The 144,179-nt window shown below is 40.7% G+C and overlaps 4 protein-coding genes across 5 annotated transcripts; 2 read left to right on the top strand and 2 right to left on the bottom strand.

The window, feature by feature from the left end:
• The first annotated feature begins 32,260 nt into the window (after positions 1-32,260).
• On the top strand, positions 32,261-67,167 carry FAM169A (family with sequence similarity 169 member A). Its single transcript, XM_061475764.1, has 13 exons — positions 32,261-32,345; positions 46,589-46,726; positions 48,194-48,293; positions 52,053-52,138; positions 54,928-55,099; positions 56,386-56,565; positions 58,427-58,555; positions 58,798-58,907; positions 61,894-61,948; positions 62,332-62,461; positions 64,453-64,615; positions 65,546-65,749; positions 66,254-67,167. The coding sequence occupies exons 1-13, from the start codon at positions 32,325-32,327 to the stop codon at positions 66,791-66,793; spliced, it is 2,028 nt and encodes a 675-aa protein (XP_061331748.1). The 5' UTR covers positions 32,261-32,324; the 3' UTR covers positions 66,794-67,167.
• A 5,510-nt stretch (positions 67,168-72,677) lies between these two features.
• NSA2 (NSA2 ribosome biogenesis factor) lies at positions 72,678-76,939 on the bottom strand (the record flags this gene model as incomplete). Its single annotated transcript, XM_061475743.1, has 5 exons — positions 72,678-72,959; positions 73,555-73,747; positions 74,903-75,082; positions 75,381-75,531; positions 76,593-76,939. Coding segments are annotated over 5 exons (939 nt in total), but the record flags the coding sequence as incomplete, so codon positions are not given.
• Positions 76,940-77,566: 627 nt separating this feature from the next.
• Positions 77,567-94,190, top strand: GFM2 (GTP dependent ribosome recycling factor mitochondrial 2). Its single transcript, XM_061475786.1, has 22 exons — positions 77,567-77,585; positions 78,319-78,412; positions 78,727-78,816; positions 79,338-79,422; positions 81,560-81,605; positions 82,389-82,486; positions 83,677-83,802; positions 84,191-84,279; positions 85,478-85,566; positions 85,788-85,848; positions 85,944-86,129; positions 87,424-87,504; positions 88,255-88,403; positions 88,912-89,052; positions 89,135-89,234; positions 90,070-90,259; positions 90,926-91,002; positions 91,484-91,622; positions 91,788-91,973; positions 92,989-93,104; positions 93,358-93,540; positions 94,001-94,190. The coding sequence occupies exons 3-22, from the start codon at positions 78,754-78,756 to the stop codon at positions 94,127-94,129; spliced, it is 2,334 nt and encodes a 777-aa protein (XP_061331770.1). The 5' UTR covers positions 77,567-77,585; positions 78,319-78,412; positions 78,727-78,753; the 3' UTR covers positions 94,130-94,190.
• Positions 94,191-95,117: 927 nt separating this feature from the next.
• HEXB (hexosaminidase subunit beta) lies at positions 95,118-115,063 on the bottom strand. Of its 2 annotated transcripts, XM_061475787.1 has the most exons (13): positions 114,748-114,906; positions 108,874-108,939; positions 108,059-108,105; positions 107,751-107,861; positions 105,259-105,360; positions 103,534-103,663; positions 101,479-101,659; positions 100,293-100,379; positions 99,640-99,712; positions 98,832-99,006; positions 97,908-97,998; positions 97,590-97,694; positions 95,118-95,314 (listed from the first exon to the last, which is right to left on the bottom strand). In XM_061475787.1, the coding sequence occupies exons 1-13, from the start codon at positions 114,758-114,760 to the stop codon at positions 95,254-95,256; spliced, it is 1,242 nt and encodes a 413-aa protein (XP_061331771.1). In that variant the 5' UTR covers positions 114,761-114,906; the 3' UTR covers positions 95,118-95,253. The 2 variants fall into 2 exon arrangements, 1 of the variants encoding a protein (XP_061331771.1); XR_009747295.1 differs by lacking the exons at positions 95,118-95,314; positions 98,832-99,006 and adding an exon at positions 114,490-114,647 and having other exon boundaries at positions 114,748-115,063.
• Positions 115,064-144,179: the final 29,116 nt, after the last annotated feature.

The raw sequence follows: 144,179 nt of genomic DNA, 5'->3' as shown, positions 1-144,179 counted from the left end.
AATAATGAAGTTAGATGAGATTTTAATAGAAGAGGCTGAATACCAGGAGGCCTCAAAAAGGAATATGAGGGTGAGAGCGCATCTGTTCACTGCAGGGTTATGAAAAAGGAGGAGGGAATGCAAGTGAGAGATAACATGCAATCAGACAAAAAAAAAAAAAAAAAAAAGAGAAAGCCAGCCAACTGCAGAGAGGCTGTTTTTGTATTTTGAGAGAAATATTTTAGCTTAAGCATTAACCAGAGAGTTACAGAAATCCCTCTGAACTGTGTACTGTGAAAGGCTTGCTGTCCTGTGCCTTTTCCTAGTGAGTCTGTTTTAGTACACCCTTTTTGTTGCTCATTTCCTCAGAAGTGATACTGGAAGGCACTTCATTACTTGGCTTTTTAAACAATGAGCTCTACTTGTCCTGTGTCCAGAAGGCAGCTACTGGCTCAGGGTAAACCCTCACAATAAGAGCAGCATTTGGTGGCTAACACCAAAAGGCGAAGTTGCAGGGTCTATTCTCAACTTCTTCACAACTTGAACTAAAGCCTGCTGAAGTCACCAAGGGCCTGTGATGTCACTAGGACTAGAAACTACAGGCTGGTCAGCCTCCTCTTGATTCCTGGGAAGATGATGGAACAAGTAGTCCTGGAATCTGTTTCCAGGCATATGAGGGACAAGCAAGCCATCAGGAGCAGTCAGTATGGATTCACCAAGGGAGTATTCAACACAGAAAACTGCCTGAATATTAGAAAACACATTTTTGCTGTGAGGGTGACTGAGCACTGGCACAGGTTGCCCAGAAAGGTTATGGAGTCTCCATCCTTAGAGATACTAGAAAGCCACCTGGATCTAGTCCTGAGCAACTGCTCTAGGTGGCCCTACTTGAGCAGGGTTTGGGCAAGATAACCTCAAGACATCTCTCCCAGCCTCAGCCATTCTGCGATTCTGTGAATCATGGTATGATCTGTGGTAGGCAAATGACTTAGCATATCAGTGTTTCAATATATTTGTTAACACCCCTCCCCCCGCCCCCCCCCCCCCCCCCCCCCAGGTATTACCCACTTTGCAGAAGTGCTGTATTGTTGTACTAGTGAAGTGCTGTGATATTAGGAGACCAAAGTTGCTGATAATTATTTCAGTGCTGCTTTTTTAGCCCTAAACTGAGATCTCAGTGCTGACTTTTACACTCCTATGCCTCTGTTCCTTGTGGGTCATCTTTGAGGAATGTTAGGTAGTGTTTGGGACCAAGAACGGGTATACTTAGAATACGTGTAGTGATGTCTGGTAGGTATAGTCCTTATGAATGAATTGCATCATAAATTTGCCAGGCAAACTAGGCAACTGCCTTGATGGCCCTGACAGTCTCCTCCTGTCATACGTCCCTCTGTGGTCCCTAGGAAGAGAGAAGAGGGCTCTTGCACCCTTCCTTCCCAGTGCATTCATATCTCAGGTCAATGTCCTCTGCTGACAGAGGTAACATGCGCCTTCTGGGAAGCACATCCACAGATGTGATGACCAGCCAAAATGAACTAGGGGACAGATATCTTCTAGAATCCAGTATTTTAGCATTTTTCCATAGAATGAGAGAAAACAGTAGACAGCCAGCATTCAAAGACAGGTCAGAGACAAGGTATCTGTCACATACAGCTGGGTATCAGGAGCTGGGAACTAGACAGTTAAATATGTTTGACCTGACTTTTTCTGATGTCAACATTATTCTGGACTAGGTGCATTGTTTCACTATTTCAGCCATGGAGAAACTGCATGCTGGGATACTTTCAGAAGCATTCGGATAATTTATGATAAGAACATGAAGTCTTCTAGAAGTCAGTAGGGCTTCTGTCCCTAAATCTTTCAGCTGGCTTTTAAACTCACTCCTGTAAACTGTAAAGGGTCAAGGTAAAAGGGATTAGCTTCTTGGCAGTTGTGTTAGCAGGTCAGCGACTGTGCCACTGAGAGAGAGAAGCTATATCAATCAGTTGCATGCAGAAACCTCTGAATACTTTGAGGCCTTTGCAGCTGCATTACTGAAGAATGCATCTCAGGAATTCCTTCAGTGCTGACCCACTGCCCCTGTTAATTATTCAAGAAGTATATTACTGGTGAGGACCATATTTCTTTGATTGCTGTCACATGTGAATTCCCCAAAGCCAGCCTCTCTTGAGACAGAAGAGAAAAAGTTAACTGTCTCTTCCCTAAGAGTATGTGTGTCATGGTCTGGTCAATGCTCATTGTGAGCAGGGCTATTGGAAATCATGTTAGATGGAGAGAGAAAACTTCTTGGCTGAGAATGTATCTTCTGGCAATCTTAGATAAATGAGTGATTGCACTTAAGATAATCACACATAATGACAGCAATGTTAAGGAGCTTGTGTCAGAACAGCCAACCCAAAATTATTGTGTCTGATGTCGCAAAGACAAAAGTTGCCTGGCCCAAACAATCTGCAATCAGTTTAAAGTTACATGGAGCTTTTATTTGATTTGGAGCTACACTTTCGTCTATGGTTGTGTTTTGTTTTGTTTTTTTCCTAAATCATTTTCATTCATTAAATTTCATCAAAAGTATGTCCAGAAGTGGTTCTTGAACACAGACATTAACTCGCTGTGCTTCTTGAGCCTAGATAAATCCAGTATGATCACAATGGCCTTTTGACCACAATTCAACTGAATAAGCTTCATAATGAGGTAAGTCATAATAGCACTTCAGGTCCATTTGAAATACAGATAATGGTTACAGCAAAATATGTAACAGAGATCTTTCTTTCTTAGTCCTTAAAAATGAACGAGTTTTGCTATTTCACAAGAACTATTATTCAGACACTGGGACAGGCTGACTTCTGTTGAGTAATGACTCATGTTTTGAGGAAATTAAAAAATTAATTTTGAAACTGCAGAGAGGCAGAAGATGAGTCCTTAAAGAACCCATGCCAGGTTTCCAGGGAAATTAACTCTCTCTTCATAAGGAGGATTCTGTCTGTGATTTAGTAAAAAAATGCAGTAAAGCCCTGTAACACAAGTCACCTGATAGAAAATAGTTGGGCATAATCAAATTTGTCTAACAATTAGATCAGGGTAAGGGTTTAACAGCCGACTCATAACAAGGGCTGAAATTGGCATAAAAAATATCTTAGTTGTAGGGGGAGAAGAGAGGGTCACCAGCCTGACCTTACAAGTGAGAATAATTAACTATTTGAACAATTCAGTGTAGTCTTTTTCTCTCCCTGAGGAAGATTTTATCCCCATCTGTGGGCTTTACACTGAGATGGGAAATGTTTTGGAAAAATATGCTATAACTGAGCAAGGAATATTTGGTTTGCTAGCTACTTGTGGAATCTTGCATTGTAGAAGAAATCATATCATAGTAACTTTTGAATCTGTGAATCTGAAGTTTCTGGTAACAGTTTAAAAATGAGAAATTAAAAGCATTATCCTTTTTCTTGGGTCTTGCGCAGAATTTTCTCTGGTATGGTCACCTGACATAAGTTTTGCCACGAAGGTAAAAGACAGATTTGTTTAAAGAACTGGTCTGTTGGGAGTTTGAAAGGCTTGCAGGCATTGGATGAGAAGGCAGAAATTTTAGAATTTTGGAAGCATATGCCAAAGAAAATATAGGAAAAGTAAGGAATGCATGACCCACTGTGATGTGGCTAACTGTCTCACAGGTTGTGCCATACTGCACTGGGGAGATTTTCTGACTATTTCCTTTTGTGTAAGTCAATTCAAAGCCTAAAGGAAAGCACACCTGAGTTTTACAGTTTCTTTAATGCTAAAATCACTTGAGATATTCCACTTAATAATTAAGTATTTTTCTAATACTTTAAGTACATTCCTAGTATCATTCATACTATATTTCCTGTAAAGAAACAGTTGATAAATTAAATAGGCTTCACCAGTGTTAACTTGAAAGAAAGTTGAGATTTTACATTAGCTCAAAATAGGATGACATTTATTTGTACAGTCATTATATGCAGGAATTTTATCACAGTAAAGGTCATTCTCATTGACTATTTAAGGCCATGGCTTATAGGTTGACTCACAGCATACATATAATAAAGTCTTGAGACTATAACAAAAGAATGGTGCTTCATTGCTCAAATGAGACTGGTTGCTAGGAACTTTTTAGAGCATCTTAAATATAGATCATGATGTTCACAGCTGAAGGTACGTTAATTTTGAACAGTTCAAAATCCAGTAGTATTCAGATGCTGAAAGATAGTCAAGCATTAGAGATTTCCCCTAGGCTCTATTTTCTAGGCATTTTCTTCTTGTCTTAGATGAAAAGCTCTCAGCATAAATATCTGAAAAAAAACCATGAATAATGCTGGCATTACCCCAATATGTTCAGCGTTGTCTTACTTTGTCAGGGTAGTCTAGGAGCCTGAGGTCTCATGTTCTATAGGAGTACAGCCAGCATATCCTCAGGACCCTGATCCCCTTTCCATCCCACTGCCTCCATCCCTCCTCTCCCATACACACCCCTTGCCTCCCAGTACCTCAGTGCATATACATCCCCTCACTCTCTTTACATGTCTCTGGTACCCATCTTGTATCGCCCTCCTATGTATCTGTAGTGCATTCAGTTGCTGACTGTGCCTTCAGGGTTAGATTGTGTGGAACAAAAGAAGAACTTCTTGTATTGGTGCTTTTCTTGTAGCCTGCACATCTGAATTCCCATTTTATCTTCCAAATAAATGGGAGATACGAAGTGAAATAGAGCTGCCTAATGCTCTCAGCGCTAAGGAATCTTGTTCCTGTTCTTATTGTAATTCTCCTGCTTTTTTTCTGATTTGCCTATGGTTGGTTGGAAAATTGCTGCACCAATAGGCAACACCTATATACATGACTGATTGGCCACTGTTGGTTTGGGTTGTTTGTGGGGTTATTTTGATTGGTTGGTTTTGGTTTTTTTTTTTAATTCTATAATTTTTTTTCTTTTCAATTCTGTTAATTTGGAGAAATTATGTAAGAACTTAATAGGACTATGCTCCTTTCAATTTGGATTAAATTGGCATATAGGTTTAAAATAGACTTAGAAGATTATGTTAAGTGGACACTGAGGCAAAGAGGCTATATGGAGTGAAGATTTTCAAAAGCACGAGAGAATTTAGCAACATTCTTTGTTTGTGGGGAACATCATACCTAAAAAGTCCAAAATTTCACCAGATTGAAATATTGGCTAGGGGCATGTCCTGGGTTCAGCAGCAGCCGTCATTTTTCTCCTTCTTAGTAGCTGCTGCAGTGCTGTGTTTCTGACTTTTGGCCTGGGAACAACACTGGTTACATCGATGTTTTTTGTTGTTGCTCAGTAATGTTCACTCTGATCAAGGACTTTGTGAGCCTCATGCTCTGCCAGGGAGGAGGGGAAGCCAGGAGGAAGCAGAGACAGGAAACAGACCCAAACTAGCCAAAGAGGTATTCCATACCACAGCATGTCATGCTCACTATATAAACTGGGGGCAGTTACGTGGAAGGGTTAGATCACTCCTCAGTTGGGCTGGGTATCGGCAAGTGGTGAGCAATTGTATTCTCTTCCCTTGTTATTTCCCTTCTTATTATTATTATTGGTGGCAGCAGCAGTGGTTTGTGTTATACCTTAGTTACTGGACTGTTCTTATCTCAACCCATGGGAGTTACATTCTTTTGATTCTCCTCCCCATCCCTCCGGGTCCTTTCCAACCCTAACTATTCTATGATTCTATGATTCTATGGTTTAGTGTGAGGTGTCCCTGCCCATGGCAGGGGGATTGGAACTAGGTGATCTTAAGGTCCTTTCCAACCCTAACTATTCTATGATTCTATGATTCTAAGAGAATATAACCGCTCACCACCCACCGACTGATACCCAGCCCAACCCGAGCAGCGATCTAGCCCTTCCATGTAACTGCCCCCAGTTTATATACCGGGCATGATGTGCTGTGGTAAGGAATACCTCTTTGGCTAATTTGGGTCAGGTGTCCTGTCTGTGCTTCCTCCCGGCTTCCCTTCCTCCCTGGCAAGAGCATGAGACTCACAAAGTCCTTGGTCAGAGTAAACATTACTGAGCAACAACTAAAAACATTGGAGTTATCAGTGTTGTTCTCAGGCTGAGAGTCAAAAAAGACAGCACTGAAACATCTACTAAGAAGGAGAAAAATGACTGCTACTGTTGAACCCACGACAGCCTTGTATCATATGTAATGATGAGTTTCCAGTGTCAGTAGTTCTCATATGGGTGTGGGGTTTTTCAGAGGACAAACTGATGGGGAGTCGCTGGGGCTGGAGCAAAGGAAGTAGTTATTGCTCCCATTAACTCCCAGCCTTCAAAAATGTGTTCATTATCATAATATCATATGGGGATTCCAGAAAAGATTCCCTGCTCATTAGCATCTGTCTCATAAAGGTTAAGCTCATAACTATGGTTATAAGAAATAGCAATATATTTTAAAACATATTTCATATAAATTAAAGATTTCATTTAGATTGCGTATCAGTGTGCACACTGCACAAAAAGGCACCCTAGGATTTTGAAATAATTTTTGCAGTATCATTAATTTACAATTAAACTGATGGCAAAAGTGAGGATTTGGTACTGACCTTATAGCCCCAAATGCGGCAGCTGTGTGGAATATCCTTGCTTGTGGGGGATGACTTGAAATGCCAAAGTCCCCCACACCACAAAGCAGGTGTAAATATTCCTTTTTCTTGTTGTTTCATATCACAATCTTTTTAAGCCATTCTTCCTATGACTAGGAGGGCCCAGATAGGCTTTTTCTTTTGAACCCATTAGTGGGCAATAGCATTTTGTATTTATTCACTCTGTCTCGCTGATGTATTTGAATGTTGCCTGGTGGGTGTCCGCCATGGTGGTGTTCATCAAGAGCCTTCTGGTCAGACCAACCAGTTAGGCTTCCTTTGTACAAGAGAAACTATCCAGAAAAGATATCCCTGTTCTTTTGTTTTGTGCAGTACCTCTTTCCTGAAAACTAAATGAATGGCTAGCAAGTCTAATGGGAAACCGTAAAAGCTATTAGGTTGCAAGCCAATATCTGATAACGGGAGCAGCTATAGATTATTTATTGTCTGCTGGTTTCAGACTATGTTTGTAGTATTGATTTGGCACTGATCTTAGTATGCAGTTGCAAAATGCATTAGCAAAGGCCCCATTGTTTAAATATCCATTACAGAGCAACAAAATGTTTTACCAATTAATGCAAACCTTGGTCAAAGCATGTCTTTGGAAAGAGCCTTCCTGGAGGAACAGATCTGTGCAGCAAAGGGCTGGCAGGTTTGTAGCAGCCAGAAAATGAGAGCTTGGAGTTTACCACCACCTTCAAACGACAATTATGTTGAGTCTCTTTGAGCTGCATTTGCCAGTATATGTGACTTTTTTAGGTTTTCTGCAGAAAAATACATCTCAGAAAAATACATCTCAGAAAAATATATCTGAACACAGAATCAGCTGAACTTGGCAGAAATTTTCATCAGGAAACTATGACCCCTTGTCTATTCCACTAACAGCATGAGGCTTAAATGAATACTTTAGACAAATGATTCTTCTAAAAGTCCTTTTGTCCACAATCATCTTCAGACTATTCTGTTTAAAGCTGCTGAAATTTTTCAGTCTCTCTGGATACTGTTAATTTATTCTCAGCAAATCCAACCCTAGCTCCCACACCCAGGGATTTACACACCAGTCTAATTTCTCTCTGTCTGTGGGTTGGTATAGAAGAAAGTATTTTGTCTCTGATAGAATTAAGCATAGGACCATACTTTATTTTTTTAAAGATTTCTAACATTCATTATTGCATTTTTATTGCAGTATCTTAAATAATTCTTAGTTACACCACCTGGCTAAATTTGATGAGCTGCTCCCCAGTGAAAACTGAGAGGTATCTTAGCCCAGGCAGATACAATAATATATTTGGCTTTGACATCTATTAGCTGCATTAAGCTGAATATTATTTATTATGTGTCATAATAGTAAGATTTTTGCTGTCCCCTAGTGGCTAGTTTATTTTCTGAATGCAGTATGTCCATTACTATTTCTGTCATCCTTTAGGAAATTATAAACTGGCTTGTAATTTGATTTATATCAGAGAATACACACAAACTCAAGAAACTCAGTTAAAAAAATCCTCCAACATGAAAGCTAGCTGCCTGATAAAGGCCTTATGAAATAACCAACAATTGTAACTGTGTAGCTTTAACTTTCTAGGAACATGCCAGAGACTCTTCATGTAGGGTGGCTATAATGCTTTCCATCTGCTAGTCACATCAATAATAAATAACAACCTCATTTATTCTTTAATTTCCCCATAACTGCCTTTTGACACAAGCTTATGGTGAAAGATAAAAGCTATGAAATCTAAAAACAGCTGAAGGAAGTAGATTTAGTTTTTATTGAAGCAAGTAGTAATTCTTTGACACTGTGCTGAATTTGCTTAACTTGCTGATAGTGTGAGATACATCAGACAATGTTTAGAGAGAGCAGGAGCAAAGTGACTCCCACTCCTCTGCAGCCTGATGTCAAATCATGCGTGTGCAACCAGATCCCATCGCCTGCTGGTTTAAAACCATTTTTGCACCAGCAGAGCTAATAGATGGCAGCATTGTCTGATGTGCGGCATGAAGAGCACCATAACTTCATGAGATGAGATTAAAAAGAGTTTCATGAGTGAGTTTCGTGTCATGTTACCTGTCCCAATCTGTACAACTAGTGCCACTACCACTGCAGTGACAGCAAGGCTCTGCCTGGCTTCAGCAGACTAAAGATGGGAAGATGGGAGTAATGTATGAAGTCTGTAAAGCAGCTGCAGAACAGAAATGGTTGTTGAAATGTAGCTCATGCATTAAAACTCATTTAAAACCACTCATGTAGAATTACCAAGTCTTTCTATAAGTCTCCACAGAATGAATCCATGAGGAGCATAGGGTGGCCTTCCTGCCTGAGTGTGTTTTATGTCCGTTAGTTAATTAAAAGAATAAAGAATACTCTACTGCTTTAAAACTTTTTTGTTACTTCTATTCTTCAGAACATGCTTTGAGGGTCCTGAAATGTGTAGCAGGGGTACTGGCCTCCAGAGAACACCCGTAATGCTCTGCTACACTTCCTCCAGTCAAGAAACAGTTACGTAACTTGGAATATGCTGTGTTTGAGCTTCTGCTGGTGGGAGGAGCAGCCTGTTAGGGCAGCTTTTTGTACTGACCTATGGAGCAAAGCTTGGAGCCAGCAGGACAGGTCTCTCATAAACTCTTCTCTGAGAATCCCCATGTTGCCAAAACTCAGCATTTCAATGCAAGCCTGACAATATTTGGTGTTTTTCATGAAGTCTCTGCCTCCTGGCATCACGTTGCATTTGACTGATGGCCAGCACAAGAGAGGGCTGGTGTCCATACCTATGGAACAGGGGGATTCAGGACGGGGTGGCTCCACCTTGGTGAGGACTGACCTGCTAGGGAAGACTGAGTGGACCTTCAGTCACTTGGGAAAGCACCTCTTTCTTGGCCATGAAAGGATCTGTTAGATTCACACCCAGTGCTGGACTCATGCTGGTCCCACACACTGGTATGGTGGCTTTATATTAATATGTTATCCTGTGCCCAAAAAGACTCTAATCAAAGCAGTTAAGGAGGAAAGCAAGCAAAGAAAGAAAGTTAAGGAGAAGGATGTGCTTTGAGGAGTAAGAGTGTGTAGGTGGGAAGGCAAAAAGGTATTTGGCATGCAAAGGTGTGTGAAGTATCTGGCCAAGCAGTGCAGTGGAAGGGGGCAAACAGAGCAAAGATGGAAAAGGTTTTGCAGTTTTCACCTATTTGTGTGGGGCTGGAAAATGTGGCATATGAGGAAGGGACAAGACATTAAGATCTTTCAGCCTGAAGAAGAGCAGGCAGAGGACACCTTTTTTCTCTTTTCCGGTACCGAATGGGACACTATGGAGAAGACAGATTTTTCTCAGAAGCACACAGTGATGGGACAAGAGGCAATGGACATAAGTTAGATATGAGAAAGTCTTATTAGGTATAATGAAAATATTTTCTCCACAAGGGTTGTCTAGTGAAGTAACAAGTTGCCAAAAAAGGTTTCAGTCTCTGTCCTTGGAGATAGTCAAAACTTAACAAGGCCTTGCACAGCATGATTTCCTTGGACATGCTTTGAGCAGTGGCTGGACTAGACAGCTCTTAGTGATCCCTTCTGATCAAAATTCTTCTGTTGCTATTATATTTTGCTGTTATTTAGCTAGTAAGTATTTCTAGATCTGGCTCTGAGTCTTTCTGTGCAAACCCTGACATAAGGAGCTGATCAGCAGGATGCTGTCAGGACAAAATAAAGATTAACAATTAAAACTTTTTGAAAGGGCTGGGCTGGCCCTACTTTCATTCAGAAGCATAAGTATTCAGATTACGGGAGGTTTAGTGGACTAGTGGTGATAGCGTAGTTGGATTTCTTACACAGATCTTTTTTTGTATAGCTTGCAAATAGGCACATCATACACACCTATTTTCTTGCATGTAAATCTGCAGCTTGTCTATTTCCACCCTTAGTGGAAAAGTCTTAGCTGGAATTTTCAAAGGAGTTTGATTATACTGAAGTTCAGTTGAAGTTGCACCTGAATCTCTGTGAAGCTTCACTTAAAACAGGGCCAGATTTGCAAAGAGGATCTAGCCTAAAGGCTAGTACCTGGCATAAAAGAATTGTCTCAATATCTCCCACATCAGTGGAAGTCCTGTTTAGTTTAATGAAGTCTTATTTACTTATTAGAACAATATGTAAATTCGCATAAATTGTCATAAAATGCATAGTCAGGAGGAGACAGAGGAGGGCCATAATTTCGGCAGAAACAGTGTCTTTCCAGTACCTCCACATCGCCTGGGTGCAGAAGGTCCCAGTTTGTGCAGGTGCAATTGTCCCCTGTAGTGTTGTGCATTGCAATAATGCAGCCATAGTGCTTATTATGAAAGTTATATATAATACTTAACAGATGCCTGTTGCAAATGTTTTTTATATATAATTCCTATTTTTTTCAACAGGTTCTTTGACAGAAACGCTAGTTAATTTCATTTTTCTTCTTACTCCTTAGTACCAGAAATGAGCTTCATGTAAGGTGGCTATAATGCTTTCCATCTGCTAGTCACATCAATAATAAACAACAAACTCATTTGTTCTTAATTTCCCCATAACTGCACAGAAAAAAAAAAAAAACACCAAAAGCTTTGCTCATTTATCCACTGCTCTGTTGTTGATACAGAGCCAAATGCAGTCTTTATTTTTAAGTCAATGGAGCAACTACATGGATGAATTTAAGTATATTGAACAAATTACACAAATCAATCTCATATTTTGTTTGCACATCCGCACATGGTGTAAGGAGCAATAGAACACAGTAACAGATGCTTCTGTATTCTTTTTTCAGTAAGTCTTCAACCAAGCAGTGAAACTATTTTTTTACAACACTAAAACCCAATGCAACTAATATATTCATAATGGATTTTTATGATCCACTCTTATATCCCCAACGGCTCATTTGCAGATCTTAATGCAATTTCCAAAAGCTGAAAAAAATAATTCAGAGCAGCTTCCTGGTCTAAAATTACATTGATTCACTAATTCACTGTTCATAGATTCTTTTTGCAGACAAGGCTTTATTTTTTTTTCCTACAAGACCCTTCCCAGTAAGTAAAATATAAACCAGCTAAAGACCCCAATTCTTCAGCTGAGTTCAGCAGGGAAACGTTTAACCACATCTCCAACAGGCCTCAAGTACATTTTAAAACTGAAGCATATGTTTAAATGTTCTCCCAGAATAAAGACGTTTTTCTAAACTACTGCCAAAACCAGTCAAGAAGGGCTTGTCTACCAAGAAACTGAAGAAGACGAACTACAGCACACCTAAATTAAAACATGTTTAGCTCTTTAGTGCATTTTTTTAGTTAGGGAAACAGAAGGCAAGAGTCTCTGTTACACATACAAAACACACAGCAGCAAAAAAAAAGTAATGAATATAACAAAGAAATTACCATAAGTACACCAGCCCATCTGTTATGTCCTCCAAAAATGCTCAGTCATAAGGCATTGAATGTCCTTGAACAACATGTCTGGATTGCTAAAGTTTGTTCTAACAGTTGGACACAGTGAAATCTCTTCGGCCAAAAAAGATGATTTAACCTGATTTAAAGGTAATCATGAATTAAGCTTCTCAGACTTTTTGTAAAAAACCCACCTGCTGGTGTTTGATAGTTGTGGAGTTAAAAATGGTAGTTTTCTTTAAACAAAACTAACGCTTGCAACTTTTAATCTTTGAGTAAAACTACATACAGTCATAGAATCAAAGAATCATAGAATAGTTAGGGTTGGAAAGGACCTTAAGATCATTCAGTTCCAACCCCCTGCCATGGGCAGGGACACCTCACACTGAACCATGCAACCCAAGCCTCTGTCCAACCTGGCCTTGAACACTGCCAGGTGAGCATTCACAGCTTCCTTGGGCAACCCATTCCAGTGCCTCACCACCCTCACAGTAAAGAACTTCCTCCTTATATCCAATCTAAACTTCCCCTGTTTAAGTTTTAACCCGTTATCCCTTGTCCTATTACTACAGTCCCTAATGAAGAGTCCCTCCCCAGCATCCTTGTAGGCCCCCTTCAGATACTGGAAGGCTTCTATGAGGTCTCCATGCAGCCTTCTCTTCTCCAGGATGAACACCCCCAACTTTCTCAGCCTGCCGTCATACAGGAGGTGCTCCAGTCCCCTGATCATCCTCGTGGCCCTCCTCTGGACTTGTTCCAACAGCTCCATGTCCTTTTTATGTTGAGGACACCAGAACTGCACACAATACTCCAAGTGAGGTCTCACAAGAGCAGAGTAGAGGGGCAGGATCACCTCCTTTGACCTGCTGGTCACGCTCCTTTTGATGTAGCCCAGGACACGGTTGGCTTTCTGGGCTGCAAGCACACACTGAGGCAGGCCTATGTGCATTTTCTTACTGAGCAACACCCCCTAGTCTTTCCCCGCAGGGCTGCTCTGAATCTCTTCTCTGCCCAACCTGCAGCTGTGCCTGGAATTGCTCTGACCCAGGTGTAGGACCTTGCACTTGCCATGCTTAAACTTCTTGAGGTTGGCATCAGCCCACCTCACAAGCATGTCAAGGTCCCTCTGGATGGCATTCCTTCCCTCCAGCGTATCAACCGAACCACACAGCTTGGTGTCATCGGCAAACTTGCTGAGGGTGCACTCAATCCCACTGTCCATGTCAGCAATGAAGATGTTGAACAAGACCGGTCCCAACACTGATCCGTGAGGGACACCACTCGTTACTGGTCTCCAGCTGGACATTGAGCCATTGACCACAACTCTTTGCGTGCGGCCGTCCAGCCAGTTCTTTATTCACCGAGTGGTCCATCCATCAAATTGATGTCTCTCCAGTTTAGAGACAAGGATGTTGTGTTGAATGCTTTACACAAGTCCAGGTAGATGACATCAACTGCTCTACCCCTGTCCATCAGTTCTGTAGCCCCATCACAGAAGGCCACCAAATTGGTCAGGCAGGATTTCCCCTTAGTGAAGCCATGCTGGCTGTCACCAAGCACCTTGTTGTTTTTCATGTGCCTTAGCATGCCTTCCAGGAGAATCTGCTCCAACATTTTGTCAGGCACATTGGTGAGACTGACTGGTCTGTAACTACCTGGGTCATCCATTTTCCCCTTCTTGAAAATTTGGGTTATTATTTCCCTTTTTCCAGTCATTGGGAACTTCATCTGACTGCCGTGATTTTTCAAATTTGATGGACATTCTTCAGAGCCTGAATCCTGAAAGACCAAGTCTCAGAGAGATCAGAATGTTTAGGCAGTGCTATCCAAAGCCTAGGTGCCACCTTGTCTGCTGTCTGAGTTTGCCAGCATCTGAGATTTTGAAATTCAAATTCCTCTGGTGCTTGAAAGACTTCTCCCAGGCACATCTAGATGCTTTTTGTTCCTGTTGCTGCACAGATCAGCTTGCACCTCAAGCCTAAGCCTGTTGGGATTCACACTGTTGTTTTCTCACCTAGTCTTTTTAAGAACCATTTCTCAGATGTGCACAGAGACACCTGCTGAATTGGCTTCTATGCAAAATGTTCTTCCTGCTGGAGCAATGGGTGAGGCAACACCTCTGTCTTCTTCATGGCTTGAGGTTGGAGGATTGGTCTCAGTTCCCACATGTGCCTGGCAGCTTTGCTCTAACCACAGAACCACAAGTATTTTGGCTTAAATCACAAGTTGGGGAAAATGACGTAGGTCTCCACATGAAGCCATGCTGCTGGCAAAACCAAATAAGGTGGAGAGTGATGTAGGCTGACAGCAGGACTGCAGCCAGGTGGTTTGGGATATTCTTTGGAAATAGGTATCCATGTTCCAAAGCCTAACTACACAGCTTTAACAACCAAATCTCAAATTTCCAGCTGATTTCCCAAACCTTCAGTTTTTAGCCCTTGTCACGACTGTTGCTTGATTTTAAGTGGAATACAAAACCAGCTTCTCTCCTGAAAAACACCCTGTAGTAGATGTCTAGGACACGTTTTGGAGATGTATTGTTTAGTAACCGCAAGCAAAAGCAAGAATAGGAGCTGAGCCTACTGCAGCCTATAACTCATCTGAGCAGTAGCCATTTGACATTTGAAGGAAGGGCATCCCAGTCCCAGGAGCTGTGTTGAAGGCACAGTGTAGGTGGTGAAGCCTCAGCGTGGGCAAGAGATTGAGACACACTCTTTTGGATGGCATCACCTTTTCAAGCTATTTTCAGCAGCTCCCTGTCCAGCATGCTGCCTGTTGAGCTTTCCAGTCAGAAGCTGTCAATCCCTATGGACATTTATCTGGAAACTGAACTGGGTGCAGAGGATTCCTCTGCAGATGTGAGTGGTTATAGCTTTGATTCTGTGAGAGTGAGTGCCCCACTGCCATTATGGATCTGGGCTTAAATTTCTTGTTTGGAATAAGGTACAATGAAGAAGAAAAGGAAAGAACAAAACCCCCGAGGCTCATTTCCTTAAGTTTCCCTTTCTGATGGAGAAGCAGAAGGGATTTTCTCCATGTGGCAGGTCTCCTCTACCCCAAGCAGGCACGTCTGCAGACTGATGACACGGGGCATCTCTTGAGGGGTGTTCGGCAGAATGAACCCTTCAACATGCAGTCTTGCAATACGGGAACCTAATAAAATTGCCAGCTATTTCATCTATAAATGATTCAAACCCGGAATTTACCACGGAATAGCAAGCAGGTGATCCAGCAAGCCTAGTCCCCGAGAAGCTGCAAGAGGCTTGAGAATAGCACCATCTCCTGGACATTCCTCATATAGCTTTGGTTTTTTAAGCTGATCGAAAGCACTTTCTCACGTACAACTTTAGTGATTCAGACAGCTTGGTTAACATACACCCTATTACTACCAAACAGGTGTTTGGCTAATGTATTCCCAGGCTTTGGCAATAGTTGAACACCTATGCACTGTGAACCAAATGTGACACATGCTTAGGGCAGTTTCATCCGTGTAAAAGCTGAGGATACATCATATTTGCCAAAAGGGTACGCCAGGATGCCTCTGAGGGCTAACTGAAACCCTTTGGGTTTGCAATCTCAGCTAAACTAACATTTACATTTTCTCTAAAGTTATCATTAGCAAGCTGATTTATCTCAAAGTCAGAAATAAAATAAAAATCAAAGTTTATTGGGTTTGTGTGGCAAGGTTTTAGTAGCATGGAGCTGCAGGGGTGAAATTAAATTCTGTGAAAAGGTGCTTCCCCCATGTCTGACAGAGTCAGTACCAGCCAGCTCCAGGATGGACCCATCACTGGCCAAGGCCAAGCCCATCAGTGACAGCAATAGCACCTCTGGGGTAACATATTTAAGAGGGGAGAAAAAGTCACTGCAAGGGAGCAATTGCAGCCGGAAAGAGGAGTGAATATGTAAGAGTAGCACAACTCTGCAGATACAAAGGCCAGTGCAGAAGGAGAGGAGGAAGTGCTGCAGAGGCCAGAGCAGAGATTCCCCTGCAGCCCATGGTGCCGACCATGGTGAGGCAGGCTGTGCCCCTGCAGCACATGGAGGTCCATGGTGGAGCAAATCTCCACCTGCAGCCCATGGAGGACACTGTGTCAGAGCAGGGGAATGCCCAAAGGAGGATGTGAGCTGTGGAAAGCCTGCACTGGAGTGGGTTTGCTGCAGGACTTGTGACCCTCCAGGGACCCACACTTCAGCAGTCTGCTCCTGAAGGACTGCACCCGTGGAAGAGACCCATGCTGGAGCAGTCTGTTCCTGAAGGACTGCACCCATGGAAGGGAGACACGCTGGGGCAGTTCATGAGGATCTGCAGTCTGTGGGAAGGACCGTGTTGGAAAAGCTCATGTCCTGTGGGTGAGACTCTGCACTGGAGCAGGTAAAGCACGTGAGGAGGAAGGAGCATCAGGGACAGCACATGATGGACTGACCACAACACCCATCTCCCACCCTCTTGTACTGCTCGGGGAGAGGAGGTAGAGAAATTGGGAGTGAAGTTGAGCCCAGGAAGAAGGGAGGGATGGGAAGAGGGTGTTGTGAGTTTTGTTCTTATTTCTCATTGCCCTACTCTGCTTTGATTGGTAATAAATTGATTTTCCCAAGACAACTCTGATTTGTCTATGACAGTAGTTGGTGAGTGATCCCCCTCTCCTTATTTCGACCCATGAGCCTTGCATTGTATTTTCTCTTCCCTGTCCAGCTGAGGATGGGAAGGAACAGAGTGGCTTTGGTGGGCACTTAGTGGCTAGCCAAGGTCAAACCACTACAATAATGTTATCTCACAGAGATCTCCCAGGATTGCTCCAATGCAGCAGAATACTTCTAATTCCCTTGCTTCCATACACGTGCTGCTCATGTTGCAGCCTAGCACAGTCTCATATCAGTGCATTGCACTGCTGAACACCCAAAATCCAGAGGCACATTTCTTGTCTTAGTAGTTTTCTATTACAGCTACAACAGGCTCAATCTAAACTAAAACTTCACAGTGTTAATCACATCAAACGGCAAAGTAACCTAACAAGAAACAAGAGATTATAACTTTATATAGTTTTGAGTCTTAACTGATAAGCTTGAAACTATACATTTCCTGTTAGGAACAGATTTAGGATGTCAACAAAATATTTCTTCCTATAAATACAGCCACAATACATGTTTCCTCCATCTACTGCTACATGAACATGCTGCTCTGGTATCACAGTAAGAGATTTTTCCTAAGGAACATCAGTATTATCTCACTTGAACAGATGTGAAAGTAGTTAACATCTAGATAAGTGACATGTTTTGGACAAAGACTGGCAAACCTTGCTACACCAGTGCTTTATCACGTATAAATTATCACACAAACACATACAAACCTCTTGAACATTAGCTGATAGCCAGTTGATTATTAAATGTGTAGAAATAATTCTAATAATGCAATTGGAAATGTTATCATTGGCAATACATAAAATTTTACTATTGAAATCTCAAATTGTCTATATTGTTTCTATTCATTCTGCTTTTTGTATTTATATCACCTCAGTTGGTGATACTTTTCTCACTATTGAAGAGTAATTGTCCTAGTAGTAAACTGCTTTGCTACAGCCTTTTCTTTTGCAGCTACCTTAATGTTTAATTTAACATCTTTGCCCACACTCTGAATTAAAGACAATTCCATGTATTACCCACTAGACTTTTTAAAGCTTGAGATATGACTCAATCTTTTTCTTTTCAGATGATACCTAGCCTGCAGATGAAGCAGCTGTCTGCGGCAATAGGACAATACGCTCTGCTTTGTTAGCTTTAATGCATAATGTTACAAGTATTAAGACACTCAGATCTGCACATGGGCTTTGCATGGCCTTAAACAGTACCTTAAAAAAACAGAAAATCCTTCAGTATCTTAGGGTCTATCATTAAAAATTGTCAGCTCTTTGCTTATTCTAAAACAGCGGAGAGAAAACTGCATAATTCTCAATGTAACATTTTTTTCCAGGAGTAATTATTGATAAGTTGGTAATAGTTCATTTGGAATCTCTGCATACAGCTATAACTTTCATGGCCATACCTCAATACTGTAACTTCTTTCTGTTTCTCACTCGTCTGATTCTGTGAATCTCAGCATGACCCTTCCCAGAAGACTTTTACCTGCATTCTGTTCTCTTGCATCCCCAACAAAACATTCCACTCAAGAACAGAGGAAGCAGTTTTGTTTAATGCCTCAATTTTTATTTTTTTTCTTTCCCCAGATCAAGCTCAAATTATTTGTTAAATCAGGTTAAAACTAAACCCAGGGTCAATCTGAGTTCAGCTAGTGCTTTCACTGCTGTCAGTCATATGAGCTACACCTGCCTCTGTTAATAAGCCACGGCTTACAGAATAAAGAATAGATTGCTTAACAAAACAATATCGTTCATGTTCCACTCATGATGGAAAATAATTTGCCACACTTTACAATATACAGATGCATAGTGGGTTGAACATGGAGTTCAGATAGCTGTTGGTACAGGATGAGAAAATAAGAGTTCAGTTTTCCTGTAGGTGAAATAAAAATATTTTTAAGGAAAACTATCGTGTTGCTAGGCCCAAAGTCTTTCTAGAAATGACTGCCCTGTCTTGAGGAGGCTGAATGTATGGTTACTAGTTAAATAAATGTATTTATTAAAAAAAAAAAGAGAAATTCCAGTAGCTGCTTGGCGGCAGAGAAGTTATCAAATAGCAGAAAGTGATCTGTGTAGCCTCTGTGCCCTAGCACCCAGATAACAAAACAGCCCCTCGTATTGTACCTGCTCTGCATGTCTTCCCATGCAGTACTTGTCATCATCCTGCCCAAGCACACTGATGGCAGTGTACCCAGGTCAGGGTTAGAGAAACCAAACGTGTGGACACTAGTCATGTGTAACACAATGTATATTAAGATATTCAGGGATCTAACAAGTGCTATCATGTGTTGCTTGCTACTGGTAACCTCTGCTATAATTTTTCACTCGGAACAACTGAGACTGTCTCTTCTCAATTAGGGACCCAATTAGGGACTTTTCAGTGTGAATGATGGTGCATGGAGAGAAGTACATTAGAGATTCCTAGAGGATGAACAGGCAGAAGGGTGCAATGAGTGATGCTGGCTGTTAAGGTCTCTGAATGTTCTTGGCTTCATGAATTCTACAGCAAGGTATGCAAGGGGCTTGCTCTGAGATGGGGGAGACAGTGAGAAAAGCAGAATGCAGGATGAAGCTACTTCCTTCCTGTATGCACTAAACAACACCTATCAAAGCGACCTGAGCACTTACGCAGGCAAGACCTCTCCTCCAAGCTGACCCCAGATAATGGAGTGGGGTGAAAGGTGATTTCTCTTCAGGCAAGTGTAAAAAGAGATCACCTCGGTGACAAATGGCAAACAACCTGGCTTGTTGTCTGTTGAGTACTGAAAGGCATCTCTCAGAGGAAGTACTATGGAACACATGCCTAAGTACACCAGTAAAGTTGGTGGTACAAATGGAGAACAGCACTTTCTGCTTCATGGCTGACCTGCAGGGTATGAAGCCACAAGGTTGCCAAGTGAGAAACATGAGCTGAACCCAGGCACCAGCTGAGGATGGGAAGGAACAATTAGCAGGAAAAATGTAAAAAAATAATTTCCTCCTTTCTGTGTCACTTTCAATTTCTCTCTCTCCCTACATCATTACTTATGTAAAGTGATGTAAAGTGACCTACACCATCCTGGAGGATGATCACAATTCACTGCGCATTTGTTTTGGTGCAGAAGGCCACAATGGTCCACTGTTGCCTTTTCAAGACTTTGATTAGCAATTGCAGTTGCCAGGCTGGCCAGATTTACATTGCAGGACCCTCCCTTTCTGCCAGGCAAACTGGGAGGCAGCAGGAGGAGTGTGACGGTCAGTGCAGGAATCAGCTGGGAGAGACAAGAGAGTGAGCTCTGCCTGGAGGCACAGCATGAGCTCCAGTGTAAAGGTGAAGAAATTTGGATAGATTTGATGTTTAGAAGAGAGGGACCAGTGAGCTGTGTCTCAGGAAATTCCTCTGCTTTCATGTAAGGTTATTACACTACAGTCATTATTAAATCCTTAAGCTCTACCAATTTCTTGGGAACACAGGCGAAGACAGGAATGATCAGGGAACTACTGAAATCAACCAAAACAACATGCAGGTATTATGTCACATTTACACATAAGTAATTGCAAGCCTTGATTTAGATCTCAGTTTGCACTGTTAAAGACAACTTTACTATTATGTTTGATCCACAAAAATCAGGTGATATTGACCTACTCTAAAAGATCATGCTTGGACATGGAGTTAAGCAAGAGTAAGATTTTATATTAACACTTAAATTTCATTTTTTTTAATTTAAGGATTAATTTTGGTCAACATTTAGCTTTCCAAGTTAAATTTAAGCATATACAAGAGCTTATAAACTATCAGGTTGTAGACTTCTGCTTTGTAACACACTTTGGTTTAGTTAAGAAAACAATTATTGTCTTCTTGAATCAGTCTCTTTAGACAGCACCCTGTGACTTTCACAATAGCTCTAGATGCAGAATTAGATGGTAAACTAAAATTTTTAACTACTGTGTTTAATACCTGCATTCATTTTAAAATCTGTACAGTACCTCAGAAACCTAAAATGTTCTTGGAAAAAATCTAAAGTCTACAAAGTGGAAGTTCAACTTTTTCTGGCCAGTCTTTATTAAAGCTTTTTAGATGTCACCAGATTTTCCCTAGGGGGGAACAAAACCCCAGACTAACCAGTTTGGATGGATGAATTCTGCCTATCTAAATTCTGCCAATCTAAATTCTGCCACACAATTCCAGCTGGATAGGACATAAGGCACTTCTTGTCCTCAACTGCTGCTTGTGTTCACAGTGGCCTAACACTCCAGCAATAGCAAGAGGATATTGGACATCCCACTGTGTTTTGGTCCCCATTTAACAGAAATACAATATCAGAGCACTCTAGTCCTCGTTATTATAGCACAGAAGGAGTGCTGTCAAAGGAGAAAGCTTCACTGGGATAACGAGCAGAGTCTTAATTGCTGTGGAACTAGGACAATGACATTTCATTTGCAGCATAACTGAGGTAAAATGAGGATATTCTCCTCAGGTCTTCCTGAGCCTTTTGAAATGATGAGATACGTGGATGCCAATATTTCATAAGTGTACTGTGGGGTTATTTGTAAAGTTCAATCTAGGCAATTCTTTGTTACTTCAAATATAGACTAACAAGCATGTACAAATGAAGAATTTCCTGTAATTTGTTTACCCTTTCTGGAATTGCCAGAGCCTCTCAGAGATACAAGAGATGAGGAACTATTTTTCTCCATTAAAAATTCTATACTTGGATTTTTGTTCTTCTGAATTTGAATGAGAAGCTGAACTCTCTCCTAATCAAAGCAGTTTGAGACTGAGGTAAAATTATTTTATTATTAGAAACCTCTTTGGTTGCATGAGATGAAAACAATGCTCATATAATGTCAAAACCCTGTGGTGGAGAGGAGACATCTGGTAGTCCAAGACAGCTGAAGCTATTGCAGCTCCACACTCACAGGTGCAATCAGAAGCAAGGCCATAGTAGTCCCAAAAGCCACACACAGAGACACATGTATACAATACACACATACGTGTACTTGGCCTCACACTGATGAACATGACAGAACAGAAAATGCACCATTCATGCAAACACAAGCTACACCAATGGCCTTGTACCCATGGCCCTTCAGTGGCTCATCAGGATTGTCAGTTGGTGGGAAACATACCTATATGTAACAATAAAATTGGACTGCTCCAGTAGTTGACTGAGACCCCCACTAACTGTTCCTGGATCCTCAGTTTCCACCTGTGCACACAACACACCAGTGCCTGCAGCCCCACTCACAGGCATAAGCATGCTGTGGGTACCTTTATGTCACCTGGATCTTCTTGTCTCCAGCTGCCCCACACAGACACACACATAAAGATGTAAGCAGATCTCTCAGTCAACCCCAGCCCCCATGGTCTGCATTGGACCTCAGATTCCTCCAGTAGCCAACTCCTTCTGTGGATTCACTCACAGAAGCACACAGCCCCAGCTCTCATGCCACCCCTGCTTGCCAGTTAGTCCAGCATGACCTTTGCTAGTGCTCACATACTTGCTCACACACCTGCACTCATGCCAGTCACTATGACCGGGGGTCTCTGTTCCAGTTGCTGGCACTGACACCCATGCCCACATGTGCATGCAGAATCCCTCACCCAGGAAATTGCTTAGAAACTGATTTTAGTGAGAATACAGGACAGCCTGTGATGACCAGGTGTATAGTACAGCCAGGCAAGGCTTGTCAGCAAGACAAGGTTACTGAGAAGCACCGTGTTTACATGTCAGCACCCCTTTTATCCCCTTAACCCTGGATTTCCCACACTTGTTCCTCCCCAAGCTTCCTTGATCCCTTGCTTTCCCCAGCCTTGGTTCTCCCCTAAACATCCTTCAGTAAGTATCAAACAACCCCCAATTGTTTTTCCCAGTATCTCTGTTGTGTGTTAACCTTAGCAGGCCCTAGCAGGCAGCTAAGCCCCACATGGCAGCTTGCTTCACTTCCCTGGGATGGCTAAAAGTGAGAAAACTTATGGGTTGTATGGGTTGAGACAAAGACAGTTTAATGTGTAAATCAAAAGCTATATGCACAAGCAAAGCAAAACAAGGTATTCATTCACTCCTTCCCACCAGCAGGCCGGTGTTCAGCCATCTCCAGGAAAGCACGGCTCCATCATGTAAAATTGTGACTTGGGAAGACAAATGCCCTCACTCCAAACATCCTCCCTTTCTTCTTCTTCCCCTAGCTTTTATTGCTGACTGTGACATCATATGGAACAGAATATCCCTGTGGTCAGCTGGAGTCAGATGTCCCGGCTGTGACCCTTCCCAACTTCTCGTGCACCCCCAGCCTACTCGCTGGTGGGGTGTGTGAGAGGCAGAAAAGTCTTCCACTTAGTGTAAGCACTGCTCGGCAACAACAAAACCATCCCTGTGTTATCAACATTGTTTTTACCACAAATCCAAAACCAATACCACTTACTATGAAAAAATTCAACTGCCCTCTCCTTCTTGCTTTGGACCCTGTTTGGAATTTATCTGGGTAATATCTTTCACTTCAGTAGTTTGCCTATTTTGTAATTGATAGTATGAATTAAAGGTAAACTGGGAAATGTAAAAAAAATAACATTTCTCAGTGAAAATAATACCTTGCTGAAGAAATGTTACCTTTCTAACTGGATAATATAACTGTTATTTGTACAAAGAGTATAGCATGAAGAATTAAAATAAATACAGCTCCTGGTCCTGCAGAAATGCATACAAGTACTTAATTATTTAATATTCTTCACACTAAACACAGGCAGTAAATCTCTACTTGCTCCTAGTAATCCAGAAAGAAGCTGATTTTGTTTGACTTGCCATGAATATTGATCACAGAACAAATATCCCTAAAGACCACCTTGTTTTAGGGAAAAAACGTTTAATTCCTTTGTAAACAAGTTGGAGTCCAGGGCTCTTGATCACAAATGATCCAAAGCAGAACAGTTTCTTGCAGATCACTGCCCTCAGAAAGCTGAAAAATCCCCCTTGGTACGTAGTGAGATCTGCCTTTACCCAGGTGAGTAGGTTCTATTTAAAGTTTCCTTAAGAGTTTGTCCTTAAAAAATGAAGACCTTAATTAAAGTTACAGGTATTATGTAATTTTAAGGTAAGGCATATTCAGAGTCACATACCCATCAGTTTCATTTTATTCTATGTTTAAATTTGCTTATCCTCTTGAATGTTTGATTTTGCAGGACAAAAATTTCAGACTGGTATTTGGAAGCGTCAAAAGATGTATGTAATTTGAAGAGATTGGAACATGAAGATCAATTTGACACTGGAATTCAAATTGTCACCTTCAACACAGAGCCCTCAGCCCCTACCTACCTGTGGAGGCAACATTGCTTCTCAAGGAACTCCACAGGGCATTCCAGGCTGAAGTATCCCCTCATTATTGTGCTTCAGACCCTTCCAGACTCACTAAGCTGACTTAGCAAAAAGCTTGCAAGTAACATGGCTTCCACATCACAAGTAATGAGGTGCCAGAAGCAGTTCTCTGCAGTGTTGGAGAAAGGTCTTAAAAATTGCTTAGGGATTCTTGCAAGGTGAAATGTAGCAACAGAATGACCAGTGGACCTCAGAAAAAGCAAGCACCAGTAAACTTAAGAAATGACAGAAAGGAGCTCTTTGGGAACAATAATAAGAGGAATATGCACTGCATTTGGAAAGGAGAACTCAAATGTACGTCTGTAACTAATAGGGCTGATAGCAGTTCTTAGAAAAGGACCTGAGTATTATAGCACATTGCAAACTGAATATAGGTCAGCAATAGTATGTTACTGACAGGGAAGCAATTTTTTTCACAGGACCATAAAGTAATTCAGGTTGGAAATCAGGAGGTCTCTAGTTCCACTTCCTGCTCAAAGCAAGGACACTTAGAAGGTCAGACCATCTTGCTTTGGGCCTTACACAGTCTCACTGTGAAGATCCCCATGTGCACACTGCACAGCCTCTCTGGTCAACCTGTTCCAAAGCCTGTCTTTATAATTAAAATAATCTTTCCTTATATCCTGCCAGAATCTCTCTTATTTCAATTTTCTAGGATGCATTAACAGAAGTGATGATGACTATGGTAATTATTCTGGTCTACTTGTGCTGATGGAGTCTCAGTTTTACAGTTTGTAGGTTTTATATTATTTTCTATAATATTTAGTATTATTTATAATTTTGGTGTACTGAACTTAAAAATATCCTGACAAGTTGCAATGTTGAGAGAGGAAACATAATCCTTGAGGCAAGCATGAAGGGGTGCGGTGGCTATGCGGACTCATTCTGGTACAATATTTGGTTAGACGTCAAAGAAAGGCTGTTGTTTTTTTTTCAACTACAAGGCTGATTGTGTGGATTCTTGTTCACTAGAGGTTAAAATAATAAGTTTAAACAAGTATCTACCACAGCTGAGACTAGGCTCGGTCCTCAGTACATGGGGACGGACTGGGGATCCTTCTAGTACAATGTTTCTGAGACAGGGCTTGCTGCTATCAGGTAGAGAAGGGGGAAAAAAAAAAAAGGTCTAAAATATACAAGATTATCAGACCACCTCTGTCCCTCTCACACACCCACAAAGGTCTTAAATACTAATCTTTGCAACCTTGCCGGTCTATTATTAGAGCTGCATTGGGTTTCTTCATGCTCACTGGTGATTTTCTGGCCTTTATTAGGACTTTCCCTTCTGCAAAACAATCTTTTGTCATCTAAATGCTTCTTTTTCAGAGTGATGAGGGCAATTACCCACGTTTCCATACACAACCTTAGAAGTTCTCCCTTCCATTTCCCCGAGTCCTCCCTCTTCTTTTTCAAACAGAATGATACTCAATAGTGACTGAAAGAAATGAAGACTTGAAATTCATATTTCTTCACTTCAGAAACACACTGCAGCAACAGCTCTCCTCTCATGATCACTTCTTCTGGAGTGCGAGAACATAGGCGTGGTCACAGCGGCGAGTGCCAGTGCTGCCACTGTTCAGTCCATCAGGATTTTTAGACACACCCTCCCCAGCCCCAGGGGAATCAGCATCTAGAAACAGGTGGTACACAGGGAGAGCTGCAAGTGATTTTTAAAAGCATTTTTTGCTGTGAATTCAGGGAGTAAAAAAAAACAGAAAATATTTTCTTTCTGAAAATGTGACTATCCAGTAGGTGAGGCCACTGCTTTTTAAGTGAAAAAACACCTAAACAAATAACTGGTAAGAACTAATCAGAACAATTACCAAGTTCCTGTTTTGTAGTAATAAATGCACATAGATATATCTGAGCATGAAAGATAGAATTTGCTGGTTTCTATTCTTTGACATTAAAAATGTATTCAAGTAAAACAATTGTTTTCAGTCTTCCAACATTGCAGACCTTTGCTTTGCAATGTTCACTTCTATGTAGTAAAATTAAGTATAAGGACAACAAAGTTGCCTTTTTTTTTTTTTTTTAGGTTATCCATCAGAAATCCTTTAAAAGTTGTTACAAACCCACAGACATACATATCCATGTTAAAAATCACTGTATTAGACAAGTGAAAAGATAAGGCTGTCAGACATTTTTACCTGCAAAAGCACAGTACAGGCAACATTCCTGTCACATGCACAGCAGCCTATGGTTCTTTTGGATGTGTTGAAGCGATGGATATGTTGAAGCTAAACCCAGGGCAGCTGGTAAAATCCTGGTTTAGGATTACCATTTATCTGTGTTAATGTGTTTGTGGTATTTTAGGATAAAAGCTGTCCTATTTTCTCTTCTGCCATAAAATGTTAATCCTGCAACAGATGGGGAATGGGTTTAGATATGTACGATTGAAAAATTATTCCTATTCAGAGAACTGAGAGTCTCATGATAAGAAAGAAAACATGAGGGTGTATGGGCTGACAGAAAAAGCACAAGTAACAGGGACACAGTAGTGACCAACCTGACACGAAGTTCAAGACCTTCAGTGGTCTGCATCTACCTGTCTGCTATCAGGTGTTTGCAGCTTTCATAGACAAAGAACATGCTAAGAAAGGATGTGAAGGAAGGCGTGGAGGCCTATTTTGGTATTTACTGAAAAAAATCTCTAAAGTGGAAAGGAAGTGTGTGAATTTCTGACAGAAGTTAGGGTAAAAGCAAAGTAGAAATTTGTTTCATTTAAAAAAAATGAAAGGGGAAAGTCCCTTGTAATTACATTATACTCACCATTGAGTAAAGCTATTCTCATGAGTAGTTACTGTAAATTAGTTAAATCCACACCAAGAGTTGCTTCACACTAACTTGTTCTTGTCACTACACATTAAAATAAATTGAGCTTGCCTATACTGACTGTTTCTCCTCTTCACCATTTAAATAATATCTTGTAAATTTGATTTACATTTTCAGTACAATTTAACTGTAAATTGTTCTATTTGTGTCTTTTCCCTCTTTCTCTCCATGTGTACCCTGCACAGGGCCTCTCTAACTCCCAAAGACTGTGGCTAGTGAATGCCTGGTTGACTTTTTGCTGCAGAGAGCAGATAGGATGGGGAGGAGAATTGAAAGAATGTAACTCCTACGGGTTAAGATAAGAACAGTCCAGTAACTAAGGTATAACACAAACCACTGCTGCTACCACCAATAATAATAATGATAAGGGAAATAACAAGGGAAGAGAATACAGCCGCTCACCACCCACCAGCCTGACTGATGCCCAGCCCGATCAATGCCCAGCCCGACCCGAGCAGTGATCTAACCTTTCCAGGTAACTGCCCCCAGTTTATATACCGGGCATGACGTGCTGTGGTACGGAGTACCTCTTTGGCTAGTTTGGGTCAGGTGTCCTGTCTCTGCTTCCTCCTGGCTTCCCCTCCTCCCTGGCAAGAGCATGAGACTCAGAAAGCCCTTGGTCAGAGTAAACATTACTGAGCAACAACTAAAAACATCGGTGTTATCAGCGCTGTTCCCAGGCGGAAAGTCAAAAAGACAACACTGCAGCAGCTACTAAGAAGGAGAAAAATGACTGCTACTGCTGAACCCAGGACAGGCCAGCAAGAGGACAGAGGCCACAAGGCCAGGTTTCAAATTAACTGCATAATAAGCGCATTGTACAGGCAGATGGGGGGGATAAGAGATATGCATCCTGCTGAGGGCAGACTACTGATTGCAGGCAGTCCTAATAGTAGAGGGCGAAACAATAAAGCATCTACATGTTTGAGCAAGCAAATTTGGGCAGTCTTAGAATGGTAAAGCTGGTTTTCTGCCTCTATGAAGTGTCTTCTCTTGGTTTGCTCTGTGATGGTAGAGCCCTCCTTGAGAACTTTCTACATCTACAATTCCACATGGTATCTTCTTTGAACACACTTACAGGTCTCTCCATTGTTAATGCCCTTTTGCTATGAATAGCAGCACTGCTGTGGGTAAAGGCCTGCACACTAATGCCATTAATGTCTGCTTGTGTGGTAATCACACATCTGACTGCAGTATCAACACAGCACAAGAGGAGGTCTGTATTGGTGGTTTACAATGCAGTTCCATTTGCTTGAGGTCAGAAGATCTCCACATATATATTATATTATTATGACTCTTCAAAACAATGTAAGGAGGAATTATCCATATTTTATTCTCACCTTCCCATTGTTTTGGATTTGGATTGACGACATAAAGGCGAATTGTTTATATCTCAGTGGGGCTATCACACCTCAGGCCACCAAGGAAGAGATGGAACATATAGATTCATGATGAACATATAGGGTTTATGATGAAGGAGTGGACACAATCACACAGGTTATCCATAAATGTGGAACATGAACTGCAGTTGAGCGGTTAAAGCCTCTCCTGTATGGAGGACAATGGCTGAAGTACAAATATGAGGAGGCCTGGCAAATTGACTTTATCACTGACCCACCAAGGGAAGTGCCATGTGCTTACCATGGGGGAGGCAACCACCAGATGGCTGGAAACATACACTGTGCCCCACGCCACTGCCCGGAACACTATCCTGGGCCTTGAGACACAAGTCTTATGGTGACACGGAACCCCAGAAAGAACAGAGTCAGACAACGGGGCTCATTTTCAGAATAACCTCATAGATATTTGGGTCAAAGAGCATGGCATTGAGTGGGTATATCACATCCCCTACCATGCACCAGCGTCTGCAAAATTGAATGAGACAATTTTGCGAAGTTGTGCTTACTCTTATCAAGGACTTTTCAGTCTCTCATGCTCTGCCAGTGAGGAGGGGAACAAGAAACCAGGAAGGAGCAGAGGCAGGAAACCTGACCTGAACTAGCCAAAGGCATATTCCATACCACAGAACATCATGCCAAGTACATAAACTGGGGGGGAGCTGGCAAAAAGCCACTGCACTGACTGACGCTCAGGGATGGGCTGGTCATCGATCAGCAGGTAGTGAGCAATTGTATTGTGCATCACTTGTGTTTCTCAGGATTTATTCCTCTCCATTATGATAACATTATTACTATTACTATTATTTCTATTATTATTATTAAACTATTCTTATCTCAGCCTGCAGGTTTTACCCTTTTCTGATTCTCCTCACAATCCCACCAGGAGGGAGGCTGGGAGTGAGCATCTGCATGGTACTTAATTGCTGGCTGGGATTAAACCATGACAAAGAGAAAGCTTTCTATTTGGTTTATTTACAGCACCTTTAGTTTATTTATAAATGCCCACTCTGTACTTGGGGAGCAAGAAGATTGCCAAGAAATGGAAGCTGCGGATGAAAGAAACTTATGAAATAATCCTGAGATGATCCAAAAATATTCACCTCCTAGTAAAACTTACTATAACTACACAAGAATGGTTTCATACCAGAACACAGAACATGGAGGCTGAACATGGAGTCTTTGAGAGAGTAGGGGCTAGGCAAAAAAAGTTCAGACTGGGAAAGCAAAACTCATACAGTACTTAGAGGGAAAAGGGAGATTTCAGGTTATGAAACTGGAAATTGAAAAGGAGGTGTTAACTTAGAAACTGTTATTTCTGTTACATGCTGTTGTGTAATGAAATTTTTGAAGACACAGAAAAATTATTCCGCATGTGGAATAGACTGACCAGAAAGGTTGATGTGTCTATCTTTACTACAGCAATATAAGAAGACAGAAGCAAACTTTGTTATGCAGCTGTGGATGTACTGGGTTTGGTTGGCAAGATTTCGGAAGCAGGGAGACTGCAGAGATGGCTTTTTTGACAAGATGCCAGAAGCTTCTCCCATGTCAAGTACAGCCACTTTTAGTTGGCTCCAAGACAGACCAAAGATGGCCAGTGCTGAGCTAAACAGTGATGGTGATAATAGCTCTGTGATAACATATCTAAGAAAGAATAAAGTATTGCTCAACAGCAACTGAGAGGAGTGAGAATATGTGAGAGTAACAGCTCTGCAGACACTAAGGTCAGTGAAGAAGGGGAGTAAGTGCTCCAGCTGCTGGAGCAGAGATTGCCCTGCAGCCCTTGGTTAAGACCTGAAGGCTGTCACCCTGCAATACATAGAGGTCCATGGTAAAGAACACAACCCACCCACAGCCTGTGGAGGACCCTGTGCTGAAACAGTTCATGAAGAACTGCAGCCTGTGGAAAGGACTCACATTAGGAAAGGTCATAGAGGTCTGTTTCCTGTGGGTGGGACTCCACAATGGAACAGGGGAAGAGAAAGGAGCAGCAGAAACAATGCATGATGAACTGACTGCAACCCCCATTCCCTGTCCCCCTGCACCCTTTCTGTAGACAAGAGACCTTTGTCAAAGCTTGGTCATAAATGGATTTCTAAGGTAATCACTGAATTTAAAAAGTTCTGTTCAGGCTGTCTCCCCAAATGGCTTGTAATCTGATAGTTTTAGCAAAGTTACATTATTTCAGACATGCATGTCATCATTATTAAGATCCTGAATCCCTGCTCCCCTGGATCTGGAGTGACAAACCTGCCTTTGGCAGAGAGCACTGAGAAGTCCATGTAACGACTGCTGTCCCCCTTGTGGGCAGTGACACCATTTTGTGCCAGCCTCCTCATTCCCACCAATATCACCACAGCTATATACCTAGTACTTTCCTGGCTCAGAGCAAAGGATGATGTAGAGGCACATGGACAATAAGAGGGTGAATGATGACAGCCAACATGGCTTCACCAAGGGCAAGTCATACCTGAGAAATTTGGTGCCCTTCTATGATGAGGCCATGGCATGCGTGGATAAGGGAAGAGTGACTGATGTCATCTGCCTGGATGTGCAAGGCATTTGACACTATCCTGCACAACATCCCTGTCTCTAAACTGGAGAGGCATGGATTTGACAGATGGACCACCCAGTGGATAAGGAATTGGCTGGATGGTCGCACTCTTAAGAGTTGTGGTCAATGACCCAATGACCAAGTGGAGATCAGTGAGAAGTGGCGTTCCTCAGGGGTCAGTATTGGGATCGGTGCTGTTCAACATCTTTGTTAGTAACATGGACAGTGGGATCGAGTGCACCCTTAGCAAGTTTGCCAAGACACCAAGCTGTGTGGTGCAGTTGACATGCTGGTGGGGAGGGATGGGATCCAGAGCGACCTTGACGTGCTTGAGAGGTGGGCCAGTGCAAACCTCCTGAAGTTCAACAAAGCCCAGTGCAAGGTCCTGCACATGGTTTGGGGAAATCCCAAGCACAAATGCAGGCTGGGCACAGACTGGGTTGAGAGCAGCCCTGAGGAGAAGGACTTGGGACTGCTGGTTGACAGAAAGCTCAACATGAGCTGGCAGTGTGCGCTCAGAGCCCAGAAAGCCAGCATATGCTGGGCTGTGGCAAAAGGTGTGTGACCAGCAGCTCCAAGGAGTTGACCCTGCCCCTCTACTCTGCTCTCATGAGACCCCACCTGCAGTGCTGCATCCAGCTCTGAGGCACCCAACACAAAGGACATGTACATGCTCGAGTGAGTCCAGAGGAGGGCCAGGAAGATGATCAGAGACCTGGATCATGCCTGCTATGGAGACATGCTGAGAGAGCTGGGTTTGTTACACCTGGAGAAGGCACTGGGGAGACCTTAGAGCAGCTTCCAATACCTAAAGGGGCCTACAAGAAATGTGCAGAGGGACTTTATACAATGGCATGTAGGAATGGGATAACTGGTAATGTCTTTAAACTGAAAGAGGGGAGATAGCTATAAATTAGATGACAGAAAGTTCCTGACTGTGAGGGTGGTGATACACTCATAGAGGTTGCCCGGAGAAGCTGTGGCTGCCGCATCCCTCGCAGTGTTCAAGGACAGGTTGGACAGGCCTTTGCGCAACCTGGTCTCGGGGAAAGTTTCCCTGGCCATGGCAGAGGGGTTGAAACTGGATGATCTCTAAGGTCCTTTCTGACCCACAGCATTCCATGACTCGATGATATCCTGAAACTGGCACCAGGGCTGCTGCCGTGGTGAGCGATGGCAGCGCGGGCACCACTCTAGCTGCCACGGAGGGGTGCGATGGTGCAGGTACCCCACGTCAGCCGCCCGCAGTGAGCGATCGCGCAGGTACCGCACTCCTTGCCATGTCGGAGAGCGATAGCACGGAAGTCCCGACAGCCGCCATGGCGAGCGATGCAGAGCGAGCGGCGGCGAATCGAGGCATAGCGGCTAGAGTGCGTCAGCGGCGAGAGGCGGGGCGGCCGCCGCGAGATAAGATATCAGGCGCCGGCAGCCGAGCTGAGCTAAGCTGGAGCTGAGCTGCTAAGCTGCGTGGTAGCTGCTAGGGAGCCCGGACGCCGCCTCGTTGTTGTCCTCCTTCTCTTCCATTCATTCTCGCCTGCTGCTTGCTGCCGGCCGCCGCGGTATGGCTGCCCGGCTGGCTGAGGTGAGCGGGGCACCGTGTGAGGGGTAACCTGGTGAGGCAGGCGGACGGAGTGACTGGGAGCCCAGCTGCAGCGGCCGGGGGCAGGGTGGCAGGCCCGGGCGGGCCCGGGGCGCGCTGCCCAGCAGGAGGCGGGTGGGCGGGCCGGGGTGCCTGCGGCGAGTGCAGAGCCGCGGGAGGGGGGAGGCAGGCGGGGGCGGCTCTGTCAAGCGGTGGTGCCGGGCAGGCTCCCGCGGCGGGGGGCGGCTTTGCTCGGCCTTCCCTCGGGCGGGCCCGCTACCCTTCGCGTGGCCTGGCCCCGCCTCGCCTCCCCTCCCCGGGGTCCACCTGGGGTTAGAGTGGTATCAAGTTAGGTATGAGTTTTGGTCCAGACCACTCTGTGTTGCCTAGGGCCAGCCATTTTTTTGTGGGGGTATCTACTGTAGCTTTGTAATTTACGGGTTACAGCCACATACGTATGAAAAGATCCACATACATGCGTACACTTTTATGCATATCTATGGAAGTGGTTTTTGCAATGCTACAGTACTCCCCTCCAAGATGGCTCTGTGCATGCAAGTATGTGCAGATAAGTGAGTACATGCACAGTCACACACACATACTCTTCTGTTTTCCTGTATGTGGTATGTGAGGTATTTTGAATTTTATTTTGAGGTGGGGTTGTTTCTTCCCTCTTAAAACAAGGGGAAACGCCATGTCTAAGATATCTGTTGACATAGCATTACTATCCTGCTTACGGAGTGTTAATTCCAGCCTGAGAAAGTGGGTTACTCTGTGAGCTAGAGCAAAAGATTTTACTAGCATCAATGGAAACCAAAATATACTATGTCGTTTATTTTATATACATATTAATGTACTTTTTAGAGGAAACCATTAAAGAGTGATCTTTAAGCTCCTCTGGGCTGTGGAGTTTTCAGTATTAATAGTGAGAAATTTGGAAAACTAGCCTGTGGTGTGAAGACAGTCTCCAGCTGATAGTAGTTTTCTTTTGTATGTGTGTGCAGGAGAAAGGAGGGAACTATTCTGCTTAAGTGCAGCTGCTTTTTTTTTTTGTGTGTGTTCGGCTGCACCACTGGTCATAGTCTGGGATATAACCCACCAGATTTTAAGGGGAATAAGTATTGTGACAGCATGATCAGTATAATAAAATCAGTGCTGCCTCATTGGAGGACCTATAAAAGATTGCTGTAGGTGATTCATCATGGTCTCACTTCTCCTTCACACTCCTCCTGTACTGCATCTTCTCTCTGTTTTCTTAACTGCACTGGCACCTTTCTTGTTAAATTGACCTCTGATTGACTTAGATACTGAAGAACTTCTTATTCCTTGCCTTAATGATGGCTACCAAGAAAACATTTCTATTTCATCGAGGGGAAGGAAGCATTAGGGCAGAGAGTGGTTTATACTTTAAATGCTAAAATTCAGGTGATATTAACCTCAATCATCTTCTCAATTTCAGTACTATTTTATGAACGAAAAGCTGCTGAGAGCTCTGTTATAGCAGATGGGTGTTGCTTACCCTTACCTTGAATCTTGCTTCACATCTGCTCTGTGACAAAACATGCCTTTCCTTACTCTTGTGGAAGATACATAATTAAAATGGGATTCTTCTGTGCTTTTCCAATATACTCTCTCCAGTACTGTGTGATCAAGACACACAGTGCAAAGTCTTTCTGGAGTGTTTCATAACAAGCTTCTTTACAAAGAGGCATTACTCTGAGAATTTACTTGGAAAATACTTGTAATTTCTTCTGTATGCATATTTGGGTAAATAAAGTCTCTTCAATGTAATAATTAAAACCATGTCTTTTTGTGTGGGCTTTTTTTTTTTTAATTAGTATTGTGAAGATAACGCAACTCAGAATGGACTTTAAATTCTTCTTATTTACCTAAACATCCTATCTGTGCATTTTGCTTTAAATAGCTACCTATGTGTAACAGGGTAACAGGTAACTGCATACCTATTGCAGTGCAGAATCTTTGCCAGTGAAAGATGGAAATTCACTTCAGTGTTCAGGCTGACACTTACTGGTGCTTTTGTTTTCATGTTTAAATCTGAAAAGTGAAAATGTTTGATAAGAAGTCACTGAAAGAAGAACATGGAAATTTGGGCTGTTAGAGAAACTCTTCGGAGTAGAAGAGCCTTGCTTACACTCTTAGCATTGTTATTAATCTCATCTCCTACCAATCAGTGAGTATCTAGTAGTAGTAATCATTTAAAGGTGTTACCAATTATGATTCTAAACTTCAAATAAAAACATGACATTACAGCTGAAATAATGCATGCTTAGGCTTATTTTCACATTGCTATTCCTGAAATATTTCTCTATTCAAGTTACTAGCTTCTCATTTCCTAAACAGATAAATACCTTCCTCAGGACTTGCAAGGTTGTAACCTTGTCATTAAATTGTACCAGCTATATATTCTAGACAGCCATAATCATCCTTTGATTTGTGAAATGTAAAGTTTGGGGCAACAATGTTAGAGGTGCATGATTTCTTTGGAACTGCTTTCATCATTGAATGTCTCTTGAGTAATCATTTCATAGATTGTTTAGAAACAAAAAACCTTTTTCATACAGTAGAAACAGGTTCTGGAAAAAAAAAATTGGTCAAACAAAATTCACCCCGTCTCTCAAATGCTTGCTTTCTGCTGTTACAGCAGATTAAACAATCCTGAGTGGAAAAGCCTGTTTTAATGTGTTCCCTCTATTGCATTGTTTTAAATAGGACTGAAATGGCATGTGCAGGGTCTTCTTAGATCTGCTGTGGCATTCCCGCATTTTATTTTTTTTTTGTCTGCTTCTGCTGAATTAAAAAAAAAAAAAAAAATTGTACAATAGGATGTGACAGTGTGTATTTATATATATTTAGTTGGTGTTCTCCAGTGAGCCTCTGATTTCAAATAAATTTTTAAATACCTCTGTAAAATGTGTAAACCCTGTTCCAAAAGAGTGATGAGCTTTCAAATCTTCCCTTTTCTGGAAAAGATTAGTTATTGAAGCTTTTAATGCACTTCTGGAAAAAAAATAAAGTACATCTGTAATAGGATATCTTAGGTACTTGGTGGTGTAGCTTAGAAGTCTGAAACTTGCATATTATGTACATATTACAATGAGAAGCAAGGGAGATGTGGTCCATTTACAGAAATGTGTAAGGTGGTTTTCAAAGGATGTCAAGATGGTTGATGATGGCTATAAGGACAGGATGACACCAGGGAGGTGTTTGTGTGTGAATTCCTTTCCACTACTAGACACATTCTTGTTAACATTCTCAGACGTAGAACTTTAGACCTGTAGTAACATGTTTATTTATAGCTAGCGAATGCATGCTACCAAATGTTTGGGGCTTTCTCATAATGCAACCGGGAAAGGTTGAACTAAACGAGCAGTGGCTATATGCAGACAGCTGTGAGGAGCAATGAACCATCTGCAAGTACAAAACTGCTGAAGGCAAAGGCAAATGCAGAGCTGCTCAGGAATGTGCACTCTCTCTACTAAGGATTTTGCTAAGTATTTGTTCTGACAGGAGTAAGTTTTGACAGTGGGGAAGGTGGTATGCTCTGAGCTGCTGCTTATGGTGTGATCCTGTTGGAAAGCTTAGAGAAGAGGGATGTAAGTCATCTGATGTCTAAACAGATTCTCGAGGGCTCTGAGCAATGAAATACTCTTTTGATGTTTTATTCTTCCTTTCTTTTGCAAACAGGACTTCTACATAAACAAGAAATACCAGACCTTGATACTTGCTTTTTTTCTTCTAGCTGGAATAGCCTACAAGATGCCAAACATTTTCCTAGCTTCTTGGGGGTCTTGATGCTAAGTTTGAATTTGTGGTTCTTAAATGCTTTTTTTTTCAGAGGATGGAGTTTACTTCTAGTTTTGCAGTTTTAGTTCACCTGTGCTTTTTTTCTATCCTTCTGAAGATGGGATGAGGAAGGCAAATGTACTGCTGAGTCCAGTTGTGAGCTAGATTGGGGTAGTCTGTCTGTGTGGCCTTTGTAAAAGTAAAGAAGTAGCGGTGCTGTTTTGCATAGACATACAGAAATGCTTACACCTACCCACTGTATTTGTGGGACGGGGATGGTACCTTGAAATATCTCTTCACAAAGTGACCGGGCTCAGACTGACGCTCAGTAATGACTTCTTCATCATGTCTGTGGCCCAAGGATGGTGTCTGAAAGCTCTAATTACTTCATTTGAACAGTGTTTTTGATGTCTGTGGCATTCTTGTCATCTGACTTTCACCCTACCTTTCCCTTAAGAAACGTGACATAAAGGTCTTTGTGGTTACCTGTATACCTCGCTCCTCTGGTGTTCTTTGATACCAGCCTGTGTTTGTAAGTCCACGAACTGCATTGCCTGGGAAGTTCATAATTTGGTTGTGTATTGTCAAGCCTTCAGCTGTGTGCAGGTGAAAGAAGCTGCTACTGTAGAACTCCTGATTGCAAATAGCAGGTAAAATTCAGAATTCATTTTTATTAAACATTATCATCTTCTGAAGATTAATATCTTCAAGATACAGGAGTTGGATCAGGAAGTTGGAGAAAGCTGCTTAGTCCCTTTTTGGAAAAAATGCAATTCTTAATCTACAATAAGATGAAGTTCTTGCTATAAAAAATTCTTTAAATTCTCACTGCTCCAAATACATTATACTTAATGTAGCACTGATTTCAGGATTCTGATCCTCAAGTTATTGTAAATGGGGTGTAGGGCCATATAGTGAGATTCTGAAACTTCTCAGTTTTGTGTGCCTGCTGGTCTGCAAGCATTAGGGTTGATTGCCAGGCATCTATTTTTGCAGTCTTCCTTATTTGTTTTCCCAGCTTCAGCTCTGTGACTTCCTCCTACTCCTGGGAAGATCCCGTGTTGGTTTCTATCCCTCTTTCTGCATTTTCATTTGAAATCCCCCACAAAGCCAAGGCAACTGCTACTTTCTTAGTTACAGGTCTGCTGCTGCAAATGTTGTTTTTTTTTTTTAAAGGAAAAAACAGCTTGAATGCTACTTAACTCTTGAATTTCCTACAGCTCCTCTGCTGAAAGCTGTGATATCCACAGATTTCATGTGGCATAGTTGTAGCTCAGGCAACTGTTTTAGCAACTCCTTGGGTATGGAGGGTACGATTGCAAAATTTAATGATCTACTCACCATTTGTAACCATGGTCACCATCACATTTGAATGTGCATGTGGAAATTCCCGAAGCAGCCCTAAAGAGAGTTGCTGTTGTTTTGCTGATGAGCACTAACTCATTAGTCTGTGCTAATGTGTCACAATGGTCACAGTGCCAGTCTCACTGTTTAGATAGTCGCCCATCTGTCTAACCATAGAAAAGCTTGCTTTATTGTTCTTATGTCTGACATTACTAGATCTTTTTGAGGTGGCCCTTCCAAACCGAAGGGATGACTTTAGAGGAAGGTACAAAGGTTTGAAAACTGAACCAGTTGCCAAGAAACATGAGTGCCAAGAGAGAGTAGGTGGTGGTCTGCTGATACCAAGTGGGAAATAAAGCTGCAGAAAATCAGAGAGGGGGCATCTCTTGTCACCTTATTGAAGAGGTGGCTGGAGAAGCTGGAGGCAAACTTAGGGGTGCAGAGTTGTGGAAGATGAGCAGGGGCAAGAGCAGCATGGCTGGTTATGTCCTGGGTGGCCAGCTGGCCAGACACCTGAGGAGGGAGGCTGAGTGTGGACTACAAGTGCTGTGTGCAAAGAAGGCCTTTAAGATCTTTAAGGGCAGATGCTGTGGGGTATGAAGTGTAGGAGCAAAACTGGAGGGAACTGAGGATAGGGCTGAAGAACTGCAAACCAGCTGCTCTCAATGCTGAGGCATGGAAGGGAGAAAGAACAGTGAGCAGAGAGGAAAGGTGGGTTGTTGGGGTATCTGTGTGGGGTTTATCGGCGTTATTCTTCAAGACTAAACAGTTCTGTCTTGTGTAATGAAGGGGAGATAGAAGAAACTGGGTATTAGAAGAGCGAGTGCTGAGCATAGGGGAGATCAGATATATGTCAAAGAGGCAGACTGAGGAAGAAGTAATCACAGTATTATATTTGTCTTTTAGATGTTAATTACTTTCAAGCACAACTGGAATGGATTTAATTTTGTGATATTGAATCTGAGAAGCTGAAAGAGAAGGCATGAATCCTTTAAGAAAAACTTTGTTTTTTTTCCCTCCAGATTTATTAATTGTGGCTATTTTGGGTGGTCTCAAATACAAAAATTTAATTTAGTAAAGCTATAGTATGCTTTCCTTATAGGAAAGGCTTCTCATTAATTTCCCAAAACTCTCTGTTGGAGAAAGTGCTCTTCAAGAAACCAGATTATAATATCGTTAAAATGTGAGACTGTAGGAAAAATGTAAATACCATGTTAGTAGTTTGTATACCTAAGAACTTGGCCTTTAATTAAATAGGCTATCTAATCAAATACATAGTTAATCACTTGAGCAAAATGCTAGTCGTGGTACACAGGTGATGAATCATGTATATGCTTAACAACCTCACCTACCTAAGATGGGTTGGAGTCTGAGGTTGCATAGTGTGTCTTTCTACTACTACTCTGTCACAGCCAGTTTTATAACTGGCTAGTTTTTTGTTCTGTTTTCATTAAAGACATAGGTTTGTAGTTGTTAATAGAGATTGTTTTCTGCAAATCTAACTACCAGTTGATTAAAAGCACTCTTTAGTGTTTTTGCTAGTACTTGTAGTAATAATGTGCAAGTACTTTTTCTGTTTTAATGTGGAGGATGTTTTCCTTTCCTGTTACATGTTTCACTCGACTGGAGATTGTTTGAACTCAGTACATAGACCTTTCTACAATAATTGTTGCTGATCTCCACAGCAGTTATGTTTCATACTAGGACTGGGGAGTTTGGTCCTTTATGTAGATTTCATAATTGTGTTGTACAGCTAAAGTTAAATTAGGGTGGATAATTAATGAATGCAAAGGATTGATTATTTTTGTTTATTTGCATTCAAATTGGCAGCTTTGCTTTGCATCTCTGACAGAAAATCAAAGCTGCATAAGCTGATTCATGTAGATTACGGATAATGTGGTTGGCAGGTTAATCCAGAGCCCTTGGTGGATGTTTACAACGATTTTTTGGTCACTGGCCTGTGTTTCCTTAAGAACTTTCTATTTAGAATTTTATTAGGGTATGAGTAGATGTTAATTGGGATCCTATGCTCCTTTTTTTTTTTTCTTTTAAAAAAAAAACCAACTTTTTCCTTTTAGGAAAAAACCCTAAATTTATCTGAGTTGACAAGAACTTGTATTTAGGATGGATATGTCTATATTCTTTAAAAGTGTGAGCAAAAGCCAGACTGAAGGGAAATCTTATTTATGTGCCTTAGTGGTATAGTGTAGGTAATGGTTTGAAGACTAGTTAGGAGTATACAAAACCAAGCTTTTAATTAAAACCCAAGAAAATCTCCCTTACTAAGTAGTTGTGAAAGAACAGTTAGAGTTGATCAAATAGTATATTATTGTAGCTTTCTCAAACCTTAAAGAAACATTAATTATATACTCTATTATTTAGAAAAAATAACTTCCCTTTCATAAAATGCCTTTCTCTTCCTGCGGTAGACATATATCACATTGCAAATAAAAATGATTTTTTTTTTAAGAATTGGGGATATTCATAAAACATAAAAGCTGTATTTTAGGCCACAGTAGTGGTCTAAATATGTAATTATGGGGCAGGTTTTCTCTATGTATTTCAAATTAAAAAGCTCATAATAAGTCAGATGGTACTTTTATATGTATTTTAGAATAGGTTTAAAATCTGTTAATTTCTATACTGGAGAAGGATGAACAACCTTTTTACTTACTTAAATGTTTCAGATTATATTTGGATACAAACAAGATAAAACAACATTTAAAAGCAACCCCTCCCAATTTAATGTATTTGTGAATAAAGAAGAAATAAAAGCAATGAAAATGTTTTGCGTATAGGACAGCTGGTAGTCTAAGCAAAGAAACATTTACGTAATCTGCTGTTAATAGAATTACTGCTAGTAGATTTTAACAATTTTAGAAGTAGCAGATGTGATGCCTTTCTTGTAGTTGAGAAGACTGAAAATACTATTTCTAAATTTTTTAAATTTTTTTTTCTTCCAGCTTTTATGTAGTTTCACAGTAAACCAGCAACTGCACATTGCAAGATGGTAAACTAATGTAAAAAAAAAACGAAATTATGTTCCTGCAGCTCTGATTGAGAAGCTGGTATGGTGCATCATTAGATCTCGTTCTGGAGCATGGTTTGGCACTTCTGCAGTCCTGGCTTTATTTTCTCTGGAACATCAGCAGCTAGTGTGTATATGGGGTATATATTTAATTCATGTGATTGTCTCATGATGTTACCCCAGATGTACCTTATGGCTAGTATGGGAGATCATGGTAGGATTATATTTTTAAAATAGAACTTGGTTCAAGGTCCATGATGAATAATAAATACCTGACAATCATTTAGGAGTTCTGTGAGCTGACATACTGCAGGCTGGGGCTGGATTGGTTGTCCTGGTTTAGCGGAAGAGTTCTGAAGATCATAGTTGAACAGCTCAGTGTCTGGTCTCTAAACTTCAAATTATTGTAAGAAAAAAATAAAAAAGCCCAAACAAAACCAACAAAACCACAAAACAAACCCTGCACAAAAAACCCTACTCAAAACCACCCAACAAAACCCCTAGCCAAACAAAAACCAAAACAAACTAACCAACTAAAATTAAAAAAAAAAACAAACCTCAAACCCTGACTAATTAAATTACTACTATTTATTGTTAAACACAATCTGAAGATTGCTCACCTGCTTTAGTTTTGCACGTATTTGTTATGCCAGACATGTTTATCCGTCCCAGTTATTTTAGGTTGAAAAGTCCTTGGTGGATGGGTTGTGATTCCTTTTTTTAAAAGGAAAATTATCAACACAGTGAGGTTGTGCTGTGTAAGTCTTCATCTGTTCCAGTACTGGACAAGGTTTGATACAACTTGTGTTTAAGTATCTCAGTCTCTGAGAAGTATTTTTCATACTGGTGTCTCTGGAATAATTATTAGTGTTTTGTATATGAGGAGTTTGGGCAGATCAGTCATATGACATCTGTGCTAGAGCTGGGAGTTCATCTTGATTGCTCTAAATCCTTGGCTGACAGCTTAGACTTCAGTTCCCTTAAGATAAAGGCACCTAGAAGGAGTTTTAAAATGTATTTAAGCCCTCTGAAATGGTGTAAGAAACAACATAGCTTTGGCTTCTTTTCTTTCTGCTATTTCATGGCACTCAGTGTTGTGGGTCTGCAAGGGGATGAAGAGATCTCTTGATTCCTCCTGAAATCCAAGTGTGGGCTGGAAGCTGCATGTATTGTGCATCTCTCCTTCATGCACTTCTAAGATGAAATAGAGGTTGCAGCTATAATTTGTAATTAAATCAATTTTCAACATTGCACACTTACTCTACGTTTAATTGTTTTGGTTTTTTTTTAACCTTAATATGCTTATGGTAATAAAGACTTCATGAATAAGGAGCTACCTCAGTTGCACAGGAATGTGTTCACTCATCCTGTTAAATGTGGGGTTTGTTGGTGTTCCTTGAATTGATGTCTGTTACCCTCTGGTGCTGCAGGTGTTCCTAAAAAAGATGTGCCATTTTTTGCATAATAGTTTGCACAATGCTGACAAGGGGGAAAGTCATATGATTCCTCATTAAAGCAAATGTTGCATGTGTGAGTTTAATACATACAATCTTTAAGACTACTATGTGAAATGATACAGTTATGAAGAGTGTAAGATTTATTTTCTTTCACTTGAAACATGAAAAGCATAATTTTCCTCATTTAATAAAATAGATTTTACTCCCCCTTTTCAAACACACGTCAATGCCTTCTGTAGAAACAGTCATGATGACTTTGGTTGCTTAAGGCTACATCACATGCACTCAGTCAACCTGACCGTCCTACCCAATTGGAGTGGTACCTCATGAACAGAGCAGAAAATCCCAGGGTGTGACAAGGATTTGACCTGACAGTTTTACAGTTGTGCAATGCATAGAGGCTTAGAGCAGCAAGAAGGAGGCATGAGTAACTGTGGCAGAGACTTGTGTTGTTCCTGAAGAGACAATGCTCTTGTCAAGAAAAATTGAAAACCTGTATTCTCCTTTTCTTCTTTTCCTCTCCTACATTATATGACACTGGCTGGATGTGGGGCCATCTGTATTTCTGTCCTGGGTTCAGCAGTAGCAGTCATTTTTCTCCTTCTTGGTAGCTGGTGCAGTGCAGTGTTTTGACTTTTGGCTTGGCAACAGAGCTGATAACAAGGATGTTATGGTTTGGCCAAGGACCTTGTGAGCCTCATGCTCTGCCAGGGAGGAGGGGAAGCCAGGAGGAAGCAGACAGGACACCTGACCCAAACTGACCAAAGAGGTATTCCATACCACAGCACATCATGCCCAGGAGGTAACTGGGAGTTACCTAGAAGGGCTGGGAGACTGCAGGGTTGGAGGAGGTATCGGTCGGAGCTTGGTCGAGCTGGGGGGGGCAAGTTATCAGTCGGTTGGTGGTGAAGTGTTGTATTCTCTTCCCTTGTTATTTCCTTTATCATTGTTATTATTGGTGGTAGCAGTAGTGATTTGTGTTATACCTTAGTTACTAAACTGTTCTTATCTCAACCTGTGGGAGTTGCATTCTTTTCGATTCTCCTCTCCATCCCTCTGGGAGTAGGGGGAGGGAAAGAAGGAGGGAAGTGAGTGAACGAGTTACCTGACTGGGTTTAAACCACGACAATTTTTTTACTTTAAAGACGCTGACAAAACAGTTGTGGTTTTGTGAGGAAAATGTATTAATTCATTGCTATTGAAAGCCATTTGGTTTGTCTTTGGTAGGTTACTTTGCCTTTCAAAATGATGATTGCATTTTGGACTGTTGAATTACTTCCTTCATGCTTGGCTGTAGATTGGCATGTAACAGTCTCTTTTCATCACCTGTTTAATGCTTTTAATGTAACTTGATAACTTTGTGTATAGTTCCTAATTTCTTCAGGGATCTAATGAGATTACATATGAAGTATTTCTGATCTTATCAACACTGAGATAAATTGCGTCACACAAGTGTTTGAGAACTTGTAGTTTTACATACTTGGTCACTAGTCTGCTGCATGGTACAAATTAAGATATTAGCAGGGATGCAGAGTAGATTTTTTTTGGTTCAGTCTTGATCTGTATTGGTTTTTGGGATGGTTTGTTGGTTTTTTTTTTTCCTATGTAAACAGTTCTCTGTAAATGCTGTAAGATGAAAAGTCAAAAGTAAGTAACAGAAGTGAGTTGGGAGTGGATAAAATCAAAGTATGCTATATGAAAGTGGTGAGTAACTCAAACAGCTAAACAGAAAGGAGGCCTTTGATTTTGAGGCTAATTCAAAGAATTTCTTAATTAGCAGAATAGACATTTTTGTGTTTAGGTGTTCTGTTTTGCTTATAAAGCGAAGATAAGGTTGATGCTTTTATTTTTGTAGCGGTGCAGTAAATGGAATTCGAATGATCTGCTGACCTTTTGTGTGTTTTCTGCTCCAGTTCTACATTATTTTATTAAAAAAAAATGTCAGGAATTATTACCTAGGCTTCTAGTTATAGCTTGTGGCTTGTTTGTCATGTAGTAACAAAAGCTCAGCTCAATTTGCCTGTTATTTTCAGTTTTCGAAGTGCTTAGGAATTTCTTTAGTAGTGGAGGGGTTTTTCCCCCTTCTGCCAGCAAACAGAAAATAAAACTTAATGTTTTTCATGTGTCTGTATTCCATTATTCCAGAATTTATGTGGCCTGTTGCAGCTAAATGGATGCTAAAGCCTCACCTTCTTGTAGAAGCAGTGACATGTAGTATCACACTTTACCTCTTACTGTGCCTCTTGCAATATACTTTTATCAGGCTAGTCCATTTACATCTACTACAGTGTTGCTGTTGTGTTTCAGAACCGTAAATGGGTGGATAAACCCTATCTGCTTGAGGTAAGTAGGCCAGCATTGGATGAATTTCTTCCTGGCAGCAGCTCCTCTTGCTGCTGTGCATTGTTGCTGGATTTGAAGACATACATGCTTCACCTTTGGCTCCTGAAGTCCTTTTGCTTGCAAGTTGTAGGAGCAAATGGAGCTGGCTGGTATCAGGTGTCTCTTGCCTGCTTCTGCCCTGTTAGCAAGGGCAGCATCTAGAAGGTGAGAAGAAACAGGTGGAACATTAAGAGATGCTGTTAAGTATATCTGAAAGAGATAAGCAATAACAGAAGGAATGTGAGAGACTGGAGGGGAAGGCAAGAGGAAATCGAAATAGTGTAAGGGGGAGGAATGAGCTGAATTCAAAAGGAAATAGCTGTGTGGAATGTGTGTCTGATAAAAGGAAGGAATGAGCTGAATTTGAGAAGAAATGGCTGCGGGGAATGTGTGTATGTCTAAATAACATTCACAGAAAGCAGTAGTGTCTTCATCAGCAAAAGCAATGAAAGTAGCAGTTGTAAATTTCAGTGAAGTCATGTCGAAGTTTTTATATTTTAACAGAAAAAAAGCCCCACTTCTGTAGAAGGAGCTTGCTCAGCTGTTCAAGTACCTTAATAGTAATACATTATTGCTGTCAAAACAATTTTTAAATGCAGACTTTTTAACTGTTACTGGGTTAGTCAAAATAAAAAGTTCCTTTGCATTTGATTTACCTGTGTCAGTAGAACACTGGTGTATTAAAGGGGGGGACTGAATATAAAGGAAAAAAAACCTAAACATTGGAAAATAATATTTAAAATTAAAAAAAAAAAAGACTCTGTAGGGGAAACTAGGAACCATAGATCCCCTGTGAAAAGCTTTGCCATTATGAGAGTTGGGTGATACTCTGCTCTTGTGAGACCTCACCTGGAGTATTGTGTACAGTTTTGGTGTCCTCAACATAAAAAGGACATGGAACTGTTGGAACAAGTCCAGAGAAGGGCCACGAGGATGATCAGGGGACTGGAGCACCTCCCGTATGAAGACGGTTGAGGAAGTTGGGGCTCTTCAGCCTGGAGAAGAGAAGGCTGCATGGAGACCTCATAGCAGCCTTCCAGTATCTAAAGAGGGGCTATAGGGATGCTGGAGAGGGACTCTTCATTAGAGACTGTAGTGACAGGACAAGGGGTAACGGGTTAAAACTTAAACAGGGGAAGTTAAGGTTGGATATAAGAAGGAAATTCTTTCCTGTTAGGGTGGTGAGGCACTGGAATGGGTTGCCCAGGGAGGTTGTGAATGCTCCATCCCTGGCGGTGTTCAAGGCCAGGTTGGACGAGGCCTTGGGTGATACGACTTAGCGTAAGGTGTCCCTGCCCACGGCAGGTGGGTTGGAACTAGATGATCTTAAGGTCCTTTCCAACCCTAACGATTCTATGATTCTATGTGTTCCTGGGAGCTGAGACGGATAAAGAGATTGCTGTGTTCCTCCAGAACATGGTCTTGTGGTACTTTATGCTTGTAGTTTGAAAGAAGCTGAGGGGTCTGTTTTGTGTATGATTTTATAGACCTGGAAGAGCCTTAGCTGAAGAGCACACAGTGGATTCCAGGAGCTCTTGTTCATCTTAATTTTTATACCTCTTTGACAATGAAAATTTGAATCTAAGAGCTTTCAAAGGAGCTGTTGCCACTATGGTTGATCTTCAGTGCTTTAATTTGTCCTCTCACCTCCTCGAAGTGTCTATTTAGTTTATTGTGGTCTCTCTTTTTAACAAGCTTGTATAATCTTTTTCATAGTTGACATGCTTTTTGAAACAAACAGCTGGTAGGCACACTGGCCAGTTGTTGAGAAAAGTTTGAACATTGCTGTGGCTTCTTCGGAGATGGATTTAAATGCAGTCTCCAAAATAAATCAACTTCTTTTTTGTGACGTTTCACGCTGTTTATTTGACTGGACACTTATTGCCTAATATCAGCTGGGAGGGAGATAACTTGGCCTGCCACCTCAAGAGAGGATGTGATCTACTGTAGGTGTTCTGCAAACAGGGATTTGTATGTTGGAAGGCTGTCATGTTAGGGTCTAGGGGGAATCTATGGACTAAACCATTCTTTTCTGCTTATAAAAACAGGCTGGGTTCAGGGTTTTGTTTTGCTTTACAGACAGGCTATTAATCCTAATATAATGCTTGGAGTGTTTCTCCTTTCTGGTTTGGATATAAAGGGCTCTAGAAATTAGTAGAGGGGAATATGTGATAAAATGTGCATCATACCTCTCAAATTACCTACAGTAATAATCTTGTTTATTTCTCAAGAGGGTGTCATTCCCTGTGGATATATTGGTTAACTCTAGTCATGAAGACTTGAAGAACTCAGCAGACAAGTACTTGTCTAACCTGCGGTCTGCAAGTCCATACTGTCCTGAATTCTTGTCGCTGCCAGCCCACGGCAAAGTAAGAACCAGCCAATACCTTGCTCCCAGTTTTCTTGATATACCTGTAGATTTAAAAGATTTAAAATACCCAGTCCACAGCTATTGACTGACATAATTATTTTAGCAAAGCTTTTGTATTTTACAAATTCCTGTTTACTTTAAGCTATACCTTTTTTTCATTCTGCAGTTGGGCTTAAATCTGGGCATTTAATCTGACACATTATATCAGTGACTATTCGCTGCTTCTAGGCAATGGATCTCTGTGCATTAAGACACAAAAAAAACAAACAAAAAAACCAACAAAAACCAACACTATCACCACCAGAAAAAACCCAAAACCTTTTCAACTAATGAGTCATTCTTTCCTAAAAGTCACAAAAATCTATTGTGAACTAATGAGTTCATGAGTTACTGAAGCTAACTGGCTGTTTTTGTGTATCAGTCCTTTGTGTTCTTCATGGTTGAGTTCAGTTCTTGATCAGCAAGTTTCACTAATTTCAGAAATGATTCTTTTCTTTTCATGTGAAATATTCTGTGACACTTTTTGTCACTTGTGTGGTGAGTTGGTCAGTGCTGGTTTTGTCTTAATGAGCATTTCTGTTAGAACTAGTACACTAGAATGGTGTATAGCATTAATGAGAAGTAACCTGAGAGGATTCTCTGTGGGAAAAGAAGGTCACTGCTGCAGATTCTGTGGCAGACACAGAGTCTTGAGTCCTTTCCTGCATTTCTGCAGGTGCTGTATGCCTAAATACTTATTATTGACATCCTAGTTTGTGGCATAGCGTATCATAACCTTCTTAAACTGGGTAAGAAAGTTTATTTACCACACCATCAATGTCTCTCTAGTCTTTATGCATTAATTATATATAGAAAAACATGTGAATTTAAATATCAGAATGCATTTCCACAAAGAAACTCCTGAAAGATGGATTGATTTGACCCTTCTCATGTTGTTCTTGAGGGGAAATCAAGCAGACAACTTTGGAATTTCTAAAATGTGTGCAGTTTAAGGGAAGAAGACCCTTTTGAATTCAGCCTTCCCACCATAGCACATTAGGGGTAGTATTAACAAACAGTTTTGCTGTGGCAGTTTGTTTCTGTGTTTGACTGCCTTCTTCATTCTCCTGTTGGCTTCGACAGCTTGCATAGCTGGGACAGTTGAAGTGGAGATACTGCTGGCTTTTTGTACAACTTATTTCGGTTGTGCACATAAAAGCAAACTGCTGACAGCAGAGAGCTGTAACAGTATAAATTGCTGTAGCTAACTGCAAGAGCTTGAGAGCCAGAGATCTTTATAATTTAGTCTGTCTTTAGGAAGAAATGTCTAAAGTGAGGCATGCAGGAATGCATGTCGTTTACAGTTAACTTGTTAAGCAGTCTGGTTTTAACATTTGTCAGGCTTACCCTGCTAAACAATCTTTGTGTTTTACTATAATGTTGTTTTAGCAAGAGTCTATTGAAGTGTTGTATGCTTTTGTTTCAGGTTCCTATTAAGTTGTCAACTGTGGGCTTTGTTCCTCTTTATGGTGAAGAGCAGACACACAAAGTTCTTGCTTTGTTTTCACCAGGGGACTCAATCACAGGTTTCATTTTAAGATTTTAATCTGTGTTGCTGTTTATTTTTCTGTGACAGATAACAAAGTCCTTGTTCATTCCATGCTAGTGTAGTTCATAACTTTGCCACTGTTGCATATGTTGTTCACTGTGTTCTTGTTCCCATACTATTATTTTTGCTGTGGATTTATATACACAAGTGATAGAACTTTGTATGCTAATGAGAGTAGAGGTGGACCCATTGAATTCAGAAGGTATGTAGCAAAATAGCATGGTGCTTGTCTGAATTCTAGTACAATGTGTATCTCTTGGTGTTTTTGTGTACATCTCATGTCTCCAAAAGGAATTTATGAAGCACTCATAGAATCTGTTAATTCTGTCATAAATTTAGAGGCACTTTATTAGCAGTTATTGGTCAGCATGAAGTATAAAATCGTCTTTAGCATTAGGCCATAACATAGCTTTAGCTAAGGAGGTCTGCTGCAGGCCATCTGATCAGGAGGACTGAGTGGATGAGGCCCTCTAGACAGATAGCCTCATGTTCACAAGCCTTGGTCCTCATGAGGGACTTCAACCACCCTGACATTCTGCTGGAGGGTCAACACAGCAGGGCATAAGCAGTCCAGGACGTTCCTGAAACATGTTGACAATAATTTCTTTCTACAAGTGATAGAAGAACCAGTGAGGAGACAGGCTATGCTGGGTCTCGCCCTCACCCACAGGGAGGGGCTGGTGGAGAATGTAAAGGTCAACTGCAGCCTTGGCTGCAATGACCATGAAATGCTGGAGTTTGAGATCCTTAGGGTGGTGAGGAGTGTGCACAGCAAGCTCACTACTGTGAACTTCAGGAGAGCAGCCTTTGGCCTCTTCAGGGATCTGCTTGGTGGAGTGCCATGGGGTAAAGCCCAGGAGGGAAGAGGAGACCAAGCAAGGATCACCTCTTCCAAACTCCGGAGCAGTGCATCCCAACAGAGAGAAAGTCTGGCAGAAACATGAGGAGGCCTGTGTGGATGAACAAGGAGCTCCTGAACAAACTCCAGTGTAAAAAGTAGGCCTACAGATAGTAGAAGCAAGGGCAGTTAGCCTGGGAGGAATAAAGAGAAATAGCCAGGGATTAGGTTAGGAAAGCTAAAGACCTGGTAGAATTAAATCTGACCAGGGACATCAATCAAGAGGCAACAAGAAAAATTTCTATAGGTACACTGTGGATAAAAGGAAGCAAAATTTTTGGGAAAAATTTCTTCACTTCGGAAAAATTTCTTCCTGGGAGAGTTATCAGGTATTGGAATAGGCTTCCCAGGGAAGTGATGGAATGCTTCTCCCTGGAAGTGTTCAAAAACTGTGTACGTGAGGCCCTCAATGATACGGTTTAGTGGTGGTCTAGACAATCCTGGGGTAATGGTTGAACTTGATGATCTTAAAGGTATTTTCCAATCTAGTTGGTTCGGTGAAAAAGGAAAATGCGGGCCCTCTCTGGAAGGAAATGGGAGACCTGGTTACCTGAAATGTGGAGAAGGTTGAAGTACTCAGTAAAGTTTTTGCCTCGGTGTGCCAGTCTTTGCTGGCACACTGCCCATGTTGCAGAAAGCAAAGGCAGGGACTGGGAGAATGAAGAACTGCCTGCTGTAGGAGAAGATCAGGTTCAAGATGATTTAAAGAACTTGAAAGTGCACAAGTCCGTGGGACCTGATGAGATGCATCTGCAGGTCCTGAGGGAACTGGGAGCTGAAGTTGCCAGAACATTGTCATGTTTGAGAAACTGTGGCAGTCTGGTGAAGTTCCTGCTGATTGGAAAAGGGGAAATATAACCCTGCATCTTTAAAAAGGGAAAAAAGGGATACCCAGTGAACTGTCGACGGTTCAGTCTCATGTTGATTGGCAAGATCATGGAGCAGATCCTCCTGGAAACTATGCTAAGGCATGTGAACAATAAGCAGATGATTGGTGATGGTCAGTAGGGCTTCATGAAGAGCAAACTGTGCTGGCCACAGTGGTGGTGAATAAGGGAAGAGAGGCTGAGGTCATTTGACACTGTCCCGGCATTTGACACTGTCCCGGCACAACACCCTTGTCTCTAAATTGGGGAGGCATGGATTTGACAGATGGACCACCCAGTAGATAAGGAATTGGCTGGATGGTCACACTCAGAGAATTGTGGTGACTGGCTCAATGTCCAAGTGGAGATCAGTGACAAGTGGTGTTCCTCAGGGGTTGGTATTGGGACTGAAGCTCTTCAATGTCTTTGTTGGCAACATGGACAGTGGGATTGAGTGCCCTCAGCAAGTTTGTGGACAACACTAAGCTGTGTGGTGTGGTCAAGATCCTGGAGGGAAGGGATGGGATCCAGAGGGACCTTGACGTGCTTGAGAGGTGGGCCAGTGCAAACCTCCTGAAGTTCAACAAAGCCCAGTGCAAGGTCCTGCACATGGTTTGGGGAAATCCCAAGCACAAATGCAGGCTGGGCACAGACTGGGTTGAGAGCAGCCCAGAGGAGAAGGACTTGGGACTGCTGGTTGACAAAAAGCTCAACATGACCCAGCAATGTGTGCTCGCAGCGCAGAAAGCCAGCGTATGCTGGGCTGCAGCAAAAAGTGTGTGACCAGCAGGTCAAGGAAGGTGATTCTGCCTCTGTACTCTGCCCTTGTGAGACCCCACCTCCAGTGCTGCATCCAGCTCTATTGCCCCAGCACAAAGAAGGACATGTACATGCTCGAGTGAGTCCAGAGGAGGGCCAGGAAGATGATCAGAGACCTGGATCATGTCTGCCATGGAGACAGGCTGAGAGGGCTGGGCTTGTTCAGTCTGGAGAAGAGAAGGCTCCAGGGAGACCTTAGAGCAGTTTCCAGTACCTAAAGGCAGCCTGTAAGAAATGTGGAGAGAGACTTTTTACAAGGGCATGTAGGGTTGGGACAAGGGGGAATGGCTTTAAACTGAAAGAAGGTAGATTTGAGGCACTGGCACAGGTTGCCCAGAGGAGCTGTGACTGCCCTACCCTTGAAGTGTTCAAGGCAAGGTTGGATGGGGCTTTGAGCAACTTAGTCTAGTGGAGAAGGCATTCCTGCATGTGGCAGGAGGGTTGGAACTGGATGATCTTTCAGGTCTCTTTCAACCAAAAGCATTCTATGATTCTGTGACATCTCATGGGTTTGGGGTTTTTTTGTGTTTTTTTTTTTTAATTTTGTTTTGGGTTTTTCTCCCTTTCTTCCTTCCCTTCCAGTCCTTCATGTTTCCTTTCTTTCCTATTTAGTGCTATGTGCAAATTTTTCATGATTGCTAATCACAATGCCAACAGCCTTTTTACATTCATCTGACTCCCTAAAACTTACACAGTTTCAATAACAATATCTATTAGCAACCCAAAACTAAAATACATGTGTGAATGATACTCCTCTTGGCAGGCCCAGGTTCTAGTCTGAGGATGTGCTAGAGCACAGTCGTGAAGAATAGTTCCTGTGTCTGAAAAACAGGATTTCGTATGTCATACTGCAAAAATCTGTATTTGGTTTTATTGTTCTCAGTTTTCAAATGAGTTTTGGACTGGGGAGTATTGCATATGGGGGGTATATATAACAACATTTGTTGTGTTAGTGTAGTAAGAGCTGCATTAATGTAGTGTCAGCTAGAAGATGATCATTGTATACTTCATGGTTACTTTATGGCTACTGAACAATACTGTAGTAATGCCTGGTTACTACAGTGTTATTCTTAACTGTTTAGCAGCTTTAATGAGTGTTTCTCTTGGTATGGTAAGAATCACTAACTTTTTATTTCCCCTTGTTTCTTTCAAGCTATAGCCCTGTATCTTGCTGACAAGTGGTGGTCAATTGATGACATTGTGAGAACATCTGTCTCTGCTAGACATGGGCTTCATCAGGTAAAGTGCTCCAGCATGCACCTCGTAATTATTCTTACCTTTCAAGGTAGTGAAAAGTAATGGCAAATAGCTACTGTGTGGGAGATTACATATTTTCATTTCATTTAGAAATGAGTTGGCTGGCTGAAGTCAAAAGCAAGGTCAGTGGGAATAGGAGAACAGGTAGTAGGGGGAAGGGAACTTGGTTATGAAGATAGTGTCTAAAGCAGAAGTGCTTCATATACAGTAAATTCACATGTAGGCTATTTAGATGTTAATGATAAACAGGTTTTTTTCTTTACTTTTTAGAACACTGTGTATGTGGCTGTATTGAAACATCTTAGGGTGATGCACTGTACAATAGTAGTACCTGTTGGTCTTAACGGGAGACTAGTAAGCTAAAAGTATTATTGGGAATGTAGTTGATAGAGGCGAGCTGGAGCTGGTGTCTTGCAGTGGCAATATATGAGGTTTGTAAAAGTAAGTTCCCAGGTATCTGCTTTATTGCTTGTCATTGACCTTTGTTACCATTACTGGCACTTATGTAGCATGGAGTTTGGAGGTTTGGTTTTGTTTGTTGATTATTTTTTTTTTTTTCCTGAAACTGGATATCTGTATTTTTCCAAGAGTGTCATTTATATCTGCTCATGGAATCTGGGCACTTGTCTGATTTCTGTTTGTTTTTTTTTTTTAATTTAGTCTAGAGGTTTTGACAATCAGCCTTGTTTTCACAATCAGCCTTGTTTTCCATGTGCTTCTTAATGGTAGCATGGTGATTAAATCAGGAAAGCTGAATCCTTTACAGGTAGGGTAGCTGAGACTTAGCATTAGGAAGAAAGCATGGTCCCTCCATTCTTCCTTCACAGTGGTGAACTTAAATTTCATGTGTAAGAGGAACCCTGCAGGACAGAGAAAAGGATATTGAGTTCCTTATTTCGTACCTCAAACTTGTAATTAGCTTTTTAACTGCATCGTGTCCTTTTGTCTGCCATTCTATTGGCAGTGATTGAGTGTGCCAAGTCCTGCTATGTCATGGGACTCATCCTGCTTTGTGGGACTCCAGTTACCTGCTAGCCTAGGAAGTCTGAGGCTAGTGTACTGCTATTGTGTTTGTTGAATGTTCCTTAAAGCCAAAATTTTTTTTTGCATTGAAATCAGAACATTCCCCCCCACCATCACACTCCTGTCACTTCTCTCAGCATTACCCATTCTTCTGTTACCTTAGGATCAGCACGGCCAAGTCAGATATGGCAATGCACTCTCTGAGCCTTTCCCAATAACCAGTGGCGTGAAACAATGTTGTGTTCTCGCAACTTTATTCACAGCCTTCTTCAGCATGATGCTCCAAAGGGCTATGGTAGACCTCGACGAGCAAAATGGCATTTATATTCGATATCACACCGATGGGAACCTGTTCGATCTAAGGTGACTGAAGGCCCACACTAAGACCCTAAATCATCTTGTCCGTGAACTGCTTTTTGCTGACTATGCTGCCATTGTTGCCCACACAGAAGCAGCTCTGCAGCGTTTAACATCTTGCTTTGCAGAGGCGGCTAAGGTTTTTGGCCTGGAAGTCAGCTTGAAGACAGTAGTTCTGTACCAACCTGCATGACAAGAAGATTATCATCATCCCAACATTACCATTGGCGAGTCAGAGCTTAAGTCAGTTCAGCTATCTGGGAAGTGTATTTCCTCGGATGCCACGATTGACAAAGAGATAGACAACAGAATAGCAAAGGCATATAGAGCCTTCAGAAAACTCCGTAGAAGAGTCTGGTGCAATAAACACCTGAAGAAAAGTACAAAGATTAGTGTCTATAGAACCATTGTACGGTCTACTCTTTTATATGGGTCTGAATCATGGGTTACCTACCGCCATCACCTGCGACTCCTCGAACGCTTTCATCAGCACTGCCTCCGTACAACCCTAAACATCCATTGAACTGACTATGTGTCAAATGTTACTGTCCTTGAACAGGCAGGGGTCACCAGTATCGAGGCCATATTGCTAAACTCGCAGCTGCGCTGGGCAGGGCACATATTGAGGATGAAGGATCACCACCTCCCGAAGATTGTGTTTTATGGTGAACTCGCCACTGGTTGCCTCAAGAGAAGTGCCCAAAGAAGAGATATAAGAGATATAAGGACTCCCTTGGCCATATTGACTATCATCAGTGGTCCACCTTGGCCTCCAGTTGGGAGACTTGAGACGCACCATACCTAACGCTGTTGTCTCCTTTGAGAACACATGCAGAGTTTGTCTCTAGGAGAAAAGGCAACATAGAAAGAATTGCACCCCGCCTATACCACCCAAGGAGACCTTTTGCTGTGCTTTTTGCAACCAGATTTGCCTATCCCACATTGGCCTTTTTAGTTATCAGCGTGTTTGTAGTAAGCGTGGGTAAAGCACTTCCCAAATCTTCATTTGTGAAGTCAGGCCATCTTGATGATGATGATTGTGTTTGGTGAATGTTTCTTAAATCCAGATTTTTTGTTTGCATTGAAATCAGAACATTCCCCCCACCATTACACTCCCAGCACTTCTCTCAGCTTTACCCATTGTATTAGGAGTGATGTTGAAGTTGTGAAATATCCTCTGTCTGTGGTAGTCCTTTTACTTGACCTGTTGCTATGGCTTCCAAGCATCTTTGTGCCTTCAGACAAACCCCAGAGCTTCATCCTGCTTTAGCACTTACAGCTTTTCTTGACTCCATCTGCAACAGTGCTAAGTGGAAGCTTTGAAAAATAAGGTCCTTGATATGCAAGTGTTAACTGATCTGACTACTCTTCTGTATGTTCTGTTTCCTTAGGTTAAGTCTGTTGGAGAGAGGATTGTTCTCTATGTTTTGAATCGAATTATCTATCGGACACAAGAAATGGAAAGAAATGAGATCCCATTTCTCTGTCATCGTAGCAATGAATATGCTAAGATCATGTGGAAAGGAGGAGAGGCTATTGGGTTCTATTCTGTTAAGCCTACAGGTAAAATGGTTGAGTACTGTGGGATTTGAAGGGGCTAAAGGGGAGGAGATAGCTTATTTGGAGAATATTGTATTTAGTAGACTTTGTAAGCCTTGCAGGCCTAATGAATTGGTGTTTTCCTGAAATCATAAGTGTTCAGGCAAACATCAGAATTTTTAACATCAAAATTTTGATGTTAAAATTTCTATCTTAAATGTTTACATGCTTTAGCAATCTTCACGTTATACAAGATAAAACTGTAGGGATGATGGATTAGGTAGGTCAGAAAGATTTATTTTTTTTTTGTCTTCTTTCTGTAGAACAGTTGCTTGCAGTTGGCTTGGGCTGTGCTTGGTGTTTTCACAGTATCACAGTATGCTAGAGATTGGAAGGGACCTCGAAAGATCATCTAGCCCAATCCCCCTGCCGGAGCAGGAACACCTAGATAATGTTACACAGGAATGCGTCCAGGCGGGTTTTGAATGTCTCCAGGGAAGGAGACTTTGGTTTTTGGTTTGTTTGGGTTAGCTTTTCTTTGGATCTAGATCCAGATTGCAGAGATTTTCTTCCTAGTAGCTGGTGCAGTGCAATGACTAACTATGTTGTATAGACAACTGTATGCTTCTCTTTGGCCTTGTTAGAGGAAAGGGCAAATGAGGTCCTGAAAATGGATTGAATAGTTGATGGGCTATCTTACTGATGTTATGTGTCATCCCTTTGTCACCACTGAGTCCATAGCTACCCTTTGAATGCTGTGATACTGAAGTGCCTCTGTGTTATGACAGTCTGTTTCATCTTTTTTTGATTATGGATAATGTGTTGTTTATGGGAGAATTTCAGTGTAGTGTTGTAGGATTATTATTTTTTTATTTAAAAAATTGGAATTACTGTTTCAGAGCTGAATTATGATCTTCATATTTGTCTTGATCTACATAAATTCAATATTTTTTGTCTCCTTTTTCCTCCTCTGTCAGCTTCATTTTTATTAGTTTTCCTGTGGAATTGTGTACTTAGATTTACAAAGTGAGCATTTCCCCTGCTATTCTTTTCTGGTACTACAGATTTTTTCTAGCATATTAATCTATTGATGTATCTTGGCAAAACTATGAAGCTTGCCCAAAGAACCAGTAAAAGGCTGATAGCAATTACTTATTTTTAAGAGAAGACACAGATCTTTATCATTTTATATGACTAACAATTATATAGTTTGGTATAATTTTTATAAATGATGAAAGTCTGTATTTGAATATGCTAAAATCTGTGCTGCAGCATGCCAATGGATATTTTTCACTCTCTTGTTATTTCAGGAAGTATTTGTAGCTCTCATTGTGATAAGAATTATAAGCTGCCAGTGCTAGACACAGCATTTGTAAGACGCAGACATCGTGAGAGAGATTCTGGGCTAATCATTTTGGAAGACTTTGTGGATTCCTTCACTGAAAAATGTCTTGGCCTACGATACCCGCTGTCATCTTTCATGTACACAGGCAAGCTCTTTAATTTATTCTTTTGATCTTTGTGCTTTCTTTACATGTCCAAATGAGTGCTGTCATTCAAGTTCCATGTTTGTGTCTTCATCCTCATTTTCTGTATTAAATGTTCTGACCACTTAATTCATGCTTTCTCAGAACTTCATGATCAAATGTACATACTAGGGTATGTTTTAACTTGGGTATAAGAAGGTACAGTTCTAATGTACAAGGGAAACATGGCTTTTCCATTAGCACCCCAAGAGGGCTGTGTCACCTAGGAAGTGATACACAGTTCTGGAAACAATGTGAGCTGGGACTGTGTTCAGGCAAGGAGCATGATTCTTTGTCCTGTTTCTCAAGGCTAGTCCTATTCTTAGGCCATCTGCCAGTCTTCCTTCTGTGAACATTTTCATCTGACTGCCTTAGCCACTGGAAATTTTCTGCTTTTTCAGGTACTGCTGTCTGTTGTCAGATTTCACTAGGCCTGTTAGGCTTAAACCAGCAAACTGTACTGTGCAGAAATTAATGACTAATCCATTTCCCTAGTCAAGGAATGATATGGCAAGGATCTTGTCCACTGAGATAATGCATCACTGCTAAGTTGAGTGAAAAATTGTCCTGGGTTCAGCAGTAGCAGTCATTTTTCTCCTTCTTAGTAGCTGCTGCAGTGCTGTGTTTTTGATTTTTCAGCCTGGGAACAGCGCTGATAACACCGATGTTTTCAGTTGTTGCTACGTAATGTGTACTCTGACCAAGGACTTTCTGAGTCTCCTGCTCTGCCAGGGAGGACGGGAAGCCAGGAGGAAGCAGAGACAGGACACCTGACCCAAACTAACCAAAGGGGTATTCCATGCCACAGCACGTCATGCCCAGTATAGAAATGGTGGGGAGTTACCTGGAAGGCCCAGATCACTGCTTGGGTCGGGCTGGGTATCGGTCAGTGGGTGGTGAGCAATTGTGATGTGCATCACTTGTGTTTATTTTTTTCTTTACCCCTTTTAGTTTTATATACTCTCCCCTTGTTATTTCTGTTACTGGTTTTAGCAGTAGTAGTTTTGTGTTATACCTTAGTTACTGGGCTATTCTTAATCTCAACCCATGGGATTTACATTCCTTTGATTCTCTTCCCCATCCCTCCAGGAGCAGGGGTGGTAGGGAAGAAGTGGGGGAATGAGTGGGAGATGCATGGTTCTGAGTTACTAGCTGGGCTTAAACCAAGACAAAAATAGTAGTTTTCCTGGTTGCTGCCACAGAAAAATGTTAAAGCACGCCTCTCCATGTGTATGGTTAATATGTGTATTTGAGAGAAAAAAGGTGGAAGGACAGCAGGGAAGAAAAGAATTCCAGCAGTGAACAGTGAGTAGATGATAAACCATGCAATGAGAACATGCGTACATTCTCAAAGAATGCTTTTCATGAGTGCCTATAATAATATGGGGTGACAAAACTCACTTGACTTAACCTGCCAAAGAGCTCCATTCTATTCTTGGCTGGGTCTTGTGGTTGGCATGGGCAGTGACCAGTAAAGTTGTAAAACTCTGAAGTGGATGCCTAGAGAAGAGGCATTTCTGTCTGGAGTTTAGGATAATAATAGAAAGTGTTTAAACCTGAAGAAAGGATTTACTGAGAATGATGAGTAGGGTAAAACAATATTATGTTTATTTCATCGAATCACAGAATAATTTGGGTTGGAAGGGACCTTCAAAGTTCATCTAATCTAACCCCTGACTTCAGACCCCCCTTTTTGTTGAACAGTTCTTTCTGTGTTGGCTTATGGGTATGATGGAAGATTGCAAATTGTTTTTTCAGATAAACTTGAAGAACTGAAGTACAGTCAAGTACATATAATAGGGTGGGTTTTTTTATATTTGTTTAGCTTGTAAGCAGTATCTTCAGAAGTACCCTTCAGATGAAAGCCTTCTTTATGAAGTGAATGGACCAGGATATTGGTTCCAGAGAACATGTGTTGCAACTAGAGTGCAAAGGGAAAGGCTCCAATTTGCAGGTATGGATGCTTTGATTTGTTTTCTGGAAAGTGTCTCTGAGAAATGTTGCAAATGTTGAACAAACACTACAAGAACAACAGTGAATTCTGTGAACCCTGCCCATGGAAACTAGCAGAAAGATTTTTTTATTTATTTTTTTTAACGTGTCCTGAGGTCTGTTACATTGTATCTGCAATGGTTAATTGATCTGTTAAGGTACTATAATTTTCTGTTTCCCATTTCCTCTTTCAAATCTCAACAGCAGAGGCTTCACAGATAGAAAAGAGCTGCCAAGCAAAGATTCATTTTCTGGAGTCTGCAGCAGTGTCTGAAGCAGGTGGACAGAAGCCTGAGCTACAAACACAGTTAAGTGTAGGTACACAGACTATGACTTTTTTTTTTCTTTGATTACATTATTACTGAAAACCAGAGGAATGCTTTTGTTTGCCTCTAATTGGTTCAAGTACACACTGTATATAAAATACAGATGGTTTTGTTACTTCTTTTGGGTGAATGTTATGTTTCCCATTGATTTAACACTGATGGGGTTAAAAATACTGGATTGGGTTTTTTGGGGGTTTGTGTTTGTGTTTTGTTTGTTTTGTTTTGTTGTGTTTTTTTTCCCCAGTATTTCCAATAATGGGGTGTCCCCATGAATGTAGAAGGTCTGTGCCACAACTGTCAGGGTCTATAATTTGAACTGTTTGCTAGCAGATAAGAGAAGGGAGAGTACTTCAACTCGCTCTGAGATTTAACTGTCTAGAACAATAGAGTCTGAAACAAGAGAGTTATTCTCAAGAGTAGAGAGGATGAAGAAAAGTGTTCATAAAAGTGCATATTTGCATCACATTTCAATACAATGGAGTGTTTGGTTGGCGTTCAGAGTTAAATATTGTCCATGGAGGAGGAATGCAGCTTTCTTTCTACAAATTATTATTTTTTAATTTCTACTTATTTGAAATATCAGTCAGATTTCAGCTACAGATGGATATGTGGTCATGAATATGTCTGTATCTTTTGAATATTATGAAGCTGTTCCTCTCACTCATTTGTATTCTGAGGCCACACAGAATTCCCTTGCAAATAATCTGTGTGCTTTAAGACTGTCTGTAGTACTGACATGAGTATGCTCCTGTAGACCTCAGTGCTTTAATTAAAAATAGGAAATAATGGCTGTATCAGTACTCCCAGCTAATTGATATCTAAACTTCAGATTTTAAATGTAACTCCAATGTCACTTTTCCTAGTAGAGAAAATTAGCATTTCCCAAAGCAAAACTGACAGCAAAGTAGTGGTGTTTTTAGTCTCTCTAAATGACCAGAAGAAACAACTTTTAGTTGTCTGTCTTTTGTAACAGTGTCTTGACCATCATTACTGACTTCTCGATTTGGATTCCAATAATGATCAGATTGGCAAAATGATCTAAAACATGTTGTGGTTTAAGCCCAGCTGGTAACTCGGCATCATGCAGCCACTCGCTCACCCCCTCTTTCCTTCCACCCTGGGTGGGATGGTAAGGAGAATTGAAAGAATGCAAAACCCACGGGTTGAGATAAGAACAGTTTTAATAACTAAAGTACAATATAATACTAATAATGATAAGGGAAATAACAAAGGGAGAAAATATAACACTAAAAGAAGAAAGGGGAAAAAAGCCCAAATAAACACAAATGATGCATGATACAATTGCTAACCAGCTGCTGAGTGATATCCAGCTTGACCCGAGCAGCAGTCTGCCCTTCTGGGTAGCTCCTCCTGCCATTTATATACTGGACATGATGTGCTGTGGTATGGAATCCCCTTTGGCTAGTTTGGGTCAGGTTCCTGTCTCTGCTTCCTCCTGGCTTCCTGTGCCCCTCCTCACTGACAGAACATGAGAGACTGAGAAGTCCTTGATCAGGGTAAGCACTGCTTAACAAGAACTGAAACATTGGTGTGTTACCAGCATTCTTCTTGGACTAAAGCCAAAACACAGCACTGCACCAGCTGCTGGGAAGAAAATTAATGCTATCCCAGCCAAAGCCAGGACAAACATGCATGTTTTGGTTGTAGATAACTGATATACTTGGGAGGAGATAGCAGAAGAACAGTAGTTCTTAGGAATTTTGTTGCTGTGAGTTAGGAACTCTAGCCCTGTCTCTACCTTCTTCCAGAAGAGAAAGAAGGTAGATTCCAAAGTGCTTCAACTCCTCATAGTTTGGTAGAATTGCTGACAGCTCTCTTGTTGGCATCTGCACTGTCTACCAGCAGTTCTGCTTTGAAAACTCTTGGACCGCCAAACAAAAAATACCCTACTTTCTCATGCACCAGGAAAAAATACTCTATTCTCCAACTTTCATTTTTGCTCTTTACTTAGTGCTTATTTTATGTGTTTTGATGCTAGAATAACTTGTCATTAGTCTACAAATTCTTACATATTTAAAACCCACTTGAAACTACTTCAAGCAGCAGAATGTAGATATGGCTGCTTCCTGCTGGCCTCCTTGGGTGGCACTGGAAGTGAGGCTGGAAATGCAGCAGCATTATGGGTGCTGATTGTTGCCAGTTCTAGACTACTTCCAGCAGCTGAGAGCAACGTGCATATCATTATGTAAATGTGTAAAGCTTTGTATCCACTTTAGAGTATGAAGTGCTTGACCACTGAGTCCTCAGCTACTTGCAGGAAAAAAATTGCAGCATTGGGAGGGTGGGGAAGAACAAGAGGCAAAAGAACTCTAGGGAGAGGGAACTCTGAAATAAACAGAGTCTTGTGCTGGCTGTGCATATAACCTGCAGTACTGCTGATTCACCCAGTTCTGTAGGTTGTTTTTCTGTTTGGTTTGTTGTGGTTTTGGTTTTGCTGTTTGTTCTTTATTTATGTATGAACTGTTGTATTCTGTTGCATGCCACAGTAAAAAATAGAATACAAATGTAAAAAGTAAACTTTCCTGCTATTTTTTGTCAAATACTGTAGTGTATGCCCTTGTGTTTATACTGAAAGGGGAAACAAAAAAAAAGACTTCTAGCATTTAATTACGTGGGCACCTGCTATAAATAGAATGGTTAGGAAAAAAAGTTTGGCATCATTGTTTATAATGGGATGTTACTTTGGAGGCTTGAATTATGTGTTGAGGCCAGAAGTAAAATGCAGAAAAAAACCATCATCCTTGTAATAAAGATAATTAAAAAAAATAAAAATCTCTTGAGATAAAATAAATACATGGAAGTATTTTAAATTATGAATGCTTGTAGCTGCTCTTCCATAGGATCTTTACTACAAAAGAGTGCTTTAGAAAGATGCAGATAGAGAGATGAAGGTATTTCAATCAGTTCAGGAAGTTTTAGAGTAACATTAGCTTTTATTTTTTTTTTTTCACAGTCTGAATCTCAAAAAGGTAAAGAATCAACAGATGTCCATGCAAGCACATCTGAAGGTAAAAATAACCTTGATTACCAGGATCGTGATTACTGTGGATTAATAGGTTAGCAGGCTCTTTTACTGCTTTCAATCTCCACATAATCATCTGCAAAATGTATAAAAACATACTTTCCTCCAAGGTTCTGGGGCTCAACTCAAACCTTTCAGAGGACTTTGGATAAAATTGTTATGAGTCTTGCTAAAGACGCTACGCATGCGTATTCAGAAAAGAAGTACTACAATGAAATGCTGTTCTACTTGCACTCAGCTTTAATGAAGTACTCGGGGGAAGAATTATATGCAGATCTTATACTGCACTGTTCACTAGCATTTATTTTGGTGTTTTATTTTGGTGGTGTTTTTGTTTGTTTTTGTTTTGTGTTTTTTTTTCTTCCAAAGACCCTAACACAGCTCCTGGTTCCATTCGAACTCGAAGCAGTCATTTAAAACGTCCCAGGATAGGAAAGATGAGGCAGGAATCTGGAACTTCCCAAGGAAACGAGGAAAACGCTTTTGTGTCAGAAAGCAGGTAGAGAAGCCTGTACTTTACTGATTTCTTACTTCGTTGCTTGGGCCATCATAAGCTACATCAGTGTCTCACAGTGGACTACTTAATATTTCTCCTTTTTTCTTAACTGTCCTTGCTTGATTTTAAAATAACTAAAAATAATGCATGATGTGGGAAAGAAAATAGAGATACTACTTGAAGAGTGATTGTACCAAACTGTATGTCTGAAAGCTCAGCAAATACTGGAAATAATAACAGTGAAGGTTGAGGGTGTTCTGTTAGAACTTAGTTTGCCTGAAGGTAAAAATATCTGTGTTCATGCAGCATAGTTTCTTGTGATAATATAACTGAACAGGTATCCACAGTGCTATGTGTGATCTTTGGAGACATGTCCAACTGTTTAGTCTGGGAGCTGGTTACTGCTTGTCACTTAGTAACAAAAGTTATAGGAAGCCACCTGTCTTCAAAGTAAAGCCCTTTTACACAAATTCTGATTTTTAAAACCATCCTATCCAAACCTACATCAGGGTAGTGGGGAAGTCATCTCCAGTTATCCTGTGTAAAATGGTCAGCTGGGGATATGAAGAATTATACTGCTTGCATGCAACAATTCATACAAGACAGGGCCTGTAGTACTAATTTGTGATGTCTTCCAGAAAGCAGAACTTTGGCTATTATAAATAAATTACTGCTTCTTTCCTGTGTGAGTATATACTCTTCATAGACATATACTGTTATCCTCACTGTGTGTGTGTCTCTCAGCCTTTGTTGTTCACTTGCAAAAAAAACAAAACTCAACACTAAAAGCCTCTTTTGAAGAACTGAAGATAACCTGATTATTTTCTAGGAAATCCCTCAAACTTGTTCACTTAGCCTTCTTCAACTAAAAGTAGTTGTGGGTTTGGGTGTTTTTTTTTGTGTGAAGCTGTCTTCAGCTAGATACAGCCTAATTTTTGTGCTTGAATTCCTCTGTGGATCTGCAAAGATACAGCACTGATGTCCTACACTTGTCAGTGTGCTGCCCAAAGCTGGTTCAGACAGGCCAAATGGCATGGTTTGATACTGCCACAGCCTGAAAAATCCTTTGTCCTATTACTACTATTTTGCTAGTTGATATTTGAGATTGTTTGTTGTTGAATGTTAGTATTTTGGGACTTGCAAAATGAAGCCAATGAGGTGCCCCAGCTCCTTTGAGTAAGATATGTAACACTGCATATGAGCAGATCTAAGGGAAATCCTGATGGTAACAAGGCAGGATATCAGCTTGGTTCTCTCCTTTCATGCATGTTAGCAAATACAGCAGGGTTTTACATCAGGGACTTTCTCCTGTAAAGTGCCTTCATCTCAAGACTGACATCTGATATAAAACCCTCCAATACTGCCTTTACTATGAAATGGTAAAGTAGCCTCCTGCAAGTCTATTGCTTGTATGTAATACTAAATGTAAGTTTTATGTTGAGATGGTATTCCTACCTATCACGTGCATCAGAGCTTCATCTTCAGCTATTTGCTAATTCAGTCTCGGGCTCGTTAAATCTTCAGACATGATATATTTATTGCCTTAAATCTTTTCTGGTCATGCTCTTTGTAATATTCAATAATTATACAAACATATTTGCTTTTATAACTCCATAATTTTAAATTATTTCTACAGTGGGGGTGGGAGAAGTTGCTTTCTTTCTCACCTTTTTGTGGCTTCCAAATATGCAGTGGATTACTGCTTTCTAACTTTAAGATAACAAACAAATTTCTGACTTTCATCTTATTCGCAGGCATGAGATAGAAGTCTTCATTTTTTAATTGGCAAAGCAATTTTTCCTAGTGGCTGTTTTTTTTTTCCCTAATGAGTTAAGTCATTTTTAGATGCATTTAGTTTTCTGGGCTCTTATTTTGAATGGCAAGCATGTGGTACAGCATTTCATCATTGGTCATGGAAGAATTTCCCTGCTGAGATCACTAAAATCATGTATTAATATAAAAGATTAAAAGCTGTATCTTAATACCTGCTGCAGGCTGGAACCTCCTGCCCACACATCTGAAAGCTCTGAAGGTTTAGTAGAAGTATCTGAGAATACTGTTGAGAAGAATGAGGAAAAGACTGATGAAAATGAGGGCCAGTCTTTATCACAGGCAGAACTGCATTTATCAAACCCTGAGAAGCGGAGTGAGGAGGAGGTGAGCTTGGATGTCATAGTGATAGCAGATAAGTTTGCAATACAGCTACAGTTTCTGTTAAATATGGCCCTTGCTGCCTTGATCAATGTGACTGTCAACTCCTTGATTTTCGTATTGATGTTATGTTGAGAAAGATAGCTGAGAAACTGAGGCTAATACGGAATTAGTTTTAAGGAATATTCCATTATATTTATTTTGAAAAATAGAGCTCATAGGATCCTCATAATTTCTAGCTTGTCTACCAACATAATTTCTTCATTGATTTTCCTGCTTGCATATTCCAGAGAACTGGAGTAAGGTCAAGATCTGATCCAGTATTTCTGATTTATTAAAAAAAAATAAAAATGTCTTTGAAAAAGCCAGTAGCTGATATGCTTTGGTTACTACTGTTGGCTCTTCTTCACATAGAGCTTGCCTCCTTTGCTGTTTAAATGCAACTTTTATCTGTACCTTGTTAACAGCTTGAATTTAAATCCAAGTACCCTTTGTGCCTAGTGATGCCTCTAGGGCATGTTCTTTCTGATGGATGAGAAAGTGAATCTTACACTATATTGGGTTCAAGGAATGACTGCAGTAGGTGTACATGTGGGATGCTTAAAAACTGCTTGGCTTGGCTCCTAATGCTATAACCTATGGTTAGAAATTTAGTGCAGGTGACACCACCAGATTAATAAACTGGTTACATTAGCTACTCTGCTCTAAACTCTGCCTTCTTTGTACACATATCTAGGTATCTGAGCTATCTGCTTCTCACATTAATTCTCTACAAATTTAGATCACAGATACATCCACTATATTTGGGGAACAATGGCTGACCGTAATCTTGACGTAGAAATGGTGGGTGGTTGTGGTTGGTTTTTTTTGTGTGGGGTTTTTTTTGTTGTTGTTTGTTTTTTTTTGTCTGTGTTTGTGTTTTTTTTTTTTTTTTAGGAAACTCTATCAGAGCCTCTAAATGGTGAAATAACAGAAGAAACTCATAAGACTTTTCCTGTGGTTGAAGAGGAAACAGCAAATGAAGATCGAAATAGTGAATCAAAATTGCAGTCTGAGAGTCAAGAAGAACCCTTAATGCTGTTTGTTCCGTTAATCCTTGAGTCTGCAGCAAAGCCTTCAGAAGACACTATATCGGAGAAGGTGAGAAAATTGAAACAAAATCTGAAGTAATTTTTCTTTCAGAGTAGCCCCCACCATCATATGAAATTCTTGGAAAAAGTAATTATTAGACCAGATGATGTGAATCTTTGAACAGAATAGACTAACGTTTGTTTTGATATGCAGAAGTGGGTCAAATATCCATGTGATACCAAAAAGAAGGATATGTTGCTCCAGTTTGCCTTGACAGTAATGAAACAGCTTTCTCACTAAAATATTAGTTAGATATGAGTGAAAAGCCACATCCTTATTTTGTCTAGCAATTTCACCCTGAAGTGTGCAAGCAATTAATAGTAAAATACCCTTCTAGAAAGAGATTTTATTGGGTTTTGCTTATAGTGCAAAAGCAGATTATTATATACTACCAAAATCATAATTGTATATGTCCAAAATAAAAACTGCCTTCCCACCCACACCCTGGGATTAATTTCAGAATGTTTTTATTGTACCTGAGTAATCCTTTGAATAATTTGAATTTGAAAACAGGGAGCAACTGTGGGTGATTCAGAAATGCTGACTGAAGAAAGTACATCGAAAGAGGAGGGCACTGAAGAACAGCAAGAACCTGAAAAGGCTGCCACTGAAAATACAGCTGCTTCAGCATCAAAGGAAGAGCCCTCTGACAGTGGCCTGCCCAACTCCATGGTAACTGAAGCAGCAGAAGAGTCTGTTTCTGAAAATGTCTCTCCCAAAACAGCTTCCTCATTGGAAGATCAAAATGAGGAAGCAGGGCACAACTCACAGGAGGCCCCTGTTGCCCTGAGTCAGAGTTCTTTGATAATGGTTGAACTTGATGGGGTTTCTTTTCAGCAGCCTTCTGGACAGGAAGCACAGAAGAGCCAGTTGGAAGAGCAGTCAGAAGAGACTGAGCAGATGGATCACTACACGCAGACAGGAGCAGAGCGGGCTGCTGACAGCAGCTCTGAGGAAGCAGAAATTGAGGTACCTGTTGTAGATCGGAGAAGCTTGCGAAGAAAGGTGAAAAGCTACAAAGGTCCACCCAAGAAAAAAGGAAAGCCACTTTAGAAACGGAATACTGATTGTCATCTATTTATAAGAAAGTTGTTTTGTGTAAAACACTAGGGCTTAACTAAACCATATGGGACATGGGACACACGTTTAAAATTCAGGGTTGGACATCCTTTGGGGATTTATCAACTTTCATGAAGTTTTCTTGAATTTTTAAATACTAGACATTGAGCTTCAGATTATGGAAGTAAACAGCCTGTTTCCTCCTTTCATAAAGGATACATGCTGAATACAGTTATGCTAGCAAAGGGAACAATTGGCTTATTTGAGGTAGTAGTCGTGCAAGAAAAAATGTAGCCTGAAATCCTGGCCCTGTTGAGGTTCCCTAAATTCCACGAGGCCAGAGATCACTCTAGCATTTATTATGTTTAAGTAACATAAGGAAACATCCCATTCCTCTGGGAGGAAGCAGAAAAAGAAAATCCTTCCTTGCTGCTTGTTCCCTCCCCACAGACTTTCTCACAAGAGTTTGAAAGAAAAATATCCTGTAAATCTAGGTCTCAAAATACGTAAGGTGGTAAAACTCAGTAGATAAAAACAACATAAGCAGCATGTGTCTTTTGTAAGAATTGCTTGAAACAGCTGTGTCAGTAGAGGCATGGTCAGCACAGTGTCTGATAATGAAATTTTTTCACTTGGGGATTAAGAGATGCCTACACAGTAAATTACTGGTAGGTTCCAAAGCAAGCATCTGAGTAAGTCTAAGGCTTTTTTTCAGAGTGTGTGGAGTATAGGCTCCAGTACATACATTACCTTCCTAACTATTTGCATGTGTTGAGTGGATACTTGAATACTGGTTACATTACAGGAAGAGTATGACAACTTTTGATTTCTTTTTTGTCTGAACAGAAGCAGTGCTTTGTTTTCCAAATAGTTGGCTGGTCCTGTGGGATAACTATTAATGTATTGTCTGCCAAGTGTGACTTCTGTAAACACTGGCATATCAGGTGGTTGTGACATTCATTGGTGTGAATATTGGTGTTTTCAGCAAATGCTGGCTTGCCTTTAGGAGTTAGCAGAAGATTGCTTCTGAATACTTTTGATTCCCACTTCCTTTTTCTAATTTGGGTGTAATCCCTGAAATGGTAGCTTTTCAGTTCACAGCTTTCCTTAACAGCAGCAACCAAACTTTGCTGTAAGCAAACAGAAATATAAACAGGCTTTTCATGCATGTTCCCCTTGAGAGATTCTCCTGGCAAACCATGTACTTAACTTGTCACACCTAGAGTAAGTTTACTACTTAGCGGGCAAAGTCCTTCTTTCAATAAAGGAAGCTCCTATTGTTTCCTGTTGAGAGAACAGGAAATCACAGCACTATTTGTCATGCTATATGTCTTTGCTAAGAGGGGTGAACTAGTCTCCCACAGTGTCTCAAAACCAGAGGTGTCTAGAAATTGCTGTTCAGGACTTATGAGTACAGGGTTCACTTGAATAGTTGCAATGCTGTCTTAACTGTTATCCCTCTGAATCTAATCCAAGAACCTGGTTTTGGTTTTTATGCTTATACAGTTTAACTGTATTTATAAGATATTTTAACTGTATAAGATAGATTCATACCATTTCTTTCAGCTGGTGAAGTAGTGTGCCCCTTTTTAATCTGGTAAGAGCAGCTTGTAGGGGAAAAAAAATGTGGTGTTTTTTTAAAATATGTAAACTGTAGATTCAGGGGGTGCATGAGTTAAATCTGGGTTTCTTTAACTATTGCATGTAGCTGTAACTTCCTATCAATGTACATACAGGTATTCCTTATGAAGCCACTGACTGATAAATGTTCAAGATCTTTCATGATCGTAAACATATTCAAGTGAACCTTAATTATTTCTAAAATCCAGCATTTTCTATAAAACACATAAGACAAAAGTTCTGTTGTATGGGTTTTCTTTTACTGCCAAGATGTATTGCATTAAAAAAAAAAAAACAACAAAAAACCCACTAACAAAAAAACAAACATAAAACCAAAAACTGAAGACGGTGGCAAATCTATTGCATTGTGAAGAATTCGTCAATTGTGAGGGCTGGTGGCTTAAAGTGTGGTTGTATACAGTGTATTGTGACTTATCGTCCATTTTTAGAGCAGACTTCACTAAAGATTGATCTGCCACATAGTTCAATTGCAAATGTATCCACTTTCAAAAAGTTAAGGATTCTTTCGTTTATGAAAAGTGAGTCCTAGTTATTTCGATTACTCCTAGGTAACGATACATACGTTCATTGTGTTCTCTGAGGTTGGAAAACTGTTCATGAGAAGGTAATGTCACTCACCTGGCTTTTACTTTTCACGGCTAAGTTGGAGCCGATTTCAGTTATCTTTCTTTAAGATATTTGCATCTTGAAGACACAAATACTATAACAGGATCATTAGGTTAGGTCAGTCTTGGTTTCTAGTATGAGCAGTCAGCTTTCTGATTGCATTTCAGTGAGTCAGTTTTAAGTACTGAACTTAAATTCACATCTCCAGGTATACTCTTGAGTAGGTATCTTTGTAGATCTGGGGTACCTGAAATCGTAGCTGATGGCCAGACTGTCACATATGGAATATAGGCAGTTGGGTGCAATTAGCAATTCACGTAACTAGTACAGTCTTGAAAACTGGACATTTGTTCTAACTGTGGTAGCAACCATACTTTGAACTAAAGGGTGCAGTTTGTAACAACTTCTTTGGCATCAGTCATGCAGTAAATACAGTAGCAAAATCAGAATACTGACTTTAAATAAGTTTTTATTGCTGTATTGACTGTCTCATTGGAACAGTAGTTTAATAGTGTATAATTTGTTCCATTAATACAAGGGAACATACCTGACCACCATACTGACTGAAGCACGTTACCTTGGGGAAAAAATGTTTTTTAGGCTTGGAGGATTTCTTTCTTCGATCCATTAACTGTCTTGCTGCCATCAAACTCACAGAATTTAAGATCTTATTGCACCAGCAACCAATATTTAAAACATCAATTTTATACAAGTTTGTACCACATGAGATTACAACATGCTGTGGAACTACATGTGTACAGTGAAAGCAAGGAGGATTATTTTTGAGCTTTATTTAGCCTAGGAATAGAGTTTAAAGAATTTGTGACTTCAGCCTTAAACTTAAATGGTAAATGGTCTGGATTTGAATACAAGGGTTTTTTCAAATGTCTTTTACTGCTTGTTAACAGGATTTACTTTTCTCATTATTATCTTTTGGTCTATTTTCATTTCATGTAGGGTTCTTGTTTGCTGTTCTTACGTTTCATAGCCCTTTATGTGGAAGTGTATACATGTCTTATTTCAAGTCTTATTTCAAAAGTACTTAAGTAATTTGAAATTACGTCTGACCTTTGTTTTGCTCCTTATACAGCATCATTTGCAGAAGTAATCAAATTGGTCATTTACCATGTCATGAATGCTACTTAGTTAAACATCGCAACAGATAGGCCCAAGTTGCAGCTTCTCTGCTTTAAGTGATCATTATGAAACTTTCCAAAAGGATACACTTCCAAGTGGTGGTAGATGTTTTCTAAACTAGTGATATGCTGTTTATGAATCTTAAGAAAGCTGTATTACTATTCTGGAGTATTGTACTGAAGTCTTGTTACTGTCAGTTTTTCCTTTTCTTTAGTACTGTCTTGGCAGCTTTTGAAATGTTTGAAGTAGTAATTAAACTTATATTTTGTGATTACTTTTTGCTTGGTTTATAGTAAGAGTCCTTTCTCCTATACAGGAGGCATTTTTGAAGTGGTTCGATTTTCTTAGAATGGCCATGATTTTGCAATCTGCCTGCTACCAAGGAGCTTTAAAAGCTTAAAAGATTATTAATTGAAATGTATTCTATCAATTAAAACAATTCCCTGTACCTAGTTAGCTTATCGATCATTTTTTTTTTTAATAAAAGCTGTAGAATAGGCTGTTCTGAAGTTTACAGTGTATGTTCTGCTGTTTATACCAGCTATGCAAGATGACATAAACAGTTGTTAAGGCAGCTTGCTATATACAAGCCGACTAGAAATGCTGTTAATGCACTGCCCCAGCATGGTAGATTAAAATGTCTTAAGTGCAGCAATGTTTATTCAGCCAAGAAGTCACATATTTATAGCACAAATGTAGTAACATTCTTGAGACAGCTGTACAAAATGGAAGTATTCTGTTCATGTGACTTGTTAATGTTCAGTAAAGGCTAAAGTAACAAGAACTTCAGTGGAGGCTTATGTTTCCACAAATGCCCTCTCTCCAAGCAAATGACTTACTGGCTTGCAGCCTTCTCTTAGTTTCAAATCTCTTGTCACTACAAAGAAATAAAAATCATAGCAAGTTATTAAGTTTATACTAGGGTAACTTGTCAAACTAACAAAATTGCCTGTTAAGAGGAGAAGGTGGTGAGGTATAGCTAAAGTACTGCCTCTATATAGTGTAAGAGAAGTTAAGAAAGCTGGTTCAAAAGCACCTATCTTGACTTACTGGCCAGAGTTTGAAATTTGAAACATTATCTGAGATTTGAAACATCATGAAGATGATTAGGGGATTGGAGTATGTGTCATACAGGAGGCTGAGAGCTGCAATTGTTCAGACTGGCGAAGAGAAAGCTCGGGAGGATTGATCTTTGTGTACAAATACCAGGTGGGGGAGAGGAGGTGGTGGAGTGTATAAAGAAGGTGGACGAAGACTCTTGGTGGTGCCCATTTACAGGACAACCTAGAATATAGGTTTTACTTAAACATAAAATGTCTTAAATTGCAAAAGTGGTCATACACTGGATCAGGCTGAAAACATCAGAGAAGTGGTGGAGTACCCATTCTTGGAGATACTCAAAACCTGACTGGATATGGCCCTGACACCCTGCTGTAGCAGACTCTGCTTTAAGCAGGGGGCTTGCACTACACCATCTTTTAAGATTCCTTGCAGTCTTAACTACTCTGTGATTCTATAATCTGCCACTCAATTTACTTATTGCAAGTGTGACCACCTCTAACCTTGAACTCATGTTAATACAAAAATCCCCAATGCCAATGTATTCATATTCTGGCTTCTGAAGTATCTTGAAAGTTTTCTTTGAAAGTTTCCTTCTTACAATATTAAGAGGTTGGAGTGCCCTCATAAACTAGAGAAAGATTGTAAGGCTTTAATTTGATGTGGAATTTGTGTTAAAAAGCTCCTTGGCATGAAGTACTATTTAAGAGTCGGAGTATTAAGTAGGCAAGTATGTTTATTTGTAGTCATAGATTGTGCTGAATTTGTCTGCTACCAAATTGTTGACACGAATATTACTGATGCAGTTATATAAATCACCAAAAGCTTCCAGTTTAGAAGCAGCTTTTGTTTCTTGTATTTCAAAGACACAAGCTAAACATATATTGATCAGTTGATGCTTGTGATCTTTAGTTTTTCTTGAATGCCACCAAAATAGCTACAAGTAGGATCAGGACTGTCATACCTTTCTCAAATTTCACATCTTAAAACCCCTTCATATATTTAAACTTATGAAACTATTCTCCTCTTACCTAGAACTACAGTTCTGAACTCTCCAGCCCTTATTCTTTCCATTAATGCAGCCATGGAGGCAGAGGGGAGAAAGATGTTGAGGTAATGATGGAGTAGGAAATAGCCCATGCTTCCGTAAAGGCAAGTATCAAACTGCGTGTTTAATTTCTGATGTCGGACTGCAGGAAGATTCTAGCTGCATTCATCCAGCTCTTCTGCTTTCCCAGAAGCAGAGTACAAGTTAATATATTCTTCTATACCTTCAGCTATTACAGTAGGACATAATGTGAGACAGTGGTTGTATTTCCTATCACTAGAAATGTAAGCTGAATTAAGAATTTATACAATATATCTAAGCCAGGAAACTGCTACTGTAAAAACACCACTAAAGTTCAGATCAAATCCATACCACATTAGCAAAACATGAAAATTGCATCCTTTTATTTGGACAGCATTCAGCTGAACAAACATACTAAATACAAAAACCCGAGCAGTTGTTTATGACATCTTTAAGTTCTTTACCAGCTGGTGGGGGTCAACATTCTTGAATGGTTGAAGATTCCAGAGATCTTGCAAACTTGTTGAAACTCCACTGATTTTGCAGGAGCCCATGTCCAGTGTTTAGTATCAAACACAACTTAAACAAGCAGAACTGCATTAATGCAGCCATCGTTTTCTGGATTGTTTGTTACCTGTGCATATTTCCCTGGAGAGAAAAGGGAATTAAATGTCCATGTTTGCAAGTGCAGTCCATGTGTCTCTTTTAAGGGAATTCCTGTTACAAACCTGAAATGCATTTTGAAAGCTAAATCTTATCTTTGCTGAGCTGCAAACTTAGGTTCCCAAAATATTTTATTTAGGCTGTTTTTTATGAATGGATCATTTAGAGTTCTGGGTAGATGGGGCGGGGACGGTAAACCAACACAGGTTCTGCTACTGTCCAAGTCAACCTCTCTGCTGACCCTTCACAGCCTGGTCCTATGAAGATGCTTCTACCTGGAACTTCCATTGAAAACATTATAATTGTTCATAGTTACAAGGTTACATCTTTATACACTTGCAGCATTGCTTAGTGTGAGACACAGGCAAACAAGCAGAATATTTATTCTGAACTTCCCTTAATTTGAAAGTGTGAATGGAAAGCCTAAGATTAACACTTAAAGCTTGCATTTTTAGAGCTGCATAGGCTTGGGCCGTAGCTGAAACAACTGCTAACACCTAGCAAAGATCGTATGACTATAGGCTGTGGGCTCAATGATACACCAGGCAACAAAGACCTAAAAACATACAAAAGTACTTACCCCATATAACTTTGCCCCCTTGTGTCACGAGGCCCAGCTCACTCACGTTCACCTCAATGATGGTACCCTTGGTAATTACACCAAGTGTGGTATACAAAGGAGAAGAAGGATTCTTTTTTACACCAAGGATAGGTAGGCAAAAAGTAGCTTTAAGTTCAGGATGCGTCACGTGTGCCTTCTTGAAACGTAAGCCCTGTTGCGTAAGGAATGTTAGAATGAGTTAGTATTTGTTTTAAGGCCTCATGACTAATCTTAGTTTAATTTCAGCATTATATTCTCAGTTTCCTATGTTTTGAGATACTGGTAAGAATGAAATGAGTTAGTACATAGAATGCTGTCTGCTTACTATGTAAGACCAGATTTACTCAAAAACCGGATCAATAACAAGATAAAGTTATCCACATATGTTTTCAGAACGACCATTTTCAGTCGTAGTATAAGAATAATGCTTGCTATCTCAGATGGTTTCTGTTCCATTAAGAAATGGGGTAGTTATGGTAATGCATTTAAGAGTGCTACAGGGTTTTAAGACTAAAAATTTTTTCCTTCTTATAAAGCTGAAAAATCTTTTTCACATGCTGTAAAATATGAAATGCCCATCTCTTATAACACTATCTAGTGACCTGTGCTTTGTAAAGGGTACTTCACCATTAAATATCAGAAAATCTTTCATGACATTAAAAATCTAGTCTTCCATGTAAGACCATAAAAATAGTAATGAGGTATGATCCAACAGGCAGCCTGCATAGTGATTCTGTTGATTCCTGTGAGAAAACAGGAACAGGTACTTTAGAAGACCTTTAGAAGACAGTGTCTTGGTGAATCAGTTTTTTTTCTCCTGTACACCACCAGGCTGCTAGAGCCCCGGCACTGTTCTGCAGGTGTGTAAGAAAAGGTCAGGCTGGAGACACAGCATTTCCCTTGTGTACAGTCACGACTGTGCTTCAAGCTTACTTAACAAGCCAAACTGAAGGAATTCTGGAAGAGAGATGGCTTTTACAGCTGACAGAACCATAGCAGCTTGAAAAAGAAGCCTCCAACTTTAAAAGCTATTCAGTGTGTCTTTGCTAACAGCCTTCTGTGCTAATTTGAGAGCTTGCAGCTTTGACTTACTGGCATCACCTGAGTTAGGGGAGTATGAGTAGAGGTATTTCAGCATAGGCTGTGGCTGCAGGGGCATCTCCCTACCCTCAGGTTATCAGAAGTTTAGATTTCTGCAAGGGAACTAATAGAAGTGTTCTACATCAACAGTAATCAAGTGCATTATCATAGAAGAAAGCTTCCTCCCACAGGAACTCAAAGCAGTAAGTCAAAGAATTAAACATGTTTTAAGGCTCAAGGACATTACCATTGGTCGAATGAATCGCTCATATTTAGGAGGCTTCCTGGTAAAGCCATCTCCAACAAAGCAAACTTTTGTGACCATTCTCTTCCAGGCCTTCTTCTTTCTCTTTCCTGTACGAATCACTTTTAAAACTTCAGTTTCTCCTTGTGCACGGACCTTTGGGACAGGAACTTCCCATTTCCCCTAGAACAGTCAACAGTCTTAGGTTGCTAAATGAAGGAATAACCAAAGAATTAAAAAAAACAACCCTAAAGCGTAGTGGTAGACCAGACTTTTTATACAACTCATAGCCAATTTATTTTAATCAGCATTTAAAGTTATTAATGTTGTGATACTGCATACGCTTACTTTTCAGTTGCTCAATATTTCAGGTTTTACTTAGACATTTCTTATAGGCTGTAAGTCACCTGAGTATCAGCCACGCAAAGTGGTCACTGTCACAAGTAATTCTAAGTATCTGAATTTTAATACAATTACTTACGGCTTTTTCTTTTCTTTTCTGTTTGATCATGTTAGATAGAACCTTAGCCCGGGATTGGCCCTCTCTGTCCAGCAGGTATGCTGGTACAGCTCCTTTAGGTGTTTTTTCATCGTTCTTTTTCTTTGCATTTCTCTTTTCGTGCATTTTAATGCTGCAATGAAAGAAAAACAGTATCAAAATAGGGAAAAAAAACCACACTTATTTTTAGATATAAATTTAGCTTGTGCCAGCTGAAAATTTCAAGAGACATTTGTAAAGAAGTGCGTATGTATACTTAAGGAATAATCCTAAATTCTTTTCATGGTAAAAGAGTAATTTCATGTAATGTAACAACTGACAGGCTCCACAGTGCATAAAAGCCTGTCTATTCCTGTTAAGACTGAAACACAAGATACACATTTTATGAAGGAATTTCTGAATCACTTAAAGCAAGCAGCCAAGTACTTTGAGAGATTGCAGCCTTCCTCTCCAAGAAAAAATAACAAATTGCTCCTCAGATTGGATAGCAGTGCTTGCAAATCTGAGGCATATATGTGCATAGGAGTTGTGTTTTTTCATTTTGAGGCCATATGGGGAGGGGGGAGAAGATGTACAAACTAGTTAACAAATCCAACACCTTTACAAATAGCAGAGGAAAATTACTGTCTACACTTGGAAAACTAGCAAAGCAACATGGTGGATAGTTACTGAGTTCATTAGAAATAATTAATATTGCTAACAGCTTAAATTTCAGTTTCTAATAACAGTTAATAATTTTTCAGGAAAATGCATCTGTTTATCTATGCCTGATACTGTAGTTTATCCTGTAAAACCAGCCTCATGTTCTGATCAAATACTGTCCATGTTACTGTATGTTTTGTATTAACACTGCTAAAAAACGGCCTGCTGCCTATTGCTGTAGTAATGTACAGCACTTGATATAAACCCAAGTAAATGCATTCATATTTTTGTCTTAACTACATTAGTCAGTGCTATTGCTATTTAACACCTATCTTAAAGAATGCTTTTACGAGCAGAACTGTTAACATCCACTGACAAGAGTGGAAACCTGAAATGTCTTCAATGTGGCAAAACCCACTCTCTTCTACAACCTGAGCACCATTTAAAAATACACCAAGTAACAGGTACTGGTTCTTAGTTACGATATTACTGTCCCGCCTCATCCTTCAAATGCTAGGATGCCCGTACGGCGCCACAGAGGCTGGTACTCACGTTTTCTTCATCTGTATCTTCTCGGCATGCCGCTGCTTGTGGTAGAGCTTGGCCTTCAGCCCAATCATCTTCTTGGCCTTCCGGGACCGCTCGTGAGCCTCGCGGCCCTCCTTCTTCCTCCTCTTCTCGTGGTAGTCCAGGCGGTACCCATACCGCTTGCGGTGCAGCTCGATGTACTCGTTCTGCGGCTGTGGGCACAAGGCAGCGCGGTGAGCGAAGACCGGGCGGCCGAGCTGATCCCGCACCCTCGCCGAGACCCGGCGCCGCTGCGACACGCGGAGGAGCCCGAGGAGGCCGCGGCCTGGCGGCGGCACCCTCAGCGCAGGGCGGCGGAGCCAGCTCGGCCACCTTCACCCCTGGCCCGTCGCGCCCGGTGGCCGCCGTCCCTCCCCACCCAGCCGCCCCAGCTCCCACCATGGCTCTGCCCCTCCCGCCACGCCGAGCTCTCCGTCCGGCAGCTTCCTCCGCAGCGGAAAGGCCGGGCCGGAGGGGAAGCGGCCCCGGCTGGAAACGCTCCTCAGCGGAGCTTTGGTTCCTCCTGGCGGAGAAGCGGCTTGCGGCCCCCGAGGGCTAAGAGCCCGAGTTGTCAGGGCCAGAGGAGAGGGAAAGGGAGCGGCGGAGGCCGGAGCAGCGCTGTCTGCAGATTGGGCCTGTCGGGTCAGGGCAGGAGGACGGAACCGTAGGAGGGCGGTTGGGTGGCGGGGAAAGGAAAGAGGAGCGCGCCTTCCGGCGGTATGGAGGCTGTTCCGGCCGGGAGTGGGCGCGCGCAGCAAGCCCAGCCCTGGCCGTGTTAAAGGCGCTTCGGCCGGAGGCAGGGCCCTGCGGACTGACGCGGCCGGGAGCGACTTGTCGGTGTGCGGAGCGCAGCGGGACAGCGGCCGCCCGGCTCGGCGGCGGGCGAGGGGCAGCCTGAGGGCACGGCTGCCGTCCGGCCCCGCGGGTCAGCGCCCTGCGGCTGCGGCTCTGGAGATCGAGTGTGTTGTGGCTCGTAAGGTAAGGTGGGGGTGCAACTGGACATGATACTAGGATAGACTCCACAACTCGTTAAAGTCGTAAAGTAGGCATGCTTTTATTCAGCTCTGAGGCGCATGGGGAATAGCTCCTCCAAAGGCATGAGCACCTCAGCATCGTTTCCCCTTTGCGTTTATCCTCTGAAGTTATACATAGGCATGAGGTTGCACAACACGCCTATACCTATTCGTGTCTTATCCCCGCTTTGTATTATAATGAGCTGAGAAGTCCTTTGCGCCTGCGCAGTGCCTCCTAATAATCGTGGGTGATGGTCTCAAGATGAAGTAAATGAGTCTTTCTCGACCCTGAACTTCTCATCTCCAGTCGTTACGTATGCTCCCCGGAGGCTTGGTCATTGTCCAAAGCGCAGAGCCAATTTCAGCAGGCCTGGGCGTCCAAAGGATGGGAACCAAGTCACGGTCCCTGCCTCTTAACAATAGCCATGTCCTTACGACTTGTTCTAGCATACACGGCGAGTACAGTAAGCGTGAACGAGCAGTAACATTGTCAGACAAGTGGCTTAATCCTAACCCCCCTGTATATTGGTTAACCCTTTGCATCGGATATTGGTCTTTTCCAAAATAAGCAGCAGCCAGCTAGGAATGCGGCTGAAGCTGCTGGTTTTGGGCTCTGTATCACAGTGGCTTGGGCAATGTTTAAAAACTTACGGTGGTTAATATTTGGCTTCTTTTTTTTTTTTTTATGTCCCAAATAGGTAGTTTTCCTTGCCCATCGTCTGTTCCTTCTAGATCAGAAGAGCTGTTTGCACTTCACAGATTTGTAACCCATACTCTGGAGTTTATCTGAGTGTGAGTGTGAACTCTTGATGTTAATTTTTCTGCTTTACTGTTTGCTAATTTCTTTATGACACATATTTAGTGTTGGTGGACATGCTTTTATGCTGCATTTTTAAGGCTTAATGATGTAGATCAATAATTACTTAAAATCTGTTAGACTTTTACAGATGATAACATCTATTTAATCTGCAGAGCAGTAACCTGAAGAACAGTAACATGATACAACTTAAAAAACAGTGAAATTTTATATTTGATATATATGGAAGTAATACAGTTACCCATTTCTTGTCATAAACATTTTGTATAATGTTTACTTATCTTGGCAGGGAACAGCTTTAGAAACAGGAGCCAGGATGTTAAGAATTACAAGGAAATTTTCAGTGAACACATTGAAGTCATCAAGTTTATGCAGTGAGGTAAACTTTTTTCCCAAATTTTGATGTTTAATCTGTGAGCAAACAAAATACTTAGGTTAGTCTGAGTAAACTGCAAACAGAATTTATAATTTCATGTTGGAATTAGGTGTGACAGAAGTCAGAGGGTAGAAGTTGAATTTGTAACTTTTCTGTAAACTTTTCTAGTTATCTGTGATTTTGACTACCTCACATTTGTCATTGTTAAGTTTATATTATTTACATAAATAATTAGACCTATTTAAAATATTGTGGCTACCAGCATGTTTTGATGCTATCATAGATTTTTACTAGACTTGCAAAATAATGTTGGGATTGGACTTGGTTTAAATCTCAGTGCTACTGCCTTCATGCTTCTGCTTCCAAATATCTGGTATTTTAAGCTTATCTAAGTAGCCAGCAAGAGTATCCAATCCTATAGATGTTTAGGGTTTTTTAGTTTATTTTTCTACAGGCAAATATGTAGCTACGAAGTAACATTTATAATGATAAATATTCTGTATGATTTTTTTCTCTCTTTTAAGCACACATATTTCAGGAACACAAAAATGGGAGTCATAAGTGTGGTACAGCAAAACTGCTGTCTAAGAAGCTACAGTTCTCCACCAGGTATAAGTTTAAATTATTTTCTTAATAGTAAGTGTTACTCAACAAATGAGTAAGAATACTTTCTGTATTGTGTTTTATTGAATTCTTCCGGTCATTATCTATAGAATTTGGTGTATGAAGCACAATGAAAGCAGTTAAAAGGTTTAAGGACGGAAGTGTTTTGTATTGCTACTCTTTTCTCAGATGTATGGTATAAAGCTTTTAGAAAATAATAATACAGAAAGATACAGATATATAAGAAGTCAGGTCAGTTTTGAAGTGTGCTGGAACTCCTGTCCAGTTGCCTGGAGTACTAATCAGTTATCAAGTAACTGATGATAACCAGCATCTTGGGCAAGGGGACAAAGACAGGAACCTGATTAAATGGAATTTTTACGTTATCATTAATGTATTTTCTTTTCAGGATAAAAGAAAGTAAAAAGAATAAGATACTTGGAAAACAAAAATTCAGTTAAAAGGGATTTTTTCTATTTTTTGAGTAACTACACTGAGAATGAATGGAAATGAATTGATAGAAGCTAGTGTTAGAGTAAGGGGCTTCTTTTTCCGCACTTTCTTTACTTCAAGGTGGAGATGGGAAGAAAATATTGGTTACTGGTGGGTAACCAGCTTATTTAAAAACAAAATGTTAATGAATTCAGCACTGTGTATCTTAGCAAAAGCTTTTAACCTACAGTCACAGACCTGAGAAGACTTACTCTTAATAGCTAATGTCAGCACAGTCTCAGTTGCCATGTATTACTGTTTCTCTGTAGTTGTTTCTGCAATGTCATTGCTGCCTACTGTACTTATGTTCTGTTTTGCTGTGCTGAGTATCTCAGTGTGTCACATGGAGGCAGAGCTTCATTCCATACACAAGAAGGTATCATGATTTAGGCAAGCAAGAAATGTGCAATGTACTAATGTGTTATTTTATGGGCTATTTTAGAAACTGGAGGGAAAAAGGAAGTGTTATTTGCAGGTTTTATTTAGGGCGGTGGTAGGTGTTGGTGAATTTCCAGCCTGATACCATGCTTCTCCTAAGATCAGTCTTTCTCCTCATCAAAGTGTTAACCTTTAAGATGCCTTGTTAATGTCTTTCTGGTAAGAGGGATGATCTATTGTATATGGTGAAGGAATGTTAGTTTAAATATTGTTGAGTTCAGTTTGATGTACTAAAGATAAAGTAGCAGGACACCTTTCTGAAACGCCACTTAAATGATTTAAGTCACTGAATTATGGATTAGTCTCATAAAAACATAGCCTGGCTGTGACGTTTCAAAGACGGACTCCAGTTCTGGTGAAATCTGAAGACCTTTATTTCGCATCTCGCATCCCTTTTATAGTCTACTAAGTGCTAAGCAGTAACTTTCCACTCTTTTACTCCCTTATCATCCCAATTTAGCAAAACTACTGTTTGGTCTGTCTTTGAGATGCACATCCTGCTTTATCTTGCAAACCACCTGCTTTGTTTTGCTAACTGATCTTTACTCTTGATTGTTCTCTTTACAGTTCCCAAGGTTTAGGCCAGACCAGGGCATTAACACCTGGTGTTTTCTTCACTGTTCCCTAGGCTTAATCTGGACCAGGGCGATAACGCCTGGATCCATTTTGTTAGCTATTTCTATCCCACCACCCACATCTGACAGCTGATTTTCCAACTAAATAGCGTGTGAGAAAGGAAATACATTTTAAGAAAACACTAATGTAAAACGCACTCCCATGTTTTCTTAGCGTAGGTCAGTTTGTGTTTTCTTCTGAAGGATTATGCTGTCTAGCTTCAGCGTTTGAAGGAGAAATGACTTTTGAAATTTGCTTATAGCTGGTTCAGATGAATGTCAGCATTACAGTTGTTGAACTGTGACAAGTTTTGTTATTGCTCCTGCAGAGTAAGATTTTGCTGTGCTGGTGGTACTGTTAGGTGTTGGCTTTTTCCTATTGTTTCTGAATTACAACTGTTTTGAAGAGTTTTGTTGTTTTGGTTTTTTTTTTTGTAAGAGCAAGAGAGCAATTTGTTGAAAATATGTATCTGTAGAAATTTGAATCTGAATCTTTGTTTTAGCAAGTTTTTAGGAGCTTTCTTAAATATATTTAATTTTGTTAGAATGATTTCTGCATTGAGATAAGTCTTAAAAATTGTTGTCTTATTTGTCTCTAGGAGATGTTAAGTCTCTGCGTTCTGTTATTAATCCTCATATATCCAGGTACGTCAAGCTAGCTTCTTTTTTGGGTATAACTGGCAGTCAGAGCAATTGATGTGATGAAAACTCATAGGTTGTTGCTATGCCTATCACCTGCATAGTTCAAGTGCATGTTCTACATCGAAGTTAGTATTTATTTACCTTACTCTTCTGACATTTCAACACGGAGTGGTTGTTGGTGTCAAAGGGGTCTTGGACTGCCTCTTTTTTACATTATCAGAACCAGAACTGGGCTCTTAGGGAAGCTCCAAATCCATGATGGGTGCAGGAAGCTGAACAAGGGGTAAGGGATGTTGGGGGATCTAGACAATGGCTGTGGGCAGGGAACTTTGTGTTCATGGGATCACTCAGCTGTGTTAGATGAGGGCCTTAGTAAGGAGGCCAAGGTAATTAGAGGGTGAGCTGCCAAAGGAATGGCTTGGGGGTGAATTTCTCTTAGAAGACTATTACTGTCCTGAAGGCGAATTCAGCTAGCATTAACAGTGATTATGGGGGCTGATGGCAAGCCTGTGATGGAGGGAAGTAGTGAAGCAACTTTGGAAGTTGCTGGTGAGTAAAGGGTGTGTATATGATGGATTGTTTCAGGCATCAAGGGTTAGTGGTTGGAATAGAGGAGATGGTGGAGGGGCTGCTTCTATTTCAGAAAGTACACTGTCTCAAATATGCAGCAGAAGAAAAATGTTAATCTGGTGTGCTATTCTAAGTGAATATTAATTGCTTATGCAGATAACAATATCACGGAATAAAAAATTGCCACAGTAAAAGCAATGTTTTTGTTTTATGCAGAATCCGAAACATTGGCATTATGGCCCACATTGATGCAGGGAAGACTACCACAACAGAGAGAATGCTGTATTATTCTGGATACATAAGAACCCTTGGAGGTTAGAAATACTTTCTGAATGTCATTTAATAGTATACAGTAACTTGCAGTGCAGTTAGAGGTTACTGGTAAGAGTATGTTCCAGAGTTGTGCTGGAATATAATGAGATGCTAATACACATTTCATTATGTTCAAAGGCAGTTGTACTTTGAGAGATCATAGGTTCATATTTTACTTTTGTTGGACTGTGTTTTATTCAACATATAATTAGAGGATCTCCTTGTTTTACTTGATGCTCATCACCTGTTCTGGTAAGCTGTTTTTTCAGTTCTGGTTTGACTTGTAAAGAAACTAGACTAACAAAAAGTAGCCATTCCTGTTGAAAGCCACAGCACAGGAAGAATTCCTTGCATCAGCAATTCTCACAAAGTTCTTCAAGATTGGAAGAGTCACACAAGTCTCCATTTGTGCTACTTTTTGGCCTTTTAAATATAATTCCGCATTTTCTACTGTGTATGGGAATGGTAGATGTTAGGCTTATGGAGCAGTTGAACTTGGTGGTCTGTTTCCTGCTTGTTTAAAAATGTGGAACTGCTTCTTTTTTATAAAAAATCCCAAAACAACCCCTTCCACACACACAAAAAAAACCCACCAAAAAAAAAAACCCAAAACCAACAGAACCACAACCTCCTCTTTGTTCTGGGTGTCGTGGGAGGGCGGAATTCCAGTTAAATTTAGTTTTAACTTAATTACCTTTTAATTAATAAATTTCAAGATGTAAGTCACATTCCATACAATGAGTGCAGCTGGTTTGGGCTGGTTTTTTTTTGGTTTGGTTTGTTTGTTTGTCTGGGTTTTTTTTTGTTGTTTTTTTTTGGTGTGTGTTTGTTTTGTTTTGTTTTTGTTTGTTTTTTTTTTTTCGTGGGTTTTTTGGTTTGGGTTGTTTTGGGGTTTTTTAGCTGTAGTTTGTTCATGTTTTTGGATTTCACTTTAGTGTGGTGTTACTAGGATTAAGAACAATGAAAACGTTGCTGGAATTGCTTGCCTTTAACTTAGAGAGCGTTTGTTCCCTGGGAAGGGAGCCTGCTTAAATTAGCTGACATGACCATTTTTTGGAAAAGGCTAGTTTTCATCATTTGTACATATATAAAAGGGATAGCATTTCCAAATCTCTCTTGGCATCTGATCAGGTGACAATTTCAGGTTTTGGATTATTTATCTACCAGCTATAATCCTGCTTTCTGTTCATAGATGTTGATGATGGGGATACAGTGACAGATTTTATGGTACAGGAGCGAGAACGTGGTATTACCATTCAGTCCGCTGCTGTTACGTTCGACTGGAAGGACTACAGAATCAACTTGATTGACACCCCAGGTACTGCACTTCAGCAGTACACGTATTATTAGGGAAGAGTAGATTAGGTGGGTTGTTGTAGAGTGTCTTAGTTTTAAATATGGTGCAATATTTAATTGGTTTGATTGCATCAGTAAAAAGGCCTATACTGAGCTCCATTCAGCTTTGGCTAATTATTGTTTAATGGTGCCTAATCGAGCTTCTTCAAGGTGAGGTCAGACGTTTCCACATTAAATTGCTCTCAGTTCTGAGATTGCAATGTAACAGTCTTGTGTCTTTCAAGGACTGATGGTAGATTTCTCTGCAAATGAAGACAGGGCTGTTTTGATATGATTAAATTGAAAATGTAATCACCTGTTGATGTTACCAGTTTGAATTATGATGGTATAAAAGGAAGTTTGTTTATTAGGTCATGTGGACTTTACAGTGGAAGTTGAGCGTTGTTTAAGAGTGCTGGATGGAGCAGTAGCGGTATTTGATGCTTCAGCTGGTGTTGAGGTAAAAATAATCCATTTTTGTGTTTTTGTTTGTTTGTTTTTTCTAATGATTTAGACCGAAATAATAATAGTACAGAGATGTTGCTCTGCATTATCTCTTTTGATGCTTTGATCAAAGTTCAGCTTCAGGAAGCTGTGCTTTTTATTTAAAGTCCTTCAGTGTAGCGGTATTTCCATGTTAATAAGGGACAACTAAATGGAATTTGCATTAATATCTGGTGAGGTGGTTATTTTGTTGCTGTGCTGTGCAGACATTGAGGTGAATGCTTCTTGCTAACTCCACCAGTGGAAAGAAATTAATACCTGTTCATTTCTCATTTTCAGTTGTCATGTAGAAAATAAAATAATTTTCATAGAGAATTTCTCACTCCCCAGTGGCCTATTCAACATGCCCTTTGAGGTGTAGTACGGAAAGGGTGGAGACAGGCTGGAATTTGACATTATAGCATGGGATATTTGAGTAGTTCAGTCCTATACATAAGTTACATGTTGTAAAATTGCTGTGTTCCATGGGAGATGCCTTTTTTCTTGATGAGGGAACTCTTCTTGATAGTGTGAATCACATGGTTTAACTTGCTATTGGAAAGCATTTAGGTGCCATCATATGTGAACCTGAGCTGCGTAACAGCACCTGCACCCAACAACAAACCAATTAGATCTGCTGTGTTTTTTCTGAAACTGTGTAGGAAATTCTTGCACAATTTCCATGTATTGGTAAGAGACTGTTTTTGAATCTGAACTGATTTTCATATATGCCTGTTTTAACTTTAAAACAAAAGTGTGTATCATAAATAGCTCAGCAGTACACAAATTACTAGCCAAAACCACAGCAATTTTTACTGTTGTTTGTGTAGCCACAGAAATGCTTGTCTGTGTATGCTTAAGTAGCTTATCAATAAAGCTTTAGTCTCTACATTACTGAGTTCTTTCCATATTTATCCATTGTAAGGCTTAGTTTCTCTCCATGTTCCCTTCCCATATGCCTGTGTGCCCTTAGCAAGGGAGGGGGAGTAGTGATAGCTGAGAGATGAGATGAGACAAAGCTGCTTGTGGAGTTCATCTGTGCTGCTGGATGTGGGGTTGTTGCAGCACTTTCAGCACAGTTTCCTCCTGTACTCTGAACTTAGCCCCTCAGCGGTACTGGCGAGTGTATAGTTCAGCTGTCAGCACTAATGTTTCCATTTTGCCTTTTGCTTTAGGCCCAAACTCTGACAGTGTGGAGACAAGCAGATAAACATCAGATACCACGAATATGCTTTTTGAACAAGATGGACAAAAGCAGGGCAAGGTATTTGGACAGTTACTTTAATCATTGCTAAAAATCTTGTAAGAGAATGCATCTAATCCAGTTAAAGTTTTTCTGTTAAACGTAGAGTAAGGCAATTATATTTACTATATGTATCTTTGGTTACACAGATGCATATTTTTATGGTCATTTTTGCAGTAAATAAGGAATGATAAACTGATTTTTCTATGTTTTGTGTAACTTAGTATCTTTTTTTTACGTAGTTTTACATATGCTGTTGAGAGTATCAAACAAAAGTTGAAGACAAAACCTTTGCTTTTACAGGTAAGCTTAGATATTAAATGCTTACTTGCTATCTTTTGAATAGGCCTCCTTTCTTAGTGCTTTGCAGCTGTCTAAAATCTCCACTCTATTTGCAGTTGCCCATTGGGGAAGCCAAGACCTTCAGAGGACTGGTTGATGTGGTCACTAAGGAACAAATAATTTGGAAACCTACTTCTGATTTGGATGATGGAAAAAATTTTGAGCAAAAGCTGCTGCTGGAAGCTGATGATCCCAACCTGTTCCAAGAAGTCCAGGATGCCAGAAATACTTTAATAGAACAAGTAAAGTTCTAAAGTAAATGCGTAATATATTTACACCCGTTATTTAGACCAGTAACAAAAATAGCGTAGAAGGGACCTTTGGAGGTGTCTCCTGACCTGCTCGAAGCACGCCTAACTTCAGTGCTAGATCAGGTTTCTCAGGTCTTCTTGAGTTGAGTTTTCACATCCCTAAGGATGATCATTGCAAGCTGTCTAAGCAGCCTTCCCCGTGCTTGATCATTCTTGTAGCAGAACATCATTTCTTTTTATCCAGTGGGAATTTACCATGTTGCAACCTGTGACAGTGACACTTTTCTTTTCCTTGTGTACATGTGAGAAGACTCTGGCTCTGTTTTTCTGGCCCACCACCCCACCATTACAAGTAGTAAGAGGCAGCATTTGCATCCTGCCTTAGCCTCTCCAAGTTAGAGAGACCCATCTCTCTGGGCCTCTGGCTGCAATCCAGCCACCTGGGTGCTTTTCCACTGGACTTGCTGCAGTTTGTCAGTCTCTTTTGTGCTGGGGACCCTAAAAGCTGACAATGTTTCAGATGCAGCTTCACAAGTGCATGGTAGAGGGTACTAACCTTTTGCCCTGATCCACTGGCCATGCTTTTGGTGCTGCAGCCTGGTGGTCAGTTAGCCTTTGTCACTGAAAGCTGCTGCCTCATGCTCACTTGTCCATCAGGACCTTCTGGTTGACTTCTGCAGAGCTGTTTCCTAGTTGATCCCTGCTGTGTATCAATACAGTGTTTGATCAATTGCTGTCGTAGCCACTAGAGGGGGCAAAATGCCTTCCTGCATGTAGCTTGTCCTTGGCCTATGACGCTGCAAAGGAGTAGTTTTATTTGTCAGCCTTGGCGGTACAGTTTGAAAACACAGGTGAGCTCTTAGACCTACAAGCCTTTGATATGAGGGGTGTTAAAATGCCCTGAAAGCTTGTCTGTTTTTGTCCAGCTCACAGAGGTTACTTGCTGCTTACTTCAGACTTTGCCCTGTTTGCGGATGTGAAATACATTCAGTTGTACCCTGCATAGCTGTCACTGTATGGCTGCAGGTTTTTCTCGGTTTCAGGGAGAACAAACATTCTCTCTCCCACTGATGTTTTGCCTGACAGCAGCTTTCAAATTCATTCCCCCATCCCCATACTTTCTTGGAACCTTCATTCCCATATTTTTCTATGGTTTGAGTATATGATCTATGATGTCTTTAAAGGCTTCGTTCCTGCTCTTTTTAGCTATATATACTGAACAACTGAGATTTGTGACTTGTCTGTGAGACTGCTGTATGCCAAATAAAGAACTATTCTGTTGAAGGTTGCAGATCTGGATGATGAATTTGCTGAACTGGTTCTAGGAGAATACAGTGAAAATTTGGACTTAATACCAGCTGACAAGGTAATTTTTACATTATTTACATTATTCGTAAAAAAGTTTTTGCTGGTTCTTATCCTGAAGGGCTTTTTTTTTAATTCCTCTGGTACATGCAGCTGATGATTTTGCAGATGTGCATTTTTATCAACAAAAAAAGAAATCGCATCAGCTTTCGTAGTGAATTTACAGCACTGAATTTAGGAAAATACAGTCAAGCTTACTACTTTAATTTTTTTACAGTAATGCAATAACTATGATTCTTAGACATGCTAGGCACAATGTTAAAAATAGGGTACCTTTGTTCAGGAGTGGTGGCTGCTTGGTTGTGTGGTTATTTTGTCTGTTGTTTTTTTTTTTTTAAGTTAAACTGCTGCAAAAGAGTTTAGGGAAAGGTGAATGGAATTTCCAGGTGGACTCAGTGCAGTACATGTCTGAGCTGCTGACTTTTACTAACAAAAGTAGCATCTTGGCTTCTGTGAATGGTTAGATCTTCAGACACTGCATGTTGAAAGTGGTGAGGTACAACATTCTGAATTAAAAGGACTGTTAGAACAGGAACAGGTGCAGATCTGCATGAAATGTTTAGAAACCTGAACAATTTGGTTTGTGGTTTGCAGCTCATTAAAAGCAGTAACAGGAGTTTGGATGAGTGCTGTTGTATTTGCAGGCACGGTTTTTAACTTTTGGGGATTTGTTAGCAATATCTGATAGCTGGAATGTAGTTTAAGGGTAAACTGTAGTTCACGTTAACAGAAACTAATTCTTTTTTTGCAGTTACAGTCTGCTATCCGCAGAGTCACGCTAGCTCAGAAAGCAGTACCTGTACTCTGTGGCAGTGCACTGAAGAACAAAGGAGTGCAGCCGTTACTGGATGCTGTTACTATGTACCTGCCTGCACCTAATGAGCGTTCATATGAGTTTCTGTAAGTAGAGGGAGGAAAGGAGGGTCAGGAAAAAGCATAAATAGCATAGTAGGAAAGCATAAAAGGAGAAAATGAAAAATATTAACAAAGCATCCATATCTTTAAAAATGTTTACTGGTCTGTTTATTAAATAACAGTAGAGATGTGCAGATATAAAAAACACACCTGACTAATGACCCTTCTTTGCTCAGTTTTACTGGAATTGTGTGCATTTATCTCCAGTTATCAAACTTGCACTTTGGAGTTCTAAAGTCTATTTTTAATCTCAGTATACTGCCATTTTACGAAACTGGGGTCTAGGAATCATCTTTAGTACTGGCTGAGCCACATGATATTTTGTGTATCCTGCTGGAGCTGAAATTGCTTAGGTTAATGTTTTTTAGTATAAATTATGATTTTTTTATTAATCCTGCCTCTGTTACAGTAAGAAACCTGTTGCTTCTTAAATGAGTGGAAATATAGGTAAATGTGAGTTTGAGTGGATTAATCCTACTTTTTTATATTGCAGACAATGGTACAAGGATGACCTATGTGCCCTAGCATTTAAAGTTCTCCATGATAAATGTCGTGGACCGCTAGTTTTCATTCGTGTTTACTCAGGTTCACTGAAACCTCAGTCAGCTGTTTATAATATTAACAAGAGTTGCACGTGAGTAAGACAGAGGTGTGACTTAATGTAGCCTTCAAACGTCTGTTAGAAGTCCCATGTAATACAAGAATTTCATTTTCAGGGAGAGAATGAGCCGGCTGCTCCTGCCTTTTGCTGATCAGCAAATTGAAATACCATCACTAATGCCTGGCAACATTGCCCTTACTGTTGGGTTGAAACAGGTAATGGAAAATACTGATTATGTTAAGGGAGCTTGTTTCACTAGTGTCCTTTCTACTTCTGTGGTGGTTTATCTCAGAAGTGTTCGTGATTATTGTGACTTATGTAAACTTGCTTTATTTGAAGTACTTGTACATGTACTTCCCCCTAAAATGTAATATTACAATGTACAAATGTCAGTAATTGACCTCAGAGATGCGGTACTGATTATGTGGAAAGGAATGAAAACTCAAGTTGTGTTTTAGTGGGGTTCTGATCTTCGATGTATATTGTAGCTCTTCAAATACATTGTAATGCCATGGAGAGATCTCTGGGGAAGGAGGGTGATGTTAAAATAAGTTACTCAAAAGCAACAGTTTGAGTTCAAGTAAGTTTGTTTCAAGTTTGCTTCTGTTAGTTTAGCAATTCGGTGTTTTGTTGTCTGAACAGGCTGCATAGATCTCATCTGCACAGATTTTTTTTTAATGTAATCAACTTTGTCATGCGTAAGCAGATTTTAATTTAGCAGTGCTGTTCTTTGTGGCTTTGTATCTTGACTGGTAAGTTAGACTTTAAAGTGCAGTGAACTGTGCAAGGAAAGGTTAGTCTAAATTTGATCACAGATTTTCCTCTTCCAGATTATTTTAGTTATTTGAAGAGTAATTGTTTACAATAATTGTTCATTAATAAGTGTATAAGTGGAGTTTAGCACAAGTGGTTTTGAGGAAGAGAAATGGTCAGGGTTTGTGGTTTTAGTTTGTGGGGGAGGGGTGTTGTTTGGGAGTTTTTGTTTTGTTTTTCCATATTCCCTCCTCTCCCCATCCTGTGTCTTTTGGGTGACTGAGCGTTGATCTGTAGAGTGCCACTGGAGATACCATAGTGTCATCAAAGGCTTCAGCGGTAGCTGCAGCACGCCAAGCTGAAAGGGATGCTGGGGGAGAGAAAAGATCTAGCAGTAACATAGAGAGCCTTCTGCTGGCAGGCGTGGAGATCCCTGACCCCGTCTTCTTCTGTACAATTGAACCTCCTTCAATGGCCAAACAACAAGGTACAACATAGCTACCTAGGAATATGATAAGATATTCTACAAATGAGGTACTCGAGCATAACCATATTCTCACCTGCTTGACATGAATGGGTTGCGCAAATTTATCAGTCTGTGATCCAGTAAGGCCCTGTTTGGTGTCCTGCACAGATGGTATATTTTAGATCATGGTTGTCCATATCCTGGACCTGTCCATATACTATTGCCATGTCAAGCAGTACTAGTACTTTTCTAGATTTTGTGTCTAGAAAAATAGTAGTTCTTCATTCTGACAGAAGAGATTGAAGCACTTTCATTTCCTACTGTCATGCTTAGTTAGTTGACAATTTTTCTTATCTGTAAATAGGGAGCAGTACTTTTTACTGACTTGATCAAGCACAGGCTCCATTCTTTCTTCATACAAGTACAAAATACCACTCCAAAAATAGCATTTTCAATGGTCAAATGAAAGTACTCCTTAGCATGCAATTAATTTGTTGGGAGAGAATCAGAATTTGCAAGTTGTTTGTAATTTGAGCTGACTTTGCCGAAATCTATGCTTCTCTAGTGTCCTTTGGATTTTTTCTGAGAATAAGATTTGACCTTATGAGAAAGTGATGTTTATACATTCATTGTGATTCTCAAATTACCGAAGTCTCTGTAGACATAATGTTTGATATTTATGTACAGATTTGGATAATGCATTGAGCTGCCTTCAGCGTGAAGATCCAAGCTTAAAAGTGAAGCTAGATCCTGACACAGGACAAGTAAGATGAAACTTCTATTGCCTGCCTTTAACCAAGCTTTATTTTGGAACTGTCAAGACTGCTCTTCAGTTAGTTCATTTACATACTCAGGTTTTCTTGAATAGAAAGGACTTGCTGTTCATAACATGTATTTACAAAGTTCTGTGCATCAGACTAAAATGGAGCCTTGTCCACTAGTCCTTTACCGAGAAGAGGAAGTTATCCTGTGTTCTGCGTGTTTGTGACAGCTCTGTATTTTAAAAAAGCATGAATTACTATTGAATAACCTTTTTTGTAGTGGTCACAGTGGTGGTAATAACCCTGTCACTTACATGGTGTTTATGTCAGATGATCTAAAGCAGTCCTGTTTTCTCTGTAGGCACCTTGGCATTAGAAATATTTCTGAGAGACTATTACCAGCATGCAAGTCCTTGTGTAAAGAGTTTATATTAAAACCTGAGTTTTGCATGGTTTTCCTCTTCTCTCTTAACTCTCTTATTAGACTGTTCTTTGTGGCATGGGAGAACTGCACATAGAGATCATTCATGACCGAATCAAACGTGAATATGGAATTGAGACTTATTTGGGACCTCTTCAAATAGCGTACAGAGAAACAATCCTAAATGCTGCCCAAGCTACAGGTAAAACAAGTGAATGGAAGGAACATCTTGTTTCTGGTTCTGGCACTTTATGCCATACTTTACATGCTCTTATGAGTAACTGTCAGATGAATTTTATGTATTAGTGTTGTTTCCAAATGGCTGTTTCATGTTTTTTTTTCTTTCTTCTCCCCCCAACGCTCCCAGATGTATTGGACAAAACAGTAGGAGATAAACGACATTTTGTAACTGCAGAGTTAGAGGTGAGGCCTAGGTTAGGGGAGAGAGCAACCACAAAACCTGCCATTGAGTATGCTGTGGGTGTCATTGAAGAACTGCCCAAAGAAGTCCAGGGAGCTATAGAAAACGGAATCACAAATTCATGCATTCAAGGTAAAGAAAGTTTTATGACAGCTATATTGGTCTGACATTTCTGTAAGAAGCAATTTATTACGTTTCTAGGAGGAAAGACTCCTTGGTAGCTTGAAAACTAACAGGTAGTAGCGCTAGATGGAAGGGAAAATGGTATTTCCTTTACTACAAAAATTGCCAAACATTTTTTCCCTGTGCCAGGAATGGAAGACAGCATGCCTTTGGTTTTATGGTTGATTTCTTCTCAGTCACTCAACACTGAATTTGGGGTTCTTTTGGTTTGCTTTTTAATCTGGTGTAAGAGATAAGGTGTTTACTTTATGATATCATGTAAACCACAGTGATGTAACAGAAATAGTTTGAGATCAACATGTACATACCACAATGTAATAAAATTACTGATTTTTTTTTTTTTTTAATTTTCAAATATGTTAAATCTGGTACAATAAAAAGCCTTACCTAATTGCAAAGTATAGGTTTTCTAGAGGACTAAAAGCATCCTTTATGTTTGATTAAAAATAGAAAGTATTTAAGAAATTGTGGCCAAGGAACTCTCCCTTATAGCAAAATTACTATGCAGTGAATTGATAAACAAGAATGCCTCTATAAGAAGCGGCATGAGGAGGTTTTTTCCAGTATTGCTGTGTTGAGTTGGAAAGCATGTCTCATCTCTGGTTGTAGAATGATTCTCGACTGTGTGCTTTTTTTGTGCTTCCTGAAGACACTTCAGGATTGTGCCATCTCCAGCCTAAAATTCACGCCATTAAGTACTTAAAAAGCCCATAAATAAATAAAATAGATCTGGCCATGTTCTCTGTAGGGAAAAAACTCTTATGCTTTTTCTCAATGTGGTTCAGGCCTCCCATCCAGTCTAATACAGGTTTTTGGTATGGTTGAGAGTCCTGGGCTGGAGGGAGATAACCTACTCTGTAATTCATCCCTTATAATTGAGTTAACCCTGCAGTTAAAAAAAGTTTTTTTTCTTTCTTGTGATACCTACCCCCCCCCCCCCCCCCCCCCCTTCTTTTTTCCCTAGGTCCTTTGCTTGGATTCCCAGTTCAGGATATAGATGTGACAGTGCAATCACTGACACTGCATCCCGACACCTCCCATACAATGCTATCAGCCTGTGTCTCCCGTTGCATGCAAAAGGTACAGTGAAACTGTAAGCTGCTGCAGAAGATGGCAGATGCCATCTGTACGATGCTGCAGCATGATATACTACCGGGAAAATATGTATCTGGTAATTGTTGTTCTCTGACAGTGAAATGCCCTCACCAGTGCCTTCACAGCTTTTGAAAGTGGGAGGCAGTGTTAGCTCTAGTTATGCAAGTACCTATTTAAAAAAAAAAAAAATCAAACTACCACAAACGGCTTCAATGTAACTCTCCTTCTGTCCATGTAGGCTTTGAAAAAAGCTGGTATTCAAATACTGGAGCCCTTAATGAACCTAGAAATCACAGTAAGTGAAGATCACCTCAGTGCAGCACTTGCTGACCTTGCACAACGGAGAGGTAGTGTTCAGGAAATCCAGAGTCGTCAGGATAATAGAGTTGTGGTTGCTACTGTTCCACTAGCAGAAATGATGGTATGTAATTTTCTTACTAAAGGTAAAACACAAATCTGGTCTTTTTTTATATTCTTAAAAATAGTTAGGATTCAGTTCACTATTCCTGTTGTTATGGGCGAAGAAGTTTGAAATGTTTTTTAAAGTAAAGTATTTTAGTTACTGAAGGTCTGAAGCAAGCGCCCACAAATGGAGTACTGTTTTTGTGCCTGATTCAGGTTGTTAAACCAGCACGTTTTCAATTGTAAGTCAGAGAATTAGTAAATAGTACTGAAACAGGTTTTACAGAGAACAATTTTTTTTGTAAGTGTATTAGATTGACTCATTAATATATTGCACTTTTAATACACTAATATTAAACAAATTAACTTACTAGTATGTTGCAGTATACTTCTGTCTTTCTCTCACCTAAGCATCTTTTGTGCTAACTTACCTTCCCATTATCCTAACCTGAGCGATGTATATTCTCCATTTTGTCCAGGGCTACTCAACAGTTTTGCGTTCTCTAACATCAGGCTCAGCAACCTTCACTTTGGAGCTTGCCAGTTACCAAGCCCTGAACAGTCAAGAACAAAGTGCACTGCTTCAGAGGAGGATGGGGTTGGTGTGACTGCTTTACTCTGTAGAACAATAAAGGTATTTTCTGTCCTCCCTCTTAAATATTTTCAGAAGCCTGTTTATATACTCCAGTATGTTCTTGTGAGACCAGCTGGTTGTGGTGAATGATGAATTAGCAGCCTTGTGAACAGACTGTGCTTTTAAATGTCCAAGGAAGGTTTCAAAAGACTGTTCTTCTAGTACAGCCTTGTAATTGCAAAGCAGCTGAACCAGATATGCAACCACAATTTGCTGCTTTGCAGATTCTTATCTTGCAGATACCTGTAATGAGAAGTGATGCAAATCCTTTTCACAGAAGTGAGCATTAAGTGCACCTTAATATGCCATTAGGACTGTGTATTTACTGGAGTTAAGTAAAGCTCCTGAAGTTTACTTACTTCAGTGTAAGTCTCAAGTCATACCCCTGTAAGTGAAATAACTACAGTTTTGGCAGTCTGTATCTTGACTTGTCTTCAGTTGAAAAAAATACCATTAAAAAGCATTTTAAACTATACAACTGTAAGTGCTGCTTCCTATATTGTTAGAAACAAATTTGAACCAGAGTTCAGGACTGGGTGTAACTTCTACCCAAGTTTGCTTTAGCAAGTAAATGGAAAGGGTGTTTCTGCAAATTCAGTAACACCTGTGCAAAAAAATACAAGAAAGGCAGAGTTCTCCTAGGACAGTGATCCCTACCTTCTGCCTTCAATTTTTTTTGTTGACCTTTAGAAATAAGTGATTTAAGCTGTAATGGCTCTGAATTGCTATGTGTAAAAAGTTCTGATTTACAATTATCTTGTTACATAGAAAAGTGGCAAATGATAAGATACTTTGAAATAAAAAGACAGTTTGCTTTTTATTTAAATAACATAATAGTGTCATAGCTTTATTTTCCCTCAGGTTTAGAATGTAAAGAAACTGGTAACTCCATGGTTTCAGTATTTCACAGTGAAGAATCCCCATTTCTAATGAAAGCTAAAAACCATAATTTTAACTCCAACAAGAATGTCATGTAGCTTTATTCTAAAAGTGAAAATCTTAAGTCTTGGTTCAAATACCAAACTGCATGTACATATATATATATATTCATACCCCAGAGGCACTTCAGGCTCTAACAAGAAGTCTTTGCAGCAGTTACTATCCCCTTGCTTCATGGGCACAATATCCAACAAACACAGGTTCAGCTGATATCCCACGGCTGTTAAAATAAAGTGGAATATGTATTATTATATTCAAACAACTGGCTGATTGTGTAGGAAGGAAGAGAGATACTGGCACTCTATTTTAATCTTTGTATAAACAAAACTACTTCCAAGAAATAACAGATGGCCTATTTAGAGCATGAAAAAGGGCCCTATTCTACTGTTTATTGTACTTCACTTATGTACAGTTCTGTTTCAATCAGATGTACCAGGACATTAGAAAACAGGTTGAAAAGCTTAAATTCAGCAGCTAGTTGTGGCCGTGTTCCGCAAAGTGTATTGATTTCACTGAGAAGTCATAAGAATGTGAAAATATGAATTCAGTGACATTTGAAATTTCTGCAGACCCTACCTATAATGTTTCCTTCATATGTGGCTCTAATTACATAATTTGCATTCATTTTCAGAGGGAGGCAGTTTTGGTGAACATCATTTTTTCCAGCTACATTATCATAAATTATTCTGTTCTTATGTAGCCTTAAAAAGTAAACAAAAAACCCTGTAGCTTGTGATGGTGCAGTAAGATAGTATAGTGAAAGAACAGGTTTCACAGTTACAGTAACTGTAGTTGAAATTCTAATGAGCTAGACCCCAACTGCTACAGTGTAGGATAATATATGCTGGTGTTTAAATTGCACTTAAGAGTTGCAATGGAAGAAACTGAATAATGAAATAGCTCAGCCTAACGGTTGCTTGCCCAAGGCAAAACACTCTCAGTAAAAGACAAGGTTGTTGCCTAGGCCTCCAGCATGTAAGTCTGCCTTTTTGTTTCCCTTCTCCCATCATCATTTCTCTGCAATTTGGGTTGTTGTCTCCTACAGGAAGCTGAGTTTAGATCAGAATACTGTGAAAACAGTAGCTGGTATTGTTTCAACAGCAGTGGCTTCAGACTTGGATAGGCAGAGCTACTGTTCTTCCTGTGACCATGATCTAGCTGTTACAAAAGTTCCACCTACCCATTCTCTCAGTCCCTGGTCTGCAGCTGCAGAGCAAGACAGAGTTGTTTCTTTCTCTTTTTGAAAGATTCTTTGGACTGCTGCAGTTGCCACAGTCTTTACATGCTGTGTATGAAAATGTCAGTAGAGACACAGTCCTTTGCTCATGCTCTAAGGCTACAACAGCCTGATTAAATAAGCTTTTGAGTTCACACAGTGCTAAGGAAGCCCCATATATATGAAAGGCAACAGAATTGTGGCTCCAAGGAATGCTCATTTCATTGGGGAAAGCAAATGGTTTCTCTAGTGTTTTTCTGGTTCAAAGCCAATATAGAATGAATCCTTTTCAGGAGGACATGTCCTTTTATTAACATAGTCTGTTTATAACAGGAATTGTTCACTGCCAGCAAAGCAGTTTTAGCACCAGGAAGTAGTTTAAGGCAAAAGTATGCAACAAGTACAAGGAGTAGTCCTCAGTCTGCCTCCCCATTCTGCATCTCTCATGCTAGCACTACCAGGACAGCTACAGTCACCTGTATAAGCTTCCTATACAGCAATACCAGTCAAGAAGATGGAGATGCAGCAGTAGTTAACCAGGTCCAGGGACAGTATGGTTTATTTCACTTTAAAATCCTAATCCTAGAGGTACAGCCACCATATACTTCACTGTTCAGCTGGATCAGTGTTTTCTCTAAGCCCCATCAAGACATGCACCATCCTGGTAAGCAGAGTCAGATTTGGACTTAAGACTTAGAAATCACTTCTTTCTACAACTGCATGCATACGAAGACAGCACTAGCAATTATTAACCAGTAACCTGTCTAGGTACTTTTGGGAAAGAACTACAGAGAAGAGTATATTGTGAACCGACTTTTTGAAAAAAAAAAAGAATTTTATCAGGGGCTCCTTCTCCACCCTTTTCAGTCCCTTATATATAGCAGTACATGAAAGAATAGCTCTCCTGTCTTGTGTACTCCTCCCACATACCCTTTAATATAATTTTTGTCTGAAAAAAAAACCACAACAAAACAACAAAACCCTAATCCCGATTATGGTGGTGTTTTTCCTTGAAGGAGACAGAGACGGATTCTAGAATTTCACTGAAGAAAAGGTTCTGAAAATGTTAGTTATGTTAAAACAGGAGCTCTAGACTGTTTTGCATCTGTTCTTCCTCTTCTGTGGATACAAAACCGCCTATGGGATGACATTTACCTAGCCAGATTAGACTGCTAGCTCTCCTCCCTTCCTTTCCAAGCCAGTAGTTTAGGCTTGTACTTGAACTCCATTTTACCTATAAGGTGTGAGAACCAAGCTTTACTATAGCTAGTAATCTTACCGGAGCATGCGGCATCGATGATTAGTCAGTCTTTTATAGGCATCTTCTAAGTCAGTTATATTACTGCTGCTCCAGAGTCTTTCTCCTACAGCACTTGCTCGAGGCCTGTAAAGATACTAAGGTTCAGAGTAGGTGTGGTCTGCAACCAAGAATGGGTTAAAGTTCTTAATACCAGGTCTTGTATATACAGAAGCATCAATATTCATACCTGCTCAGGTTCAGCACAGAGCACTGTTATCACTAACATACAGTCCTGCTGGATTAGTTAACATTTCCTGTAGCTGTCTTTATAAAATCTAATGATAAAGCAGTTCATACCATAATCTTGGTGTGAGGTTAGTTGCATCCACGAATTCCCCCCATAGGCAGGCTTCTCCACCTATTAAAAGCTTTTTCTGTTTTTCAGATCCTGAATTCAAAAGCAGAAAGTTATCATTTCTATTTGCCAAAAAAAAATAGGCATATATCAACAATTTCATTTTCCAATACTGAGAGAGGATTAACGTTCACTTACTTGTTTTATCATATAAAATATCTATCCTGAGCACTAACTTGATGTTCCGGTAGTCTTGTTACTGAATGCAAGAACTACTGGGCCATTTGTCCAGAGAATCAGTTTACATTGTTTGTTGGAAAGGATTTTACCCTTTATCCTCTGAAGACATTCCTCAGCTTTCTGACATTCTTCAGAGATTTCAGTCTTGATTTAAACTGTTCATTCTATCACACACAGCACATTCCTTGAAAAAGCTAAGAAGTCAGGTGTTCTTCCTAATCCGCTTTGAAAGCCTACCTTGCACAAAATGAAACCCCCAGGAAAAGCGTTAAGATGTTTGTATCAGCTTTAGCCAGAGGGAGAGAACACATCTTTTTCTAGAACAGCCCGAGACTCCAGGAGCTTGCTAACTCAGGAATTCACTGTCTGTCTACCAGCCATTTTGCACAACTCTGCCCCTAATGCACGATGCATCTGGCCAACTAGACCAGCTTCCTGCCTCATACAAGCACCAGTGCCAGATTCTTGAGGAAGGTAACACTCCTGTGTTGAGTGGAAATGGAGAGTTGCAGTTTTCATTTTTATTTGAGAATTTTCCAGAGTTCTAGCTGACTTTAAGGTCCTCTGATGGCAGTGTATCAGATCATAGTGACTGCACAACCACTCTAATTAGCCTTACTCTTTCCATTTACACCTTACCAAAGACTTTCATTCATAGAACTTGTATATAAAAAAAAGTAACAAACCAGGGAAGTTAAGTGGTTCGACGCTGTAGTATTTCTTCCAGTCTTGCCCATAACTAATGTAGTCTAAGTACCAGGGAGCTGCCAGGATAGCAGTGAACCCAGCTCCAGTAACACTGCTCAGTTCATGAGCATAGTTGTTTTCCATCCACACTTGAACTACAGTGTCTGGTTTTAGCTAAAAGGTGAAAAAAAAAACAAAAACAAACAACAAAACCCCAAAACATTAAAGACAATCCTAATTGCTGTTATCAGGGAAAAGGATGATGGATTTCAAAACTCTGTATTTTGTTTTGGAGAGGCATATTTTGGAAGTTCCTTTTGTCATTTCTGCCCCCTCCCCCAGTCTAAAGCTGATTAGCTCTTTGCTGGTTTTAAATAGAGTTCACACTAGAGTGAGGCCTAGGTTATACTATAAACAGTTAATGCCCTAAGAGGGTTCCTACATGGACCAGTTATATGATCAGCTCTGAAAAGCTGAGCACCTGATGTTACTAGTGCAGATGCAGAATTACGTGAGGAGGAAAAGAAAAAAAAAAGCAGCTTATAGAAACTTCCCTACCTTTTAGTTTGATGCTCTAAAGCATATTGTGCTACCTCTGTCTACCTTTAAAGCTGGTGTTCCTGTTCTGCCTATTTTACATGTTCAATAAATAATTTTAAGGTAGGCCTCACACCTGGGGACACTTGCTACAGTCAGTAGACTTGCTTTAACTCTAACAGACACAACCATAACTACTTAATAGTCTGCTTCAGAAGCCTCTGACAATATATTGCTGTTATGCAAGAGTATCTTATCTTCCCATCTTACCTGTGCTTTGTTATCAAACACTTCTTGCCAGACTATGTATCCTTTGTTACAGGAGGAAACAATGTCCAAAATCCTAGAATTTAGAAATAAGATCACGTTTGTGAACTTCAATGAAACCGGTACGGGCACACAAAGTAGCAATATAGCCTACCCTAAAGTACATCAGGCCTTTTCCAGCACTGTACAGGGGACCAAGAAAAAAGATATTTTTTCTGGTTTTGGCTTTCTGTGCTCTGCCTCAAAAAGCATGTGGCCCCATGCATAAGGATAGTCTGTACAGTAACACAAACTGATGTTCAGAACTACCAGCAACTCATACACATGTCTAAACACATGTTATTTAAGACCAAGAGAATTAAATGGCTGCAAAAAACTTAGGACTTTTCCTCCCCAATGTACCAACATTACAGCAGATACAGTCTGAGACATCCAATACATCCAGAGTGTGCATAGAACTAGCTTACCTATCCTTGTTGTGTCCCACATTTTAAAGCTGTTAAATTTACACTCAGTGTATTAAAATACAAGAAAGTGGCATAGCAATTTTTGAAAACAATATAGGCTAACCTATGTCAGCTTCAGTATCTGCACCTCAACACCACCCTCAAACAGTGGCTGTGAAAAGCTGAGCAAAAATTAAAAAAACAACATACTTCTGAATATAGTAAGATTCCAGTTTAGCATAGTCAATGCCAAATCCTTGCTTCTTCATGAACTCTTTCACATCAGGGTTAGATTTCCTTAAATAACAACAACAAAACTAATTAATTAAAAGCAGACAGAATAATTTTGTTTTGTTTTAAACCAGATTTCCCAGCCCTTTCCACCTACCTACAGCACACTAGCTGATGCCTTAGGCACACCATTGCCTGGATTGCACAATAGAGCAGCAGGTTGACATGATTTAGGGTTTTTTTTTGAAACAGTTTCATCTTCATCTGAAATACATCCAACAGTCCTCCTTCTCTGGTGGAACTGCTGGAGTGCATGTGCTGAAGCAGCCTCTGGCAGGCTGCTTCAAACTCCTAAGAGCTCTGGGGTTCCTGGTTTCTCTGTGACTTTTTGTGAAGATTGCCAGCAGACCTAGGAACTGAGCAGCTATAGATAGTACCAGGGGATCTGAGGGGGTTACATAAAGCATTTGGGAAAATGCCCCCAAAAGCAAATCAACACTTTTCTGATAAAGCATTTGTCAGAAATTTTCTTTTTAAAAATTAAAGCAATTCCTTAGTGTTCAGGTTTGATGTTTCAAGAGAATATACAAATATTAACAAGATCAATTTGAATACTCATCTAATTAGATCTGCTCCAAATTCTGTATTATTAGTTACTCTAGCAGAGAGACTCTACAATATTCAAACTACGACCACAGTAGTAAAAATCTACAACCAATTGAAGAACCCTATTACTATATGCCATACTACTTATACAAGCACACAAGAGTCAGTCCTGTAATACTTAATGTTAGCAGATTTTCTGGAAGGCAGAACTCAATGGAAAGAACTGCTTTTCCTCTAAAACAAAGCATTTAAATGTTAGTTATCTTATATAGTACTTTTCTATGATGCTAGTTCTCTTTCCTGCCAAGTTAATTTTCATAAAGAAATCCTTTGGAGTACCTGAACCTTTGTGAAGCTACTAGCCAAAGCAAAATTCTGCACAGCATCCTTGCTTGTTGAGGATCACAAGCACTCTGCCTGTAAATACTTACAGAACTAGGAGTGGGGATCTTTGGGTAAAGCAGTGAAAACTGTTTCACACAACTGAGTTCCACAATTGGTCCATTTAGGCAGGTCTAAGAGGCATTATATATATTTACTCTTTGAATTGTCACCGTACCAACAACTGAAGTTCACTTCATCTCCTCCCAAATGAATGTATGCATCTGGAAATACACTGCTGATCTCTTTGAAGAATTTAGTCATGAAGTCATAAGTTGTATTCAAAATCGGATTTACAGGTCCAAAGGACCCAGTTGGCTGTTCTTCATTGTAACAAGGAGTGAGAAGATCTTTTTGACCTAATAGAAACAATTAATAGAGGATATTCAGTTCCATTCAGTACTTTGTATACAAACTTTGCTAGCAGGAAGAGGCAGCTACCTATATTTAAAAGGTTACTATTCATGACTTAAGTGCTCACCTATTCTAAGTATAATCAGTAGAGGTCGGATGAAATAACCTGACAAAAGTTGAAGAACCCTTTAACTTGAAATCAAGACTCTGACTTTCAGATCTGTGATTTAACACACATTAACTTATGGAGCATGTCATTAAACAAAGCTTCTGGATGACTACTTGAATAAAAAACCTTTAATGTATCTAGGAAGGAAGCCAATTAGAAGGAAGCCAAATAAAATGAGTGTGCTCCAGAGGCCTCTCCTCTTTTTATTACTCTGCTTTGTTAACACCTAAGTAGGTGGGAGCTATATGGCTTGAGACAGATGTGCTACCCTGGTCTGCCAGGAATTTACACAAGAAAGGAAGGTTAGACAGAGATCAAAACTAAGCACTGACTCTTGAGTCAAGATATGTGAAGCAACATGAGCCAGGATAACAAAATAGGAAAAAGTTTATTATATGTAGGTTGGAGATTCCGAAGTCCAATTTATTTGGTAAACTGTGGTTCCAGCAGCAGCACTTTCCTGGCTGCTTGTTTCCTACTCTGAGCACGTTTTCCCCAAACAGAGCCCTAGTGGTAGATTGCTTTAACTACCATCCTCACATGCCTTGAGACTTCTCAGGAATAACTTGAATTTAAACGTAGGCAAAGCATAGTTACCCAGGTTCATAGGCAAAACCAAGCCTGGCTCCTGTGCAACATGTTAAAAAAGCTATTCTACAAGAAGCTATCAGGAACAATTGATTTTAGGCAAGGGAGCTGAACCTTACTCTCAATATGAATGTAGAATCTCATGTATCACCAGGCAAGCTGCTGACTTTTCTAAGTGCTCTATAATAGCAAAGACCACATGAGATGAAGTCTTAGAAAGAATGTTCAGCAAATTTAGTTTTTGCCTTGTACCTTTCTTTCTCATTTTAAATTCGTGAGAAAGAGCCTGAGGCATCTTCCAACATTGTAGCCACATCCCCACTGGATGAGCACAAGATTTACCCCATGGTTAAAGCTAAAGCTATCAAGTGCTAGAAAAATCTTCATTATTTCCAGTTTGGTCAAAACCATCTTAGATTAACTGCAGTGAAATCACAGTCAGTGTGCTTTGAATTAAGGCCAAAAAGTGCTTGGTCCTTGAGTACACTTAAACACCACCACTTTCAGGATTCAGTTCTCTATCAAAAGAAGTATTACTCTGAAACCCAGAAGACAGAGTGAAGAGGCATCCAACTTTGCTGTGTGTTTTACACTGGCAGATTACCAGGTTACTAGTAACAGTAACATCAGTACTAGAAACATCATAGAATATATGATAATATAGATCTTATATATGCTATACATCATATATATGATTAATATATGATAATATGATCATACAGAATATATGATAATAGAAACAACTAGTACTAGAAACATCAACCACTTCGAAAGAACCTTTCCAAAGCAGAAATCTTTATACTAGAGACAGCAAATCAGTATTTCTAGCCACTGCCTTATTACTCTAGAGTACTGGATGGGGAAGAACAACAACAGGAAGTCTAAGGCAGACAGGATATTATCTGTGCATCACACACACATCCAGCACAAGAAGTGTCAGCTTTCTCCACTCACCTTAGCTCTTCTAACACATAAATATCATGACCATCACTGAGTCTGGCCCTTGCTTGCCTCTTATCCAGGGCCTTCGAAGCACTTAAAAGGCTGGTTTTCAACATTTTATTTGCTTGCAACACCCCACTTACCACAATCTCTTAACCATTAATACTTTTTTGGACATACCTTTTCCCCAAGATTGCGTGTGTCCTGGGGTATCAAATTCTGGGATAACTCTAATGCCTCTTAACCGGGCATACTCAATCACGAGACGGACATCAGAAGGAGTATAGATGTGATTATAGGAGTATGCTCCCTGTAAACACATTTAGAGGCAGTTTACAGAATGTTATACCAGCAGTTCATAAAATTGGGATTGAAGTGTTATAATTTAGACAACAGAGCAGTTTTACAAGTTGTCCTTTTCTGGTTTATCACACGTGCAACTGCACTTGAGGGAACTTTCCAGTTTACTAGTGAGAAAAACAAAACACAAGCATTAAAGTTAACCCCTTTTCCCACACTAAACCAAATCTCCTGAGGAGGCCATCCTGTCCTCCTTTGCTCACAGTTACTGAAGAAAACAGAAAAGCTAGTTTCTATTCCATCAGACTTTTTGAAAGACACATTTTTCAGTTCTTCTGTACGGAGGCAAATTAGTTTTCCCTTCTACCTCCGCATCATCAATTCTGAAATGTGGGGCCCTTGCTACATGACATGCAAGACTAATGGAAAAATTCCGCCGAGTCGGAAAGAATAGTGTCTTCTTCCAACACCTCTGCTTGTCAGGTTTGATACAGTGACCAATTTAGCATCAGGGCACGTTTGTTTTGTGACTCTGAATTTGAGCATTATTCCATTCCCATGCAGCCAACAAATGTGACAAATGAGCCACTCTGCTACAGTTTGGTGAAACAGATGCTTGCCAAAGAGCCAAACTACATCGTGACTCCTCATGATTAATAGCATCTTAAGCTTCCATTTATCTGGAAACAGTTTCTACAGCTGAGTTACTCAAAAAAGATAACGGTAAACAAGAAGCCTTTCAAGAGACTATTAAGACAAAGGCCACCTCCGTCTCCAGCTGTCAGTGGGGAAAAGGACAGAACTCCACAGCCCTGTACTAGGAAAAATAATGTGCCTGTACCATGCAACATTTACAATTTCAAATTATAAAATTATTCATGGCATCTGCTCAAGCATTACCTACATAATTTTCATGAGGGTCAGACTCCTGCAAGAGTTTTAAAACAGAATCACAAATCTTGTGCTTAGACTCAGTATACTTAATTATTCATGCTTGATCTGGCTACTATTGTACCATGACTGAACAAGAACCTCATGATAGCTTTCAGTAATTAACAAAATCTGCTGTGAATCTGGAAATACGGAGATACATCGCACTGTAAATGTTTTAGAAAACAATCTCTCACTTTTGGACTTTTTGTAGACATGTTTTGTAAAGTTAACTAGATCTCAGACAGGGCAAAAGTACTAATACTGCAGTGGTTCTAAACCTAGAGCTGACAGGAAAATCTCTTACATTTGTTTGAGTGGCAGGAAGTCTACCAGTTAAATAAAAGAACAGAAATCCAAGCAGTGTTCACCACAGCAACTTACTTGCACACCATTACTGCTTGAAGACCTGCAAACACCAAGGATCACTGTCACCAGCAGATTTGCACAAGAAGAGTTAGGAAGGTCATTTACCATGCACCCACCAAGGGAGAGTTGAACACAGTCCAACAGACTCCCGGGTAGGATCTTAAACTTGGATTTGCTGGTTACTGATCCTCTGGTACTGCTTCATTATCAGCCAAAGCGCATGTATTCTGGTAGGCTCTGCATTTTATTTTGATGAAACGTGCCTGATTTCTGCCCTCCCACCCTGCTCCAATGATGTTTACTCACCTTGTCACTTAACTCAGGGAAATAAATGCTCTGGTAAGGGAATGACTGATCATCTACTATATGCCAGTGGAGAACATTGAACTTGTTAAAAGCCATGGCATCCTGTAACAAATAATACAACACAGTCTAGTTAAACACCTCACTCTCACAGAAAACCTATATGAAAATGGTGGTCTTGTCCCAGTATATCCTGCATGCTTAAAGCAACAACAAAAAACCCCAACAAACAAACAAAACCAAAACAAAACCCAAAGAAAAAGCATACCATGTTTCACAAATCCTAGAAGCATACACCAAAATACATGAGCCTGTTTATAGTACTATGGCTCCATTCCTCTGCCGTCTATTTGCACCACTCCTGTCAACAATCATGCTACACTGGCTGGTAGAAGGGGATCTGCTACAAATGCGTATTAATTTTTTCCACTTCAGAACATATCTGGGTAATTCTCTTTGCACCATTTCAACTTACAGAAAAACTTAAACTTTTCTACCTAAAAACTTTGAAACTTGAAAACTAAACAGCATGAGAGAGTTTCCTACTATTTGGTACATCCCTACCCGTTACTGGCTTCTGCAGAATCCATTTCAAATGCATGCAAAATAAAACATGCATTTTCCCTGCAGAAGATAGCATTCCCCTTGTATTTTCAGTCAGACACTGTCAGTACTACCCTTTTTTGAACTTGAAGATAAATGTTAACACACTTATTTTAGAATTATGACTCCAGATGGACAGTTACACATACCCTGATTCATGCAGGTTTATTAGTTATCGCAAGTATTGTGTGCTGCATGCAGACAAAGTACGTTCTCTACATTGCTCATGACTGAGTAATTGCAACACAGTTGCTTCCAATCCCTTGCCACAAAACAATTACTTTTCACCCCTACTCATTCTTTTTTTTTCACCAAACTGTGTTTAAAGAAGTGACAAATCTCTACAAGAACCCCCATCAAATCCAAACAAAGACTTCTATTTTGTCCATTCCCCCAAAATTATCTTGTCTGTTTTATGAGACAGCATAAGTTTTAATTACCAGATGTCTTCATGCATTTCTATCAGATACCATCTTTCCACATAGAAAATTGTATCTCCTAACCTTCACCTCAGCCACACCTTCCTCAAGGACAATGCCCTTCCTGGAAATACAGTACAACAGCTGAACACAAACAAGAACTATACTTGAACTGCTGCCTTAAGCATCTAATTACTACATGTAGTGAAGGGATTACTTCTACTTTTTATTAGGATGGTCTGGATTCAGGCAGGTACAGGTTCAGAACACACACTTGTTCTGAAATCAGCAAAATGACATGAAGTGTAACTCTGGAAAAGTATTAAGTGTCACAGACATAATTTAAGGAAACAAAACAGTAACAACAGTTACAGAAACACAGCAGTGGTTGGTAGTCTCAAAAGTAACGTTATTCTTTGGGCACTGTCTTTTAGAAAAGACCACAAATATTGACACAAGTAACTACTTGACGCTTTGAAGCACCCTCCCCTGCAAATGGAACACTAGGCAAAACACTACCTGCTGAACAGGAGCTGATCTTAAAGGAAAATACAAGTGGTAAACACCCATGGAGGGCCAAGTTCTGAGCATAGTTCAAGGACCTCAGAAATGAAGACTGGTTTTACTTGCACTCTCTTTCTGCCCATCTTAAGCCTGCCCTGTAGAGTTCTGCAACACGAAAGGGAAATTTCTGACACTATTTCATCTTGGAAAAGACAAGACAAGAAATTGCATATTCCAACACTCAAAGGTTTCTTCATTTCAACCCACCAAATAAGCCCTGCAACAAGGGTTTCAACAGCAGAAAAGGGGAATAAAAAACAAAAAGCCCCAAAGCTATGATTACACAAATTTATCACCTTCGCATCAAAGCGGGACCATGCAGTTCTCAGTGTGCTTACTTAAGCTCTTTTTATTTGGGTTTTTGTTTGTCTGTCTGTTGCTTGGTTGTGTTTTTTTTTTCTTTTTGAAGGGACGCAGTGAAAGAAAGCAGTAGCTTTCAGTGAACATTTCCAACTTTCCCCCTCGCTCTGTACTACTGAACTACTGGCTTGATCTTAGCAGTCTAAGAAAGGACTACCAAAACCTGGTTATTGAAAAGATTGGAATTTTCCTGCAGCCACTGGCACTGAAGCTCGGGCTTGCAAGGTCTCCCATGTATTGCTTGGTGATAAGTCAGATGTCTCAAAACATGCTCCCAGGAAATATCTGAGCTGGTTTAGGCAACAGAAAATAAAGAAAGTCCAAGGTACCACAAATCCCAGCCTCCTTTACAGATTTACTAATCCTGAGTCTGCACACCCAACTGCTCTCCAGTGTATGTTCTGACCTTCACTTAGCAAAGTTCAAGCTGTCCTTTTAGAAGTCAGCCAGAGGAGACAGGTTCTGCTTTCACACCAGCTCCAGCTGCTTTCAATGGGCAAAACACAACAAAAAGCATTTATTATTAATGATATAAAATCACCCACTTACCAGGTTTGTGAGAATAGATTTCACTGGTAAATAATGTCTTGAAGAGTCTAGTAAGATTCCTCTATGAGCAAATCTTGGGAAATCGTCGATTTCAGATTCATTGACAAGAAACTACGAGAACAAGATTTAAAAATTAGAACTCCCATTTTATTTTCATCATACTTAATTTTCAGCCTGTTAACAGCTTTCCAAAGTTAATTTTCTGAAAAAAATATTTAATGAACCTAGTAGCTATGCTGTTTCTAGAAAAGCACCTAATAAGGAATGTGGTTGTCTTATCAGGACTGTGGTTTAATAGCTATACTTACACTTCCATAGTCATCTTCATGAACCAACTGACTGAACGTTTCCAAACCTGGGAAATAAGAAAACCAAGAAACGGATCTGGAGTATAACACAGTACTTGTCCTTCAAGTTTTAGTTAAAAACAGGACCATAAATATTTACAGGCATTCAAGCAGCTAGAAAGAATGTAGCTGAGATTGTTTCTCTTCAGCAGTTTCCTTAATTGCTCAAGCACCACAGTTAAATTCTGAAGGGAGAACCATTCAAACTCTACCTTATACACAAATACTGAATATTAGCATTATAGCTCAGATGTTCCAAATCAACACTTGAACAGTATGGAAGTTACTGAGTGTAAGGCAGGAATCTCTGGTGTTGTCAGCATCTATTCCTGTCATCTCTGCAACTGGTGAAGTTTCTAATTGAGCACAAAAAATCTGCTAATTTGGACTAACATTCCAGTAAGCACAGAAGACTGAAACTTCAGAGTTATGGTTTTCTTGGTGACGTGTCCACCATGTTCAATCGTCAGGTGATGTCAAGAATAATTTTTTCACACTGTAGATCAGAGAGCTTTTTAGCACCCATGATTTAATTGGTCTGACTGATTTCAGGCACAGCAAGTGCCTGATAGTGTGCCACTGGATCTGAGATGCCAAGCACCCAGACTGAAGGTGTGACCAACACATGTATGTGCACCCTTCCAGCCTCTCTGCCCAAGCATACTTCCCATGAAGGACTGAATGAGGGCAAGGCTCAGTGGTCAGCTGGGTCTTGTCCACCATGGAGTTTGTATAAACCCAAAACAAATAGCTCTATAGGAAAAGTATCAGCTTACCTCTTAAAGCACCCCATACCTCATCTGCTTTCAGTGTAGCCACAGGCTCAGTTACAGTTAAATGATCTAAAGAAAAGAAAGAAGTTATTCCTCACGAAAGCACAGACTGACAGGATGATGCTAACAGGCATTAGAAATCCTTCAAGTGCCACATCTCCATTTACTTTTTAAATTCTAATCAATGCTGTTTTTAACGGTGATACTGTGCAGCTGTTTTTATGTGCTCCTGAAATAATGCAAGCTACTAGTCAAGAGAGTCAAGAGTTAATCAGTAAAATGATAAAACAAATATGGTGCTTAATAATGGCAATGTCAATGGCACACAGGCCAGAATTCCAGCCAAGTTTAACCTAACTGTCAGTGGTGAGACTGCCACACTGGAGGGAAGGGATGCCATCCAGAGAGACCTCAACAGGCTCAAGAGGTGGGGCAGTGCAAACCTCAAGAAGTTGGGGTGGAGCTTTGAGCAACCTGGTCTAGGCGAAGGTGATCTTGCCCGTAGCAGGGGGATTGGAGCCAGATGATCTCTTAAAGTCCCTTCCAACCCAAAATATTCTGTTATTCAATGGAAGCACAGCAGGTAATAGTTTTGCATTTAAGACGTAGGTGATAAGGGTTGGGTAACTAAGCCAGACCTAATGCAAAGTTTACTTCCTTTACCTTCCTTTTATATGGATTCTGCTTACATAATTTTTTAGAGATATAGCTTGTCATGTAATATTGTTAGGTGCTTTGTATAATGGTCTAATTACAAAGAGGAAAAAAACCCAAACAAAGCCCAAAACAGACCCTACAATCTAACGAGCATATATACAGGGCAGCAAGATCAAGTAAGGTATGTTAAAAGAAGAATGCTATCTGAAGGTGTCCGTAACAGTCCTCCTTTAAGTTCGAGTACTGAAGTACAGTACAAAGGACTGTATGAAAAAAAAAACAACAAAACAACACCAAAATCCAAACCCAAAATGTTTTGGTTTTCCATTTAAAGTGATTCAGTAAATTTTAGAATTTTAGTGAAGAAAGAAATAACTTCTAAATCCATTCTTTTTAAATTACATACATATATATAAAAAAAAAAATTCTATCTACAAATCTATAGGTTTAGATTATTATTTAAACATCAAAGCAATAATAAACAGACCAGAGTTGCACACTCAAAGTGGCAGAGAAAAAAAAATAAGGATTAAATTGCTATTCAGTGATTTATTTGGTCTGCCTCAGAATGAAAGAACAGCTAGATAAGTTATACAGTTAAAACATTTATCTCAGTTACCAGACAAAAGCCATTCAGGGACATGAAGAAAGTACCTCAAGTTTCCATTTTAACCTAAGCACAGATTGCTTATACTGGAATTTCTGGGTGAGAAAGAAAAGAGAACTTAGAAGACTACTGGAATCTCCACAGGTCTTTCTGTGCTAATTTGTAGTTCAATCAGGATTTATTTCTGAGACAGCAGACTTTTTTTCTGTACCTCTAACATATACCTTAAATGAGTGCGGAACAAGTTTTTTAATGACTACTTGAAACTTTTTACATAAACAGGCAAGAAGACAGCAGGGAGAAGGGCAGATAACTTGTACTTTGGTTACATATTCAATATTCTTGCTATAGGATACAGTCACTGGCTCATCCATGCCATCTCTATTAAGAAAAGGAGTCACACACACAGTATCACAGTATGCTAGAGATTGGAAGGGACCTCAAAAGATCATCTAGTCCAATCCCCCTGCAGGAGCAGGAACACCTAGATAATGTTACACAGGAATGTGTCCAGGCGGGTTTTGAATGTCTCCAGGGAAGGAGACTCCACAACCTCCCTGGGCAGCCTGTTCCAGTGTTCTGTCACCCTCACTGAGAAGAAGTTTCTTCTCAAGTTTAAGTGGAACCTCTTGTGTTCCAGTTTGTACCCATTACCCCTTGTCCTATCATTGTCTGCCACTGAGTAGAGCCTGGCTCCATCCTCATGACACTCCCCCTTTATATATTTATAGACACTTACAAGGTCACCCCTCAGTCTCCTCCAAACTAGAGACCCAGCTCCCTCAGTCTTTCCCCATAAGGGAGATGCTCCACTCCCTTAATCATCTTCGTTGCCCTGCGCTGGACTCTCTCCAGCAGCTCCCTGTCCTTCTTGAACTGAGGGGCCCAGAACTGGACACAATATTCCAGATGGGGTCTCACCAGGGCAGAGTAGAGGGAAAGGAGGACCTCTCTCGACCTACTAACCACCCCCCTTCTAATACACCCCAGGATGCCATTGGCCTTCTTGGCCACAAGGGCACAGTGTTGGCTCACGGTCATCCTGTCGTCCACTAGGACCCCCAGGTCCCTCTCCCCTACACTGCTCTCTAACAGGTCGTTTCCCAACCTATACTGGAACCTGGGGTTGTTCCTGCCCAGATGCAGGACTCTACACTTCCCCTTGTTATATTTCATCAAGTTATTCCCTGCCCAACTCTCCAGCCTGTCCAGGTCTCGCTGGATGGCAGCACAGCCTTCTGGCGTGTCAGCCACTCCTCCCAGCTTAGTGTCATCAGCAAACTTGCCGATAGTACACTCAATTCCCTCATCTAAATCATTGATGAATATATTAAATAATACTGGACCCAGTACTGACCCTTGAGGCACTCCACTAGTTACAGGCCTCCAACTAGACTCAGCCCCATAGACTACAACTCTCTGGCTTCTCTCCTTCAGCCAGTTCACAGTCCACCTCACTACCTGATCATCCAGGCCACACTTCCTCAATTTAGCTGTGAGGATGCTGTGGGAGACTGTGTCAAATGCTTTGCTGAAGTCAAGCTAGACCACATCCACCGCTCTGCCATCATCCATCCACCGTGTTATTTCCTCATAAAAGGCTAAGAGATTGGTCAAACATGATTTCCCCCTGGTGAAGCCATGTTGACTGCCCCTCATAACCCTCTTATCCTTGATATGCCTTAAGATGGCACCAAGGATAAGGCGTTCCATCACTTTCCCAGGGATGGAGGTGAGGCTGACTGGTCTATAGTTACCCGGGTCCTCCTTCTTGCCCTTTTTGGAGTGACATTTGCTTTCCTCCAGTCCTCAGGCACCTCTCCCGTTTCCCAAGACTTGGTAAAGATGATGGAGAGTGGTCTAGCAATGACTTCCGCCAGTTCCCTCAGCACCCGCGGGTGCATCCCATCTGGACCCATGGATTTATGGATGTCCAGATTGCTCAACTGGTCTCTAACCCATTCCTCATCGACTAAGGCAAACCGCTCCGTCGACCTGACTTCATCTAAGGTCGAAGGGGTACAGGGCTCTTCAGGACTGCCTGCAGCAGAGTAGACAGAGACAAAGAAGGCATTCAGTAACTCTGGCGTCTCTGTATCTTCTGTCACCAGGGCACCCATCCCGTTCATCAGTGGGCCTACATTGCCTCTGGTGTTAGTTTTGTCTGCCATGTATTTGAAAAAGCTCTTTTTGCTGTCCTTGACCCTTCTCGCCAGGTTTAATTCTAAGGAGGCCTTAGTCATCCTAGCTGCCTTCCTACATCCTCTAGCAGCAGCCTTATATTCCTCCCAAGGGGCCAGCCCCTCCTTCCATGACCTGTAAACTCTCCTCTTCCACTTGAGCATACCCAGCAATTCCCTATTTAGTCACGCAGGTCTCCTGGCCCTCTTCCTTGACTTCCTACGTGTCGGGATGCTCCGATCTTGAGCTCGGAAAAAGCAATCCTTGAATGTCAACCAACTATCTTGGGCCCCTTTACCTTCAAACAGCCTTGCCCATAGGATTTCCCCTAGCAATTGCTTGAAAAGGCCAAAGTTTGCCCTGCTAAAGTCCAGGGTTGCAATTCTACTTGCTATTCTACTAGTCTTACCGCACAAGATCCTGAAGTCCACCATCTCGTGGTCGCTGCAACCAAGGCAGCCCTCAACCCTTACTGCTTCAACCAGACCCTCCTTGTTAGTGAGGATGAGATCCAGCAGCGCTCCTCTCCTGGTCGGCTCATCCACCATTTGCAGGAGGAAGTTATCATCCATACACTGGAGGAACCTCCTGGACTGCGGCTGGGTTGCCGAGTGGTCCTTCCAGCAAACATCAGGGAAGTTAAAATCCCCCACGACGACCACGGCCTGTGACTGTGAGGCCGCTCTCAGCTGCCTGTAGAAGGCCTCGTCAACTTCCTCACCCTGATCCGGTGGTCTGTAACAGACACCCACAACAGTATCTCCCCTGCCAGCCTGCCCCTTAATTCTCACCCACAGACTCTCAACTTGCTCAATCCAGCAAATGACTAATAACTGCATATTTCAGCATATGTCCTCTGAGCAAACAGAAAAGTAAAACCTTGCTGAAGTCTGGAGAGCTCATCTTACTACATGAGGAAAACTCTTATGTTATTTGTAACAGAAAACTCCTTTTCTACAGCAGAGGGAAAAACTGAGTGTTCCGAAGAGTGGAACCTAAAAACCACAGGATCTGACAGATTCTCTAACAGATAAGAAGAACCAGTTTTGCTTAAAGTTCACAAACCTGTTTGAAATTCAATTAGTAGTAGATATAACCAGTATAATAACCAGTGGCAGAAAAATTCTAAAGTGTTAGCAGTTTTGCTGATCTACCTCATTTGCATTGAAATGCACGACAAACTTGCACACAAAACCCAACAACTTGGTTAAATGGACTAAAAAAGATTTAGTAAATTTAAAATCAATACATTCTATTACAAGTCTAGTGGAATTAATCCTGCTACAGATGTATGACCTTAAGATTAAAAGGATTTTTTTTCTACAGATCTGTATCCTGGATACTAAACAACTACCTTGTACAGTACAGAAGATTAACCCAGGACAGAACTAGATGAGTTGAATACATTGATTTCTGAGCTAACCTGCCCAGACCAAAAGAAATACTCAATTTATCCTTATTTCTGTCAAACTTCTTTGGCGACTAGGACTTGATTTTACAGTACTTCTCCAGCCTGGAATTCAGCCACAGAACTAAAGAAGCAGAGCAGAACAAATCCAATATAACCGCCCTGTTTTAAATCCTTTCTTATATCTGCTGATAGAAAGTGTATTTATAACACTACAAGACGAGTATAAAGTTCAACAAGTATTTTCTGGTTTTCCTGACTTAACAGAAATACCATGTACATGAGCCATTGTAGTAGCTTTCAAATATAGTTATTTCTAAGGACAGCAGATTAATAAGTAAATCCGGCCTTCAACACCCTGTACTGAGAGAAGGGATGATCTCCTGACTACAAATAGATCTCACCATACATAACTGGGCAGCGCATGGCAAAATACCTCTGATTCTTAATGACAGCTACTAGGAAGGGTAGCAGCAGGTAAATGAACTGAATCCTAGTTAAACTGCAGAAATCACAGGCTACCCTTCTAACCAGCTTTATGATTCATTGCGGGCTGAGACTCCCACAGCATTAAGAGCAAGACCTGTCTTCCGGTCGGTACTATTGTTAAACGCTCCTGAACGCCACCGTGAGCCTGTGGTTTGCAGTTCCTTAAAAACACCCCATCTGCTGGCTTCTACACCGGACACGACTGGGGCACAAGCGCTGACGATGCGAGCAGTGGAAGGAGATCGACAAGCGGTGTCCTCCTGTGCGGGGTACTCACAGGCCTCGCTGGAGCCGAGGTGCGGGTAACTGTGACAGCCGGAGCGCTGGGACTCGATCACCACCTGCAGCTGCAACAGCTCGGGCTCCGCTCGGCCGCCGAGCGGCCCGCGGCTCCGCTTCCGCCAGCGGGACTGTCCGAACATGTACTCGTAGTACCTGCCGGGGAAGCACAGGCGCCGCGGGAAACCCGAGGTAACAGCTCCCGCCGCCGGACCGCCGCCTGCAGCCCCCCACCCCGCATCCCGCCGCCACTCACCTGCGGAAGGCATCCTGCAGCAGACCGCAGGCCGGCCCCGCCGAGGAGCCGGCGCCGTGCAGCAGCTGGAAGCGGTCTGGGGCCAGCTGCAGCTGACGGCGCGAGGTGCGGACCCACTGCGGAAGCGGCCACAGCGAGTCCTCGGGGCCAGCGCCCGAAGCGTCCCCCCACTCGGCCGCTTCTAGCCCGGGCTCGGCCCGCGGGGCGCCGTGGCGAAGGCTGGTACTCACCAGCACTGCGGACACGAGGAAGAGCCCCATCAACAGCCCGGCCAAACCCATGGCTCTGCCCATAGCACCACAGCAGCGGCGGCTCCTCCAGCAGCGGCCACAGACTCGAAAGGAAGCTCGGCCCCTCCTCCGCCAGCACGGGGCAGAAGGGGGCGGGCTTTGCGAGCCACGGCTGCCCCCGGCGAAGTACCTGCCGCCGGAGCGGGGCCGGCCCTCGGGGGGTCTCGTCGCTCAGGGACACAGTTCGGTCCTCGCGTGAAACCGCCCGGGGAGCAGCGAGAGAGCGGCGCTGGGCCCGAAATTCTGAGCGGTTTCATTTCTGTGTGGAGAGGTCGCTACGCTCTCGTGAAGGGGAAATCAACACATCTCTTGTACTGATACAAATTCAGGCTCGGGAGAAATCACTTTTAAACAGGCTGCAGACTGTGTTATAAGCTATAGCATGGATAAACAGAAGTCTGAGTTGCAGTGAAGTATTTCCAACTTTAACCAAGCAAACTAGGTGTTTTGATATCTCAATTCAAATTTTGGAAAGCTATTGTGAAGTGTTCAGAAGGCAAATCAAGCTTTTGAAAGCTAGAAGGCACAGTGGGGAGGAATTCAGGCTTTAGGCCAGCTCTAACTGAACGATTAATGCAAACTCTGAGGTGTCATGGCTGTGGCTTTGGCTGATGCACCAGTTCAACCCCTAGAGATGGGGGAGCTGAAACCTGCATGCTGTTAACTGCAGTGTGACTGAGGAGCTGGTCAGCCATCGTTCCCTGGGCAATGTAGAAGGGTAACTCTATAGTCACATGGTCTAGGTTACAAAATAGCCTCTTAAAAAATAAAATAAAATAAATAAAATAAAATAAAATAACTAGAGTGTCTCCATAATGAAGTTTCCATCTGTTTGCAAAGAACACTCTTTGCTGCAGAATTACGAAAAAGCAGTAGGTAGGGTTTGTCCTCTTTCAGCCTATGTCCCTTTGAGAGTTTGTGGGAGCAGCTCTTATTTCCTCCAGGAAGGCTCCCCGGGAGACGCTGGTAGTTTGCTCACCTAGTGAATCACTGCAGGGCTGGGCTGCACAGCCGTTTAAGAGGTGAGTCCCGGCTGTCCCCAGCGCTGCTCCTGGTCACACAATCCGATTTATGTGATCCAGATCCTGGACTCAGCAGGTCCAGGAAGCTGATCTAATCTCACACCCTGCCAAAAAAAAAGTGATGGCACACTAGGAACAGGGGGAATAAACTGCAGGATGAGAGGATGGTTGGGACTATGCCAGGCTTGTTTAGACCCATGAACTGCACCTGAAGGAATGAATCAAAACACACTGGTTTTGTTAGTGGCTGTGTAAGCTAAAATGCTAACTTGTAAATTGAAACTGCTCTGTTAATTGTAAGCTAAGATGTCAACTGAGAGTGCTCTGGTGAGAGCAAGATGGGCAGGTGCTGCCTTGGGTATGTATAAAACAAGGATAGCCTTTGAAAATAAGGAAGAAGTAACCAAGACAGATGGGGCCAGTTCACCCCTCTGTAGTCAGCCAGGTGTGAAGATAAGAAAGGAGTGACCAAGATAGACGGGGCCAGTTCTTCAAGATAAGGAACAAATCAGAACAAAGTGACCTGAAACACGGACACAGTTATTAAGTAATTCACAAGAATCTTTTGCACATGTACAAGCACAGATGTCAATCAGTGGACACGGTGAGGAAGACTACAGGTAACCACCAGAGACCCCTCGAGACCACCACTCAGCAAGAAAGTGCATGTGTAATCAAACTGTAAATATTACAATTAGCTCCAGGAAATCTAGTGAATATGTAAAGCATTTCCCAGAAAAGTTGTAAATATGCGTAAGTTTGTTGTATATATGGATACTGCTTGTAGACTCCAGGAATGCTCACCTTTGCAAAATGATTCTTGTGTGTGCCCAGTGCTGTAATAAGAAATGCTTGCTTTATAAAACTACAAATCGAGTCCTACAGAGTTTCTTCGACTGTCTTTTGTGGTAACAGCTGGATGTGCCCATCCATCAAGCTGTCTGATGCAGGCTATACATAGCAGAATGTTACTTAATCTTGTCATGCTATAAGTAAAAAAGCAATTCTGTATTACGTGATACCAGCCAGGCACACCGCACATAATGCCTGCATATATGCACTCCTGCACACCAGCATGCTATGAGATACGTAGAAATGGCAGTGCAGTCTTTTCTGGCCCTCTGAGGGGCCAGGCTGCACTGTGTGAACTGGCCCCATCTTGGTTACTCCGCCCTTATTATCTTCAAAGGTTACCCTTGTTTTATACATATCCCAAGGCTGCACCGGCCCATCTTGCTCTCAACAGAGCAGTCCCAATTCATAAACTAACATCTTAACTTACAATTAACAGAGTGGTTTTAATTTACAGGTTAGCAGTTTAGCTTACACAGTGACTAACAAAACCAGGGTGTTTTGATTCATTCCCTTCAGCTGCTACACTTTGCTGTTCAAGTAATGGCAGAGGGTTTTGCCTGTTAACACACACCCTTCCCATTGCATGGTGTGACTGTCTTCTTAACTGTGCTTACTCAACTGTTCATGTTGCCTTCTTCTAGTCATCTTTTTAGGCATATTTAGAAAATCGGGATTATTTCATAGGTTTTTTCAGCACAAATGAGAGATCAACAAACTCTGCTGGGGAAGTAGAAGGCAAAGATGAGTGACCAAAGTTGCTGGGAGCTGTAAGATACTAAAGTCTGCTGTTCACAAATAAGTGTTAACCAGCCTGGCCATCACACTTGATGGTGGCTGTTAGATGCACTAAGGATTTTTGCTTTGAGTTCTCTTTTTAGTGGTCGTAGCTTTGATAGAGCAAGGCTATTCTATACCAGTTAAGTACACCTATTTATTAGTTACCTAATAAATACCTATTTATTATTGACAGTCTTTAAATAAGCTATTCTGTGCACATTAAACTCATTAAGTAATTTCTGCATTTGTTTTTCCTTCTCTAGGTAGATTTTCTGATGATGAATAAAGGGAGCAGGTAGTCTTTCCTTGTGTAAGTCCATGAATATAGTTTCTTTTACCCACTTGTATACCGGACAAACTTGTGGAACTAGTATCTTTGAGACAGCTACCTCACAGGCAGTTTTGCTTGAGCCTTTTCACTGGGATTTAAATGTTTCAGGGCGGAAGGGTGGAGTAGACAGGCATGAATGTGCTATCCTCATTTTCTGAGGAAACCCAATGGTGGTCTTTAATAACCACAATCAATCTGAGTTTGCATTAGTATTTTTAGACACTATTATGTAACCCAGTTTTATATTGTATCTAGGGCCTGGTTCTAAGCTCACAGGAAAGAAGCAGAGGATAAGCAGGGAGCTTTAGAACTGAAGAAAATCTGACTGCAGACTGCAGTCCTCTAGTACGTAATCTTCAGAGGCCTGCTTATTTCAGTGGGATTTTCACTGTGCATGGCAGACTGATGAAACAGCAGAGCTGGGACTGTAATTGTTTCCATGTGTGCACAAGGAGAGGAAACATCAATGTGATTAATGTTCTTTAAAAATAAATAATTAAATTTTAAAAGCTTTAGTTGATCCAAGAGGCATATCAAGGGGAAGTTCAAAAGCAACAAAGAGGCTGGACTAGCATTGCAGAGAGGTGGAATGGAGTCTGAGGTTAGACAGCAACAGGCTGATGTTTGTACTTTCCCTCTGAACTTTCTCATTAGGGAATGAACGCAAAGCCTGGAAGATCCCAGGCACACACAGGTGATGTGCAATAGCCACACTTAAATTATTATTAAAGGCAAGAAAATGACAGGCTCCATGGCCAGACAGCATGTTGTAGTTACCTTGTCTCCTATGAACCCCACAACCACACCCCATGACCACCCAAAGAGCTTTCTTACATTTCCCCCTCCCCAAACAAACACAGCATGCCCCCTCTGCCATGTGAATGAAAACCCTTGTGTCAGTGATAGAAACACATCCATGTGCCCTGGAAGAGGAAATGGTTCCTTATGTTCTCAGAGGACAGTAGAACACCAATGGAATGTATTTTACGTGGTTGTTACTTCCTATTAGTTTGTGGGGAGGTGTCCGAAAGATAAGGCCTTTCTTAGTGTAAGTTATTAGTAGAACATGTAAGTGGCAGGATGTGGCACGGTCATTTCCTTCTCCTGAAGAATATGCACTGTGGGATTTAATTCTTGAATACTTTTTCTGTCTTTTACAGAATTACTAGTTGTCTCTAGCTTGCCTTTTTTAGAGAATCAGATATGGATTTTGGCAGTGGAGGAGAGAGGCGAGATCATATGTAATAGAATAAATGTGGATGAAGCAGGAGTCTGGGAAGCAAGGAGTCTTTTGCAGCTATCTGTAGAAATAAGGAAATAAGGCCATAACAGCTAGGAACACTGGCAGAGAAAACACTTCAGCTGAGACATTTTAACCTCACTTGTGTAAGGAGGCTTTTACAATGGAAGCACATTTCAGGTAAGAGGTACACCGTGTTTTACATGCTCATTAGAGTGGGACAAAGTGTCATTATTTTGCTTGGTTTTCTTTTTTAAATTATAGGTAGGCTGGTACATCAAGTGATAGCTAAGACTTTAGTGATAACAGGTACCATTATGTTTCTACACTGTACTGTGATTAGCAAATGCTGTTTTAAAATGTCTGTGAATTGTTTATGACTTCATACCCTTAACTCATAGGACAACCTAGGAAACCAATGACAGTATTTCTCAAAGATCACTATGCCCCAGTACCAACTTAACATCTTGAATGTGAAAATCCATCATTCTTTTTACTTGGCCTGTCCTATAAGTTTGATTTCATGCTTCTGAGAGGAATGGATTTTGATTCTTTTTTGTTGTGGACTTTTTGCTTAGCTTGTAAACTGTGTAGAATGGGAATACATTCTTATCTATGCCTGTAAAGACTTACACAGCTTCATAGCTTATGAAATGACAAAGCTGTGCTTCTACTAGAAGCCTAGTGAATGAGTGCTAGAAGTATTATTATGCATTTTTACAGACATTTTTAAAAACTCATAAGTGGAAACATGAATCCTTATTCAGATAAGGAACCTGCATCCCCTGGTTCTATCAGAGTGGCTTTTCCATTCTCTAAGGTTAAAGTTAAGTGTCCATTAGTTACAGCCTAACCCTCTCTTCTGGGTGTTCTAAAGAAGGGATAAAAAGTGCTACAGTGAAAAATAAAACGTGCTATGGCTATAGCTGAACTTGGCTTTTGCAACAGAATTGTACAGATTCCTTCACACACACATCCCTATGTTAAAGAGGAGGAAAAAAACTCCAAAAGCAGTTTCAGACATTAAGGCATCTCAAAGGTTCATCTTGCTAAATAAAAGGGTGGAATAGGGCTTGACAGCAGTGTCTTATAGGAGGAAGTGGTAAAGCTGGTCTCAGTTGCTCCAATTCTGCTGTGGCTATAGCAATCACTTCAAAGTGACTGGAGATCTCTCAGGATTATTTCCAGGTATGCAAAGAACCGTACTATGTATTCTCTGCAGCTAACTCTCCTTTGTACTTGGGAAATAACAAAGCAGTAGCGAGGAAATAGCAACTTACTATTAGCCAAGTAACATTCTGTGACCACTGCAGTCTGGTGAACATATGGGGATATTACTGGCCCCTAAACTAAGGTGTGAATTGACACCAGACTGGGAATTCCACATTAGTGTCTCTTGAAGACATCTTTAGAGTAAGTACAAGGCCAGTACATTAATTTTTGAATGAAATTTATCATGTTTAACAGAGTGTGGTTTTCCCAGTATATGGAAACCACGTGACAATTTACCCGCTTCACACCCAAGCTAAGCTAAGCTAAATTCATAAGTTAGCTGAAACTGACTTAACTTACAAGTAAATGTTTTCACCGATGTTGTAAGCAGTTCATCTGTTCCACTATGTCAGTAGCAGAACATACAATTTAAGTATGAGTAGTATATATATCCTTTGCAGATGAGCCTGTGTCTTTACATGCAGTAGCTTGCTTTGTAGGTAAATGGCATGGGTACCTCAGCGGAGGTACCTTGCCTACAAGGAGGTTTGTGACTGAATAAGGTAGGATGACAATTTCATACTAAAGTAGCTGCTCACATTAATTTCCTATAGGGGAAATTTGTGAAGATTATGCAGTTTGGAAATAGAATAAACTTCTAGCAGGGACTCTTTTGCTGCACAATAAATTCCTAATCTATTTTACACATGATCTTCTGTATGGTGATTGTATGTCCAGATTTTGCCAGACGTACCTTCTGTTTTATCCTGGCCACTTTGTACAGATTTATTTTAAGAACACCCTGTATATATCAGGGGTGTTCAGGCACCAATTAGATCTAGAAATCTGGAAAACCTTTACAGCCCAGAAATCCTGTGTGTGACCAGAGCGTGGCTGAATTACGGGTATAGAACTGGTTGACTTCAAGTATGTTTGTTGTTTGGAGAGAATTTCAAAATGGAAGAAGATTAAACAGGAGCTGTGTGTGAGCTACACACTGAGAATGCTGGTACTGATGTTGCCACACATAGGTAATTAGGGATGAGAACTAACCAAAACAGGATGTTTAACTGATGTAACTTGAAGAAAACTCACAAGCCAAAGCTGCTTCAAACAATAGCAAGTACAGAATGGATGCACATGCCAGGCACATGATGAGTGTAAGGATGTGAACCAGCTACAAAGCAAACTGTGGACACAGTATACATAATATATACATATTGCTTTGTAAAGGGAATTGTGGTTTAGGATGCCAGCCTCACTGTGTGTTACTGTCTGATTAATGTTTTGGTGTTTGCTGTGTTATTTGAATACAATAAAATCTGAATGATTCTGATACTGAGGCAAGTCTGTGGCTTCAGCATCTACGCCCCTATAAAGTGTGAAGAACATGACGGGCGAAAGCGCCAGCATATGCCAGATACAGAAATGTCTACTGGCTAGCTATAAAACCTCTTGTGCTTTTCTGTTGATTTGTCTGTTTGCTTCACAGCTGTCTACGAAATGTGAGATTTGGAGTGATGCTGACTCCAGGTTTGGGGATGTCAGACTGATGGATTCTCTTGTTCTGGTGAGGGGCTGCTGCTTCCAAGTAGATTGCTCCGGGATCTTTAGTTTTATCAATCCTGGTTCTGTCTGCAGTGATTGCAACAGGATATCAGAAGGAGAAAAGACTGAAGCGAGTAAGGGCTGTTGTACAGTCTAAGTAATGATCTGTGCCTGATCATTACTTGCTGGTTTCTCAGACCGCTGTCCATCACTGCACACACAGTTTGGCAGGGTAGGACATGGTAGAGCAGTCCTGGGTTAGAAGCAAGGTAGTCAGCAAATGAGTCACTGTTTTGAACACAGAGCAATATTGGTTGTTCATGCAGAAGGAGAGTTTCTTATGCTTCTGTGGCCACTTCCCTGAAGATTTCCAGATCTTTCACTACTACGGCCCAAACATTCAAGTAGTTCTGGCCTTCTGCTAAGTAAAGTTGTCCTGTTTTTGCTGCTCCTTCCTCCTCAGGGGGAGGACTCCTCACACTCTTCCCTTGCTCCAGTGTGGGGTCCCTCTCACAGGACAGTACTCCATGAACTTCTCCAATGTGAGTCCTTCCCATGGGCTGCAGTTCTTTACAAACTCTCCAGCATGGGTCTCTTCCACAAGATGCAGTCCTTCAGGAACAGACTGCTCCAGTGTGGGTCTCTTCCACGGGGTACAGTCCTTCAGGAACAGACTGCTCCAGCGTGTGTCCCCAGCAGGGTCACAAGTCCTGCAGCAAACCTGCTCTAGCACAGACTTCCCGTGGAGTCACAGCCTTATTCGGGCATCCCCCTGTTCTGTCGTCACGTCCTCCACGGGCTGCAGGTGGAGATCTGCTCCATCATGGACCTCTATGGGCCGAAGGGGGATCACCATTGCCTGCACCACAGGCTGCAGGGAAATCTCTGCTCCAGCGCCTGGAGCATCTCCTCATCATCTTCTTCACGGGCCTTGATTCTGCAGAGTTGTTGCTTTTGTATATCCTCACTCCTCTCTGTGGCTGCAATTGGCATTACACAGTTTTGTTATTTTTTTTTTTTAGCCCTTCTTAAATCTGTTATCGCAGAGACACTACCATTGCTGCTGATGGGCTTGGCCTTGGCCAGCGGTGGTGCATCCATCTTGGAGCTGGCTTGCACTGGCTCTGTCAGACACTGGGGAAGCTTCTAGCAGCTTCTCACAGAAGCCACCCCTGTATCCCCCCTATACCAACCCCTTGCCATGTAAACCCAATACACCCAGCTGCACAGCAGCAGTTTTTCAGAGAGGTGAGATCAGGCTTCTAAGATCCCGAAAGAGCATAGCGCATCCACAAGAGCAGGCTGGTGAATCAGGAAGAGGTGCGGTACAGGAAGGCACCTGCTAATGTATTATGAACCAAAGGCAGACCCACACAAATATAATTACAGTACATTTGTCTGAGGTTAAATTACTGTCGAAGCACCTTAGTCACTTATCTGTTGCATCACTGTAATAAAAACCACATTGAAAACACAGATCCTTCTACTTCCTTTGCTTTACACTAGGCAAAACTGCCTGTGTGTATAAGCTCTAAAAGGGATTTGTTTTCTAGAAAAGCACCTTGTTAGCACTGAATATAAACATGACAGAATAACTGAAATGGCTAAGAAACACACAACATCTGAGTTTTAAAACCCTTGCAAGTTTTATATGTAGGAGAATTCATTAATAATCGAAGAGCTGATACAGAGAGCTTTTTTCGCTTTCCTTTTTAAAATTAGCAATATTACAGGGGAAGAGGGCAAAAGCTTTTCCTCCGTTCTGAATCCTTGTCTTTGGCAGCAGGTGGTGCTATGCTCTCACTGAATCACCGTTTGGCTCTCATCCCCAGGGACATAACCCTGAAAGTGGAACTACAGGCGTGATAGAACAGCAGTTAGTCTCGTCTGCACCTTTTGTTAGCTGATTAGAGAAGCCGAGCTCCTCCATTCTGTGCATATATGGCAAGGTAAATACTGTTTTGTCACTGAAGAAATCCATGCAAATCAGATGCCGACTTAATGATTTCTTGTATTCGGAGTACTTAACATTCTTAACATTCAAATTTACTGATTACAGATTAGAGGATAATAGTAAACTGTGTTCCAGCTTCTGAGTCTGGGCAAAATTCAGTGCACAGGGGTAAGCCCATGTGCTTCAAGGTCACTGAAAGAATTTTCCAGTCGCAAAAAAGCTAACCTAGGTATGTTTAGAGAGGCAAGAAAGAGAATTATTATTTCTCAGGACCTGAGCGGATCTTGTTTTCTTCCTGCCTTCCTTCTTGCTTAAACTTTGGATGAGTTCAGTTGCTGGGTACTTAGGGGTTTGATCTCTTTCTCCTAATGATTTTACTCTGTGCTAGGTCCCCAGTAAACACAGTGGTTTCAGGTGCAGTTGCAGTTCTCTAGGGAGGGCTATGTAGGGCTATATAGGCCTGTTGTGATGAGATGTCCAATTGCTGGACAGTATAATTTATTAGGAGAGGATGACAGGCCTATAAGCAGAACTCAGTTCAGAGAGACTTCAAGAAATTCAAGGATCAGACTAACAGAAAACTCATGATGAGAAGTGTGCAGGGATAAAATAGTCTTGTGCATCAGTACAGGCTGGTAGCTTTGGAGCAGCAGAGGGACACACCGGAAAGGCTACAGTGGGGCTTTTGAGGCTTGGCCAGGTAAAGCTGTGGCTGACCTCACCTGGTGTTGGTGTTAGTCCACCCTGTGCAAAAGTCCTTTCCTGCCAACATTCTGATGAATGCTGCTGAGACATAATGCCAGCTGCAGCAGATCTGTTATACACTACAATTAAATTAAGTATATGCAGTGATTAAGATGTAAATGTGTGTGACATCAAAGTGATTGCACACAATACCTAATGATACTGTCTTCTGCCCTCCTTGGACACCTTTAACTAGGTTTAGCTGTGTCTCTCTGCTGCTTCACTGTGGCTCTGTCTTGGCGTACTGGGGTAAGTAGCATGCAAGAAAAGCTCACCTGGACATGGAGAAGACCTATTGCTGTGTTTACGTGGTGCCAGACAGGCAGTAAGTCTTGTAGGGAAAGTAAAAGAGAAGAAAAAGGTTGTGTCACTCAGTGGTCCATTGAGGTTAAGTCCTGTAAGTCAAGTGCTGGCTCAACAACAGTCAGATCACCTACCAAGAAAGGGATTAGCAAAAGGGGAAAGGCAGAGGTGTTCTGAAAATGTTTGAGGCTGCTTGTGTTATGCCATCTATTTGGTATCAGGAGATCCAAAAGATCATATAGTGTTCCTCACTAATGTGTTCTAGTGTGCTCCCAAACTACATTTGGTGCATTGTTCACTGCAGGCAAATTTTTACAGATTTGCTGTTATTTTAAAACAGGACTGTGATCCTGAGAAGCAGCAAACTGCATGCAGGGTAGTCTATTAAGAAGAAAATAATTTAAAGCCTTTTTTTGCAATGTCAAATAGAGCCTCCTTAATGCAGGGTGGAGTGGATAGGGGATATGGCAGAAGGATGTATAAATTAACCTCCTTAGGCTAATTTAATTTTTATCATGAACTTTGATTACAGAAGAGTCATGCTTTAAGGAGCAGTAAAGAAGCCTGTAGATACAAACTCTTTCACTGGTCCTTCTGAAATGAAACAAGAACATGTGTTAGGATTACAGCATGTATGCAAACAGGACCCAGGGTACATATAAGACAGACACATTTCCTGGTCCAAAAAATATCCGATAGATGATATCCTTTTCTCCTTGGATTTCATGAGAACTGCAAAAGGAATACCCTGTTTTAGACAGTAATATGGGTAACTGTATATTGAAAGATCCCCAGAGGGATGAACTTTAAGGATACTGTTTTGTTTTTAACAACACTCATCTTTCTCTTGGACAATAAAGCACTGGAGTGAGAGCTTGCAGATGCTTTCAATAAAAATTGATAGTGGGACATGGGTGAATGAATTACTCTGAAGACGGAGGATGAGGCAAGTTCTACCTGCCATATAATTTGCAGCTGTTCTGGTTTAGCTTGGGATTGTTCTATCTTTGTGAATTTGTTAGCATGTCTTTGGCTAGCATGTTATATTTGGAGAGCTGTGTCTCCTTTGCAAAGTATTTGGAGACCTCCTAACATAAACACTACTGTTAGTATCTATAGTCCTTATGTTCTTAGCTTTGGAAAAAAAATTCATTCTGAGCATAGAAGTGTAAGTCTTGTGAAGTTTGTAACAAGCTGCTTGTTTTGAATTCTCTAATATGTGTTTATATTGCTGTACTCAGTCAAGTTTAATTTAATTCTGTTAGATATGCTATAGACATATTCTAAATGACACATTTGATCCCTAAAGATGTCAGGATATTTAGCAGGAGCTATGCAGAGTCTATTAATTTAAGCAGTGCTTCTTTGTGGGATCCAAAAAGGAAAAATTCACTTACATAGGATCATAGCATCAACTACGTTGGTAAAAACCTTTAAGATCATCAAGTCCAACCTTTACCCATTTCCAACACAGAAACATTGCAGAGAACGCACAGGATATTTTTCTTCCAACACTGCACAAGTGCATTGTCTCTCTCTTCTTGGTGGTGTTTTTACACAGAACGTTTCTGAGTGTTCTGTCCTCCTTTGTACAAGCAAGCATGCTCTCTATCCAGGTTGTTTTCCATTTACTATGAGAGAATGAAGAGTTTGAAAGAGGGGAGGGAATGCCTTAGTGATTAGACTGATGCAATCAGTGAGAATTATTAATTACCTCGTTAGTCTTATCAAAGTTATCTCAATCATTATACCCAATCATTTTGAGAAGGGATATAAGAACCCTCCTGGCTTTGGCCCCAGACCACAATGAGAAGCCACTCAGCTGGCTGTTCACTTCCACCAAGGGGTCTTATATTTACAAGGGGTAATCTCCTGTGCTGTGCCACTCAATCTGTAATTCTAGATGTCCTGATCTTGTAGTTGTCAGTGCACTAACCCACACGTTTTCTGACTGGCTTAAGGGGCCTGCTGAAATGCTTATCAATAAGGCATATCGATTAGCATATGGAGTGAGCATATGACAGCTCACTGGAGCTGTCTTCAGAGAAGAGGGCTAATGGCTGCAGCAGGACAGGCCTTAACCTGAGATGCAGGGTGTGTTACTGATCACAGAATCATAGAATAGTTCGGGTTGGAAAGGACTTTAAGATCATCAAGTTCCAACCCCCCTGATGTGGGCAGGGACACCTCACGCTAAACCATGTCACCTAAGGCTTTGTCCAACCTGGCCTTGAACACCGCCAGGGATGGAGCACTCACAACTTTCTTGGGCAACCCATTCCAGTGCCTCACCACCCTAACAGGAAAGAATTTCCTTCTTATATCCAACCTAAACTTCCCCTGTTTAAGTTTTAACTTGTTACCCCTTGTCCTATCACTACATTCTCTAATGAAGAGTCCCTCCCCAGCATCCTTATAAGGCCCCCTTCAGATACTGGAAGGCTGCTATGAGGTCTCCACGCAGCCTTCTCTTCTCCAGGCTGAACAGCCCCAACTTTCTCAGCCTGTCTTCATACGGGAGGTGCTCCAGTCCCCTGATCATCCTCGTGGCCTCCTCTGGACTTGTTCCAACAGTTTCATGTCCTTTTTATGTTGAAGACATAGACCTGTACATGATACTCCAAGTGAGGTCTCACGAGAGCAGAGTAGAGGGGCAGGATCACCTCCTTTGACCTGCTGGTCACGCTCCTTTTGATGCAGCCCAGGATACGGTTGGCTTTCTGGGCTGCAAGCACACTGCAGCCAGCTCATGTTCATTTTCTCATCAACCAACACCCCCAAGTCCTTCTCCTCAGGGCTGCTCTGAATCTCTTCTCTGCCCAACCTGTAGCTGTGCCTGGGATTGCTCCGACCCAGGTGCAAGACCTTGCACTTGGCATGGTTAAACTTCATAAGGCTGGCATCAGCCCACCTCACAAGCGTGTCAAGGTCCCTCTGGATGGAATTCCTTCCCTCCAGCTTATCAACCGAGCCACACAGCTTGGTGTCACTGGGAAACTTGCTGAGGGCGCACTCAATCCCACTGTCCATGTCAGCGACAAAGATGTTGAACAAGACCGGTCCCAACACCGATCCCTGAGGGACACCACTCGTTACTGGTCTCCAGCTGGACACTGAGCCATTGACCACAACTCTTTGCGTGCGGCCATCCAGCCAGTTCTTTATCCACCGAGTGGTCCATCCATCAAATTGATGTCTCTCCAATTCAGAGACAAGGATGTCATGTGGGACAGTGTCAAATGCTTTGCACAAGTCCAGGAAGATGACAGGTTGATGATCATACTAACTTGATTTCTGAGGAATTCAAGTGATAGTGGAGTAGCCATCATATTTTTCATGGACAGTATGATGAATATTTTCCTATTTTTTGAGTCATATCTAAGGGTTGTTTATAGTTGGGTTGTTTATAGTCTGTTTTCAGTTTAAGGTAAATACAAGTTATGGGGTTGTGGTGCTCATAAAAATGAAATTCATTTTACCCTCCTAGCCATTACGTAACTCAGTTTGGAAATGTTTTCTAGGGTTTTAGTAAATATAGTGTCAACCTGGTTTAAATTCTGGTATTTAGTAAATCTGATTAATCTGTTTAATCAGTTAACTGCGAAGTCCACCTTAGAATCATTGACTATAGTCGCCAGGTTTTTCTGAGAACAGTTAGGACTGCTCTCCTTTACTTGCTCATTGAGTTGTTAGGGTTTTTTTTTAAATGGATGTGGTCCTGCTTGGGGTTTACTGAAAAAGAAGGTAAGGTGTGAGAAGTAGTATGTAATCTGAAACAGGACTCACAGTAAATTGAGGAAAGGAACTTTGAGGTTTTCAGTGACAGTATAGGAAGTATTTCAGGACAGAAAAGAGTCTGGGGTTGTTACTTCTGAAGTTACAAGATCACATTATGATGCCATTTTGAATGGGATCGTAAAGTAATCTTACTATAGTCATTCTATGTTTTTTCAGGGATAAAGTCAAAAAAGTCACATTAATACACTGAATATTCTAAAAATCAGTGTGTTTTCATTTGGTGACCTTCACATCTCTGTATAGCTTGTTCTCCACCACACCAAATCCTGTGTTTAATAAAATGTACTTTCTTTACATGGAAAACTATTGGATACTGTCCAAACCTTTTGTTAGTGCCTACTTCCTAGCGGCATTCTTAAAATTGCTTCATTTCTACCTTGCTGTGCTCAAACTAAACCTAGTTCAGTCTCTTCTGACATCTTGGTGAAACAACATTTTCATGACACAATGTCTGCTGCTTTTCCTTCTTTTATGCGCTCACCTCCACGCCTTTTTATCCCTCACATTTTAACTATTGCACTAGAAACCTTGCTTCTGTGGGTGACCCAAACAAGTTTTTCAGATGCCATATGGCTCCTTGAGAACTGTCATTATAATTTCAAATAATGTTTGAAAACACATTTCTGTTCTTTGCGGAGAAAAAAACAACCTAAAAAGCAAACCAAAACAAAAAACACTGAGAAAAATCCCACAGCCCAGTTCCAAATCGGAGGATTAAAGGATATTAGTTTTCAATATATTCAGAATTTTTAGCTAACTGCTTGATATGTTTTTGGATATGGTTATAGTTACCTGCAACTTTTGCACTAAATGGTTTCCATTTCATTTCCATTAGTTGCTTGCTCTGGTTTTTGTAAATATTACCTGCAATTATGTGCCATTTACTGCTGGAAGAATAAGTAAGTGCGTATTTAAAATGCAGTCATCTGAAATTTTAGTCTGCAATTGAATTTTTAAGTGCATCTCTTTAAACATGATAGCACTGATGATTCAGTCACATGACTTGCCATTAACTGTATCACAAACATTTCCTGTAGCTTAACTTACTAGCCCTGTCCCTTGCACTCTTGAAATAAATGGACTTCCAGCAACAGTTTTGACAATACTCTTGTCTACAAGTAATAAAACATCTGGAAATTAGACTAGATGGATAAAACAGCTCCATGTAATAATACGTATCTGGCATTCATACAACCTCTGTATAATGCATGTTTTTTATGGACCAGATGTGGTATTTACGTATTATGAGGAACAGAGGCATGTTCAGTCATGGTTTTTATTGCATTTAAATGCAAGGTATATTTTAATAACTCTCAAAGGGAATTGTCTCCTATTGATTAGAAACTGTCAGTGTGTTAGACATAAACCTGAAAAAGCAAATGAATCTGTCAGAAAACCGTAGATGTAATTTAAGTTGACATTAAGCTGTATACATATTGTGAACTGGCTTAAAAAAAAAAAAAAAAAAAGGTAGCTAATAAATTTCTACTTATTCCTCCAGTGAAGGTGATCTATGAATCTTTTGATCTAAGAGTTGTTTATTTCTTCTCTAGGACTGTGTTCTGTTACATTTACAGGTCTATGAAATAATTATTCTTTTACGTTTATTCTTCTTTAGCCTTTCACATTTTCTCATTAAGACAACAGCTTTGCATAAAAGCCAGCTGCACGGTCTCCATTTTTACAGTCTTGCATGGCATTTTCAAGTAAGGTGAACTGTTATTTTCAAGTAAGGTGAACTTACTTGAAAATCCCAATACCTCCATGCGAAGTGGGAAAGGGATTCCACTGAACCCTGTCCACCTTCCTTTCATCATCATCACTTTCCAACTAGCCCTGAGAAATAAGTAACTGAGCTGCTTTCTCCTCTCCACCCTTTGTCAATTTTTTTACTATTTTCAGCCTGAACCATGACTGCCTTTTCAAGAATGGCACCCACGATTTTCTTTCATTTACCATTCCCATTTCTGTTGAGCCCATTGAGCTTTGTCTACACAAGATGATCCTGTAATATTCTGCATTTGCTACAGCCCTCCTCTTCCATGCTCCTTAGAAGAGCTGTCAATGTCAAACCTCTCATACAGGTTTGTTTTTTGGTGTTTTTTTTTTTTCTATGCAGTATCTCTTCAGACAAATAAATCCTCTACATGTGTATTTCTAAATATACGTTATAGGTTGTTTTAGAGCAAGTGCACTGAGGACAGCCTTGACAGGTGTCAGAACCAGAATACCACCATAGTTCTTCCACTGCATCCCTCCTCCACTTAACTTTTATTGAAAGGAGGGGAAAGCCTGCAAAAGACTCTTTGGCAGCTATGAAATCTTACATTTTTTTTTTTAAACTTTGTAAGAGGACTACAACACTCCAACTAATGCAACAATTTGCTTAATTATCTTCTGCAGTAGTGAAGGCCGAATATCTTGACGCCATCCTTGAGCCTGAACTGATTTTGAAGTCTGTCATCCTCCTTACAGTTTGCTTGTGTGTCACTGACCTCTCACAATCTCTACAGCGCAGCAAGGCATCTTCCTTGCTTCAGCCCTGGGTCTGCTGAAATTCTTATTCACTCTTGAATCATTTCCTGTCTCAACTATTTCAGCTTGCTTTTATATTTCTTCTAAATCCCTATACTCTTAAGCTTCAGGAGACCCAGAATACTGCACTTAAGATTACTTTTTCATGTGTATTCTCCATCCATCCATCCCTCCCACCAGGCATCTTTGAATTCAGGTCCAACATTAAGATTCTGCTTTCCATAACTCTCACTGGATTTGTATCTCCTCTGATTTTGAGTCTCCAATAAAGAGTGGCTGTATATGCTTTGTTCAGTAACAAGACTGAGGAAAGCAAAAGGAAACCATGGCTTAGATAAAAAGGACTGACATTCAGGATCAAGACTCTAAGTGTTTCTGTCAACCTCTTGATTGTAGTAGTAAGCAAACTGTCACATATGGATTTACTTATGATTTATAGACCTGACAGAGAGGGACTAAGGCACTAGTATGTCTCAGCCTTAATGTGTAATTCAGATATGAGGGACAACACAAAGTGGTTCTGTACAATATTAGTGTGCTTTCAAAGCCCAGATTGCAACCATTATTTTTTTAAATTCACCCCAACTCTGTTTTAAAGCAGACTCAACCTGCTTGTGCCTGACATCTTTATTGGCCAATAAGATTATCGCAATACTCAAGTCATACAACAGGCAGCGCAGGAAACCATCATGGTCAAACAAAGACCATCTGACTGAGATCAAACACAAAAAAGAGGTGTCTGGGAAGTACAGGATATACTACCAAGAAGGTGTATAGAAGCATCACTTGGGCATGGTATAGAAGCATCACTTGGGCATGCAGGGATAGAATTAGCAGACCAAAGTTTGGCTGGTATTGAGTGATCTGGACGCAGGAGTTGAATGCACCATTAGTAAGTTTGCTGATGAGGGAGGTGCTGTTGACTCTCTTGAGGGACAAGAGGCCTTGCTGAGGGATCTAGATAAACTGTGCCATTAGGCAATCATCAGTGGCATGACATTTAACAAGAACGAATACTGCATTCTGCACCTGGGACAGGGAAATGCTGGACAAAAGTATACACTAGGAGAGTATGGCTGGGGACGAGCCCTGCAGAAAGGGATCTTGCAGTGCTGGTCAACAGCAGGCTCAATACGAGTCAGCAGGGTGCCCGGGCAGCCAGGAGGACAAACTGCATTCTGGTGCGCACCAAACATAGCATGACCAGGTGGCCAAGAGAGGTGATTCTCCCCCTGTATTCAGCATTGGTGTGGCCTCACCTGGAGTATTGTGTGCAGTTCTGGGCCTCACTATTTAAGAAGGATGTCAAGGTCCTTGAATGTATCCGGAGGGGGGCAACAGCACTGGTGAAAGGGATGGAAAGAATGTCCTATGACATATTCATGCTAAGGACTTTGGGTTTGTCTAGTTTGGAGAAAAGGAGGCTTAGGGGCAATTTCATTGCTCTCCACAGCTTCCTGAGGAGGACAGGTGGTAAAGAGGGAGGTCCTGATCTCTTTTTCTGGCTATTCAGTGACAGGATGCACAGGAATGATTCACAGTTGCAACCAGGGAGGGGTTAGACTGGACATTAGGAAGCATTTCTTTGCTGAGAGGGTGGTCAAACACTGGAACGGGCTTCCTAGAGAGGTGGTAGACGCCCTGAGCCTGTCGATGTCTCAAGAGGCATTTGTACAATGCCTTTAATAACATGCTGCAACTACTGGTCAGCCCTGAATTGGTCAGGCAGTTGGATTTACCTGATCATTGTATGTCCCTTCCAATTGGAACTGTTCTATTCTATTCTGTTCTAATAAGGTTTCTCTGACTACCAACAAAGTTTTGAAGACAGAGACACTTCCCATAGTAGAGGAGGATCAAATTAGGAAATACTTACATAAGCTGTATGTATAGAAACCCATGGAGCCTTGAAGCCACGGAACAAGCAGAAACAATTTCAACATCAACTGTGAAGTCCTCTACCCAAGGCAGAAAACCCCCATGCATTGGTACAAGCTGGTCATTGACTTGTGAGAGACCAGCTTTACAGAAAAGAACTGTGTCTGTTGGTAGACAGCAGGTTAAACCTGCATCACCAGTGTGACCTTACAGTGACACGGGTGGAAAGCATCCTGGGCAGTATACGCTTGACCCTCTTCGGTGGGTTGAGGGAAGTGAGTATCTTCCATTCTTGGAGATTTCTCAGAATTTGCCTGAAGATTTTCAAAGGACCATTATCACTCTGATCTAACTTGCTGATTTGAGCAAAAGGTTGGACTAGACCTTTTCCAGCCAATATTCTATGATTTTGACACAATCAAGAAGATAGTATGATATAGTTTATAATGATATAATAGATATACTTTGGTTAGATGAGGGATCTCAGCTCTCAAATTTAATGTAATCAGTTAATGGGGAAGTACAGAGTAAATTCTATGAAATTTATGGAGTTTAAATTTAAAAGTGCTTTTACACATGGAAAATGTTAGATTTTAAATATTTTAAACTTTCTGTGTATTCCTGAAATAAATGATAAATCCTGTAATGCATAAGCAGCGTAGTTATGAATACACACACCTCCAGAAGCCCCTAATCGTTCTGTGAACATTTAATTTATTGTGATAATTTAATTTAGAATTATGGTGTGGAGGCTGAGAGTGATCTGAAAGCTATGCATATGGAGAGTCTCAGTGTGACTAATCACTGTTCATGATCCAGAGAGCTAGCACAATATAACCAAAAGGCATTTGTAAGTAGTATTGCTCAGTATACTAAGACCTGTTGAAAAGAATGTCAAGATTTATTGTGAAATATTTTGGAGAAAAGCTTTTTTAAGCAATAAAGAAAACCTTACAAAATATCAAGTTTCAAAAAAACCACCAAACAATACGTTTGAAGTGAACTGTGAATTGTAAGAACTGCTGAATGGCTCTGATTGCAGTTAAACAGTAATATTTTCTTTGTACAGACCCCAGTAACAGATAACTGATTTTTTTTTTTTTTTTGACGGTCTGTAAGTAATCGTTTTTGTTCACTGAGCTCTAAGGCTTGTGTATTGTATTTGCAGTTTAGTTTGTCAGAAGAAGTGCTCAGATCATGTTATTTAACTCCTGCTTCTTGTGGTCGTTAGTTACTTGTATTACCTGGAATGCTTTGTGTAAATGTTCTTCATAGTACTGCTATGAATAAATGGTATCAGAAGTAGACTATGCTAATCTATAACGTCTTTTCAACGTCAATATTCAACACTGTGTTTGGCCAACTGAAGAGTTAGTGGAAAACCAGCTTCAAGTTCAAGTCAATTGTGTGGATAGGGGGAATGTGCAGTCCAATGGCACCCTGTGCTTAGAACTGCCGCTAATGATGCCGATAGTGCAAAATGGCTTTAAAGCAAACCCCTGGATGGTGGAGACTTGAACTACTCACATTTTGTGTTCTTAGACTAGCACACATGTGCTGCTATTCTTTTTGCCTTCCTTCCCTGAAGCCTATTGAACATAAACACTGTGAAAGGAAGCTTGGAGGTGGCTTTTTACCTTGTCTGTAGCTGGAACTGAAGAAAGGGAAACAAAGACAGCAAGACAATTTAAAGTCGTATATCTCTAGTCCTTTCAGCTCTGCCAAGAGCTGCTGTGCCAACGTGCCAGTATTTTAGGAAGATTGCCTAATACCATTAACCATATATTTTGTCATATGTAGATTTTCTTAAACAATCAGATGGAAAGACACCTCAGTCAAAAATACATTCCTCTAGGCAAAGATTCTGAAGTGATAACTACACATTTTTATAATGCTCAAGTTGCTTTTCTGATGAAAAATGCGAAGCGTTTTTTTCTTTTTTTATTTTGCTTTCTTGACACTTCATATTATTTGTACAGAATGATATAACAGAGTCTACCAATGTCTAGTATACAGGCTTTGCTATTCAGAAGGAAATGGGTACATAATTAGGTCCTGAAAGAGGGAAACAAAGTCAGAAAATACACTTGCAGACAGGTGTATGATACTACATATGTGTGATGGCATAACGTTTTTGGTTTTCAGTTCAGAAGTCAGAATGATTTGAATTCAGAACGGTTTGAACTCATTTAGAGTTGTGTCTTCCAACAAAAGAAACATGTAGAGAATTTAGTGGTTTGCTGAAGGCACCTGATTTTGTTGCCAGCAAAGGCAAAGGATAACTTGTCTCCACTGAAAGCATGATTAGATGCCTAATAAAATTACTATGTAATACAGCATGATTGGCAGTTCCTGTTTAGGAAGCCAAGGAATAAAATAGCAGGGGCGTTGACGTTCACTGGCATAACTCCCATTAACTTCACAGGAGCTGGGTTTTAGTCTTAAATGAATAATGTTGAGAAAACGTGCTTCAGAAACTCTGAGTTAATCTGTTGGTTCAGATCAGGGTAGAATGGGCAGCTACGCCTGCAGGCATTAACAGGTCAGACCCATCTTTCCATGGTTTTGGGATTTACTGAAGTAAGTGGATCAGATAGGGGGTGTGGTACCAAAACCTGGTGGAGTCTGTGCAATCCTTCCAAAATCAGTCCATTACCAGGGTGTGACTGAGTATATTTTGGCTGTGCAATTGGCAGGCTTCCCTCTCTCCAGCTCCTTTTACCTTTATGGGCAAATACTGCTAAACTAGGAGAGCAGCTAAGAGTATGTTAATACATAGGACACAGCCTGAATAGAGCAAGACAAGCATCTGCAAAGAGAAATAAATATACATGCAAAAATCAAGACAGGAAATAAATACCATTGCCATGAGTTCCTTTGGAATGTGTTTATCTATAAAGAATAAGTAATTGTACCACAAGTAAGAATAAAAGAGAAATGTATTTAAAGAGGAAAGGGTGGAGTTAGTTTGACATTTGTGAGCCTTGGCATTATAAATGCATGTCTGTTTCACTAAACATAATTGCCTAGCTCTGTAATAATTAGTGAGACAAAACCACATCTCCGATCTACTGTCTTCAACAAAGCCAGGATTCACCCAATCCCTTTTCAAATGTCTAATGTTTGTTCATGATAAGGGGTTGCCTAAACAGTGAGTTTAACATAAAACCCCATGAGCTTCGTGCAGTTTCTTGGCTTGCCTGGCGCCATGTGCTTGTGTCCCAGTCAGACAGGGTGTGTCTTCATGTCCCACCCTGCCTGCAGAGATGCTGATTTGGGGCTGGGGCCTGCCTCACTGCAAGGGAGAATGAGGACACATGGCTGCAGAATTCAGCCCAGACTTGACAACTGTCTTGGTTTAAAAAGAGGTGTCTAAAGCGTTACCCCCTGCAAGGAATCAGTCAAATGTGATGCTAATCCCATGGTAGTAGTTGTTGTGTAACTATAACACTAGAAAAAGAATGAAGATCTGAAGAGATTTTATCTTCTTACGAACCTTGTTGTAGTAATAAATGATTAAAGGATTTTTTTTCTTTTCGTCCTTTAAAACAATAGACTGGGTTTTTATTTATTATTTTTATTTTTATTCTGTTTAGCCTATTTTTCATACAGGACTATATGTAGAACATTTAGGATACACTAGGAGGAAAAAAATGACAAGTAGTCTAAAGACGCCTTGTTTAAACGTGCTCTGAAGATCATGGACAAAATTTAATGTTTTATATTTGGATGGGCTGGTAGCCCTGTGTTTTAAATGTATTTTCATTTCTATAGTCTGTTTATTGAGATGCATTAGCATGAAAAACTGGATTACTTCATGCACATTTTAGAAGCTCACACATTAATATTATTTGGTGGGAAATAAGAAGTAGCAACTCTAGAAAATTTAAAACTGTTCTGCCCTTAGACAACACAGCTCTCCTGCAAAACCATGTCTTCATTGGACCTGCTCAGAGCAGCAGTATAAAATAATTTTATTTATTGCTTTTATAGAAACTGTATGGAATCTGCCATGTCAATGGTAAAGGAGAATTCAAAAGCCCCCAGCAGTTCTTGAAATGTTCTTGAGCAAAAAAGAAACAGGTCTTTACGAAGTACCTTAGTCATAGGATTTCACTTTATCCTGTAGGCAAATTTTAGGATTCTGCTGAATATGCACACGGCTTTCATTTGCATGATAATCTGGCAGTTGATTAACACTTACTGAGGATTTTACCTATTTTCAATAATCATATGAATAACTGACATGTACAATTTGCTTTAGAAATTTTTAAAGGCAAATTTCCAAATCTGATGAATTTTCATAGAGTCATCTGTTAAGTTTCATTTTTATATTTCTAGCTGAGAAATGTCAATACTCTGATGTAGAAACACAAGTTCTGTCTAGGCTTGTGCACGATAGGTTGGACTTGTGTGTGTGTGTGTGTGTGTGTGTGTGTGTGTGCATGCCGTAAGCATACTGGCCTTTCGTGCAAGCTACTGAGTATATAGAAATATCTGCTTAGATATTTTGGTAAACTATTACTTCCAAATTAAAAAAAAAAAACATTTATGTGTGCTTGACAACTGCTATGTGAGACACTGTCTCAAGGCTGCCAGCCCCTGCCCCTATCTGTTTATTGCGATATGACAAAGTTTGCAAGTATTTTTCTGTCCAGAATACTTGTGATATGTGCATATGAAATTGTGGTTATTTATGGCAATAAACCATCAATTTCAAAAGATGTCTAGAGAACTGTACTAGTGGAAATCTTCTACTCTTTTAGCCAGCATAGGCAAAGATTGCTTCTACAACTGAATCTCCATTAGTCCTTTAAGGAAAATCCAGTGATTCTTCCAGTCATTTGGATGTGGACTGTCAGGAGGCTTTGTAATTCTATCTGAGCAAAATTCTGAGTTTACATACAGATGAAAGCAGATTCTGAAAAGGAAATTGCCTGTTGACTAAAGCCTTAAATACATTTCTTTAAGAAAGCCCAAGTGATCAGTTAGCTATCTTCCAACTATGCACTTCAAATTCTTTCTAATTTAATGTATTATCTCTTTTACATCTTAACACATGGACTTGTTACAAAAGACAGAAGCTGTCTTTTGTATTTCCAAACTACTGTCTTTTCTTTAAGTCAAAATATACATATGTTGACATGCCAAGTGGCTCCTTCTTCAGGTAGGAAAGCAAAACCATGTTCAGACATGCCCTGGAGGTTGGGAAAATCGCCAGAAAATGTTTAGCTCAAATAAATCATCAACAGTTTCATTTTTACTACTTTCAGCAGCAATCAGATCTCTAATTAAACTCTATTAGACTAAAATAATGCTGAGCTTTGAAGATGCAAATCAATAACCAGAGTAAATGCAACACTGACTGTAGTAAGAAAGTTTTGAAGCTTTGCCCACACTACACATTCTTCCAAGTTCAAGCCCTTCAACTTCACTTGGGCTTAACCAAATCATTCAAATCAACATCTTGAGCAGAGAAGCAACAGGCTTTTTTGAAATACAGGTCGCCTAAGAAATCTGTTTTCCCCTCACTGTTGAATGTGAAACTTGCAAGGCCTTGCCTATTATCATGTGACACCTTTTCACTCACAAACTGTTTTCTCTTTTTAAAAAACTGGCTGCAGATGTAAACGCACCAGGCACTACACCAACAGTGAATTCATCTCCTACAAAGGTTTGCTACTAAAAAAAGATTAAAAAATTCAAACCAACACCATGAAGGATTTAAATCTTTGTATAATACACGGGGTCTGTGGCAGGATCCAACTCACTGATTTCCTTTGTACACAAGAACAATAAAGTCTCAGATAGAAATTCTGAGAGAGTACATAAGCAAGTCTTTTAAAACAAGCAAATGTGTCCTTTTAGGTTATTCTCATCAAATGGATGTAGGATGATGAGGATACTGAGGCTACTTGTGCATATAAGAATGCCTGGGAAACAACACCTGCTGTAAGCATCATGTTCAAAAGTTATATCTAAACCACAGAAATACCAACTCCATAGGACACATGTAATTATGTTAAAATGTCTGGAATGAGATTACCTAGACCTTACAATCATCAAGCTTCACAGAATAAGACTAGGTAACTGTGAGCCTGTTTTAACTTTCTCATGTTCTGCCAAGAGTCTTCAAAAGTGTTCTTTTCTTAAGTGTTCTTAAGCATCTGTTAAAAATGCTATTCAAGAACATCCAGAATTAATGTGGACTCAAAACTACTAATAATGTTGTTCCAGATGCTTGTGGTGAATTGTTGAGCAGGCAAATTAATAAAGCTATACTAACACAAAACAAGCTTGCCTTAAAATACATGTCTGGATCTGCCCTAAACCCATAAAAATACAAAAAATGTGTACTCTGTCTCTTTAAAGCAGTAGTCTCTAACAAACAATGTTCAGCTTCCAAATTTCTCATGCGTTCTTATCATCAAACTTTTTTGAATGGGAAACTATAGTTTACCTAGGTTGTGTGGGCCACTTCCTATGACCACATGGCCTGTAGTTTGGAATCTTGTCCTCTAAGATACATGTATATGATAACGGAAAGCATGACTACAAGACACCTGTTGGTTCTCACTTTAACTTGGCACAGTGGACGATAGTAGCATTGAGACATAGATTTGTGGCAGGTAGGCAACCTGGACTTACACCCAACGTCCTCATCTACCTACATATCCGTAAGGACAGATTAGCTCACTGTCCCTGGAGCACTGACAAACAGAAGGAACAAAAGAAGTTTTTCACTTAGGTTTGCTCTTATTCACCTGAAGAACTCCAAAGCTCTGTTAAGATGTGATACAGTCAGGGCATTCAGCTCCTATGCATTGCTGCCTTCTTCTGCCATCTGTCAGTGTGTTGCTTGACTCTTCAGCCGGCCTGAAGAGGTGAAAAGCTAGTTCCCTTCTGACTTGAGGGCAAAACAGCATCTAACTGAGGGGAACAGTGTAACAAGTCCCCAAGCTAAAATGTAAATTTTATTTCAGACATACACATCTATGTTTTCAGACTTGAATGACTCAAAGTTGCATTACTTTAAAAGTATGTTTATTCCCTTGTCACTCAAAAATCGTTTTTAAATGTATCGAATAAAAGTCTTTAAATAGTCCTTAAGAACTAAAAGTCCTTAAATACCTTGTATTTAAATGGGTAATGTTACTCATGAATTTAAGAATACCTACTTTGATGTGTATTGCTGTCCTTACAAAGCCACAGCTATCCATTTGCATTATGCATTTTTGTCTTCCTGCCTTACTAACACCCTTACTAACATACTTCCTGCTAATACTAACATAAAAGATGAAGACAGGTAAAAATCTTATTAATTTAGAGGTCTCCCTACCTGACACACTGCTCTCTGTTTAAATGACCTAGTCCCTTCTTAAAGACTAAACATGTAAATTAATAATAGCGGGCTCAGCCCTACTCTCAGAGGCTTATCGGTATTGGTGGGTTCCAAGCTTAGGTCTGTAAGGGGTCAGAGGGACTGGCCTATGGTCCTATGCAGAACTGGAAGGTGTGGGGAACTCACAAGTCCTTAGGCCAAGCTTCTGTCACAGCATGGAGACTTCTCAGTACAGTACGGAGTGGAAAAACTTGAAACGAGAAGCCAGCCTAGCTGTCACCACTGGGGGCCACTGCTACTTAGCAAGAGAGAAGCAAAGAGAAGTTGCTGCAAGGCCTGGAGTCTGCACTGACTGGAGATAGCTCTTGGAAAGAAGCAAGAAACTGCCCGTGTGGAGTCACGTTCTGTGATGGGAATAGCCAGCAGAGACATGCAGAGGAAACTGAAATCTCCTTACAATGAACATGTGAATGAGATGCTAAGACTTTTGCTGAATGTCACCATGAGTGATGGCAAAACTGCCAAGAGGCATTCTTTACAGCAGTACTCCCAGTCTGTGCTGCCCCACATACCTGTGGGAAGTGGCTTGCATACCAGTAACAATTGGGACCCCTTGCTAATCAAACCTGATCAAAAGTGGGCCATCACAACTGCTGTCTTCATTGACCAGGAGTGACTTTTCTTGCTAAGATAGAGAAGAGGCCATATGGAATAGGCACAAGTCTGGTAGCAGAGACTTTTTGGGCTTTTGGAGAGCAAGACAAACGGGAAGATAGTAAGATAGGCAGAGGAATTATGTCTGAGATATTTTTTGAGCTCTCTGTGTCAGCACATACTGCTAGAATACAGAGTTATTAATCATGTACTAGATACAATAATCAGGTTTTTTTCCCTAATGAGTAAGAAACCTCAAGTGAAAATCTTTCTCACTCCAGACATCCATATCTATGATATTGTTTTACATACAAATTGACCCTTCTGGAGGTCAATATGTACAAAACATATTCAGCCCTAAATGGAAACCAAGGCCTGACTTTTCCTATATCTTACGCATAAGATGATGGCATAACTCACAGACTTCAAATGGGCTAGGGTTGATATAGTTTACAGGTGACAAGGAACTCGCACCTCGCAACCATTTGCACTCTCATGCAATATAAATGTTTTGAAGAGGAGCAGTTACACGTTACATGCAGCAACATTTGTCCCTTAGCTCTGCAAGATTTGACAGCAACAGGTATTTTCAGTCTGAACTGCTGTGCCATGCAGCAATGACATCTAAGGGCCAGCCTAACTGAAAGTAATCCTTTTGAAAAATAAGCATACAGAGAGGTGAGAGATCAGAGCACGGCAAAGATGGGTTTCTCCCCCCAGAACTAGTGTGCAAGGTGGTGTAATTGTTGGTAAGAATTGTTGAATGCTGATCCCCTACCAAACACTTTAACTACGTCTCTGTCAGTAAAAAAGCATTGTACCACAATTGGCCCATATCAACCCAAACCTCTTCAGGCCAGGCTGCAGAAGCCCACTGAAGACAAATGATAAGAAAAGCAGGTGTGGGTCACTGAGGGCCCCATCCCCCGGGAGAGCTCTGGCACTGGTATTGCTATTGTACAGTGTTAATTAGATCACTTTAATTAATTCATTCAGAGCCTAAATTAGGAAGGAATGAAGATAAATTGCACTAATACATTTAACCCCATGCTGTTTATTTAGCTGTTGAACAAAATAATGTGGTTAAAAAGAGTCTAACAAGGAAAAAGCCCAAGACACAGCTGTTTAATAGCATTAAAAATGAGATCTCAGCCTGTGCTGCGGGCACATACTGCTTGTTTGCATTTAAAAGGGTTGCCAAGATAGCTGTACTGGCAAACCCTGCTTGTGTAGATGCAGCTGATACTAACAAAACAAAAAGTGTATTTCCATCTCCTGAATGAAATAACCTGCACCGGTAAATGGATTATTTTGCTGGTAGAGCTCTGCCAGCATTAGAACTCTTGCTGGCATTGCAAGGGTAGTCTGGAAAATGTTTTAGCTGCATGGGTATGCCTGCAAAACATTTAAGTGTCAATAAAGCCGTATTATAAAGTTTGCTATACATTCAAGGATCCAAGAACTTGTTTCAACACAGAAGCCAAACCAATTTAAATTAAGTGCGAGGTGAAACTCAGTTAAAACAGCAGTGCTCTCCTGCACAGCAAGCTGGATTTGAGTTGAACAAAGAAGTTCTTGCTACTGCATTTTTTTCAGAGTCCAGTGTGGCACTTACAATTCCAGAGATGAAAACTGAAAATATTTGAGTTGTTTTTTGTTTTTTTTTTTTTAATATGCTTTCTGTTCTTGAAGGCCACATTCCATTCCACAGTCATTCTTTCAGACTTCTTCTGAAAAAACAAACCAAACCAAAAACCCAAAATAAAAAACAACCCAAACATTATCAATTTCACATGACTCTAGAAGCTGGAGCTTTGAGAAAAGGGCCAATTATCTTGTGATTTGTGATAAAATCATGATATTTAACAACACTTCAAAGATCCTATCTACCTCAGCATATGAATACTAGGAGAAACATGTTCAAACTAGTTCAGTGGGCATGTTAAACTATGTCCTGGGATAGGCTAGGCCAGCTTTGTTTTCAGCAGTGTCAAAATACAGATTGGCCCATCTACAAAACTGGCTTAACCGGCACCGTGTTTAAATGTGACCTGACTTAATTCTTAGACCAACATAAACCAAGCCAAAGATTTGCTTTGGACCAGGTTAATTTCTTAAGTGTTTTTTCCCCATGCTAGCCACGCACTCTTAATCTAAATGTGTTATAAGATGTACTCAGCCAGGGCTACCTAGTTTTAACCCCTGTGCAGAAAGGAGCAGAGGCCCTCTGGATGCTCTTTGACACCTGAACACAAATAGGAGATCCCGTGAGCATGTTCAAGGGAACTGATGTTGTGATTTGTAAGCTTTGCAGGTGTGGAATTATAGGCAGAAGATTATGGAGTTACTTTTTCGTTCTTCTCTGTTCCTACCAGCAGCACTGTTTTACACAGTGCGTATATGCTAAGCTACATGCACACAGAAAGGGCTATCTGGCTGTGTATTTGTTTCTCCAGCAGATGATGTATAGCTTCATCCAATCATTCTGCCCTGATTAACTTCAACAGGTTCCTTGTTTTATAGTAGACAAGGAAGACCAGTACTTCATCTGGTCACTCTCTTACATGGTTATTGCATCATTCTGTTCACGCATAGTATCATTCAAATCTATGTGCTGTGGGCGCACAGATTTGCGGGCAGCTGTGTAAACCTCCAACTGTAGAGACTGCCTATTCCTCATAGCTATGCTCAAAATCAGTTCTACAGTTCAGATGTTGCTGAGTGATTAGGAAACATTATTCTACCATTTCTATTTTTTCACTCATGGTGATAATTCTGCCTGTTTGAAATTTGTCCTCACACTGTACGAAGTAATGCATCCCTGTGTTTTTAATTGCATAGGATGGTACAATCTGACACCAGCCTATGCAATATTCACCAAAATGGAATTAGCCCTAAGGGGACAGGATTTGGGTGGAATTCCTGCAGGTTTTGTTGGGGGAAAATAGG

The sequence above is a fragment of the Pezoporus flaviventris genome, unplaced genomic scaffold, assembly GCF_033815535.1.
Source record: "Pezoporus flaviventris isolate CSIRO_AGI_PZ_B2104156 unplaced genomic scaffold, CSIRO_AGI_Pfla_v1 ptg000090l, whole genome shotgun sequence".
In the NCBI taxonomy this organism is placed as follows: Eukaryota; Metazoa; Chordata; class Aves; order Psittaciformes; family Psittacidae; genus Pezoporus; species Pezoporus flaviventris.
Note: the sequence above shows the minus strand (reverse complement) of the source record. Positions and strands in the feature narration are given on the sequence as shown.

Excerpts from the sequence above, each read along its gene's own strand:
- FAM169A (XM_061475764.1), top strand. The coding sequence starts at position 32,325 with ATGGCTGCCCGGCTGGCTGAG. Across the intron at positions 58,908-61,893 it reads AGCTACAAACACAGTTAAGT|TCTGAATCTCAAAAAGGTAA; the intron begins GTAGGTACACAG and ends TTTTTTTCACAG. Across the intron at positions 62,462-64,452 it reads GCTTTTGTGTCAGAAAGCAG|GCTGGAACCTCCTGCCCACA; the intron begins GTAGAGAAGCCT and ends TACCTGCTGCAG.
- GFM2 (XM_061475786.1), top strand. The coding sequence starts at position 78,754 with ATGTTAAGAATTACAAGGAAATTTTCAGTGAACACATTGAAGTCATCA. Across the intron at positions 90,260-90,925 it reads TTCAATGGCCAAACAACAAG|ATTTGGATAATGCATTGAGC; the intron begins GTACAACATAGC and ends ATTTATGTACAG. Across the intron at positions 93,541-94,000 it reads TTCCACTAGCAGAAATGATG|GGCTACTCAACAGTTTTGCG; the intron begins GTATGTAATTTT and ends CATTTTGTCCAG.
- HEXB (XM_061475787.1), bottom strand. Across the intron at positions 103,664-105,258 it reads TCCCTGAGTTAAGTGACAAG|GGAGCATACTCCTATAATCA; the intron begins GTGAGTAAACAT and ends ATGTGTTTACAG. Across the intron at positions 101,660-103,533 it reads CACGCAATCTTGGGGAAAAG|GTCAAAAAGATCTTCTCACT; the intron begins GTATGTCCAAAA and ends TGTTTCTATTAG.